General features: G+C 33.2%; 2 protein-coding genes across 2 annotated transcripts; one reads left to right on the top strand and one right to left on the bottom strand.

Moving 5' to 3' along the window:
* Window positions 1-42,361: 42,361 nt before the first annotated feature.
* Window positions 42,362-46,108, bottom strand: LOC126886058 (uncharacterized). The gene is made up of 2 exons (XM_050652899.1): window positions 44,278-46,108; window positions 42,362-42,576 (listed from the first exon to the last, which is right to left on the bottom strand). The coding sequence occupies exons 1-2, from the start codon at window positions 46,106-46,108 to the stop codon at window positions 42,362-42,364; spliced, it is 2,046 nt and encodes a 681-aa protein (XP_050508856.1).
* Window positions 46,109-58,276: 12,168 nt separating this feature from the next.
* LOC114326165 (muscarinic acetylcholine receptor M2) lies at window positions 58,277-112,546 on the top strand. Its single transcript, XM_050652900.1, is given in 8 exon segments — window positions 58,277-58,389; window positions 62,289-62,698; window positions 75,528-75,727; window positions 79,824-80,028; window positions 83,060-83,286; window positions 89,726-89,766; window positions 101,451-101,787; window positions 111,467-112,546. Coding segments are annotated over 8 exon segments (2,445 nt in total). The 3' UTR covers window positions 112,379-112,546.
* Window positions 112,547-144,179: the final 31,633 nt, after the last annotated feature.

Consider the following 144,179-nt stretch of genomic DNA (forward strand, 5'->3'; position numbering starts at 1 on the left):
AAATAGGGTAATTACCCTTAAGTGAAACCTATACCAAAAAATCAGTCACTAATTTCTGACTAATTGCCGCAGAATTTCTTCTTAATTTTCGTTACAGTTAGGGAAAAATATATTTTGTTTAAAAACATCTTTTTTAAACCTTGTCAACTTTGGGGCGCCACCCCCGCTAAACGATGGATGATAGACATATGCTGTCGGAAAGTAAATCGTAGAAAATATAGTCCTCTTCATATTTCTATAAAAAAAAATTTTTTAAAGGGTACAGGAAGGTACAGGAAGGTACACAAATTACTCCCTTTAAAGAGGTGAAAAAGGGGGTTCCGGGGCAAATTTTTTTCAGAAAAAGTTAGTCTTATAATAAGCACCCCTTGATATACCAGAAAAAAAATAAAACCGAACTTGTGTCCATTTTGCAAGGTTCAACCTCTGTTTCCTACACTAATATAAATAATAAACCAATACACATTATAATTGCAAAAACATGAAATAGATAAGCACAATACATGTAAATTATATACAGTTGTATACAGTATTGTTTATTTCTTGATAAAAACTCAATTAAAGTGAAAAAATCCCGTTGGTTCTTTTTTAAAAAAATAAAATACGAGAGCCAAAGAAGGCGTGGCCTGAAGTCAATACATATCAGAAAGAATCGTAGTTACTAAGATCGAATTAGAGAAGCAAAAATAAATATTATAGGAGTTTATGGCCCAGAAAGCTGCAAACCTGAAGTCGACAGAGTCCACTTTTATAACGAGCTTCAACAAACAGTCGACGAAATACCATACCAGCCAATGAGATAATATACATTTTAGGAGACATGAACGCAAGAGTCGGTAACATAATTATACCAGGAATAAAGCCACTATTCAATGAAGACAACAAAAATGAAAATGGAGAACTACTTATTAACTTTTGCTCTCAGAACGAATTTCGAATAAACAATACGGTCTTCAGACACAAAGATCAACAAAAATATACATTCCAAAATACAAGAGTACACAGATCCGTTATTGATTATATATTAATAAACAGAAACATCCACCACTCTCAAGTACTAGACAAACGATGTTTAAGTGCAGCTAATATTGGAAGCGATCACAACCTAGTACCTACTTGAAAAAATCAGAATAGAGCTACAAAGAAACAGGAAAGAAGACCCTGTTGAATGTGAGACAAGAATAAAGGTAGAACAGCTACGAGACTTGTCAACACGAGATCTATACCAGAGAAGACTGCAAAAAGTACTGAATGAAAACTACATTACACCGGATGAAGACATAAAAGAAAGTTGGAAGAAGATCAGAAATAATATCAAAATGGCAGGAACGGAAGCACTTGGAGAACGTAAGATAAGTGAATATATACGAATGAAAAGGAGAACTCCATAGTTCTGTGAAGAAATAAAAATAAAATGCCAAGAAAAAAAGAAAATCTACCTAGAATACAAGTCAAAAAGAACGAGACAAACATATGAAGAATACAAAAGAGTACGAAATAAAATAAACTCAATAGTAAGAAGGAAGAAAACAGAACATTGGGAATCATTTTTAAAAGAGATGGAGCACGACTTTTATGGGATGCAAAAGGAAATGTGGAAAATGATAAGAGGTCAAAGAGCAGAGATGAAGGAATTGATAGAAGAAAAATATTTTGATACAAATACATGGACAACTTACCTTAAAAACCTCTATCAAACAGCTAATCACAAAGAACTGGAAACACTAGGATTAGAATCGGATGAGAAAACAGAAATTAAGGAGGAAGATATAAAGAACGCCTTAAAAAAGATGAAAAAGGGAAAGATGGAATAGCTAATGAACTTTTAAAATACGTAGGAGAGAGACTTCACAAAGAACTGAATATCCTGATAAGTAAAATAATAAATACAGGAAGAATTCCAGAAGAATGGAGAACCACTCAAATGATAGCGTTATTTAAGAAAGGTGATAGGGTAGACCCCAGTAACTGTAGAGGGATAAATTTACTGAGCACTATACTGAAACTCACAACAAAAATATTTATGGAGAAAATAATGGCGTGCATAAATATATCGGATAAAAAACAAGGATTTAAAAGTGGAAGATCATGTAACGATGCAGTTTTTGGGATAAGGCAAATAGCGGAGAAATCATTAGAATATAACAAACCAGCCTTTTTCTGTTTCATAGATCTAGAGAAAGCTTTTGATAGAATCCAATTAAAAGATGTGATACAACTACTATATGAGAAAAATTTACCACTGATATCATAAAACTAATAGAAAACATATATGTAAGAAATAAAATAGAAATGAAAGTCAATGGAATAATAACAGAACCCATAGAAACAAACACAGGAATCAGGCAAGGACATTTACTAAACCCTCTACTGTTTAACATAATATTGAATGCAATACTAAAACAAGTGAAGAATAAAAGAGGGTACAAAATGGGCAATAGAGAGATAAAAATACTCTGTTACGCTGATGACACCGTGTTAGTAGCAGAGTGCGAAGACGATCTACAAAAATTATTGCACGAGTTCAACGTTAACGCAAAAGAAATGAATATGAAAATATCAGCCCAAAAAACAAAAAGCTAAGTAATTGCCAAAGAACCAATAAGATGCAAATTGGAGTTAGACAATCAAATCATACACATAATGACACAACAAATGACATAACAAATAATGACTTTCAAATATCTGGGAATTATTCTATTAGCCGACAACAATATCGAAGAAGAGTTAAAATACCAAATAATTAAGTAGAACGGCCGGACGCCTAAACGAGAACAAACACCTAAGATTGGAAACAAAGGCGCAAAGGCCCGAATATATAAGTCAGTTATTAGGCCAGTTATGACTTACACGGCCGAAACAAGACCAGATACAAGCAAAACACGAAGACATCTGGAAACCAACGAAATGAAGATCTTAAGAAGGATTGCTGGAAAAGGACTACAGGATAGGGTAAGAAGTGAGGAAATCAGATGCATATGTGGGGTAGACAATATAAATACCTGGGTAAAGAACAGAAAAGAAGAGTGGAATGAGCACATAAGCAGGATGTCTGAATCAAGGATAGTAAGAATAGCCAGGGACAAGTCGCCGTTAGGCAGGAGAAGTATAGGACTCCCATAGAAAAGATGGAATGAAAACTTAGGGGCAGAATGAAATGCACCGTTGAAGAAAAACAGGCAGTACTGCCTGTATAAAAGAAGAAGAAGAAGAAGTGAAAAAATGTTTATTTTGTCTGATGAAAATCGGTCCGGGTTAGCCAGACTTCCGAGTTTTCGAAGGCCGACTTATCAGGGTTCCACTGTATATAATATACAGGGTGTAACAAATATACAAGTCATAAATTCAATCACATATTCTGGCACCAAAAATAATTCGATTGAACCTAACTTACCTTAGTACAAATTTGCACATAAAAAAAGTTACAAAATGAAAACTGATTTTTCCAATATATCGAAAACTGTTTTATATTGAAATTGGACATGTGGCTTTCCTAAGGCAGAAACAGCTTAAAAAATTACAGTGAAATTTGTACGTCCATAAAAATTTTATGGATGTTTTGTTATCTTAAACCCCCCAAATGATTGTGTACGTTAAAAATTAAATTATTATTGGCACCATTAGTTAAACACAATATTGTTAAAATGTTTTTGCCCCGTAGGACTTTTTTCGATAAACCAGTTTTTGTCGAGGTATTTTGAACATTTTTAATCCACCACATACTTTTAAATGGTTAAGAAATATTTAAGAATATTATTTTCGTAATATTATTACCAGGTCTCTATGTATAATCTTACTTAACCATTTTACAAAAGTAGTAAGAGCTAAGAAAAAAAAAGTTTTAAAAATATTGTGTGTAATTAACGGTACCAAAATAATAATGTAATTGGACCGCATACAAATATTTGGGAGGGTTTAAGGGAACAAAACCCTCATAAAATTTTGATGGAATGGAAAAATTTCACTATTATTTTTTTAAAGTGTTCCTGCCACATTCCCATTTTAAATAGAAAATCTGTAATAGTTTTCAATATACTGGAAAAAATCGATTTTTATTTTGTAATTTCAAAGGGCTTACCTTTTTTTGTGTTCACATTTGTAGATACTAATATAAGTTAGGTTCAGTCGAATTTTTTTTATTCCCAGAGTATGTGGGACATATATGTCCCATACGTATATAACAAAAGTTTATTATTGATATAAAAAGACAGCAAATACAAAATAAGTGATTGATGTGATTGTTTATGGGTATTCTTTCATTTTTCCGACTGTATATGACATTCATAGACCTTAAAGCAGCGTTCGATTCAGTAGACCGGAAAATATTGTGGAATACTATGGAGGAGCTGGGAATACCGAGGAAACTATTAGAGATAATTAAAAGTACGTACAGCAGAGTGGTGGGAAAAGTACAAATGGGAGGTAGCAGATCATTAGAATTTAGGATGAATAGGAATAAAACAGGGAGATAGCCTAAGCCCACTCCTATTCGACATAATTATGGATAAATTATTTAAAAATGTAAAAAGAAGAACAAACCATCTAAAAACAATAATAGGCTACCCGCACCTAACACCAGTTATGATAGAAGGATTACTATATGTGGACGACGTCGTTCTCTTAGCAGAAAACCCGAGAAAGATGCAGCGACTAACTGATGTATGGACTGAGGAAATAGAGAAAATGAAATTAGAAATAAATATCAGCAAATGCAAGAAGATGAAGATAGTTCAGCAGTAGCAGGAGATTGATGGCGAAACACGAGTGTTCTGTAAAGGACAAGAATTGAAGAGGGTGACGGCCTACGAGTACCTGGGCACGATAATATCGAATGACGGAAAGCTAGACCTAGAAATATCAAAAAGGACAAAGAAAGCTACAAAAATATATTATGCGATTAATAATACGAAACTGAGAAAACGGGAAATCAGCCAGGAAACAAAAATACATGTATATAATACAATCACAGTATCAACTCTTCTATATGCAAACGAGACATGGTTCACAAATAAAAGACAAAAAAGTCCCATAAATGTAGAAGAAATGAAGCAGCTGAGAAAAATAGCTAGAAAGACGAAGATGGACAGGGAAAGGAACGAAAACATCAGAAACGTGCTAAGTCAGGAACCAGTAATAGAGAAAAAAATTAAAAAAAAACTGAATTAGTTTGGACATATAACTAGGATGAACTAAAACAGACTAGTAAAGGAGGTGGCAGATGTCAAAGGACAGGGGAAAAGAAAAAGGGGTAGACCTAGAAAGAGGTGGATGGAACAAGTCGAGGAAATCGGGACAAAGAGAGGAAAAACAGTGCAACAGATGAAGGAAATGGCAAAAGACCGGAAGGCGCGGAAGAAATGAGTAAAAGATGGATAGGTGATACCAAAGTCCGACGCTCTTATAGGGCATAAGGACATTCGAGAAGAAGAAGAAGGGATGCTTAGGATCCCATAGCAACGTATGTGAACCATAAATATAATTTAAGAGGAAAGGAGCTAAATGGCGCCTGTCAAAATTTACAATGTGTTTTAAATGTACCTATTCATTTTTTTCGAATCCTGAGAAAACGAATAAGTATTTTTTTTTTAATTTAAACGTGGAATTAAAGATGACGTTATTACCGAGGGCCAAAGGTCTCTTAAGACTTGTTTACACGGGTAGAGTTTTGAGGAGAGTAGAGTAGCGAGGAGAGTAGACTCTATTCGCTACTCTACCAAAAATGGCTTGATACCGTTCACACGAGGAGAGTACAAGTATAGTACTGATGCTAGTATTTTTATATTTTTAAACACTCTTGATTATAAGTGCACCATAAATTCTTAATTTTTTGCTTGAGCGCGTTTACTCCAAAGCCCCCCTTTGCCATTCTTTCGACGATTTCATCCTCCGCAGCTTGCCTCATACTTTTATTTCTGTAGTGTACACTACCTAAATTCCATTAACACTGGTATTCGCCATACAGATCTACAAATTTTAAAGTTTCATCTTCGGTGAACTTCATTTTCACTAATTACACAAAACATAATTCCAGCCGGAATGACAGCGTCCCTATGTAGTCTCCTACCTACTCTACTCTACCACTGCTACCAGAATTGAGCGCGTTTCCATGGGTAGAGTGCGCAGGCGAGTGGACATTTTGGCGGTGGTGGTGGTAGTAGAGTAGAGTTACTTTGCCACATTAGGCCAATCATGTTAGGTTTTTACTAGACATAACGGAAAAGACGAGGTTTGACAGTTGAAATGTGTAGTATGAGATATTACAAAAAGACTACCATCTTTGGATTCATCAATTTTTTAGTGGAACATTTTTTAAATAAACAATCAAAACGTCAAACTTAGTTTTTTACTCATAACTTAAAAACTTGTTTATTTAGAAATTTGACGTCCACAGGTAACTTTCTCGGAAAAAAAAGATACATCGAATGAGATACGCTAAATAAAAATCGGTTAATAAACAAAAAAGTTATTGCAAAACGGATGACAAAATCACTGTTTTTGAATATAGTTAATAACAATTTTATTGTTTGTTAAAATACGTTTTAATATACCCAAAATTGAGGGCACTATGGTGTTTGAATGGTGTGTAAAAAATGGTGCAGATCTGTTAAATAGTTTTCGTAAAACTGAATTTGTTTATAAAATGTTTTGAAAAAATTGTTTCATTCAGGCAACCTGCGGCTCTGCTTGCTATATTCACTTGATCTTCCACTTCTGTTTCGAGCTTTCCGTAGCTAGATAGTGTGATGTATAGGTATTTACAAATTTACACTCCATCGCTTGTTCTACAAGCAGTAACGACAATCGCCGTATAAACAATGTGTTCTGGGAAAGGCCAGATGGAAGAAGGTCTGTAGGGCGGCCTAGAAAAAGGTGGAAAGATGCGGTCAAAGAAGATCTAGAGAAAATGGGAGTGCGACAATGGGAATTAGTGGCACAGGACCGACAAACATGGAAGGCAATAGTAAACGCGGCAAAGACTCACGAAGAGTTGTAGCGCCATTGATGATGATGATTGTTCTATTATCTGACCCTCCAGTTCCAATTTACACCTTATTAGTATTGCTGTTATAACCATGCATTTGGCCTTTTTTGGGTAAATTAACATGTTAAATTTTCTAGCGGTTATTGTTCAATTTTCACATGTCAAAAATAATATCATATTTTTACCGTGTTTCATCTCTTATCAAAACCCGTAACTTTAAATAAATCTCAAGTCAGCCTTGTTCAATAGTACCATTTCATCCCTCCTATTTCTTACCCTCTCTCCTAACCCTTACAGACAGACAATATTTGGACAATTTGGGATTGAGAATTCTCTTAGGCCTTGGGCCCGCATATACAATTATTATTTATGACCACACCGTTGAAACTTTTTGTACTTGTTATTTGGGTGGAGTCGGACAAATTTTGAGCTTGGCGCATTATGGTAGTGGGGCGTTTGTCTGTCAAGCGGTGACGAAGTTGTCAATTTTATGCAAGAAAAAAATTTATTACCACATTGGTCATTCTATTTTAATCAATGGATTTTATCATATAAACAACGAAAACAATTTTGTCGGACAAAAATATTGGGGCATATGACGCGTCGGACACGCTAAATATGTCAAATTTATGAAAATAATAAATTTATTACCACATCGGTAATTTTAACGGTATCTATCATAAAACCTTTTTACAATAATGTGGTAACCTTGTCGGACAATTTTCACGGGGCATATGCGCAGTCGGACGCGCCGAAGATGTCAATTTCCTGAAATTTTTTTATTTATTACCACAGATGTCATTTTTATTTTGTACTGTTCTTTTACATGTGTAATGCATATTGGATCACTTGTCGGACAAAAATAATGGGGCGTTTTGGTACAATTAAAAGAAGAAGTAATTTTTATGCATACAGGGTGTTTGGTAAAGAATGGGCCATAGCTTAACCTCAGGTTCCTGAGGTTAAAATAGGCCGATTTAAGCTAACTTACCTTAGTACAAAGTTTATAAGAGCCGAGATACAGGGTGTCAAAGTTAAACTTTTTTTTTATTTATTATTTAATATTTCCTGATAGGTATGAGATAACAACATGAAATTTTATATTTGGGGGTTTCTTGGGTCGAGAAATCTAAATTCCTTACCAAAAATTATGCATTGCCCAGAGGGCGTCACATATGCCTTTCAGCACTCATTTATTACGTTCAATTTTTTTTATCCCTCACTCTGTATAATTTTGACATTAAAATTTTTATTTTCCTATTAGTTTTACTTAATAAAGGTATACTTCTTTCATCTTCCTAAACTCAACCGTTTTCGAGATAAACGCATTTTAAATATGCGATACACCATCATTTTTAGCATAATATCATTGAAGTTACACCAGAAAAATAACTTAAAATTTATGAAAATAATAAATTTATTACCACATGGATAATTTTAACGGTATCTACCATAAAACCTTTTTACAATAATGTGGTAACCTTGTCAGACAGTTTTCACGGGGCATATGCGCAGTCGGACCCGCCGAAAATGTCAATTTCCTGAAATTTTTTTATTTATTACCACAGATGTTATTTTTATTTTGTACTGTTTTTTTACATGTGTAATGCATATTGGATCACTTGTCGGACAAAAATAATGGGGCGTTTTGGTACAATTTAAAAAAAATTAATTTTTATACATTTTTGACTTCATATTAAATTACGTATTTTTCGGCTCATATTACCCGTATGCGCGCCAATGGTGAATATTAAATTCTTAACTCTAGTTAAAAAATGTGCAATAACTACCTCTTAAAACCCACCAACTGGTCAACTGGTTTTAAAGCAATAAATAAATCGTCAGTTCGTCAGAAAAACTTCAACACCCCCTATCTCGGAAACGATGCATTTGTGGACATACGTTTTTCTCGTAAAGCAAACTGACTTTATTTTCTCATGCACAATTACTCCTTAAAGTTTGCCATTTAAAAACACACTTTGTCTATGAAAAACATGGCTAGTTATTAAAGTCCTTAACTTTTTTATTATCCAACATAAACGAATGCATGAAAAAACTGAATGTTGAGAAGGAATGAGGCTATAGTTAGGTTTTAATTTTAGTATTTTATAGATGCTAGAATATTCCACGGGGTGATGCGAACTTTGAGAAAAAACATTTTTCCCTTTTTAAATAGAAATTGAATAAAATTTCTGAGATCGGTAACTTTTGAATGGTATATACAATTTTCAAAATTACAATGGGATAAGACAGGGAGATTCTTTGAGTCCTCTGTTGTTCAACCTGATCATGGACGAAATAATAAAAAAAGTAGGAACAAAAAAAGAATACCAAATGGGAGAAAAACCACTTAAAATAATCTGCTATGCAGACGACGCAATACTAATCTCTCAAAGTGAAGATGATTTACAACGTATGCTGCACGAATTTAGTATAACCGCTAGAAAATTTAACATGTAAATTTCCCTAAAAAAGACTAAATGCATGGTTATAACAGCAGATCTAATAAGGTGTAAATTAGAGCTGGAGGGTCAAATAATAGAACAAGTCATGGAGTTTAAATATCTAGGCATCACACTATGCAGCTACGGAAAGCTCGAAACAAAAGTGGAAGATCAGGTGAATAAAGCAAACAAAGCCGCAGGTTGCCTGAATGAAACAATATAGAGAAATAAAAACATCAGAAAAGAAGTGAAAGGCAGAATTTACAAAAGAGTCATCAGACCAATAATGACATACGCGGCAGAAACACAACCTGATACAGAAAGGACAAAAATAATGCTATAGAAACAGCAGAGATGAAAACATTGCGAAAAATCGATGGTAAGACGCTGTGGGATAGAGCTAGAAGTGCAGATATATGAAGGAGATGCAAGGTGGACAACATTAATAACTGGGTGAAACAGGGTTGTAACCAGGATGATCCTAAGGGGGAGTTACGTCTACTTGAAGGTCTCTGGGGGTATGGAATAATAATTGTGTTAAGCGTATAGAGCTCAAAGTATATCCAAAAGGGGGGTTATAACCCCCAAAACCACCCCCTGGTTACGCCTATGGGGTGAAAAGCAGAAGAGTAGAATGGAACGACCACATAAGCCGAATGACAACAAATAGAGTAGTAAGGACGGTCAGAGAAGGTTCCCCAATAGGAAGACGATCAGTGGGAAGACCACGAAAAAGGTGGAATGACAACTTACTGGAGGCACATTGAAAAACAGACAGAGTAATGTCTATATAAAAGGAAGAAGAAGAAGAAGAGAAGAATTTTCAAAATTAAACATGCTTTGGAAAGGTAATGTTCAGTACTAAAGGAAGCTGTAAAGTCGGACTTAAATTTTCTAAATTTTTGGGAGTTTTGGGGACGAGAACGAAAAACAGACTCTAAATGGGACGTAAAATCCACACCCTTGGAAAAAAAATGGATGGTTGACATATATCTCTTTTCCTATATTTTAAGATTGGATTTGGCCCAATTTTTTCAATTCAGTCACATTTAGAAAATCGAAAATTTCTTGTATAATATAGTGTCGCATGTACGGGAACAGCCGTTTTCTGGGATATAAAAAAATAATAAGCATCAAGGAGACCAAAGCGAACTATAAACAATTTTTCTCGGTTAGATCTACATAGATCAAACTGAAAATTTGTAGAAATACACCTTATAATATTTATAAGGACGTAACGTAGAGAACATTCCTTCTTCTTCTTCTTTCTCATAATCCTTAGTGCCCTTCAGGGCGTCGGATGTCGGGTTCCGCCTTGTAGAGGACATTCTAAAATTTTAAAAAAAATTTCCGAAATTTTCCCTCTTGTCGGAAAATCTTTTTGGAAAATTTTGTGTACAATTCTTTGTCATGCCCTTTTAAGTGTAATACTTAGCGTGTGTACCAATTTTTAGCTAAATCGATTCAAAAGTAACCGAGAAACACTGTTTTAAATTTTTTTTTTGATAATACCTCTTCGTCGATAGCCTAAAAGAATTAAGATTTCTGTTAGTTTGCCCCAACATTTTTGTCAGACAATTATATTTTTTATTTAAGAATATAATTACTTGTAACCTACTACTTTGGTCGGAAAAATGGTTGTAAAGATAAGGGATGCACGAACCCAGCATAATTTGAAAGTATACTTTACTAATAAAAATAAATTTTTTGTCCGACTGTCGAGTTGCCCCAATATTTTTGTCCGACACTTCGATTTTTTGATTAAGAATATAATTACTTATAACCTACTAATGTTGTCGGAAAAATGGTTTTAAAGGTAAGGGTTGCACGAACCCAGTAAGGTTCAAAAGACAGTTTATTAATAAAAATTAAATTTTTTGTCCTACTTTGGATTTGACCCAATATTTTTGTCGGACACTTAGATTTTTTGATTTGGAATATAACTACTTATAACCTGATACTTGTGTCGGAAATTCTTTTTTATTTCGAGAAAAAAAACTACAGAACGATGTTTGTCGTTGTTCAAGGAGTATGTACATAAATTATCAGATCAAAATTTTCCTAAAATTTTCCCTTTTGTCGGAAAATTTTTTAAGAAAATTTTGGGTTCCGATCTACGTCATACCCTTTTAAATGCTTTACTTAGTGTGTGTACCAATTTTCAGCTAAATCGATCAAAAGTAACCGAGAAACACTGTTTTAAAATTTTTTTTTGATAATACCTCCTCGTCGATAGCCTAAAAGAATTAAGTTTTCTGTTCGTTTGCCAACACATTTTTGTCAGACAATTATATTTTTTGTTTAAGAATATAATTACTTGTAACCTACTACTTTTGTCGGAAAAATGATTGTAAAGATAAGGGATGCACGAACCCAGCATAATTTGAAAGTATACTTTACTAATAAAAATAAATTTTTTGTCCGACTGTCGAGTTGCCCCAATATTTTTGTCCGACACTTTGATTTTTTGATTAAGAATATAATTACTTATAACCTACTAATGTTGTCGGAAAAATGGTTTTAAAGGTAAGGGTTGCACGAACCCAGTAAGGTTTAAAAGACAGTTTATTAATAAAAATTAAATTTTTTGTCCGACTTTGGATTTGACCCAATATTTTTGTCGGACACTTAGATTTTTTGATTTGGAATATAACTACTTATAACCTGATACTTGTGCCGGAATTTTTTTTTATTTCGAGAAAAAAAAACTACAGAACGATGTTTGTCGTTGTTCAAGGAGTATATACACAAATTATCAGATAACAATTTTTCTAAAATTTTCCCTCTTGTCGGAAAATTTTTTAAGAAAATTTTGGGTTCCGATCTACGTCATACCCTTTTAAATGCTTTACTTAGTGTGTGTACCAATTTTCAGCTAAATCGATTCAAAAGTAACCGAGAAACACTGTTTTAAAATTTTGTTTTTGATAATACCTCCTCGTCGATAGCCTAAAAGAATTAAGTTTTCTGTTCGTTTGCCCCAACATTTTTGTCAGACAATTATATTTTTTGTTTAAGAATATAATTACTTTTAACCTACTACTTTTGTCGGAAAAATGGTTGTAAAAATAAGGGATGCACGAACCCAGCATAATTTGAAAGTATACTTTACTAATAAAAATAAATTTTTTGTCCGACTGTCGAGTTGCCCCAATATTTTTGTCCGACACTTTGATTTTTTGATTAAGAATATAATTACTTATAACCTACTAATGTTGTCGGAAAAATGGTTTTAAAGGTAAGGGTTGCACGAACCCAGAAAAGTTTAAAAGACAGTTTATTAATAAAAATTAAATTTTTTGTCCGACTTTGGATTTGACCCAATATTTTTGTCGGACACTTAGATTTTTTGATTTGGAATATAACTACTTATAACCTGATACTTGTGTCGGAAATTTTTTTTTATTTCGAGAAAAAAAACTACAGAACGATGTTTGTCGTTGTTCAAGGAGTATGTACACAAATTATCAGATCACAGTTTTTCTAAAATTTTCCCTCTTGTCGGAAAATTTTTTAAGAAAATTTTGGGTTCCGATCTACGTCATACCCTTTTAAATGCTTTATTTAGTGTGTGTACCAATTTTCAGCTAAATCGATTCAAAAGTAACCGAGAAACACTGTTTTAAAAATTTTTTTTGATAATACCTCCTCGTCGATAGCCTAAAAGAATTAAGTTTTCTGTTCGTTTGCCCCAACATTTTTGTCAGACAATTATATTTTTTGTTTAAGAATATAATTACTTGTAACCTACTACTTTTGTCGGAAAAATGGTTGTAAAGATAAGGGATGCACGAAGCCAGCATAATTTGAAAGTATACTTTACTAATAAAAATAAATTTTTTGTCCGACTGTCGAGTTGCCCCAATATTTTTGTCCGACACTTTGATTTTTTGATTAAGAATATAATTACTTATAACCTACTAATGTTTTCGGAAAAATGGTTTTAAAGGTAAGGGTTGCACGAACCCAGTAAGGTTTAAAAGACAGTTTATTAATAAAAATTAAATTTTTTGTCCGACTTTGGATTTGACCCAATATTTTTGTCGGACACTTAGATTTTTTGATTTGGAATATAACTACTTATAACCTGATACTTGTGTCGGAAATTTTTTTTTATTTCGAGAAAAAAAACTACAGAACGATGTTTGTCGTTGTTCAAGGAGTATGTACACAAATTATCAGATCACAATTTTTCTAAAATTTTCCCTCTTGTCGGAAAATTTTTTAAGAAAATTTTGGGTTCCGATCTACGTCATACCCTTTTAAATGCTTTACTTAGTGTGTGTATCAATTTTCAGCTAAATCGATTCAAAAGTAACCGAGAAACACTGTTTTAAAATTTTTTTTTGATAATACCTCCTCGTCGATAGCCTAAAAGAATTAAGTTTTCTGTTCGTTTGCCCCAACATTTTTGTCAGACAATTATATTTTTTGTTTAAGAATATAATTACTTGTAACCTACTACTTTTGACGGAAAAATGGTTGTAAAGATAAGGGATGCACGAAGCCAGCATAATTTGAAAATATATTTTACTAATAAAAATAAATTTTTTGTCCGACTGTCGAGTTGCCTCAATATTTTTGTCCGACACTTTGATTTTTTGATTAAGAATATAATTACTTATAACCTACTAATGTTGTCGGAAAAATGGTTTTAAAGGTAAGGGTTGCACGAACCCAGTAAGGTTTAAAAGACAGTTTATTAATAAAAATTAAATTTTTTGTCCGACTTTGGATTTGACCCAATATTTTTGTCGGACACTTAGATTTTTTGATTTGGAATATAACTACTTATAACCTGATACTTGTGTCGGAAATTTTTTTTTATTTCGAGAAAAAAAACTACAGAACGATGTTTGTCGTTGTTCAAGGAGTATGTACACAAATTATCAGATCACAATTTTTCGAAAATTTTCCCTCTTGTCGGAAAATTTTTTAAGAAAATTTTGGGTTCCGATCTACGTCATACCCTTTTAAATGCTTTACTTAGTGTGTGTACCAATTTTCAGCTAAATCGATTCAAAAGTAACCGAGAAACACTGTTTTAAATTTTTTTTTTGATAATACCTCCTCGTCGATAGCCTAAAAGAATTAAGTTTTCTGTTCGTTTGCCCCAACATTTTTGTCAGACAATTATATTTTTTGTTTAAGAATATAATTACTTGTAACCTACTACTTTTGACGGAAAAATGGTTGTAAAGATAAGGGATGCACGAAGCCAGCATAATTTGAAAATATATTTTACTAATAAAAATAAATTTTTTGTCCGACTGTCGAGTTGCCCCAATATTTTTGTCCGACACTTTGATTTTTTGATTAAGAATATAATTACTTATAACCTACTAATGTTGTCGGAAAAATGGTTTTAAAGGTAAGGGTTGCACGAACCCAGTAAGGTTTAAAAGACAGTTTATTAAAAAAATTAAATTTTTTGTCCGACTTTGGATTTGACCCAATATTTTTGTCGGACACTTAGATTTTTTGATATAGAATATAACTACTTATAACCTGATACTTGTGTCGGAAATTTTTTTTAATTGGAAAAAAAAACTACAGAACGATGTTTGTCGTTGTTCAAAGAGTATGTAAGCAAATATCAGATCACAATTTTTCAAAAATTTTCCCTCTTGTCGGAAAATTTTTTAAGAAAATTTTGGGTACAGCTCTACGTCATACCCTTTTAAATGTTTTACTTAGTGTGTGCCAATTTTGAGCTAAATCGATTCAAAAATAACCGAGACAACTCTTTTAAAATTTTTTAATATTACTTTCTCGTCGATAGCCTAAATGAATTAAGTTTTCTGTTCGTTTGCCCCAAGATTTTTGTTAAAAAATTACATTTTTTGCTTAAGAATATAATTACTTGTAACTTACTACCTTTGTCGGAAAAATGGTTGTAAAGATAAGAGATACACGAACCCAGCATATTTTAAAAGTATAGTTTATCAATAAAAATTAAATTTTTTGTCCGACTTTGGATTTGCCCCAATATTTTTGTCGGACACTTAGATTTTTTGATTTGGAATATAACTACTTATAACCTGATACTTGTGTCGGAAATTTTTTTTTATTTCGAGAAAAAAAACTACAGAACGATGTTTGTCGTTGTTCAAGGAGTATGTACGCAAATATCAGATCACAATTTTTCTAAAATTTTCCCTCTTGTCCGAAATTTTTTTGGGAAAATTTTGGGTACAGCTCTACGTCATACACTTTTAAATGTTTTACTTAGTGTGTGTACCAATTTTTAGCTAAATCGATTCAAAAGTAACCGAGAAACACTGTTTTAAATTTTTTTTTTGATAATACCTCCTCGTCGATAGCCTAAAAGAATTAAGTTTTCTGTTCGTTTGCCCCAACATTTTTGTCAGACAATTACATTTTTTGTTTAAGAATATAATTACTTGTAACCTGCTACTTTTGTCGGAAAAATGGTTGTAAAGATAAGGGATGCACGAACCCAGCATAATTTGAAAGTATACTTTACTAATAAAAATTAAATTTTTTGTCCGACTGTCGAGTTGCCCCAATATTTTTGTCCGACACTTTGATTTTTTGATTAAGAATATAATTACTTATAACCTACTAATGTTGTCGGAAAAATGGTTGTAAATAAAAAAATTTCAGGAAATTGACATCTTCGGCGCGTCCGACTGCGCATATGCCCCGTGAAAATTGTCCGACAAGGTTACCACATTATTGTAAAAAGGTTTTATGATAGATACCGTTAAAATTATCGATGTGGTAATAAATTTATTATTTTCATAAATTTGACATATTTAGCGTGTCCGACGCGTCATATGCCCCAATATTTTTGTCCGACAAAATTGTTTTCGTTGTTTATATGATAAAATCCATTGATTAAAATAGAATGACCAATGTGGTAATAAATTTTTTTCTTGCATAAAATTGACAACTTCGTCACCGCTTGACAGACAAACGCCCCACTACCATAATGCGCCAAGCTCAAAATTTGTCCGACTCCATCCAAATAACAAGTACAAAAAGTTTCAACGGTGTGGTCATAAATAATAATTTTATATGCGGGCCCAAGGCCTATCTCTCTTCTCCTACACCCGCCAAAGGGTGAGTTTCTTTCTCTCATCCGCCGTTCGACGATCAACAAGTACCACTCACACGTGAGGGTGCAATCTCTTCGCCACGATCTTTCGACGGATCAAGTCGGTACCGCTCATCTCTTGACGGTCCAGCCTTTCTTTTGGGCTGAAACGAACAATAGCAATCCATGCACGAACAGCAATTCGGGAGTGACGCCATTCACGATACACGTGGTACAGAAACAGTCATCTTGTATGTGACCGGTTTCAGTGTTCCGGACAAGGTTTCACCACTTGGTAAGACTTTATTATACATATGAATATTGTCTGTATAAAACATGTATACTTCCACTTGAACCAGTAAACTAACAATCCCAATTACAGTCCACACACTCTGAGAGTATATTCATACTCTCACATATGTACAAGTTATCGTGCAGTTATACTAAATTGGTGCAGCATACGTTATTGTTCATCTTCACTTTGAAAGATGAGTATTGCATAGCCTGCGATGCAGATTATTTTAAGTTATTTTTCTCGCATTGGAGTGTGAGTGACTGTAGATGATAATTGATTGGATCCCCTATCACATTGGATGTCCATGGCGATTGGCAAAATCGTTTGTACTGTATAAGGACAAGAGCTATAGACATGTCTAAAGACATATATCGAGTATAGGTAGTATAATAGGTAGTATATATTGACCTGACTAACCTAAATCGAATAAAGTCTCTGCATATTTTTTAGCTTGTGTTTATTATATAACCGCGTTTTGGTTTTTTACCTATCCAATAACAGTATATACTTCGACATTCGCGATAAAAGTTTCGTATTCGAATCACTTTCTCACATAATACCTCAGTGGAATTGTAGAAAGGAAAACCTAAAATTGACTAAATGTCCCTGCTTTCTCCCCTTTCAGTTAGTAACAAACAAACGAGTCGAGTGTACAATCGATTGAGGTTTAAACAATGGTGAGCGATAGGAAATCTCAACGGAGTTAAAATAAGGACAAGCGATATATTATTCGACGCGCCTTAGAAAAACATGAACTAATATATACTTTTGATTTCATGCCTTTCCGTCCGTCTGTCCGTCCGCGAATATAATTCCTCCATTATTAAGACAGATGGATTGATAAATAATGTCGAACGAGAGCTTATAACCCAAAGATGATATTGGAAGTGAGAAATTTGACCTCAGACTTTCGGATTTAGAGTTGCAATCGGATAAGCCGGTTTAATGCCTAAAATAATTATAACCTATTTAATTAAGATGAATATGAGTTAAAATTTTGACTAAGGTTAAAATGTAAGATGGTTATACTTAGAGGTTAGCATGCCTGAGCCACCAAAATATTAGGGTAAAATCCCTTTAAATGTTATAAAGATTTTTTGTTGATAAAGATTGCTAGCAGTTGCCGCTAGGGCATCTATGCCATTTCGTTCGTTGCAATCCGTGACTGAACGCCGGGGTTTGTTTTGGTTGGATCAGAGAGAGCAGCATATGTGCCTCCTGATGAGAGACTAATAAGTTTCGAAACCGGTAGGGGTGCTTGCTGCACACTCTGATTGGACTAGAATATGATGCGGCTGTATTTTCGTTTTGCAACGAAATTGAAAATGGTTATTCACTTTTAATTTAAAAAAAATGTTCATAACGTTGTTGAAATGATAGGATGTTTAAAATTTTCCTGGATTTAGCTTCAGGCAACATATAACTTTCCCCATATGAGTTGCAATGTCCAGAGATGGAACCTCAGATGGCACCATTTTAAGGTACTTTTGAATGATGTCAAAAACCGACTGTCAATGTACCATGGAACACTGTAGTTGTATGCATTGTTTGGTGGCCCTAATATATTATTCGACTCGTCTTAGGAAGACTTTTTCTTCTTTTTTGCAGATATGACTCTGTCTGTTTTTCAATGTGCCTCCAGTAAGTTGTCATTCCATCGTTTTCGTGGTCTTCCCACTGATCGTCTTCCTATTGGAGACCCGTTTCTCACCGTCCTTACTAATTTATTTGTTGTCATTCGGCTTATGTGGTCTATTAGGACCACACTGTCCACGACCTTCTTCTTCTTCAGGTGCCATCTCCGCTACGGAGGTTGGCAATCATCATAGCTATTTTAATTTTTGTGGAAGTAGCTCTAAATAGTTGTTTTGAGCTGCATCCAAACATTTCTCGCAGGTTTTTCAGCCATAAAATTCGTCTTCTTCCGATGCTTCTTCTTCCACAACCTTACCTAAGGACAAAAGAACAGAAAAAAGTTTGGCAAAAATAATTCAATAACTTTGAATTCGTATATCAATTGACGCTAAGTTACACAAATAGTTCAAATATCGACTTCCAGTTTTACTTCCAGTCACGTTTAATGAAAACCTAGGACTTACGAAATCCAATTGCTTGTTTAGGTTGTGTTTTATTATATAACCGCGTTTTGGTTTTTTACCTATCCAATAACAGTATATATTTCGACATTCGCGATAAAAGTTTTGTATTCGAATCACTTTCTCACATAATACCTCAGTGGAATTGTAGAAAGGAAAACCTAAAATTGACTAAATGTCCCTGCTTTCTCCCCTTTCAGTTAGTAACAAACAAACGAGTCGAGTGTACAATCAATTGAGGTTTAAACAATGGCGAGCGACAGGTAATGTCAGCGGAGATGATAAGGCTGGCTATGCTCGTTTGTTTTGTCGTTAATACCCATTTATCCAACACCTGCTACGATGTATATACGTGTATGTTGTGAAAGGAAATATGTTAAAATAATCCCCAATATAAAATATTTGACTCGCACATACATGTTTTCTTTATTTTTTAAAACTCCTAAGTGCAGACATGAGACAAAATTTTAGATGGGGAAAAATTTCAGTTGGAGTCATGGTCATGTACAGTGTTGTTCCAATAGACCTTTAGTTGAAAGACTGGTAAGTTTGTACACACTTGAATAAATGAAAGAAGTGAAAATATAGTATGTCAGAGTGTGTAAATAATTTATTTCTTTAGCTGAGCACTTTAGACATTTTCGTCATCATCGGAGCTAATAGTCAATTAGTAAAAACTACCCCTACATTGAGGCATATGTGTGAGCATCTTAAGAATATAAATACGAATTTGCATTACAACTTTGCTAAGTACTTTTCCACCGTACAACCCCAAATAGCAAAAAGCAGAAAAAACGGCCACATACACGTTACAAACACATAAAAAACTTTTATCATGGTACGGGTGTAGGTATCATCCATAATAATAGAGACGGCTGACCGACCTGTTAGTCCTGTCGCCAGGGGGGGGTACAACGGCCTCGTTAATTCAGATGGACTTACTCAAGTTTTTTTTATGTATTTTGACCCGTAGAACACGAATTTTTTGGGTAACAGTTGATCCGGATGTCGATAAGATTGTTATAGACCAAGAACTTGAGGAATCAAATAACAGCGATTTTTGGCAAAACAAAACAATATTTTGTATTTTTTGGGCCATTTTAAGTAAAAAATATTTCTACAAGTTTTTTCGTAGGATGCACAGTTTTCGAGATAAACGCGGTTGAACTTTAAAAAAATCGAAAAATTGCAATTTTTGAACCCGAATAACTTTTGATTAAAAAATAAAATAGCAAGTCTGCTTACCGCATTTGAAAGTTTAAGTCAAATTATATCGGTTTTGATTATTTGCATTGGTAAAAATTTATTTTTTTATTGTTTAACAAAGCTATAAACACGTAGGGTTTCCCGTGCTTTTACATGCGTTTTAACGCATGTAACGTAGAAATAGTCTTGATTGCACTAGTACCTATTCTACCTACTCGTTCGATTTTAAATGAGAAATCATAGAAACATCACTCACGCACTAGTTGTTTGTAGCTTTGTTTAGCAATAACACAATAAATTTTTAGCAATGCAAATAATCAAAACCGACATAATTTGACTTGAACTTTCAAAGGCGCTAAGCAGAATTGCTATTTTATTTTTTAATCAAAAGTTATTCGGGTTTAAAAATTGCAGTTTTTCGATTTTTTGAAAGTTCAACCGCGTTTATCTCGAAAACTGTGCATCCTACTAAAAAACTTGTAGAAATATTTTTTGCTTAAAATGACCCAAAAAATACAAAATATTGTTTTGTTTTGCCAAAAATCGCTGTTATTTGATTCCTCAAGTTCTTGGTCTATAACAATCTTATCGACATCCGGATCAACTGTTACCCAAAAAATTCGTGTTCTACGGGTCAAAATACATAAAAAAAATTTGGGTAAGTCCATCTGAATTAACGAGGCCGTTGTACCCCCCCTGGCGACAGGACTATGTATGTATGTTGACTGTCTAGTCGACACGGAATTGTCTTGGTCTCGAGACTAAAGTCACCAGCGAGTCTCCCATGCCGATCTCAAGACCGCAAATGATCTCAAATGGACAACATTTATCTCAAGTTTACAGTTAGCTTTAGATATGTAAATAGATATTCAGCCGTGTGATGGATGACCGAAGTTATCTTTAACATTTGAGTTAAAGTTAAGGTAACTTTCAGGGATAACGTGCCCCGTAAATATTTACGTAAATTCAGTGTGATGTATCTGTCGCCGTTATGAGATAGTAATTTCTTCAACGTTAAAAAACAGAAAGAACATTTGACTAACAAAGTGTGAAGTAACAAAGAGAACCTTATGTAGAAATAGTACAAGTTGGAGTGAGCGCGAGAGATTGATCGGAACATGTCCCAGGCTTGACAGGATGGGACGATGCCCATAAAAGCAGCATTGCCAGGGTTGGTACAATTGTACCAATTTGATACAATTAACAACCAAACTTTTGATACTAAAGTATCTTAAAGTAAAAACCTTAAATTTTGTGATATAAGAAATTTGCTTCAAATAACATTAAACGACGTTTTTTTTAAGTTTTTGTACAAAATGTGTTGGTTTATTACATTTTGTGTAACTATTTCAGTCATTCCAGTGCATTTACAAAAAATTTCTCTGGCAACACTATATCGACGCTGCCAAGCCAAAACGGCATAAACGCCAAAATGACCACTTTTTAGTTAGCTGCACTAAAAAATAGGATTTTAATTTCCGCACCAGACAGTCAAGGCGGAATAACCGCAGAAAAAGTGAAATAGGTGTAATATAGGTTTAAAATTTTTATAAACGCCAGTCTAGTCACGCACGTGAACACCGACGTGAACACCGATTGACATAATCGCCAGTGCCCGTAAGATTATCATTGTGTACATTTCGGTCCAGTAATAATAGTAAAGGTAGTATTTTTACAATTTTTATGGATAAGTAACATGGTATTATCTACCTTTGCAATATTTTCAATTTGTATTGATTTTTGAAGCGTAAACACACTGAATTTCTTTAAAAACTATGAGGCGTTTATGCCTAAACCACATATTTATATAGTGGTTGACACAAGTGCCATTCCTCAATGGTATTCTTATGCAGGTTTCTTATTTAAAAATTGCGCAAATAAAAAGTTTATTTTAAAATATTCTATTGTAACTTTGTACTAGTGTGATCAACAATTCATTTTGTATTACAGCATAGAGTTCAAATCAATTTTATATAGCTAAAAATGGCGATCGATTTTTGGCGTTTATGCCATTTTTTTGTTGCACATGAATAGCAGAAGTAAAAAAATAATGGCCTTACTAAATGAAAATAAAACATATACCGAATCAGTACAAAATGATATACTGACTGACAATAATCCCCCTATATTTCCCTTAGAGGTTTATGACATTTATAATGCCAACATTGCAATGACATTATCATCTTTGAGGAACCACCAGACGTTGCAGTAGAAGAAGAAATATTTAGTCACGATCTCACATCATGTTTCAACTTAGCAGCAGATAATGGTTTGGATGACGGTATAAGTAGTGATCAAAATAAGGAAAATACAAGCAATCAAATCAATACGCATGTTGAACCAAATATTGACAGTGATTATGAATTAGAGTCCACTACTTATTATTAGATATCCACTTTTAAGTATTTCATATTTACTTTTAAGTATTTCATTCTAGCACCAAAACATGTTTAAAGAATTTAAGGTTTTGTTTTTAACTTAGAATGTATTTTTGATTAATAAAAAATAAACCCTATCAAAAATCTTCGTAATTTCATCATTTTTCTTGTTGGCATAAACGACAATTTTTTATTTTCGTTTCTTTTTTCATTAATGGCATATATCCCTTTTAAGCGCCATATTGACTAACCTTACAACGATGTGATTGACACAAACGGGAAAGAGGTAAGTTTGGCATATTCACCAATGTTATATCTTGATTGGACATAAGCGCCATTTTATAGTTTTTAATTTATTTCAGACAGTATTTTCAGCCACATTAATGTTCACAATATATTAAAATTTGAAAAAAAAATCACCAATTTTTTTGAATCACTGTGCAGATAAGCAGAATTGGTAAAAATAAAAATAATCAGTTTTTTGTGTTTCCTGAAAAATCAAGTTAATGTCGTTTATGCCGTTTTGGCTTGACAGCGTCGATATATGTTTATAAATTTCAACTTATATTCAACAATTATATCTCGAGTTGATTTTTGTATGATTTTAAAAATTGTATTACCTTTCTATTCTTAAATTATTAGCTTTACATTTTATTCTTAATTATTATTTTAATCGTATTACCTATTACTTACGGGCTTTTAATTGTTATTTGAAGTCTATTTTTTGATATTTTTAATTTTGCACTGCTTTGTTTCCTACTGACAAAACTCCGTAACGACGTGAAATCTCAGCGACAAAAATATGACAGATCCGTCACGAAAGTGTATGGTAATAACAAATAAATAAAGATTATATTTCGTTGATATGGTGCATTAATTGTCTCGTGAAATAGTCTTGTCGAATATCACTCGAGAGAAAATTATTTCCGGCAAAATTTTCTCCTGGTTTCATTCAAGTTCGTTGCCTTTTGGTAATTTTCGCTTATGACATTTTGACAAAATCACTCGACTGACGTCTCGTGATTTAAGTCAAAATTTAATTCGCGAAAATTGCCAGGCAACAAACTTTCATACCAGTCGAAAATATTGCCGGCAAAATTTTCTCTCTAACATGCCGCACAAAATCCTAGGACAACATGAAGCAGCGTTCTTCGTTGATTATTCATTTGATTTCTATCTAAAAACAAGTCAAAAGATGAACTAACCTTACAAATCCTTACATAACTACAGAGTTATCTCATAACTTGAGGTCGTCGCGTTATAAAGTGGCAGTTGATATACCAGATAACTCAAGAACTGTCAAAAAATAACGCAAGTAGTTAAGTTAAGTATGATACATCACACCAATTCTAGGATTATAACATAACTACAGGATAACTTTACGTTAACGATAACTTCGGTGATCCATCACACGGTGTAACAACTAGCTGATGATTTTCTGTTGGAGTGAATGAAAAGGGAGTGGTAAACTCCAACAGAAGTAGTAAAAAGAAGAAGATCTACTTAATGTAGCCAAAGGACAAAAATGTGTGGCTTCTCCGTTGAAGAAGCTGGAGTAACTAAAATACAACTTTGTAGTAGTATTTGTATGGAAGGATGCCAAGACAAAGAATATCGAATTGATACAGGACTAGAGATGAGAAATCATTAATAGATAGATATAACTTGAATGGCTAGCTAAATATGTATGAGAAGGGCCACTTGACACTCAAGGAAGGATTCGGCCAATTTGCACGGCTATTTTTGGCCAGACAATAGATTAAAGGAAGTGACAATGATGGCTCGAAAAGAAGATATGAAGATAATGTTCAGAAAATAGATAGAGTAAATATAATAATATACTGAAAATAGAATGAATTTTTGGGCGCCAGAAGAAGGATAACTAGGTTAACGCTCTTCCAGGTATTCTACGCTGCTATAGAGTATGTTAAATTTGTAGTACAAGTATGTGAAAAGTTATTAAAGATTATTAAATTATAAAATATACTACTAAAAATAAAGGAGTAATAAGAAAAAAAAAATCACAATAAATGTATATTTATTGAATGTAACTACTAGATCTTTTTAACAATCTCTGAGTTAGGACAAGTAACTAGTGTGTAACTCTAACATGACAGGAAAAAGTGATACTAGTGAAAGTCAATTACAAAATCATCATACAACTATGATCTAAGAATACTCTTTATAAGGTTAGAAAAACTGACTACGGGTACCTCTAATACAGGAAGTACAACTTACAACTAGGTTAGTAGAACCCTCACCAAATAATAATTGTACGTTTATAATACGTACACCTTAATTAAATACTACCTGATACTATATATAACATATAAATACCTCACTGTGAGTGGGACAGGCACAAGCCTTATTGAATAAATAAACCTACGAGTGGATACACAGATCCTTTTCCTAACTCGTGGTTTATAATAGTAATAATAACAAGTGAAACCAAAAACTAATCTGAGGGATTAGAATCCAGAAGTTCATATGAATTTAATAAATTAAAGTTAAAGTTAAATAAAGTTAATAAGTTAAAGTTAAGTAAAGTTAATAAGTTCGAGTTAAATAAAGTTAATAATTACAATTTTGACTAATATGTGAAGTTAATTTTTAAAAATTTAATTAAACATATACTAAAATAATGGAATGAGTTTAAATAATTATACAAAAGTGGAACACAGCCTAAAAATAATCAAGATAAGAGTACCGACTACTATTATCAGGGAAAATATCTGAGCTCAGAAATTTATACCTTTATAGATTGCAGAGTGTTGGGGAACGCTATCAATTAAATATTATGTTGTAAAGAAAAAAAAACCTATAAAAAATATAAAGCAGGAAAAATGTGTGTGCAATTGAACTATAAAAAAAAATGTACTAAATATCACAAAACCAGTCTGTCTTTAATAAGAGCACAGTAAATGTTCCCAAACAAACCACTCTTTCCTAATCTTGAAGTTGATGTAATGAGCACCCAAGGGTGCTAACTCTCGCTAGCAGCTGTCCTGCTGGAGGTACAGGAGAGGAAGACTGGTAGAAAGCAGCTGAAGGTACTCAAAACTGTTGGAAAGCAGCTGGAGGTACTCAAAAAAAAAGAAAATGTGGAAATAATCCAGGCTGGTCGCCTATTGATTGTTTCTCTCTGTGTGGTCTGGCCTTGGTGTTGTTGTAGGGTGGCTTTAAGATTTCATGGTAGGTGCTAAAAAAAACACAGTGTGGTGTTACTACCAATCTACCAATGTCAAAAAAAAAAAGAAGCAAGAGATACGAGGAGGTGTTTTTATTCCTATGGGAATAAGAAGAAATAGGTCATTAAGTCCAAAAACTTGAATGACTAGACAGCTTGACCTTTTATCAGGTTGCTATCAGATGACCTTGGTCAAATAACACAAGTAATTTCCAATTGAAATACAAAATATAATTACTGTGAAAGAATATTTTATTATAATATATACACCGGTATATAGATATATTATACAAGGATGAAATATAGTAAGACTAAGCGATGGATACTTATTTGATCATCGTTCAAAAGATAGGAGTTCTGTAGACTTGAAAGGAATATAAAAAATGGAGTTTAAATTAGCTCTATTTTCCAACTGGAAGCACAAATTAACAACGAATATTGAATTATCTCTAGATGAGTTTGATCCATGAAAATAAAACATAAAAACCATGAAAATAGACTATGTGAAACTTAGTTAGCAAATGTCAAGGACTTCCAAAATGGCTGAATAAAATACTTAATAAAATGTGTATTTACCGGGGTAGAACTCATTGGATATAGTATGCTCTAAAATTCTTCAAATCCACTGCTGCTGGATAACTTCACTATACTTTTATTGTAATATTTAATCAATTTGGAACTGAGAATTAGAGGTGAATAATTGAGTCTAATGACCCCGCACACTACGATTCAGACCGAACACTCGAGAAACAATGGCAATCCAAGGCTCACGTTCACAGCTGAATCCTTCGTACCCCTCTACTAAGCATTGGCTGTCAAAGTGGGGAAACCAATGTTGCCACGTTTTAAATGTGACGTCATCAAGCATTTAAAAATTCTGAGATGGGTTTAAGTTCTATTTGAATAAACATTGAAAGAAAATAATTCTGAAAATAATTAAATAATATTTTGGATAGTTAAATAATATCTTCCCATCAATAATCGATTCTATAAGGGGCGGAACGTCACATTCCCTTTCAACCACCAGAAAAAAAATTTTATTTAAAAAAAATTTTTTTTTTTTTTTTTTTTTTTTTTCAAAATATTAAACTAGAGTAGTAGTGCTTAGTGTATCATTCCCCGTTGATTCGCAAGATTACAAATAATCACCACTAATAATCAAGGGAAAGTAGGATGGTCACTGCAGCAAATAACGGAAATTGCAAAATATGACCCGAAGTCCTAGTAAAGGTGCTAAAGATGAGACATAATTTATAATGACAAATAAGTGTCGAATTGGCAGTAAATCCAAAGTTGAACTATCCATGGACATCAGATTTATAAGGAGTATATCCAAGGACGAACAACCAGGCAAAGGTGAGAGCCAATTCATACCATAACGCAAGTACATATACTAAAGTCACCAATGAAATCAATAACTATAATAAGTGAAGAATCAAACACTCAATCCTAAATTGGACTAGCAATGGACACCAGATTCGTAATAGCATATCCAGAGAAGAACAACTAGGAATATTTATAGAATAATTTTCACCAATACCAACTAATATAAATAGTGAACATACCAAAGGAATGCAAACACATTAACCAAAATAAATGTGGAATCAGACACTCAATCCAAAGTCAGACTATCAATGGACAACAGATTCACAAAAGCATATCCAATGAAGAACGACCAGGAAGATTTATGGACCAATTCACATCCATACTAAATCATATAAATAAATTAGGTCTACGTACACCCACATCCGGTAATACGAACCTATACAACCAAATAAACAAAATAAGTGAAGAATCGGACACTTAATCCAAAATCGGACGAGCAATGGACACCAGATTTATAGGAGCATATCCAAAGAAGAACGATCAGGAAGATTTATGGACCAATTCTCACTAATACTAAATAACTAACTAAATTAGCTCTAGATCTACCCTCATCCGGTAATATGAGCCTATCGAAACTAAATAGTAAAAATAAAGGATGAACTTATAAGTTCTATGACTCCATGGTAAATACAAAATATGACGGGAACGAGCTCCCAATCTTTCATAAGACTGTATATTCATGTGAACATACATAGGATTATCCAGGAGATATTCCTGAATCTAAGCAACAATTAATGCCTAAGGAAAGAAGAGGGAATCTACTAAAAAGAAAATCAATAATTTGTCCCAGTGGGTTAATCACTAACATTACGACTCTACGTCTATGGAAAGTCAAGCATCAATATACTATGAACTAAGAGACATAAAATAAGCAAACTAGACTTCCCTATTATCGTGTGAAAATGTGCCTGGAATATTTGGAACAATTGCACAAGAATGGTTAGGAAGTGTTGTACACCATTTCCCAACCAGAAATATTATCATGGATAAACATCTGCCTACTCTGACAAGAAAGACATGGATTACGAAATCGGATAGCAGTGATCAGTTGCTGAACTTCGAACCCACGTATTCACCAACTTTGAGCATTAACAGACTAGTTCATAAGAAGAAATATGAAGGACTCAAGAATTCATTTATAAATCAAAATTCCAAATTCATTCCAGAATCATCCTGTGGAGGAAGTAAGAATCCGAATTAATATAAAGTATTTAAGGTACCTGTGACAAATATCAATAAAGTAACCCAATAACAAATTAACAACCACAACTTCTTTCCAATATGGCAAATCCAATGACATGATATAAAAACAATAAAAAAAAATAATAGGTATGTAATCAAATATCCAAGATATAACACATAATCTAAGATATGGTAGTGTAACATAGCTCCATCTATATTAAGCAAGAATACTTGTATGAGCCCACACATCCAAATATCTTAATATATAATAATCAACAGCCCTTTTATTCTGAGAGGTTGAGTACAAAACTAAGAGTACAAGTGGAGGTTATTAACTTGGTAATACTACTGGCTGGATTAGTATTTGAGAATATTTGTCGATAATGACTCAAATGCAATCTATAATACAAAAAAAATAATAATAAACTCATACAAGCGGTATTACACAAGAATTCGGTACCTAATAACTAATACGTGAGAAATCATCAAGCCATGCCGAAGGATAAAAATTGCTATGGTCAGGCATTATCTGGTGATTAACAATTTAAACTAAAATACTATACCATAATAAAACTAATTAAAGGCAAACACAGGAAGATATTAGCTTAAACAACCCTGTTAAGCTAATCTTCTTCCGATGAAGTTGAAGAATCCACATCGTCCATGGTGTTGTCAGGCAGTAAATCCTTTACATGAAATTGACCAATTCGCTTATTAGTCGAATTGTCCTTTAATTCATAAATCAAAGGAGATATTACCCTTGAGACAGTACATGGGACATATTTCTGGCAAAACTTTGCAGAAATGGCATCACCCTTATTGGATTTGACAAAATTGCGCTTTAAGACTCGATCACCAACAAAGAATCGCAGATCTCGTTTCCTCAAATTATAGTGCTGCTGGTTCCTTAGGTAAGAAGTTTTTAACTTCTTCCTAATGTCTGCGAAAATATGAGGTAACGTCTGGAGATCATCTAAGCGATGAAGTTTCTCAGATATTTGAGGAAGATTTTCGGAATTGTCTGAAATTACACCAAAATAATCACCTGATAAAGCCACATTCCTACCAAAATTCAAATATGCTGGAGAGCACTGGGTAACTTCATGGACAGAAGTCCTTATGGCTTGAGCTATGGAATGAATATATTGATCCCAAGCTCTGTGATCAGGGTAAGTATAGGACCTTAGAGCTGTGACAATACTGCGATTTACTCTCTCAGTATGATTTGCTTGTGGATGGTAGGCAGCATTATAAAAGGTCTTTTGAACCTTATATTTAGCTAGAAGATCTTTAAAGGCCTTCGATACAAACTGAGGACCGTTGTCACATGACACAATTTGAGGAACACCATACACCAAAAAGACTTGTTCCTCCAAATATTTTAAAATTGCTGGAGTTGTGGCCTGGCGAAGGGGACAAACTAAAGGAAATTTAGTGAAATAATCCACAACTACCAGGCAATAGGTATTACCCTTGTAACTCCGAGGATAAGGTCCAATGAGATCCATTGAGATCATCTGCCAAGGAAAATTTATGTTCCTGAAGGAACCCATAAGTCCAGCCTGTGGTAGGTTACTTGGTTTACAAGTAGCACAAACCATGCATTTAGAAATGTACCTTTTTATAGACTTCCGCATACCAGGCCAATAATATAATTCGGCAATACGGTGATAAGTCTTATAAAAACCAAAATGACCCGCCGTAACTTCATCATGAAACATATGCAGAATATTTTCCCTATTTGGCGTAGGTACAACTATTTTCCACTCCGACATATTGGATAAGGACTCTATCGGACTTAAGATGTGTTTGTACAGAATATTATTCTCTACCTTAAAATCAGGATATTTTTGTGGGTCTTGAGTGACCCTATCAATCATATTCTGATACCACATATCAGGACTTAAAGAGGACAGATCTAGGACATTAATATCATGGACACGTGAAAGAGCATCTGCGACCACTACCCCGTTTGCCTTTCTATGGACAATCTTATATGAATAGGCAGCCAGTTTGCATATCCATCGAGAAAGCCTCTGTGAAGGGTTTTTCATACTATGAAGCCATACTAAGGAACTATGATCAGTAATTATAGTGAAATTACGACCTTCCAGATAATAACGAAAAGCTTCTAACCCATGGATGATAGCTAAGAGTTCTTTCTCCGTAGTTGAATAGTTTTTCTGGGCCTTGTTCAACTTCTTACTAGTGTACGCTATGGGGTGTTCGGAGCCATCTTTCAACTGAAATAATACGCCTCCAGAAGCTGTATTAGAGCAATCTGTCATTAGATAAAAATGCTCATCAAAATTAGGTGACATCATAACCGGAGCGCTCGTTAAAGCATCTTTAACGCGCCTAAAAGCTTCGTCAGCCTCAGGAGTCCAAGTAATGGTCTGTCCCTTTTTCCTGTTCTTCAAAAGATCAGTAAGAGGTGACAACAAAGTAGAGTAGGACGGTACAAATCGCCGATAATAGCCACACATTCCCAATATCCTACGGACTTGGGTGGTGGTCTTTGGTATAGGAAAATTTTTGATAGCAACTATTTTCTCAGGATCAGTCCTCAGCCCCTGGTTATCCACAACATAACCCAAGAACTTAAGACTAGGGCGACAAAACTGACATTTATCCAGATTGACCGTTAGATTAGCTTCCTTAAGACGTAAAAATAACTTATCTAAAATTTCCATATGAAGGGAAAAATCAGGAGTGACAACCAAAATATCGTCTAAATAATAGAAAACATAGGGCTCTAACGGTGGACCAATGACTAAATCCATCAGACGACACATTGTCTGAGGAGCAGAAACAAGACCGAAAGGCATGGTGACAAACTGGAATAATCCTTTACCACTGACAGCAAAAGCAGTATACTTCTTGCTCTCTTCACTCAGTGGGATCTGTAGGAAGGCCTTAGACAAATCAATAGAAGAGATGTATTTGGCATTCTGAAGTTTGCTCAAAATCACATCTATTCTGGGGATAGGATAAGCATCCCTGTTAGTTGTGATACTGTTTAGTTTTCGACCGTCAAAGCAGATCCTGAAGGATCCATCCTTCTTCTTCGTTAACCAGAGCGGAGAACAGTAGGACGATGTTGAAGGTTCTATGATATTTAAAGCAAGCATCGAATCTACTTCCTTTTCTAAATCTGCCTGCCAGGCTTGAGGTATGGGGTACTGATATAATCTGAAAGGAGTGGGATTTCCCACTTCGATAGTGTGAGAGATCAACGACGTACGACCTAGTTTGTCTTTTGAAGAAAGAGTAGTAAATTTAGAGATCATACTCTCTAATTGCCTTTGTTCAGAGCTTGATAAACTAGCAAAATCGTGAATAGCACTAAGGGTAGATAAATTAAATTCAGATATGGAAAAAGAAAAATCAGAACAACTTAAGGTACTATTGAAAGCATTGAAAAAGTCCATACCTAAAATTATAGAATTCTGCACGGAAGGAATAACATAAAATGTAATTTCCCTACATAAATCTGCCACTGTGATTTTAATTTGGAGTTTGCCCGTAATGGACTGAACTGTACCATCTGCAGTAGATACTTGCAAAGATGAAATGGGCATAATGGGAATACTAGAATTTTTCAATAAATTTAACGAATGTGCCCCTATCAATGAAATATTAGAGCCACTATCTAACAAAGCTAAACACGATTGTCCTAAAATTTGAATAGGAAGATATGGCCTATTATCATTTTGTTTCCTAACTAATAACGAATTAATATCTAGATCTAAAGTATTTGGTTGTCTACAACCGTTATATGGAACTAACCCAGACGTATCATCATCATTAACAAAACTAGAATCTAATATAGATAATGGAACCACATTACTATCACAATTATTATTGTTACGTTGAACACTACCAATCAAAGAAGCGTTTGTAAATGACCATCTGTGATCATTTGAATCAAGCGAATCTAACGTATTATCTATAGAAATAAATTTCTGGTTTAATTTTGTTTTGTGGTGTGTGCTGCTTTCTTGAACGACACCCCTTTCCCTTTTCGTGAAGATGGGTTTGGGTTGCTGGATGTGCTTGGTCCAGCAGTTTCGTTTGACGATGGGGTTTGATTCCCTGATTGGATGTTGGACGGAGAAACGTTCAGGGGACGGACCTCCGACGTGTCGTTTCCCGAACACTTAGAACAGTTTCTTTTAAGGGTGTTCTCTCGGCCACAACCATGGCAGAAAATACGATTTTGAGGAATCCCACAATTGTAAAATGGGTGACCAGGCTGATCACAATTCCAGCAGACAAGAGAACTAACAACCGAAACATTATGTTCATGACCCTTATTTAGCCAAGAACGTTGCCTAAAGGAAGTTGGCTGAGAAGAAGAGTTAGAAGAGGATCGAGATGTGGATGGAGGTTGAGAAGACCAGGATAACGTTTCCTCCAAACGTTTGCATTTTATAGTAAGGTCATCAATGTTCTGAATGTCCATAAGAGCTAATTGTTGATGATAAAAGGGCAATAGACATTTAAGGATGATTTTAATTTTAGCTAAATCTGACAAAGGAGTGTCTAAACGACTACACATACCTAATATAGTATTAATAAACATAGTAACAGATTCCCCAGGTTTCTGCTTATGATTCTTAATTTGATCTAATAAATCATCCTGGAATGAATACGGAAGAAAATCCGACTTCAACTTTTTAATCAGATCAGACCAACAAGAAAAATTACCCCTGTTATTCATAAACCATGTAAAAGCGGTCCCGGTGAACAACTCAGCAGAAGCAGCAAACAGATCCTCTTCAGAAACACCTCTAGATATTCGAAGACATTCAACCCTTTCTAAAAATGACATCACATCAGTGTGCTGTTTTTCACCTGAAAATGAAATACCCCATTTGTGTACTTGAACAGGTTTGGAGTACGTAAAGCTAGGTACATTGACTGAAGCATTAGGAGTAGAGGTAGCAATGGGGTTAACTCTAGAATCAAGTTCACCCTCTAGTGTTAATATTTTAAGAGAAACAGACCTCTTGAACGGTTCCTGTTCTTCAGAAGGACAGTGTAGCAAGTGTACACGGGCAGAAATATGGCCTAGACGAGATGTTAATCGCGCATACTCTGTATCCTTTACAGTTCCCCTAAACTTTTCGATTTTTTTAGACAAGCTGTCCAATGTTTCAGTGATTCCTTTTTGCTGTTCCTCAAAAGGAAGGGATACAGCTGAAATTTGGAGAAAACTTCTATTGCCAGCTTCTTGTTTCAAAGCACCTCTGAAAAGATTGCGTTTTTTATCGACAGTTGTCGACTCCTCTGGCATTATGTCCCGAATCTTTAATTCATAATCCAATTCATCCACCAGAAGATGTTCAGCTTTAAAAGCACACATGATGAGAGCAAAGTTATTGACAAATAGTCCAAAGAACAGAAATATGAAAAATATGAAAATATGAAAGTTTGCACGCAAAATATATATAATATAAACCGAGAAAATATCAGCAACACACCAACAAAATCAAAATAGCCAGCAAAAAAAAAAAAAATATATATATAATGCAGTATATAATCTAATAAATAAGATCAAATAAATATATAAGATCAAATAAATGGATAAATAATCCAATAAATATTGTATACTCAAGTAAACCTACTACCTAAATACTGGAAGTAAATTTTTTATTTATATGTAACTTACCACCACTCTAGAAAAAATATATATCTATAATAATAATAATAATAATCAACACTTAGTTGTACCTCCAACTATACCACTATTGACTGAAGAAATAAAATTGTTATATGAATTATATTATTAATAGCAATATTAAATATAAGTTCCCAATAAAAATTCAAAATCTAACCCAGAATGTAAGCTGCACAAACATATACTATAATGAGGTCCCAAAATATAAACAAAAATCAAAACAGCGTTTAAGAATACCTGATATGTATCAGAAATTAAAAATAAAATAAATAAGTAACAATATGTGTATAGGATACCAAACGGAAATAACAAAGAGATTTCAGATAAAAGAGAAGAATTGACCTAAATGAATACTGTCTCAGACCAAAAATAAAGCCACCACGTTGGAAAGCCGATGTAACAACTAGCTGATGATTTTCTGTTGGAGTGAATGAAAAGGGAGTGGTAAACTCCAACAGAAGTAGTAAAAAGAAGAAGATCTACTTAATGTAGCCAAAGGACAAAAATGTGTGGCTTCTCCGTTGAAGAAGCTGGAGTAACTAAAATACAACTTTGTAGTAGTATTTGTATGGAAGGATGCCAAGACAAAGAATATCGAATTGATACAGGACTAGAGATGAGAAATCATTAATAGATAGATATAACTTGAATGGCTAGCTAAATATGTATGAGAAGGGCCACTTGACACTCAAGGAAGGATTCGGCCAATTTGCACGGCTATTTTTGGCCAGACAATAGATTAAAGGAAGTGACAATGATGGCTCGAAAAGAAGATATGAAGATAATGTTCAGAAAATAGATAGAGTAAATATAATAATATACTGAAAATAGAATGAATTTTTGGGCGCCAGAAGAAGGATAACTAGGTTAACGCTCTTCCAGGTATTCTACGCTGCTATAGAGTATGTTAAATTTGTAGTACAAGTATGTGAAAAGTTATTAAAGATTATTAAATTATAAAATATACTACTAAAAATAAAGGAGTAATAAGAAAAAAAAAATCACAATAAATGTATATTTATTGAATGTAACTACTAGATCTTTTTAACAATCTCTGAGTTAGGACAAGTAACTAGTGTGTAACTCTAACATGACAGGAAAAAGTGATACTAGTGAAAGTCAATTACAAAATCATCATACAACTATGATCTAAGAATACTCTTTATAAGGTTAGAAAAACTGACTACGGGTACCTCTAATACAGGAAGTACAACTTACAACTAGGTTAGTAGAACCCTCACCAAATAATAATTGTACGTTTATAATACGTACACCTTAATTAAATACTACCTGATACTATATATAACATATAAATACCTCACTGTGAGTGGGACAGGCACAAGCCTTATTGAATAAATAAACCTACGAGTGGATACACAGATCCTTTTCCTAACTCGTGGTTTATAATAGTAATAATAACAAGTGAAACCAAAAACTAATCTGAGGGATTAGAATCCAGAAGTTCATATGAATTTAATAAATTAAAGTTAAAGTTAAATAAAGTTAATAAGTTAAAGTTAAGTAAAGTTAATAAGTTCGAGTTAAATAAAGTTAATAATTACAATTTTGACTAATATGTGAAGTTAATTTTTAAAAATTTAATTAAACATATACTAAAATAATGGAATGAGTTTAAATAATTATACAAAAGTGGAACACAGCCTAAAAATAATCAAGATAAGAGTACCGACTACTATTATCAGGGAAAATATCTGAGCTCAGAAATTTATACCTTTATAGATTGCAGAGTGTTGGGGAACGCTATCAATTAAATATTATGTTGTAAAGAAAAAAAAACCTATAAAAAATATAAAGCAGGAAAAATGTGTGTGCAATTGAACTATAAAAAAAAATGTACTAAATATCACAAAACCAGTCTGTCTTTAATAAGAGCACAGTAAATGTTCCCAAACAAACCACTCTTTCCTAATCTTGAAGTTGATGTAATGAGCACCCAAGGGTGCTAACTCTCGCTAGCAGCTGTCCTGCTGGAGGTACAGGAGAGGAAGACTGGTAGAAAGCAGCTGAAGGTACTCAAAACTGTTGGAAAGCAGCTGGAGGTACTCAAAAAAAAAGAAAATGTGGAAATAATCCAGGCTGGTCGCCTATTGATTGTTTCTCTCTGTGTGGTCTGGCCTTGGTGTTGTTGTAGGGTGGCTTTAAGATTTCATGGTAGGTGCTAAAAAAAACACAGTGTGGTGTTACTACCAATCTACCAATGTCAAAAAAAAAGAAGCAAGAGATACGAGGAGGTGTTTTTATTCCTATGGGAATAAGAAGAAATAGGTCATTAAGTCCAAAAACTTGAATGACTAGACAGCTTGACCTTTTATCAGGTTGCTATCAGATGACCTTGGTCAAATAACACAAGTAATTTCCAATTGAAATACAAAATATAATTACTGTGAAAGAATATTTTATTATAATATATACACCGGTATATAGATATATTATACAAGGATGAAATATAGTAAGACTAAGCGATGGATACTTATTTGATCATCGTTCAAAAGATAGGAGTTCTGTAGACTTGAAAGGAATATAAAAAATGGAGTTTAAATTAGCTCTATTTTCCAACTGGAAGCACAAATTAACAACGAATATTGAATTATCTCTAGATGAGTTTGATCCATGAAAATAAAACATAAAAACCATGAAAATAGACTATGTGAAACTTAGTTAGCAAATGTCAAGGACTTCCAAAATGGCTGAATAAAATACTTAATAAAATGTGTATTTACCGGGGTAGAACTCATTGGATATAGTATGCTCTAAAATTCTTCAAATCCACTGCTGCTGGATAACTTCACTATACTTTTATTGTAATATTTAATCAATTTGGAACTGAGAATTAGAGGTGAATAATTGAGTCTAATGACCCCGCACACTACGATTCAGACCGAACACTCGAGAAACAATGGCAATCCAAGGCTCACGTTCACAGCTGAATCCTTCGTACCCCTCTACTAAGCATTGGCTGTCAAAGTGGGGAAACCAATGTTGCCACGTTTTAAATGTGACGTCATCAAGCATTTAAAAATTCTGAGATGGGTTTAAGTTCTATTTGAATAAACATTGAAAGAAAATAATTCTGAAAATAATTAAATAATATTTTGGATAGTTAAATAATATCTTCCCATCAATAATCGATTCTATAAGGGGCGGAACGTCACAACGGCTGATTGTCACTGAACAGTTTTACTAAATGTTTTGTTACTTTCAATATCATTTTGCCTATTATAAAATCTACAAGTTACTTATTAAATGGGATATTAAAAAACAGAAATAAATAAATATCGTGTGAATAGATTCCGATATACATTGATGAGGCAATCCGATCCGAGAATAACCGGTAAAATAACGCAAAAGATGGAAAACATATTAAGTTGTGAGATAAAATACGATGACACTAGTAGAGGTGGGAAATTTCGCGATAGAGACCTATACATTTACAAATCCACCAGGAAAAATTTTCCTTTGGTTGGCTGTATACCATATATTACAAAAAAACAAGTAAAATCCTTTATAAAAGTTATATTTATTAAAATTCCCTAACAAGGTCTACATCACGGAACTAGTTTTCGATCTAAAAACAGATCATCATCAGTGCTGACAAGATACTGACATGCTAACCAACAAAATACAAAAATATTCGGGTACAAACCCTTTAAACTTGATCCGTCATGGAAGTCAGTGGTAATTGTTAACCTCGTCCGATATGTCTAAAGCTGGGAAACAATCAATATAATGTAAATTTACAGGTTTCTATCGTTAAATTTTTCACCTAATTTATCTCACAACTTATTATGTTTTCCGTCTTATACATTATGTTATTTTGCCGGTTATCAGCGCGTTTATCACTGTATTCGCTCCGTGCATGACTGACGCGACACCTAGCGTAATCGCCTGACATTTTTGGCGACCACAATTTGACGTTAAACATATTATACACATATGACATATTTGACGTTAATATGTAATATTTTTTTTATTTTGCTAATGCCTCGACAACTAATGGCCATTGGCATGGTAGGTACGGTCACTTTTTGCAGTTAGGTACCTAGTGTCATATGTAGTGTGTGTGTGTTGAGTAAGTGTCTTGTTACTTTGCAAAGTCGACGTCATTAACCCGCGAGTAGTCGCGCGGTGAGATAGAATCTCAATTTTTATCCTTTTTCGCGATAACTTGATGAAAAATTTTGCAATTTTGAAAAAAATTCGTAAGTGCCTCGAGGAAGGGTGTAGTAATGCGTAGGAATTTTTTTCTTCTTCTGTTTCTTCTTTTTCTTCTTCTTTCTGTGGAATTTATGGCTTTGGGGAGAGCCAATTAGCTTTAACCCGCGAGTAGTCGCGCCGTTAGATAGCATCTCACATTTCATCCTTTTTCGTAATACAGTAAAATCTGTCAGTAACAGCCACTAAAAATAAAAGAACTATTGGCCAATATAGAAAGGTGGCCGCTATTGCCAGTTTTTGTAGTCTACATATAATTAGTTTGGGGAATTTTTAAACTGGCCGTTAGGACAGGTGGCCGATGTTGGCAGGTAGCCGTTAACACAGGTTTTACTGTACAGTAAAATTTGTCAGTAACGGCCACTAAAAATGAAAGAAGGAAATTTTCAAACTGGCCGTTAGGACAGGTGGCCGTTAACACGGGTTTTTTTAATAAAATTGTTAGAAATATATATTTTCAATGTAAAAAGTGGATAAAAGTAGTACAAAATAAAAATTTGTTTTAAATTCGTATATTGAGATAGAATCTCACACGCGACTATCGACGTTACAGAAGTGAGCGCGACTACTCCCGGGTTAATATGTAATATTTATTTACCATTTTTGATAAAATTTGTAAATAAACAGTGACACTTAGAATCTAATAATAAATATGGAAAAAATAAAAGTGGTGGCAATATCCAACAAAGAAGTTAACTTAAATATTGAAATCCAAGGTAACAAAGTAGTCCATTAAAATGTTACATTTTTTAAGCCATACCTTGCATATGTTAGAGGAGTCAATTTTATTTATTTATTGTGTAGGGGGATCAGTAGAAGCTTAAGTTTAAGTTTTTGGGGTCGCCACCCTTGTCCCCCGGCCGCCATCTTGGAAATGGGGTGCAAAGGGGTTTCGCGCTATATCTCGTAGACTACCAACCCTACGGAAAATCTAATTTAACATAGAATGTAGAAAATTAAATTTTAGATAATTTTGTTTCTATTACTTATTATCGTTAAGGGACCAACAAAAAAGATATAAATAAAAATATGTAAACATTTTTTAACAAGTTTCCTTTTCGAGGTTATAACTTTTTTTAGTTCATTTTAAAATAAAATAACATTATAAAAATTTTGTAGAGAGTTTTTCAGCGAACAATTTCCACTATAAAGTTGTTCAATTCTATTTATTTATATAGGTTTTACAGCGCTCAAAACTTGACCAGATTCTCGAATGCTCATAGGGATACAATAAAAACAAAAGTTAGGCTTACTTTTCTATCTATATATAATTTTTATTAATTCAATTTAGTATGATTTTAACATTCCTATGCTATTATTAATCTGTTTTTGACCTTTCTACCCACTATAAAACTTATAACCCTAAGAATATATGTAGGATTGTAAATATTTTATCTTAATTTTTAAGATACCCTGTATATAATATTTCTTTAATTATTAGTATTTACAAACACGAAACGAGCGGTTATCGGCGAGGCTCTAATGCACAGATGGGTGGGCGTATCTAATCGAGGGGTAGTTTAGTGAGCAGATTTTGTTTATTTTTAAGACATAAAAATAACAAAGCAGAGCCCTTTGACCCAATTTTTATTACTAATAGGCTAGTTCCCACGAAAGCGAATTAAACCATGAAAAGGGGAAGATTAGCATTAAGTAAAAGAATTTTGGTTGTGTTGGTATATACATTCAGTCGATTCTAACATCTTAAACGCGACAGACCTGTTCTTAGGTTAGGGATAATACTTAGATGGGTATTATATTGATTAGACGCAAATTATCTATAAATACATTTCCCTTTTGTAAGAATAAGAACACGTAAGAATTTTGGTTGCAAATTACACAAGCACTTTTACATTTCGTTAATTTAATGGTATCAATAATTTAGTCATCTATTTTATTAATTAAAACTATTAAACATCAAACGGACTTTTATTACGATCGTCTTTAAGGAAAACCTACATATATAGAAAAGGCCCAAGAAGTCGTTTGAGGACAAATTCGTCGGTTCAGAAGAAGAATGACGCAACCGCAAAATGCAAAATTCTTAAGAAGAGCAAAAAACGATTTTTGATATCAACATCATAAAGTATGATCAAAATTAGCCATTCACCACACCGTGGTCAGGATCTCGAGATATAAGCGTTTTTTGCGGTGTGCCGATTGTCTATGAAGTACTTAACATAACTTTTTTCATAATGCATATTTTGACTTAAAATTTTCCAAAAAACTTCTTCATGAATTATATTTTATTGTTGTGTTGGTTAAAATTATAAACTAAAAAGTTTGTCACTCAACTGTTTTAAGTAAACATGAAACTAACGAAATATGATGACAAAATGTTTAAAAATTAACAACTCATTTTTTAATGTGTTTAAACATTTTGAAAAAATTTCATTGTTATGTTATTAGATGTGGATGTGGTGAAGAATTTTCAGAATTTCACGTAAATTTTAATACAACAGATCTAAAACAAATTACAATAACTTGAATGTAAGGAGTAAAAATGTTCGTTCATCGAAGCGTTAGTTTTTGTGTGTATTCTCGTCGTTATGTACTTTTTCGTCACCCAGTAACCCTGGCAAATGAACTTGGGTCACTTCGTTCGGCAATCTTCGGTAATACGCACTTGTACAATAATTGGCAGAGTCTAATAAATTTCAAAGTCAATGTACTTAACATATACTCCCCCACCTTGAAACCCCAAAGACCGGGTTTCAATAAAAAGTCTTAAAGAAAAAGTCAAAGATCATATTAATTATAGTTTTCAAACAAAAGTTATTGATCTTGGTTAGGCAGAACACATAATTTCACAACCGGTCGTTTAATCTCACCAGAGTTTGTCTTTATCACAACCGACCGCACAATATTGTCACTTCCGGTGTAAGTTTTTAAAATTCTGCCTAACTGCCACTTCAAGGGAGGAAGTCCATCATCCTTTACTAGAACCATGCGTCCAGGCTGGATCAGCTGTTGGCAATTCTCCTTCCACTTGACCCGCTGCTGAAGATGGGATACATATTCTTTGGACCATCTTGTCCAAAAGTGCTGTAATATCTGTTGCACCCTTTGGAATCTTGAAAGACGATTTTCATTAATGTCCATTAAGTTTTGTTGTGGTATACTCGTCAATGAAGATCCAATTAATAAGTGTGCAGGAGTAAGAGGGTTAGGGTCATTTGGGTCATTAGAAAGAGGATAGAGTGGTCTAGAATTGAGACAAGCCTCTATTTGATATAAAACCGTGGTAAATTCTTCAAATGTTAAAATTGCATTACCTACTACACGTTTCATGTGGTGCTTAACTGATTTAATGTTTGACTCCCATAATCCACCGAAGTGGGGAGCACGTGGAGTAATGAAATGCCATTGAATACCGTCGATTGAGAGGTCTGTAATAATGTGATCAGCATTTGTGTTAAAAAATTGTCTGAGTTCATTATTTGCTCCCACGAAAGTGCTGCCGTTATCTGAAAATATTTCGGAGCATTTACCGCGTCGGGCCGTGAATCGGCGTAATGCCGCTAAGAAGCATTCTGTCGTGAGATCACTGACAACTTCTAAATGTATAGCCTTACTGGCGAAGCAAATAAAGAGAGCAATATAAGCTTTAGAAGTTTTGTAATTACGACCCTTTCTATCTCGTAATAAAACGGGACCAGCATAATCGACACCAGAAACCGTGAAGGGACGTGAAGGGGTAACTCGTGACTCCGGAAGATTGCCCATAAGATACTGTTCGGGTTTATTGTTAAATCTAAAACATCGGACACAATCACGAACAATTTTTCGAACCAAATTGCGCCCTGATATTGGCCAGTAATTTTCTCTTAAGGAAGCAAGAAGTGCTTGAGGACCAATATGTAAAAGTTTCAAATGCTTATGGCGAGCAATGAGTATCGTGAGGTGATCTTTCTGAGGTAGGACTATGGGGTGTTTCTTGTTAAAATCAAATGACGAATGATGTAAACGACCGCCAACGCGTATTAATTTTGTTGTTGTATCAAAGAATGGAGTTAGGCCAAGAAGTTTACTTCTTTTGTCAATTTGGTTGGAATTGGAAAGTGCATCATAATCATATGGAAATGACTGACGTTGTACGAACCTAATTAAGGTTAAAAGGGAATTATTGAGTTCTATTGTGGTCAAGGGACCTGTTATTCGTAAATGTTTATGAATCGACAGATTGTCTTTAAATCTTAAGACATAAGCAAAGACGCGTGTTAGTTTATTTAATGAAGAATATTTGTAGTAAAAGGTAAATTCGTTGTTGATGTGATGAAACACAAGAGTTTTGTTACTTCAGGTAATTCAGAAGTTATACAAACTTCTTGATGTTTTGTATATTGAGGCCATTCTTCTTGAGGCAAAGTGAGCCAAGAAGGGCCATGAAACCATATGTGGGAATTACTGAGCGAAGAAGGACTTATACCTCGTGACAGTAGATCTGCTGGATTATCATAAGTATTAATATATTTCCAAAATTCAGGGTTGGTCAGTTTATGTATTTGTGAGACTCGATTTGCTATAAAAGTCTTAAGTAAATGGGGAGAGGTGTTTATCCATGAAATAACAATTTTAGAGTCAGTCCAATACGTAATGTTTTTAAAGGAGACATTTACAGATGAAGTGACCTTTTCGACAAGTTCAGAAAGTAGTGATGCCCCACAAAGTTCGAGTCTTGGAATGGTTATAAGTTTCATAGGAGAAACTCGAGTTTTAGCACAATAAAGATTTGAAGTGTAATTTCCAAATGTATCTGTGCAGCATATGTAAATACATGCACCGTAAGCTGCCTCCGAGGCGTCAGAAAACCCATGAAGTTGAACAGAAACTGGGTTAGAAGAAAGTACATGTCTAGGTATTTTTAAAGTGTTTAATTTTGTAAGTTCGAAATAGTATTTCGACCAAAGCGTGTAAATACTTTCAGGAACAGATTCATCCCAACTTATCTTGAGTTTCCAGAGCTCTTTAAGAATAATTTTCGATGTAACTGTTACGGGTGAAAGTAACCCCAAAGGATCAAATATTTGTGCTGTACAGGATAAAATCTGTCTTTTGCTAATCTTTAAGTTAATTGTGGAGGTATTTATAGAATATTGTAGGGAATCACAAGACGGATTCCAAAGTAATAATAGTGTTTTGTTATGTTCGTCAGAACCAATATGCAAAAAATCAGGATCAGAATGATTTTGTAGAGACGAATCATTGGTAGTCCATTTTCTCAGAGGAAAACCGTAGGAAGATAATAAATATGAAATAGTTTCCTTGATTTCTCGGAGTTCTTCCGATGTGTCACAACCAGTTAATAGATCATCTACATAAAAATCGTGCAAAATTATAGAGGAAATTTTTGGGTATTCGGAAATATGTCGATGAGCAATTTCATGAAGAGACCTAATGGCAAGAAACGCTGCTGATGCAGTACCGTAGGTAACAGTATTCAGTGTATAAGCAGAAATTTCATCATTTTTATTAAATCTCCAAAGGATCTTTTGAAGGTAACGTTGTTCAGGAGTAAGGAAAACCTGACGATACATTTTAGTTATATCTGCACCCATTACGAATTTATGTTGACGAAATCTAAGTAAAATGTAAAATAAATTATCTTGTAAATGAGGGCCGACATACATGATGTCATTTAATGAGTAGCCTGTGGTAGTTTTCGCACTACCATCAAATACAACTCTTAACTTTGTAGTGGTTGAAGTTTCCTTTAAAACGCAGTGATGAGGTAAGAAGAATCCAGAATTATCATTAGTGTCATTTATTAGGGACATGTGACCAAGTTTAATGTACTCACGTATGAAGTCATGATATTCTAATTTCAATTGAATGTTATTTTCAAGTTTTCTCTCTAAGTTTAAAAAACGTTTTTTGGCAGTAGTTAGAGAATCCCCTAAAACTGATGGAGATTCCTTTAGTGGAAGAGTAGTGATAAAACGACCATCACAATGGCGAGAAATATGCTGCTTAAAATGATTTTCACAATAGATGTCTTCTTCGGAAACAAACTTAGTTTTAGGACACTCCTCTAGTTCCCAAAACTTTGTGAGCTGTGAATCTAATTCACTGGTAGAAGAAAAGTAACAATTATGTTGGGGGTGGTGTTGAATATTTGTTGGAATTGGGCCAGAAATTATCCAACCAAGAGTGGTTTTTTGAATGATCGGTAACCCAGGACCAAGTTTGATTTGTCCAACGCTTAAAATATCCCAGAAAGTGTCAGCTCCAATAAGAAGGTCTACTGGACCAGGTTTTTCAAAATTCTGGTCAGCTAGAAGTAATTTTGTTGGAACATTGAGCTGGGAACGATTGATGTGTATGTAAGGTAAATTACTTGTTATGTTGGGCAAAATTAGACAAGATATTTTTTTCGAGAAATTGTTAATATCTGATTTAAATGTTAGTGATGTCCGGAAGTTAATATTGTGAGTTAATTGATTAATTCCCGAGATCGAAGTGTTGATTTTTTCCTTTGAAAGTTGTAAAATATCACAAAATTTCTCAGATATAAAGTTGGATTGACTTCCGTTGTCCAAGAGTACTCTGCATTTATGTGAGTTGCCGAACTTGTCAAAAACGTTAACAACAGCAGTTGAGAGTAGAATATACGGTTTAATAGCAGTGTGAACACTTGAGCTTATATGATGTGTTGAAGAGAAGTTAGAGGTAGAGGTAGATTCATTTGACTGCAGCCCAGTGTTTGGAACATTGGAAGGTAATGAAGATTGAGAAGAATTGTTTTCTGTGGAAACTGAATTTGAGGATTGTGAATTCTCGAAGTGTAACATAGTGTGATGGATCTTTCCACATTTTCTACAACCAGTAGAACGACAATCCTTAGTACGATGGCATGTGCCGAGACAATTAAGGCATAAACGTAGACGTTTTGCATTGTTTAACCTATTAGTAGGATTTAGTTTTAAGAAGTCAGGACAATAATATATTTTATGTTCCTTATTACAAAAGTTGCATTTAAACCTATTCTCTGTGTTAGAAACAAAGGCTCTTGTTTCAGACTTATTACCTTTGTATCGTGGTGAATTTTGATCCTGTTTATTATCATTGTAGTTGTCTAATGACTCTAAGATACGACATCGTTCTTTTAAAAATTTCAGTAAATCATCTAAAACTGGTAGGTTGTCTTTACAATTTTGTGACTCCCAAGAGCGTCTTGTTGAGTTATCAAATTTTGTTGTTAACAAATAAATAATCAAATCATCCCAGTGTTTAGTGGGGCGTTTTAAAACTTCTAAAGCACGTAAATGTTTTTGTGTATTGTCTAGAAGTTGTCTGAGACCTTGATTTGATTCTTTTGTGACTAGTGGTAGGTTAAAGAGAGCTTTAATGTGATTGTTTACAAGTAACTGTTTATTTTCAAATCTTTCGATCAATAAACTCCAAGCAATGTCGTAGTTTGCATCGCAGACTTGCAAAGATTTAATAGTGTCGGCAGCTATGCCACGTAATGACAGACGTAAGTAATGAAACTTTTGTACATTGGAAAGTGAAGTATCATCATTAATAATAGAATTAAAACTGTCGCGAAAGAAGAGGAATTGATCAAACGATCCATCAAATGTAGCTAGATTCAATGGAGGTAACTTAATGTTGCTTGTATTTGTAGGCCCAGCTGCTATTGAACCATTGACACTACGTGAATCAGACGTGTCAGTAGGTCGTCTAGATAAAATAAGTTTTTTGATGTCAGATATTATTTTAAAATATCTGTCCTCAAAAGTCTGCCTTTCAATGGCATGTATTGTGTCATAATTTTCCTCGCAGTCAGGATCATCAGTTTCAATAAGCATCTGAACCTCATTAAAAACATCTAAAAGCCCTTCGGCTTTGAATAATCGCATTTCTAAATCTACGAGGTCGATAATTTCATTATTTTCTATACTTCGAAAATATGTTGTTAAACGTGTAAGAGCACCTTTAGTGGCCATTCTCTTTGTTTTGTTTTGGTCTGACATTTTTGACAATATGACCAAAATGTACGAGGATGCAAAATAATTAAATATTATGTATGTATGTTAATTAAATTATGTAATTTTAGTAATCTAATGTATGTGACGTATATTATACAGATATAAACAATCAAACTGTGTTTGATGTTTCAAGAAATAAATATTTGATCTTCGATGAATGTAATTAAATAAAAAGAAATGATTTATTCAAGTGCAGAAAACGGAAATAAATGTTTTGTAATTCAATTATTATGTACGTAAGAATTATTATTAACGTTTAGTTACGATCTGTCAGAATAAAATAAAAAATCATCTAGCACATTCACAATGAATACGAGAGTAGGTAAAACGTCAAATATGTCACTATTCGAAATAAATATATTAATTTAGATTGAAACTCATGTACTTAAAATATTTATCAAATAGAGACTGAAAAAATGTGAAATTATAAAAAGGATTCAGTATTCAGTGTTGTAAATAATGTAGCTTCCTGGGGTTGATACAGCGGGTCAAGTACGACGTCGGTTCGTAGAATGTAAAGCTGCTATTTTCTTTTGTAGTTCTGCTGGCACTGTAGATTCGTTGTTCGAAGGACCAATAGATGTGGATGTGGTGAAGAATTTTCAGAATTTCACGTAAATTTTAATACAACAGATCTAAAACAAATTACAATAACTTGAATGTAAGGAGTAAAAATGTTCGTTCATCGAAGCGTTAGTTTTTGTGTGTATTCTCGTCGTTATGTACTTTTTCGTCACCCAGTAACCCTGGCAAATGAACTTGGGTCACTTCGTTCGGCAATCTTCGGTAATACGCACTTGTACAATAATTGGCAGAGTCTAATAAATTTCAAAGTCAATGTACTTAACAGTTATCTACATACTTCCGACACAGTATAGGAGGAATTCCTCCTATACTGTACTTCAGAGATTACACAGTAAAATTTTCAAAAGAAAATATTTACAGCGACCAAAGATACAGCAAGGTAAATTTGAAAAATGATCAAAATTGATTTCTGGCATTTTTGTATAAAATCTGATTTTTGAACATGTTCCACCAACTCTAGATAAAAATAATTTTCATATTCGGATTTAGCGACCTCGAAAACATAAAAATAGACCAAAATTGGTCATTCACCTTAAATTTGATTTTCGTGGTCGGCATAACGGTTGATGGCGCTCGCCTAATATATAGATAGGAAAATATTGTTTTTATTGTATTCCTATATGAGAATTCGAGAATCTGGTCAAGTTTGGAGCGCTGTAAATATAGCTGAGCGCTGATAATAAATAAAATTAAACAACTTTATAGCGAAAATTGTTCACTGAAAAATCCTCTACAAAATCACTATGATGTTATTTTATTGTGAAATGAACGTAAAAAAAGTTATAACCTCCAAAAGGAAATTTCTTACAAAATTATCTCTTATTTTTGTTTATAACTTTTTTGTTGGTCACTTTACGATAAAAAGTAATAAATATAAAATTGTAGAAAATTTAATTTGCTATATTTTATGTGTAGTTCAATTTTCTGTAGGATTGCTAGCTTAGGAGATACAGCGCGAAAGCCCTTTGCACCCCTTTTTCCAATATGGAGGCCGGGGGACAAGGGTGGCGACCCCAAAAACTTGAACTTAAGCTTCTACTGAACTACACACTAAAAAATAAAATTGACTCCTCTAAGAAATGCAACACTAAATGTAACATTTCAATGGACTAAAATAGAACAGGTAGAGACATTTAAATACCTTGAAATAATTTTAAGTAAGAAGGGGACACACAAATAAAATACAAGCAGCCAGAAGAACATAATATCATTCCCTGTATAAAAACTTCTTAAAAAAAGGAAATAACAAGGAAAACTAAAATGGTAATATTTAAAACAATTTACGCACCTATGACTACATACGGAGCAGAGAATTGGGTATTGAACGACAAACAAGAAAAGAGATTGCAAGCTGCGGAAATGAGGTATTTGAGAAAAGTCGTGGGAGCTAGGAGAACTAATAAAAGACGTAACGAAGATATTAAAGGAGCATTAAAAGTTAAAACATTAAAGGGAAAAATTCATGAAAAGAAATTAAAATGGACTCTACACCTATTTAAAATGAATGACAACAGACAAGTTAAAATGACATAGGAAGCGAGGCCGAAAGGGAAAAGCAGGATAGGCCGACCAAGGAAAACCTGGAATATAAGTGTGATGGAAATATTGAAGAATAGAGAAAAATCGTGGCAGGAAGTCAAAGAATTAGCTGGGAACAGAAAAAAGAGGCGAAAGTTCGCAGATAATGACGAGTGAAGAAGACACCTCGACACCTTCCGGTATAGAGGAACATAGATTATGTTATATATGTAAATTTATAGGTTTCTATCGCTAAATTTCCCACCTCTACTAGTTTCATCTCTTTTTATATCACAACTTAATATGGTTTCCGTCCTTTACGTTATTTTGCCAGTTATTACCGCACTCATCACTGTATATGTAGACAAAAATAAAAAACCGCTAAACGCCGTAAAAATGAGTGGCGCTTATAATATTCCAGCTACAAAAGGGCTGATCAGAATATTACGTGGAGCGAAAATGAATTTTCCTTTTGATAGAAAATAGAATTATAGTTTTATTTTAAACGATTTTTCCATCCTATTTGCTAAATTTGAAGTAAAACGGGCCACAAAAGGGTAACTTTGATACAGTTTGCATTTTGAAGCACTTTTGTGGAGCGTTTTACTTCAAATTTAGCAAACATGATGGAAAAATCGTTTAGAATAAAAGTAGAATTTTATTTTCCATCAAAATGAAAATACATTTTCGCGCCATGTAGTATTCATATCAGCTCTTTTGTAGGTGGAATATTGTAAGCGCCACTCATTTTTACGGCGTTTAGCGGTTTTTTGTTCTTGTATCAGTTTTTCAAAGTTATTTATAAAATAAATTTATGAAGTTGAATGTAATAGTTCTCGATTATACGTTAAGCGTTATAAATGGTCGCATTTCTCGCATTATCTCCTAAATGATCTAGTGCCCATCGAATATACACTAGATTTTTTTCTATTTGAAATAGATTGAAAATAAATATTGGGATGGCCCGTAGGTAAATGAACTCAGATTGAGCGATCGAATTTAGCGTCGTAGCCACTACAACTACATAATCCATTTCGGCGATAATAGTTGAATGGATTATACTTTTGGAGCTCCATAACTTCGAAACGGCTTAACCGATTTTGATCGCTAAACATGAGTTTGAATCGTATTGACCAGTGTTATCTGATGCATCCAAGGTCAAGTATGATAACTGAAGGTATTGCAGGAATTATTGAACTTGAAAAACCGCTTTCTCGATAGAAAATAGATTTGATCACACTTATGTAGCCTATGACTTAAAAATTCGAATTTTCCCAAATATGAGGTATACACCGTTACACGCGTCTAGAGTCTTACAAACGCTCAGTTATTGGTGCAATTCGTAGGTTGAAATTTTGAGTAATTGTAATTTTTGTAATAGTCGGACAAACTTTGATGTACGGGAACACTGAAACAGGGGAAGTTTTTATTGTGGAGCAGTTTAAAAATTTGGAACGTCAGACTACGAAAACGTTCCATGTATTTTGTCGGACAGAACATCCTTTTTATTTGTTATTATTTCATTAAACTCTCATGCAAAAATCAGACTGGTGTTTATCACCAAATGGGTATTTTAATTTGGAGGTTCTGTCCGACAAAATACATGGGACGTTTTCGTAATCTGACGTTCCAAATTGTTAAACTCTTCCACAATAAACACTTCCCTTGATCCAGTTTTTTCTGTGCATCAAAGTTTGTCCGACTAGACACTGTTAAGCTATTAATAAATTTTCAGCTTGCTATTAATCAACTTTTTTTTGGTACGCGGGATCCAGATCTATATACCAATACTTTCCCCTTTTTAAATAGAAATTGAGTCAAATATCTGAGCTTAGTAAATTTTGAATGGTTTAACCGGTTTTCAAAATTAGACATGCGTTGAAAAGGTAATGATCAGTAGGTACTATCAGAAGCCGCAAAGGTCGGACTTAAATTTTCAAAATTTTTGGAAGTTTTGGGGACAGAACGAAAAACAGACTCTAAATGGGAAGGGCCGTAAAATTCACACCCTTGGACCAAAATTGATGGTTGACATATGGATGGGTGAGTCTTTTCATAAACTTTAAGGATTTGGCTCAATTTTCAATTCAGTAATATTTAGAAAATCGAAAATTTCGTGTATATATAATATAGTTGTCGCATGTACGGGGTTGTGCGCCACTGGCGGAAACTGCCATTCTCTGGGATAGTGTAAGCTCGTCATAAAACACCTTGTATATAATATGTATTTTATAAAATATAATTTATCTCTTTCCAGTTATCATTCGTAGAACAATTTAAAGTTTTACACGTTCGCTTCAAAAACTTTTTCGGTTAAGTCTTGCATATACGTCTGATTTACAAGCTTCGCAGTTTCCCAATTTCTTTGGGTAAAAATTTAATTCACCTTTCCACATCCACTCGAAGGAAGCAAGTCTATCCTTGCACACAAAAACCGAAACCGAATCAGAATCGGACCGGTAGTGCTCATTGATTTTTTTCTATTTTGGGGCTTATCGTTTTTCCGTTCTCGACAGGAAGCGACTCAATCAAAGGTTTTATTACTTCCGATTGTGGGAGATGTTCGTGATGGCAGCACTGTCGCAAATTTCTACACGAGCGTATGAACAAATTACAAAGGATAAAAGTTTAATTTTTCAGTACCGTAATCAGGAAAAAAGTTTTAAAAACTTTTAATTAAATCTCACTAAGACCTAAATAATCAAAAATATCATTAACTAGCCTATGATACCGCTATGGCTTCTCTTTAAGATATCTTTGGTGCTGTTCGTGAATGGTTAACAGCAAATGGTTTTCAGATTTACCATTCCAAGTCTCAAATTTGTGTTTTCAGTAGACACAACAAACCTATATTAAGTCACATTACCCTAGGCTCTTTTCCCCCTTAATGACTCAATCAAATATCTTAGCATGGTACTTGATAGAAAATTGACATGGAAAATGTCAATATTAGATGGAGAATAGCAGTATTAGATGAATATGATATTACAAAAAAATATTGGTCGAAAAAATGTTCTTCACTACTGTGCATTGCGCTACAATCTAATGAAGATATCCTTAGTGAATTATAATATCCCAGCCCAACTCTGTCAGACCTTGATGATTACAATGATTGTAATATCAAGATCCTGAATATCAAGATTGTAAAAACCTCATAAAGTGATAATTTTCACATTAACATTAACTTATTAAACTCAATACTAGCAAGCTTTGAATAATATATATTATACTGATGCTGCCAAGCCCGAGGATGATGCAGGATGTGCTTTTTATATTCCCTTCAAACATATCAATTATTCCAGCAAACTAGATAACATATTTTTCCTATATTTAGTGCTGAAGCTATTGCAATCTACGAAGCTTTGACGTATGTAACACAGTCTACAATTGATTCTGCAATAATTATATTGGACTCCCTGTCTGCTTTAAATTCCTTGGTCTTGACTAAGTACGCAAGTTACTCCTCCAATTAGGTATATCATATATGAATCAAACAACGCTTTTTTGAACTACAAAAAATTAATACAAAAATTCATTTTGTATGGGTTAAGGTTAAAGCACATACCGGTCTTGATCATAATGAGCATGTTGATATAAGTTTTTGTGATGCAGTCTCTTATATTAAAATGAAATACCTCATAACTTGAAATGAATGTTGGTCACATCATACTTATGCCAACCCTTCTAGGTACTGTAGTATACAAAAGAGAATACCGAATAAAACGTGTTTTCAGCCATATAATTATTCAAGAAAATACATCACAACTATAGCACGTCTTCGTTTTGGTCATGCCTCTTATCCTACACACCTGCATAAAATTCGTGTTCTCGAAAATGATGGATGTCCAAATTTTAGTAAAAAAGGTGATTTAGATCATATTTTTTTTTAATGCCAGAAATATAAGAATGAATCAGATCGATTTATTCAGCAGCTACATAAAATTAAGAAACCGGCTCCGTTTAATATCCTTAGTATCTTAGCTAGATAATGGACAAGAGAGTATTTATAATGCATTGGTGATGTTTCTGTCAAGTAACAAAATCGTTTTGTAGTATCAAGTACTAAAAGTATATGTGTGTATATGTGTATGTATTGTTGTGATCTTAATTATTGATATGAGATGATAATTTTATATGTCATTTAATTTAATCAATGCATTACTAATAATCTAATTAATTTACCAGATCACATATCAATATGTTTTCAATCTCAGGGCTTTTTATAAAATTAATTACTTACATACGTGGCTTCTAAGTATTTCTTAATGGTTCCTAATCGGGATAGGAAAGAAAAGAGTAAAATAATAACACATATGGGTTACAATTGTAATCAAAATATTGTTTATTTTATTTAAATGGCAATCACTGCTTAATATTTGCTATATCTTATTATTCTTAAACATAACATTTACACATGGGAATCTTATTTCCTTTTGATTTCCAATTGAAAGTTTTTATTAACATTTAACTATTATGATTTATTAGCAACAATTCTATTTAAGTTTGATGAAGCTTTTCTGATATTATTGATTATGTTTCTTCAATTTTAAATGTGGTATTTACTACGAAAAAACCCATACATTCATGTCCAAACAAATGAGACTGACCTTTTTCTGGTGCACTGAGAATGTCTTCACACAAGACCCGTTTCCTGCTATCCTTGGCTGCAATCAAAACCTCGTCCTGGCTTCCAGTAATGTTCTCCTCTGAAACTAGCTCGTATAGCTCTCGTTTCCTGCTTCTGTCGTGATGCTGTGTTCTACCTTTTTCGAAACTGCAATCAGCTACCGGGAACTCTTGGCTCAAGGAGGTTCTTTTACTCTCAAACCTGGCCTACCTCTCGTTCTACGATAGATACTCCACACTCACGGAACTACACAGGCTTTCTCACTCTCCGTACACTACCGTCTACTACTCGACTTCACTTCTCCACCGCTCAAAAACATTCTGATCTCTATTTGTCATTCATTCCCCTACTTTCTAAATATCCCTTCCAGATTCACAAATCAAACTTCCACCACCAACTCTCATTCGCAGTATTCCTCAAAACCAATTTTTAAACTTTCTAAATATGCTTAATGGATTTCAAAGAAAATAGTTAATTCCCATTCTAAAATTACTTTCTACTATATACAAATTTTAATGACCTATTCTCTATTTCCACTTAGTCTTAATTAGCATCGGCTAATGACCGATCCTTCCGCGAACAACGATAATGACCTATTAACGATTTCACTTGAGTCTTATTTTATCACTTCTTAAAATTAAATATAACAATTTGTTGTATACAGGTTGTTCTAAATTTATATGCCCGTGGTTGAGACAATTGAAAATATTTTGTATTAAATTGAATTTTGTTTATAATTATCAAATTTTAATTTTCATATCAAATAGAAATATAACAAATCCCCGCCTTGTATTCGATAAAATTTATCTGCATTTTTAAATAAATTTTCTCGAGGCAAAACCAACTTCCTGTATATTTCCTTACTTTAATCTACGTCTTATACCCCTTCTTCTTGTATTACTCTAATTAGTCCCACCTGTAGAGTAATTGTTTCCTTATTTTCAGTGTCCTCATCCTGTGTTAGAGTGTCGGCTATTATGTTGTCTTTCCCTTTTTCCCATATCAATCTTCTGTCTTTTTCCTCAGATTTTTCACATACTTTTACCGTGTATTCTGCATCCTCGTTTTCATATGCCTCCTCTTCAAATGCCACTGTTTCGATCATATCTTTTTCGCTTTCATTTGTTAGCTTTATTTCTTCTTCTCCTGAGCTCATCTCTTCTTTTGAGGAATCCCAGTTTTCTTTTGTTTTTGATACTCTCAATTTTTCTTCTTCTGGGCTCAACTCTTCTTTTGAGGAGCCACAGGTTTCATTTTCTTTTGTCTTTTTCTGACTTTTTCTCCCTTTTCTTCTTTGTCCTTGCTTCGTTGCCAAATTCATTTCCACTGTTTGTTCTTTACCTGATTCGTCCGTATTTTGTTTCTCCTGTTCCTTGTTCTGTTCTTCTTCTTTTTCTTCTGTTAGATTCATCGTATTATTTTTAAAATCTATCACTACATGTTTTTCTGCCAATTCGTCAACTCCTACTATCATGTCATGTGACATGTTTGGCATTATTACACATTGTAGTGCATACATCTTCTTACCCAGTCGTACCATTACTCGTATGCCTTCATTTATAGTTGCCAATGTCCGTTTGTTTGCGCCCACTAAATTTACCCTAGGTATTTTGTAAATTAAATTTGTTAAGTTAACTTCTTCTATTAGTTTTCTATTGACCAATGTTATTTCAGATCCAGTGTCTATCATAATTTTAATTGGTTTCTCGTTGATAAATCCATCCACAAATTTTAAAATAACTCCATTTTTCTTTTCGTTGTTTCTTGCCAATTTAATAAACTCCTTGGGGTTACAAAAGATTGCTGTTTGATTTTTGGTTTTTAGTGAGCGCCGTCGTGAAAAAACGCCGGTTGCTCATCGTAGTTTATATTTTCGTCATAATGTCTCTCTCCGTCATATTCATCTGTCTGGGTATTATTTACTTCTCTTCTATTTTCTCTTGGTCTGTCGGATCTGTTTCGGTTTTCTCGATATCCCTGTTCATTTTGTCTACCATTATTTCTGTTTTCTTGATTTGCGAGTGTGGTGTTTCTATTCTGGTATTCTCGATTTCTGTCCTCATTCCATTGCCTATTTCTTTGTTCATAATTTCCTCTTCCGTTGTCTCTATTTTCGTTTTCCCTTCTGGGATTAAATTCTCGTCTTGTATAGTCCCTCCTATTTTGATTTCTATCTCTGTAATCCTGTGTTTCTCGGAGCCTGTAATCTTCTCGCGACCTTCTTGATTTTCTTTCTCTTAGACGTGATTCTCTTATTTGTAGGAATTGGCATAAACTATCTATGTCTTTGTAGTTTTGCAATGTGATATGGTCTTCCAGCGTTTCTTCGAAATGTCTTGCAATCAGTTCGACTAATTGTTCCGATGAGTAATTATATTGTAGATGTTTTGCGTTATAGTAAATTTGTAATGCATATGTCCTTTCTGATATACCCATCCTATCATTGTATTTCCCATTTTGCAATTCCTTGTTAATTTCCAATTGTTGGACTTTTCCCCAGAAATAATTCAAAAATTTTTGTTCAAATTGTTGCCAACTGTCAAATTCTTCTTCTTTGCAATCGAACCATCATAGGCTTGCTTCATATTTTAGATGGTTTCTGATAGTTTCTTTTGCTGTTTCGAAATTTCCGATGTGCTGTATTTTCTTTTTCAGGCTATTTATGAACGGCACTGGGTGTAATCTTCTTACATCCCCGCCAAACCTTATCTTCACGTCATCTGTGCTATGTATAACATTTTCTCTTCTTTCTCCTACATTTTGTTGAATATTGATTTCCGCAATCTTTCTTTCCATTTCTTCTCTGATTGCTTGAATAGCGTTTTCAAACTTGTTTTCCAAACTTTCCATTTCTTTTTTCTGGCAATTCGTTATCTCCTTTATTTTATTTTGAATTTTCATTTCTTGTTCTTTCATGTGATCCTTAATTTTCATTTCATACTTTTCTATGCGTTCCTCCATTTTCTTGTTGTTCTCTTCTATGGCTTGTTTTGTTTCCTTCAGATTTTCTTGCATTATTCTTTTTGTTTCATCCATTTTTTGTTGTGTTTCATCCATTTTTTGATCCACTTTATCCATTTTCTTTGATGTTTCTTCCTGATTTTTATCCATTTTTTGTTGTGTTTCATCCATTTTCTGTTCTATTCTTTGTGACTGGAGTTGCATCATTTGTAATAATTTATCTATTCCTGATAATTCTTGCTGTTCTAATGCCATGATTGTCGTGTCTAAAATATCTTCTTGGTCTGAATTATTCTCTTGATTTGAATGTTCTTTTTGTTTTTTGTTGTCTTTGCTTTGGCTTCTTGTCACAGACATTTGTTTTCAAGAAGTACTGTCCCCGCCAAATATGAAATTTTACTAGTATGTTACCAAGACGACTTTTTCTCACCCAAATATTATAAATTGTCAATAAATATATCAAATGTAAATATCGTAAAAATAAAATATTAAATCAGTCATGTAAAATTTGTACCTAAAGAGATCTAAAATTTTATGTTATCAAATGTAAGTATCTCACTTTTTACCACAGGCATATAAATTTTCAAATACCGGCTTTACTCTTTCTATCCTTCAAATTTGCCACTAGAAATACTTTACAATGCCCTCCACGTTGGACGACAGTTGTTGTGATCTTAATTATTGATATGAGATGATAATTTTATATGTCATTTAATTTAATCAATGCATTACTAATAATCTAATTAATTTACCAGATCACATATCAATATGTTTTCAATCTCAGGGCTTTTTATAAAATTAATTACTTACATACGTGGCTTCTAAGTATTTCTTAATGGTTCCTAATCGGGATAGGAAAGAAAAGAGTAAAATAATAACACATATGGGTTACAATTGTAATCAAAATATTGTTTATTTTATTTAAATGGCAATCACTGCTTAATATTTGCTATATCTTATTATTCTTAAACATAACATTTACACATGGGAATCTTATTTCCTTTTGATTTCCAATTGAAAGTTTTTATTAACATTTAACTATTATGATTTATTAGCAACAATTCTATTTAAGTTTGATGAAGCTTTTCTGATATTATTGATTATGTTTCTTCAATTTTAAATGTGGTATTTACTACGAAAAAACCCATACATTCATGTCCAAACAAATGAGACTGACCTTTTTCTGGTGCACTGAGAATGTCTTCACACAAGACCCGTTTCCTGCTATCCTTGGCTGCAATCAAAACCTCGTCCTGGCTTCCAGTAATGTTCTCCTCTGAAACTAGCTCGTATAGCTCTCGTTTCCTGCTTCTGTCGTGATGCTGTGTTCTACCTTTTTCGAAACTGCAATCAGCTACCGGGAACTCTTGGCTCAAGGAGGTTCTTTTACTCTCAAACCTGGCCTACCTCTCGTTCTACGATAGATACTCCACACTCACGGAACTACACAGGCTTTCTCACTCTCCGTACACTACCGTCTACTACTCGACTTCACTTCTCCACCGCTCAAAAACATTCTGATCTCTATTTGTCATTCATTCCCCTACTTTCTAAATATCCCTTCCAGATTCACAAATCAAACTTCCACCACCAACTCTCATTCGCAGTATTCCTCAAAACCAATTTTTAAACTTTCTAAATATGCTTAATGGATTTCAAAGAAAATAGTTAATTCCCATTCTAAAATTACTTTCTACTATATACAAATTTTAATGACCTATTCTCTATTTCCACTTAGTCTTAATTAGCATCGGCTAATGACCGATCCTTCCGCGAACAACGATAATGACCTATTAACGATTTCACTTGAGTCTTATTTTATCACTTCTTAAAATTAAATATAACAATTTGTTGTATACAGGTTGTTCTAAATTTATATGCCCGTGGTTGAGACAATTGAAAATATTTTGTATTAAATTGAATTTTGTTTATAATTATCAAATTTTAATTTTCATATCAAATAGAAATATAACAGTATGTATATGTATATAGAGAAAATGTAGTGAGCAACTTGGACAGTCCATAGCAAGGTAGCTTTTGAATTGAGTATGGAGCCGCGGAAGACAACAACAACGAAAAAACTTGCTATAGAACTTTGAGGACCTCACCTGAGGTCCTCAAAGTTCCATAGCAAGTTTTTCGTTGTTGTTGTCTTGTTTATTATTTTTATATTATTGTTATTGTTGTTAAATTTTTTAAATCGTTTTTGAACACACCTAGGATTTTGAAAGGAAGCTATAATTATTAGCCTACCTCGACTTAATACCTACCATCTTTTTAATTTCAGTAGGTACTTAAATTACGTCTCAACAGTAACTGAACTAACTTTTCTTCGTTATTGATATTTAATTTTTGTCTTTAAATGTTTATTCTTATTGATATAGTAGTCATGCTGTGACTGGCTGATTGACATATAGTCCATGCCATAAAAAAACTAACCTATATTGGTCCACTGCTTCGATATGCCTCCTCTTGTGATGGTCGCCATTCCAGAATCGCTTTGGTCCATCAATCATAGAACTCTACTTCTTTTACAGTTCAAGTTGCGTCTATCTGTGGACTCAATTAAAGGACAGTACACAGAGTGTTGACTAAAAAGAAAGTTTATACAAACAAACTCAAAATTGTGCACCAATTTTAGAGACGGCTGCTTTAAAAATTTCATCTGATGTACATCCTTACCATTCCCTCAGGTTGAGCAGCCACGATATTCAGCCTCTCCCTATTAGGCCTGGATTCCGCTTATCAAAAAAAGTTTATTAATAGCGAGCTGAAAATTTGTTACTAGCTTAACGGTGTCTAGTCGGACAAACTTTGATGTATGGGAAGACTGGATCAGGGAAAGTTTTAATTGTGGAACAGGTTACAGGTTTCGAACATCAGACTACGAATACGTCCCATGTATTTTGTTGAACAGAACTTCAAATTAATTTGTTACCCTTTCATTAAACTCTCATGCAAAAATCAGACTGCTATTTATCACCAAGATAATTCCTGTCATTTGACACGTTGTACTTGTCGGGCTTACTAAAATGCCCAACATATTTGTCGGACAAATATTTTTTCATATATTATCGATGGCTTAAAGCACACTTATTGTATGTGCATGTACTTTTTGGAGAAAATTGAGTTTGAATGTTTAAGCTCTTATAGAACAGCGCTATAGCGCACAGTTTTGAAATGTTATTTATACCACACCAAACGCGTTAGGACATCCAATGTCTGTGCAGGATGATAGACTGTTAGGATGTCATCAAGGTACAGTGCATAACTCAATAATAGAAAAATGGACATACAATAAGTGTGTGCTTTAAGCCATCGTTATATTATAAAGTTTGATATTGAATAAATTTAAAAACAACCTTCGAGTTTTCACAATCATAAACTTGTCAGGATTATAAGTTCCACAATTAAAATCGAGTTTTTTTCAATTTTTGCTCTATAACTCCAAAGATTTTAGCTTTACACCAAAAACACCAAAATAAATGTTCACTGTAATTAAATTCTGCATAGAGACGTGTTTTTCCCGATTTATTTCGACGAAAATTTTACCCGGAAAATCCGAGTTTTTCCAACAAAATCTTTAATTTTCAACTAAAATTTTAGATAAGTAATTGTTTATCAATAATTAAATAACTTGGCAATATAAACGATCTTTTTGTATAAATTATAATTCTAGAAGACGATGGAAATTGAATGAACAGTTTAGCAACAACTGCATTGTTAATTAAAAATTTACGGTCGCTACAATACCCACAATAATTATGATACATAAGAATAACTATGATTTTTGTATAAAAAGACACTGTACCTATCTAATGTACCTTACAGAATTGAAATTGAACTATTTAGGCGGCCTCAGTAATATTTTAAAATTATAAACAATTTTTTGGCTTATAAACAAATAGAATATCTCGGAAATATTCAATTACATTAAATCATAAAAACCGTATTGGAAAAAACAGGACGCTTCTTATAAAAGAAAAAACGTTTAATTGTGATGAGTGGTTCCTGAGATACAACCGGTCAAATTTGACCGGCATTTACGGCAAAGATATAAACAATAGGATCATAATTTTCGAACCATCACCTTTTTATTTTTTTTATTTTTGTCCTTTTTCTCCGCACCAATTTCCATATCTTTAAAATACTCATAACATATATTATTATACTAAAAACTATCGATATTACTAGTGAAAATTACCAAAAATAGTAAAATTCCAATCAAAAATTAGGTTGCAGAAAATATAATCTCAAAGTTCAAAATCAGTATACGTTAAAAAGGCATTTACTCACAATCTGTTAGTAATTTATGGATTTCTAACCTTTGAAGTAATCAGGAAGCGACTTATTACTTACTTTACTTTCCCAGCTAGCCGGGAAAGTACTTTCCCGGCTAGCATCTCTCATTCAAATTCACTATCAGACATTTTTGTAAAATAAACACAATTTGATTATATGTACAATTAATGACGTCGTGTATCGCCTAAATGTCAGATTCAACAAACTTGTTTTGTTACCTAGCAACGATCTCACAGGCTACTTAAAATAATTCATCTTATCACATAATGAAAATGGATACAGATATTTGAAACGAAATTATTATTGGTAGATTGTGAGTATTAGAAATCCATAAACTACTAACCGATTGTGAGTAAAATAGTATACAAACCTCGCGAGAACTCATTCTAGCCTCGCGTCTGTAGTTTACCTCGGTGCTTCGCACCTCGGTAAACTACCTTGCCGCTCGGCTGAAATAGAGTACTTTCCCGCTAGGTATGTAATATACTATTTCTCGGCTTCCCATGGAGCAATTTTATTCATTCTTTTTTTGTTCCCAAGTAACTCGAGTAGAGCCATATAACTAACGCATTATTAAATGTCAAACTTGCTTTTGTTTTGTTATAATAAATTAATTTATTGATTATAACAAAAATTTTTATTTTGTTTAAATAAAGATTTTACCGGTATACCGATTTTGAACTTTGAGGTTACATTTTCTCCAACCTAATTTTTGATTAGAATTTTGCTATTTTCGGCAATTTTCACTCGTAATATCGATAGTTTTTATTATAAAAATATATATTATGAGTATTTTAAAGATATGAAAATTGATGTGGAGAAAGAGGACAAAAATAAAAAGTTCACAAGGAACAAGTTTTCCTGTAGTTGGCTGAAGTCTCACTTGCCGTCTCACTTCCAACATGTGAACAAGTCATATTATCTACATCTCAGATGTTACCTAGGGCAAATTATAAAATATTTTAAACATCCAAGCTTAAGGTAGCCTTTTAAACTAATGTTTCCTTGATGGACTATTTTAACTGGGCTTTGGCCCACATATTTTTGTATAATACTATCTTGGTGGTTAGCATGTACATTGCACGTAAGCACTGATGATGACTGGTAAACCAGTCGAAAACTAGTTATGTGATTGATGTGGCCCTTTTAAGGGTTTTTTAAATATACCTTTTATACAGAATTTTACTGTTTTTTTTTAAATAAAAATGATGGTTCGAAAATTATTATCCTGTTGTTTATATCTATGCCGTAAATGCCGGTCAAATTTCACCGATTGTATCTCAGGAACCACTCATTACAATTAAACGTTTCTTCTATTAAAAGAAGCGCCCTGCCTCTTATTTTCCAATACCGTTTTCATGTTTTAATTTAATTTAATATTTCCCGAAATATTTTATTTATTTATAAGCCAAAAAATTGTTTATAATTTTAAAATATTTCTAATGCCGCATAAATAGTCCAATTTCAATTCTGTAAAGTACATTAGGTAGGTACAGTGTTTGTTTATACTAAAATCATATTTATTCTTATGTATCATAATTATTGTGGATATTATAGCGACCGTAAATTTTTAATTAACAATTCAATTGTTGCTAAACTGTTCATTCAGTTTCCATCGGCTTCTGGAATTATTATCTATACAAAAAGTGCTTTTATATCACCAAGCTCTTTAATTATTAATAAACAATTGCTTATCTAAAATTTCAGTTGAAATTAAAGATTTTGTTGGAAAAACCCGCATTTTCCGGCAAAAATTTTCGTTGCAGTAAATCAGGAAAGACACGTCTCTATGTAGAATTGAATTACGGTGAATTTTTATTTGAGTATTTTTGGTGTAAATTTAAAATCTTTGGAGTTATAGAGCAAAAATTGAAAAAAAACACGATTTTCGGGCGCCATTTTGTTTATAAAAAATGGCACACTATCTGCGGACTTTGAATACCTGTATTATTAATATATACAATCATAAGATTCAATTCCAGCAATAAAATTACTGGTAAATAACTTTTCCTTGTATTTTGCTAATTAGCCCAGAGTGTAGCTCTAATTTCAGATCTACGCATATTTTGCCATTCAAAAATTAAGCCAGAAATCTGTTTCTAAAATAATGAATCTGCTCAATATTTTTCAATCATACTGTATATCCATATTAATTCTTGTACTTTGTTTCAGGAAACGTCAAAAGCAGCGCGAAAAGTTCTGCAAAACAGTCTACAGCGGTTTCTTGACTCTCACAGAATGCTACGAGTCGTTCAATTTATCACAAAATATTCCGTGGGACACTGAAGACCCACTAAATATTTTCGACAGTTCTGACTGGATTGGTAGCGGATACAGATTACTCAACAGCACTGCCGAGACCAATCGATCCGGTGAAGACAACCTAGACAATACATTAACACCCGTTTTGGCACCTTTCAAATTGTGGCAGACCATTTTAATTGCCATCAGTTTGGGAATTTGCATCATACTTACGGTGTCCGGAAACATTTTAGTTTTACTAGCTTTCATCGTTGACAGAAATATTAGACAGCCTAGCAATTACTTCATAGCGTCGCTAGCAGCTACTGATATGTTGATTGGTAAGTACAACTTATGTATTGATGTTAGAACTTATATGTATTGATGTTATACAACTTATATGTTCATTGTATTAATAATTAAAATACAGTACCTTTTAAAATCGCTCTATTCAAAATATTTCCTCCAATAAACTCATGGTGTTTGGATGTAAACTAAGACCTCGACGTATGTTTCATATATTTTGAGAAGGCCTTCGATAAAGTCAGACACCAAAAGCTGTATGAAATCCTAAGAAGCAAAAACATCGACAGTCGCGACATTAACATCATATCCAGGTTGTACTGGGGACAAACAGCAAAAGTCAAGGTTGATAATGAGTTAACCGAAGAAATTGTGATTCGTCGAGGTGTGCGTCAGGGTTGTGTGCTTTCTCCACTACTACTCAATATATTTATATAGCGAAACAATATGTCAGGAAGCGCTCCTAGAGCAAAACATTGGTATGAACATTAAAGGAGAGTTAATTAAACATATACGATACGCTGATGACACGCTAATATAGTAGGAAAAATGAAAGAATACCCATGAACGAACATATAAAACACGCTGTATTTTCCTGTTACCGCGTCACACAAAAAATTGGCCAGCGCAAGTACATGTAATAATTATTATTACATATGTAATAATTATTATTACATGTACTTGCGCTGGGTAATTTTCTTTGTGATACGGTGACAGGAAAATACAGCGTGTTTTATATGGTCGTTCATGGGTATTCTTTCATTTTTCCGACTGTAGTAACAGATAACCTAGCAAAACAGTATTTGATGGAAAACATAAACACTCATACCAATAAGTATGGTCTAAAACTGAACACCAAAAAGACTAAATTCATGATTGTGACAAAGAAGCTAAACAACAATGTGAATTTAACCATAAATAATCAGCCAGTTGTACGTCCTGCAAATATTTAGGGGTTTGGTTCACTGATACTAATGACCAGACAAGAGAAATCAAGAGGCGAATAGAGATAACGAGACAATCGTTTGTCAAAATGAAAAAGTTCCCATGCAGCCGGGACATAAATATAACTTAACCCGCGAGTAGTCGCGCGGTGAGATAGAATCTCAATTTTTATCCCGTTTCGCGATAACTTGATGAAAAATTTTGCAATTTTGAAAAAATTTCGTAAGTGCCTCGCGGAAGGGTGTAGTAATGCGTAGGAATTTTTTTTTTCTTCTTATTTTTGTGGAATTTATGGCTTTGGGGAGAGCCAATTAGCTTTAACCCGCGAGTAGTCGCGCCGTTAGATAGAATCTGACATTTCATCCTTTTTCGTAATACAGTAAAACCTGTCAGTCACGGCCACTAAAAATGAAAGAACTATTGGCCGATATAGAAAGGTGGCCGCTATTGCCAGTTTTTGTAGTCTACATATAATTGGTTTGGGAAATTTTTAAATTGGCCGTTAGGACAGGTGGCCGATGTTGGCAGGTGGCCGTTAACACAGGTTTTACTGTACAGTAAAATTTGTCAGTAACGGCCACTAAAAATGAAAGAACTATTGGCCGATACAGAAAGGTGGACGGTATTGCCAGTTTTTGTAGTCTACATATAATTGGTTTGGGAAATTTTTAAACTGGCCGTTAGGACAGGTGGCCGATGTTGACAGGTGGCCGTTAACACAGGTTTTTTTTAATAAAATTGTTAGAAATATATATATTTTCAATATAAAAAGTAGATAAAAATAGTACAAAATAAAAATTTGTTTTAAATTCCTATTTTGAGATAAAATCTCACACGCGACTATCGACGTTACAGAAGTGAGCGGGACTACTCCCGGGTTAAGAACGAGAATGTTAAGGTGCTATGTTTTCTCAGTTATACTGTACGGCATGGAAGCTTGGACACTGAAAAAGATAAACATTAAAAACGTTGAGTCATTCGAGATGTGGTGCTACAGGAGAATGTGGAAAATACACAGAGGAGAATGTGGACAGAAAGAGTAACAAATCAAGATGTTTTGCTGAAGATGGGGAAGGAATGCGAAGTCATAAAAACTATACAAAAGAAAAAACTGGAAAATCTAGGCCACATAATGAGAGGAGAAAAGTACTCTCTGCTAAGACTCATAATCCAAGGAAAAATCTCGGGAAAGAGGAACGTGGGACGTAGGAGGAATTCCTGGTTGCGGAATTTAAGGGAGTGGTATGGGTGCAGTTCAATACAGTTGTTCAGAGCTCCAGCCAACAAAGTTAAGATTGCTGTGATAGTAGCCAACCTCCGATAGGAAACGTTTTTGCAAGAAGAAGAAGAATAAACTCATATAGAGTAACCGCCACGCTACTAGACATACGGGAACATTTACTAATACAGTCCTGGGATCCTTCACTTGTTACACTGTCTACTTTTATGTCTAGTGACGTTTAGAACGTCAGAAAATGTGTATAAACCGAATATTAAGACTGTATTATATCCCCGTATAGTTTCTCCATATTACTTATCACGAGCAAAATCTGCTTCTATCTCTCCAACTAATAGGATATTTCAACAATAATTCGAGTGAAAAGATACAAAAAAGGATACAACAAATAATAATCTTTCTGAGAATTTCCAATGTTTTGAGCTATTAATTCAGCAGATGTACTTCTTTCCATCATTTTTCGGGCTTTTATTAAGAGTATTAAAGGTCTCAGTAAACCTTCTGCCGTAGAGCTTAAATAAGATTACGTTTAGTTAAAATACAGAAATATACAGACGAATTATAATGAGTAAAGGCAAAAGTTGAACGACAACAAACTTTTCCCTTTTTAAATTGATTATTCTGTTTGAACATTAAAGAGTATTATTAGAGATATGTTAATTTATAAGCTGTTCTCTTTATGGGATAATCATTCATTAGTAAACTACATAACAAAATAAAATACAGACGACGCAGAAAGTATACAATGCGTCAGAGAAAACGAGCACCTCACAAAATCCTTTTGATGTTTCGAATTTCCTAAACTTGTTGATGATTTAAGTGATTTTTTTAATATGTTATAGCCTTATTCTTTAGCAATATGGCGGTAATAATATTGTTGCTAGACAGGCAAATTGTCATTGTATACCGGGTGTACAAATCAAACTGTGTTTTTTTCTCAAAGTGCACCACACCCTGTGAAATATTCTAGCATTTATAAAATACTGAAATTAAAACCCAACTATTGCCTCAGGTTTCTTTAAGATTGAGAGAGAGGGTGTTGAAATTTTTCTAACAAACTGATGATTTATTTATTGATCTAAAACCGGTTGAAATACGCAAATGAAATTTGGTCGGTTTTAAGAGGTAGTTTTTAATATACAATTAAGAATTTTATAGTGACCGTTGGCGTACCGTCGAGTAATATGACCCGTAAACACGCCAGTGGAGAATATAAAACTCTTAATTGCATGTGAAAAAATGCCCAATAACTATCTCTTAAAACCTACCGAATTTCATTTGCATATCTCAACCGGTTTTCGAGCAATAAATAAACCGTCAGATTGTAAGACAAAATTCAACATCGCGTATCTTGGAAACGAAGCATTTATGGACATAATATGTTTATAAAGCAAACGGTTGGAGTACACTCCAACAATGCGTCTCAGATTACTTTAACGAAAATTTATTTTTACTCATTTCGTCATTCCCCGTTAGAGGACAGTCTAACCACACTCTGCTGCAAATATTTTAATATATGCAGTTCTTCTTCGTTTCGTGGTGATTCAATTCAGTCTACTTGCATAGCCTCTTTGAAAAGGGGTAGGGACCCCGAAACACGGTGTCAGAGGATGGCAAGAGACTCAAATTGAATCAAAACGAAAACGATTATTTTATTTTCTTTTTCATACCTTACTCGGTTTAGAGTACAAAATGACCACGTTTCGTTAAAGTAATCTGAGACGCATTGTTGGAGTGTACTCTTAGCGGCGCCGCTTGGTACTATCGTATCTCGGTTAACATAATACTGACTCGTGGTCGAAATTTATTTTTACTTATTTCACATTTTCAAAGACTGATTCTTACACTTCTTCTTTTTTTTGTCTTGTAATTCATACTCTTAATGATGTTGGGGAGAAAATCAACACAAAACTTGCATGGAAAAATGTTAAATACCTCTTATACCTACAACATAATCTGGGAATAGAGTATCACATCAAGGTTTGCATACTCAAGTATCCAAAGGGCACTAGTTAACAGTGCTCAAAGACCTAACTTATATCTAGTAAGTCTGGAGATTATAACGGCGAACTGAATAATATAAAAAAACGCATTGACTAAAGACAATACACCACTTCCATAAAATTCACACGATGCGGGTAGAAAAAGGAAACAAAGGAAAAGATTACTTCTAATTTTCTTTTTCTTGTCTAGTGTCTCACAAGTTTCTTCTTCATGTTATTAACATGTTCTTAAATTACTCCATATATCATATTATACGTCCGGATTCTTACCGTTTTATTGATATAATCGTCTTAGGTAAAGATCTCTTACAGTTTTTTTCTGTAGCAAAATCTATAAATCCATCGTCAGACCATTCAACAAATCCATCGTCGTACTAACTTATATGGATGCGAAACTAGGACCATGACCAAAGCAAACGAAGAAAAGCTCAGATTTTTTGAACGCAAAATACTTAGAAACAATTTCGGACCTCACCACATCACCACAAACCAGTATTAGACCAGGGCGCATCTGTAAAAATATTAGTACATTTGGACGTTGAGAGGTGACTCAAATTTTTTTGCAGAAATTGCTTGAAAATAAATCAAATAATAATACTTGAGTTATCCTCCCTCTCAAAAAGGTCCGGAACATTGTAAATAATCAAAATGTCAAAAAATTAAGGAAAAATTCGATTTTTTTCTTGGTTTTTTAATTATAACTTTAAAAGTATTCATTTCCGAGAAAAGTTCTACTACCATAAAAGTTGCGTAATTAAATATCCTACAATACAGAATTGGTTAAAAATTTAAAAAATAGTCACCCTTGTTGCAAAATAGCAATTATTGTGAAAAAACATACAAAAACAAGTATTCGTATTCGTTTTTCAACCATTTATGCTACACTTAGGACCTTCATATCTCACCCCGAAAAACTTTATGGTAGAGTAAAACAATACTGTAAATTTCATTAAGATCGGTTCAATAGATTTTGCAAAATAAATTTTGCAATCCAGCTTTCGTAAAAAAAAATTCATTTTTTCAAAATGTTACAGGACTGAAAATAAAGCAGATAGCAAGTTGAAAATTGTTTGCGTATAGAAGTGTACTGTACCTTTCATTCGCAATTTTACAAAATTAAAATCGATTAACACCACGGCGTCAGGAATTTTTTTAAATAAACATTAATTATTGGTGCTACGCGCAGGACAGCGGATAGTTTGCTCTGATTGGGCATTCCAATGACCTTTGATAATGATTGATACATTTTAATTTTTATTACATTTCGATATAAATAAATAAATTTGTTTATTGCAAAATAAAAACACATACTATAACCTTTGAAATAACAATTTTATTAGCAAAAACTTTCTTTGTTCATATATTTGAACTTAGATAATAAAAGTTTATTATTTTTAAACATATGCAATTGTTTAAACAATATTTCACAAACAATAATAAAATTAGTTTGATTTTTGTGGAATTAAAATATTAAAATACAACAAAATATAGAGTAAGAAAATAATATATTAGATAAAGGTTGGAAGACATTTTGGTGGAAATCAACTTGTGTGAATCGAACACCGCTATCCTGCGCGTAGCACCAAAAATTATTGTTTATTTCAAAAATTTTCTGACGCCGTGGTAATTAATCAAAAGTTGTACAGTCAGGGCCCACCCAGGGTTGTAGCGCTACGTGATGAAGCTGATGAATTATTGGTCCCCATAACGCTCTAGTAACTGCAAATTGAAGGGCGGATCCAGGGAGGGGGCCATGGCCCCCTCCAAGAATTTAAAAAAAATATAAATTTAAATATTTGCAGTTCAAATGTTTTTACTTTCAAACACATATATATGTACAAAACAGGAGATAAATATATTATTGTCTGTACTAGAATTGAACAAATAGACAAATAGGGGAGTGCATTTAGATTTTCACTTCGGAAAAAATCAAACAAGATAAAACTTTTTGTAATTTCATTAAGAAATGTTTAATAAACAACATATTAAAAAGTTCTACTCGAGAAGTGGGTGCTTCATTTTTTATTAAACAAATGAACTACGAAATTAGATGTTTTTTAAATAACTCCGAAAATATAAATTTTAGAAAAAAACTGACTTGACCATTGAAAAATTCAGAAAATTTTACAAAGAAAACCTTATATAAAGATTTTTCTAAAATTAAATCTCTAGCTTCTGTAATTTTTTATTTATAACGCTAAAGTCACCCTTCTCACACACATTGGCGCACTGTAAACTAGCGTTGGAAGAAGTGCACGGTTGAGTTTTTTTAATGTAATTCTTTAACTAATGGATCAGAAGAAATTTTACAAATTGGACACGAAAGACTTTTAAGCTATCTTATGGTTGTAATAAAAAGAAATAAAATGTATGGACATAAGTACGGTGTGGGCGGACAGTGAGCCTTACATAAATTTTGTTTAAAAATGATTTAAAAATGTGTAACTAATACAATTTTAAAAAATCAATGGGAAAATCCCAATAGTTGGCTGTATACCATAGTTTAAAAAACCAATACAGAAGTAAAAACTTCGAGATGTATTCTGGTATAAAATCGTTTATTTAAAAACTATAAAATGTCATCCATTGCAGAACGTTTTCGTTCTAAACAGAACATCTTCAGTGCCTAGAATGAAGTATTTCCACGTTAGATTAAAGCAAAAGGTTAAAAATGTGACTGTTAAAATGAAAAAAGTGTGGGAATACTTACATCCTGCCGAGTATTTTGAAACTAGCACACCGTAAATAGTGTTAACATCATCATATATGGTTTACATAATGTAATATGTTAAAATGTTATGACTACAAGTCGATGTTAATGGATAAAGTGGAACACATGCTAAAAGGGTGCCATGGTTCCCTGCTCGAAGATACTAGGTACTTGCCAATTCAATGGGCACAGACCAACTGAGAAATTATGAAGTGGATATACAATTTGACAAGGGTGACATGACATGACAAGATAAAGCCAATTTTTGGTTAAAGTTTCATTTGATTTTGGATTTTTTAATAAAATGCGAAGGTTTGTCTGCAAAAATAATTTAAATTATTTGAATAATAAAATCTACTGTAAAGTTTAAATTAGCAACTCTCTATTCCAGAATAACTTATAGATTCATTAAATTTAATGCAGATATATTACGTGGTTTAAGTTGTGACGTCATCGGATGTGAAATGACGAGATGAAAGATGAGTTTGTTGAAACAAGGAAATACACTACATAATAAGATAATTGGACTTGCGTGGAAAAACAAAGCTAAACAAGCCGAGAAAACCAGAATTTAAGAGTGTTTTTATGTGATTAAATGTTGGTTGCCTAACAAGGCAAGCAGACAACAGGTTGAAGGTAAACGGTAGAATATTGCGAGAAAACAGTATATATACAAAAGTTGGCTATTTATTGTGTTAAATTTATTATTATACTATTGTAATGAATAATTATGTCTGTTAAAAGTTGGAAAATAGTTGTTAACAAAATTAAATAACTAAAGATTACTATTAGTGAGGTAGATATATATGTGTGAAGGATATGATTGTATATAGTATTGTGAAATGAATGAGAGTATGTAATAATATAATAAAATTAAACTATGTGACATAAAGTCTAATTCATCTTTATGTAGTTTTGAAAGGACTGAATGAATTGGAAGTAATGTATCTTGATAGTCTACCAACGTGGAATAGTGAATAAAATAATTAGAATGAGAGCTACCAATATAGGTCAAATTGTGGGTTGGTGTCAGTATGTAAAGAAGAATCTAAATCGAATGAGTATATGAAATAGAAAAGTATGAGATTGATTTCTATTGGTGATAGTGGAGTGAACAGACTGAACTAAATGAAATATATTTAAGTGCACAAACTTTATGAACGTATGTGATTGTAACTGAAATCAAACAAATGAAAAATGTGAAAAATTTTTTTTATTTTAAATTGGGATAAATGGATATTGGAAGTTGCCTGATATGAATGGAAATGGAAAGATAGATGAAAAAAGAAGAATAGTGAATGCAATAAACTTAAATGTTATAATCTGAAAGAAGTTTGACTGAATGGGTCGTAATGGATATAGGTGTGCAGTATCCTATTGTTAAGTAAAGTCTAAGAATCTAAAAAGAAAGAAGTGACAGAATGTTACTAAGTAAGGAAAGTGATATATATGACAGACCAGAGTGATTGGATGTATGGTGTTTTTTATTATTGTAAGCGGAGATGAGAGAAAATGAGTAAGTAACATAACAGGCAACAGGATAAGTGAGTGTGAAGAACATTCCAAAGAGACAATAAACCAGACCGATTTAAGGATTAATAATAATAAGAGGCATTTAAATAAATTATGAAAGAAGTGGTGAGATGAGATATAGAGGACCTGAATAAGAGACAGAGACACAAGGTCAAACCAGAAATGACTAGGAGTGGAGAAAAATATGAAGGATAGGAAAATAGAAGAATCAAAACTGTGTTAGGGATGGGATAGTGGGGGAGGCAGCAATGAAGTTGAAAAGAAATTCAAGTTGAGATATGTGTTAATGGGTGATTAGTATGGAAAGAGAAGACTGTTATAAACTAGTGGGGTAGTGGAAAAAAGAGGGGGAGGGGGAAATGGAGAATAGGATTCCCCTATACTTATTAAAGTTATTCTTTATAAAATACTCTGCATCGTATATAACATAAGATGCAACCATCAAATATCAAAGTTTGTTAATTTTGTACGAGGTATGTCAAAAAATATGAATTTCACTCAAGAGTAAAGTACCCTTATATTTCACAATATCGAAAATTTTTATAAAGAAAAGTTGTTTTAATTAAAAACGATGTTCCAATATGTAATCATATCCTTCTAATCGAAAATTTGTTTTTTTTAATATTGTTTCAAATTAATTATACCCAATATCATTAAATTTTCCCTTACTATTTATGATAACTGATTTATTATTAATTTTATGAAGAAAGTTATTCGTCATAAATAGCTGTGCATGGTCTAACACGTAATATGCAAATATAACATATTATTGTTTTATCAATATTATACGAGATATTTATGTCAAAAAATTATATTTCGCGCAATAAACATGTACCTTTATAGTTCACAATATTTCGATTAGAAAAGTGTAATTGCATATTGACACATCGTTTTTAATTCTGAACAACTTTCCATAATAGCAATTTTCAGTATTATGAAAAATATAGGTATTTTACTTCTGTAAACTTCTACTAACTGAAATTTTTATTCATTGACATATCTTGTACAAAATTGATAAAAATTGATATTTTATGATTGCATTTAAAGTCTTAGAATATGCAGAGCTTTTTACTAAGAATAACTTTTTTATTTATGATCCCATTGCAACAATTTTTTGAATATTGAAGAGATAGATTTTGAATAATTTTTTCTTTCTTTCTAATACATTTTAATTTTTAATATTATTGTGAAAATTATTTGCTTATCTTTTTTTTAAGAATGAAATTCCATATAATTTGTTTGATTGGATTCTAGTTGTTTTTCATTTAAATATCCCCCTTTTGGATCCGCCATTTTGAAAATTAAATTTTTAATCTTTAATTCAGATTCAAAAACCTGTTAAAAATAAAGACAATAAATGTTTTAGGAAAATGTTCTTTTTTATGTTCTATTTAGAAAATCCGCATTTTGGATCCGCCATTTTATAGTTTATAATGTTAACATTTAAGTTAGGTTTATCAAAGCTCTCAAAAATAAATATATGTAGAAATAAATACATTTTGTAACGAAATTATGATTTTACAACTATTTTTTAAGTTATCCGCCATTTTGGATCTGCCATTTTATAATTTAAATTATCAAAATTTGATTCAGGTTCAGCAACCTCTCAAAAATATCCACATATATGTAAACAAACACGTTTTATAAAAAAAATTCGGATTTTACAACTGCTTTTTAAGGATTTTTAGGAAAAAATCCGCCATTTTGAATTTGCAAATTGTAATGTCAGATTCGGGTTCAGCATAATCAAAACTAAAATAAAAACATTTTTGATCAAAATAAAATGATGAATTCAACGATATTTTTAAAATTATTTTTACAAAACAATTGTTATTGTTTAAACAATTAATAAACAATTAGCGGCGAAATTTGTGAGTAGAACTTTTTACTTTAACATATTTATAAACTAACAAAAAAAGTTTTAGAAAAATATAACCTTGTTTGATTTTTTCCGAAACATTGTATCTTTTCGTTCTAATTGCACTGCTCTAAAAAGCAGTAACAAAAGCTTCAAGAATGACATAGGATGTTTTGCAAATTAAAATGTTGATAATTTTACGAAGTGCCAATTTTTTGAACGACCTTGGCAGCCATTAAAAATCGTATCAATTTCCATATTCTGTACACACAAAGACTAGAAAAGAAATAAAGCATTACTTGGGTCACTAGCACTTAGAACAAAGGAGTTGGTTGGTACTTTCGTAAAGTCAAAAGAGATTGTTTATCATTTTATTTATCGTTTATCGTTTTATTTTTATAACGAAAAATATGGTCACAATAAAGGGATGATAGCCCAAAGTCTTGTCATGAAACCTTTAACATCTTTCACCAAACTCATGGTCAAAGATGGAGCCATAAAAACCCATGAAAACACATCATACCACAAGGAGTGCGTTCAGGTTGGGCTGGATTTTCTACAAAGTTATCGCAACCCGCAAACGTCAATCATTAACCAGATAGACTCTCAGAGATCTAAATAGGTACAAGAAAATAGAGAAAGACTACGACTAATAGTAGAGTCTATAGTGTTTTTAAGTCGACAAAATATTCCTCCAAGAGGCCATCGTGATCATAGTCTTCTGCTTCTGGATGAAGATGCGGGATTTAGTAATGAGGGGAATTGTTAAGGTTTAAAGTCGCATCAGAAGATAAGACTCTTGAACAACACCTATCCACAGCATCTTCTCGAGCAACATACATTAGTAGCACAAGTCAAAATCAATTAATAACATGTTGTGGTGAAGAAATAATTAAACAAATAATGAATCAGGTCAAAGTGCAAATTTTTATTCTGTCATATTTGACGAAATGACCTATGTACCCCACGTGGAACAGCATTCTCTAAATTTGAGATACATACACAATAACAACATTCGTAAACACTTTGTCAAGTTGATTGACGCTTATGAGAACATAAAAATAATTAGTGAAAATCAGAAAGAGAGGAAGGACAAGCCCTGACAGGAGAAACATTGGGAAAAATACTATTAAACTTGTTGAAAGAACTGCACTTGGATTCTAGGAAATGTGTAGGAATCTTTACTGACTTTAATAATGCTTTAACAACGATAAGTTTTGAAGGTCATTATGGCGTTGAAAAGTATGTGAAAAGTGCCTTAAAACTTACCATTGTAACCCAAATTTTTAAAAATTGTCCCCAGACCCTCCGATAACCCTCACGCAAAAAAGTTTATGGCCCCTCCCGAAAATCGGTCCTGGATCCGCCCTTGTGCAAATTTAGCATACTTGCCTCCCTTACTATCATTGGCGAGTACTGTGGATATAAAGAGGTTTAAAAGAATGGAGATTTTCATTTCTAATTTTTTTTTTATTAACTCCTTGAGAGATCTGTAATCTGCCCATTAGGCAATAAGCGTTTTTTCTGACAATGAAGCTGATGACATGTAGAGTATTATTCCAATGAATAATCTCTTTTAAATATATCTAAACCTAAGTTAAACATTGTTGGTGTGAATTTACAATAATTTGCCTAAAAAAAAACTAAACTAAAGTATGTGTGATATAGATAGATCGGATGGCATTAGACGTTTCAGCCTACGGATTTCATTGGCATCGCGCACGTTTAGTTGGGCCACTAACTGATTCGGGTGCACTGACACTTTTTCACTATAGTTGACACTAAAACGATGTATGGCATCTTTGATGGATTCTTAAAGGATATCATGCTGAATTATTTCGTTACTGACGTAGTAGGGAGCATCAACAATATTTCGTAGTACTTCATTTTGGAACGTCTGCAAGATTGATATGTTGGAGTTGCTAGCAGTTCCCCACAGCTGGATGCCGTAGGTCCACACAGGTTTTAAGATTGTCTTATATAATAATATTTTATTGTCTATGGAGAGTTTTGATCTGCGACCGATGAGCCAATACATGTTTCTTAATTTGAGGCCAAGTTGCTTGCGCTTAGTGAATATGTGTTTTGTCCAAGTCAGTCGTCGATCCAGGTGCATTCCGAGGTATTTGGCGCTATCAGATTGTGGAAGTTGACAAGTGGGCACGTTTCTCTGCGAAGGGTAAACGTCACATGTGTTGATTTCAATCCATTTGCTTTAATACGCCATCTTTTTAGCCAGTTTTGGATCTTGTTTAGACTAGTTTGCAGGTTCCTAGAGGCTGATGTTGAGTCAGTGTGGGACGCCAAAATGGCTGTATCATCGGCAAATGTCGCAACAGTGGTAAGTCGTGTTGATGGCACGTCTGCAGTATACAATAGGTACAGAATCGGTCCAAGTACGCTACCTTGTGGAATCATTTCTAATGAGTGGGAATTCAGAATCGGTCGTTATACGCAGTGGGTCACTTTATAGGAGTGGTCGCTTACAGAAGTTTTACTGTATTTATGTTACTTATTCTGTGTATTTGAGTGTTTCCTTTATTTATTAATGTAATAAGTATAAATAAAACTTTGTTTGCAGGAACTGTATCAATGCCTTTTTACACCGTATACGTTCTGATGGGTTACTGGAATCTGGGTCCATTATTGTGCGACCTGTGGCTGTCAGTAGATTACACCGTCTGCCTAGTATCTCAATATACTGTTCTTTTGATAACCATAGACCGGTTTTGTTCGGTAAAAATAGCAGCCAAGTACAGAAGTTGGAGGACTAAACAAAGGGTAAGACTACTAATTTATCATATCTATACCCCATTTATTAATAATACCTTTCGTTTAAATAATTATTATTTCTATCTATTATTTCTTTCTATCTACAGCTTCTTGGACATAAAAATTAGATTACTACCACTATCGGTTTACAGCGACGCCTACCGAATTATAACCGCCATTGTTGTCTGTTTAATCATAGACCTGGAGGAATTTCTCTTTCCCCTCGTTCTTTGTCAATTATCTCCCTCCAGCTTCTTCCCGGCCTGCCTTTTTTCCTTCTCCCTTGTGGTGTCCACGTTAAAATCTGTTTAGGGATTCTGTCATCCGGCATTCTCTCTACATCCCAGGCAATCAAATAACGTTTACAAAACGTTGAAAAGACGTCATAATTATCACCAAACCACGTGAATATGTCCCACCATAACTGACGTCATTTTTATCACGTTTTAAATAGTAGTTTTTATGTCTTTTTTTTAGATTATTTTTCATTTTATGGTTTTAAAAATACACAATAATAATTATTCGTATGGGTATTGTTGGTACAGTGGAACCCCGAAAAGTCGGCCTCCGATAACCCGGAAGTCTGGCTAACCCGGACCGATTTTCATCAGACAAAACAAACATTTTCTCACTTTGACTGAGTTTTTTATCAAGAAATAAACAATACTGTATACAACTGTATGTATTTTTTAGATGTACTGTACATATGTATTTAATGTTTTTGCAATTATAATGTTTATTTGTTTATTATTTATAATATATGTATTTTATTAATTTTTACCATATTCTCCGGTCAACCCGGATTTTCGATAACCCGGATCGGCCGCGGACCCGATTAATCCGACTTATCGAAGTTCCACTGTATTGCAATTTTTCATTTATCTGTTTTAAATTTAGCTTATAGGCTAAGGTATACTTACTGTGTCAAAAGTGAAACAACATATAAACTAATAAAGAATTTATTAACAAATTAATTTAATTAAACTCGATAACACATACCTAGTTAGTTCATTAACAGAAAATATTTACCAAAACAATACACATAATCTCAAACCGTTTTCAAGGAGAACTATTGCATTAAACTAACTCACCACTCACTTAAGAAAAATGAATAACAATCTCTTAATTCACACGTTTCTTCTTCTAAATATCTAAATGAAAAGTCCTTTTTTTACCACATAAACACGTAAACAATAAATGAAAAATTTCGTGTGACAATTTAAGTGGATCGGTACGTATTTTCGGCTGCAATACTATTCAAATGGGGATTCATTTTTTTCGAATCCTGAGAAAACTAATACGTATTTTTGAAAAATTTAAACGCAGAATGAAAGATCACGTTATTAGCGAGGGCCGAAAGTCCCTGAGAACTTCTATAATGTTTATTTTAATAAATAACAGGGGTGAAAAACTAAGAAAAAATTTAGTGTGATTTTTAATTTCAAATATATCATTCAAAAAATTTTTCAAAAATATTTATTGGTTTTTTCAGGACTCAAAAAAAATAAACACAATGCTGTGGTAATATTTTCCAAATCTATCTTTGTCTTACAACGCACTCAGCCGAATATAATATTGTCAGCATAATATATTGTCAGTCAGACACTGACAATCAGTGACAATTTTAAATATTTGACATTGCATCGGGAATATGTTGAGTTATTGATTAAATATTATTGAAATATAGTGTATTTGATAAATAATTGATTTAAGACGTGAACTTAATAAAAAATTATTTATTGTGTATTATTTGTGGAAGATCCAAGCAGAGAATACATCAGGATAATATATTCTGTGATCCAAGTATTTTGTTGTTAAAGATGTTCAAAATTGTAAGCGTTCCATAAAAATATATTACTAAAAAGTCACTTTAACACTTTTTTTCTTTTCTCGATTGATTATTAGTCTTTGTTGTACAAATAAATTATTACAATCACTGAATACATAGTTAGTGAAAAAATTATCACATTTATTAACTGAATTAATAATTTCCAATTATAAAAATAACAGTTATCCAAAAACATTCAAAACCCATCTCTTTAAATTAATGATGACATTTTCAAGTCGAGTGACATTCTAGTAATGTTTACATATCAATACCAGTGTGAATTTTACTACACGTAATTTGCCGTGTAAAGACAGAAAAAGTAGGGATACACGTAAAATATTTGCGAATTATGTACCCATAGCCTTAAGCATATAAACTTCAATATACAACATTAACATTATAAGTATTACCCCGTTAAGCTCCTCCCATTTTTGTGACGTCAGACGTATTTCAAACGTATTTTAACGTTATTAATCTTACGTATTTAAAATCGCCTACAAAAGACGTTTATACGGCGTAATGTTCAAACACGTGTATATATTAAACCAAAAGCTGACGTTTCATCGACGTTACTGACGTCTCTTGGTTGCCTGGGATGGCCGTACCATTAGTTGTTTTGTTTTTATGCCATCAATTATTGTATACCTGACTCCATCATTCTCTCATTTGGTTCCAATCTCTTCTTGAATTGCCTGCTGCTTTTCTCCAGAAGTCAATTTCTCTTTCTAGTAACATTTTTTCCGTTCCTTGTTTCATTGACCAAACTTCACTGCCACATGTGATAACTCTTTTAAGTATGGTATTTTATACGAGCTGTTTATTCGCTATAGATATTGTTTAGTCCCACATAATTTCGTTCGTCATGGATATGGCTTTTCTACCCTGTACGTTTCTGTCTTTTATAGCAGCATCGAGTGTTCCATCTTGAGTTATATTTATGACCAGTTACCTACTTGTATTCGTCACAGTGTTTAATTTATACCCAATAGTCTAATGTCATGGACTGCTTTGTACTTCCAATACACATGACTTCAGTTTTCTTAATGGCCATTGACTCTTAATGGCTACGTAGGTACAGTGATGAAGTTGAACAAAAGATAATTGAACGTTTTGACGAAGCTTCATCTGATGTAGCAGAGGATAGTGATTCCACCTTAGATAAACACTTTAAAGTTCAAAATGAGAATAGTGATGAGGAACAAGATATGTCCGACGATGACTTGACATTTGTATTAGCAGTTAGCAAAACGACCCATGAAGCTTGTTTCGTTGGACGTGACGTACTCGCTGGAAAAAATATTTAGATTATCGAAAGAACGTGCGAGCAAGTGCTGATAATTTAGTAACCCATTTGCCAGGAGCAAAAGGTGAAGTTAAGTACAAGAAAACAACAATGAGAATATTGAGCTTCTTTTTCAAAAATGAGATGTTATGTAATTGTTTTTGTTTTGTTTGGTGTTTTGCCAATATTTAAGAGGCTTCATAAATTAAAAATAGGTATTATTCTTGTTTAGTTTCACTCTTTCAAGAAGTAAATACAATCCTACGCTTGAAAGTTTGTCAATGCAATCATTTTTTATATCGGTCTGACACCGATGTTAGCTTTAATGTTCAGAAAACCTTTGTTAGTTGTGGAAGGTTAAGAAAACTCAGAAAATACTCATTTCGAGTTTCGACCAACCCTGTATACTAAAGGTTAACAAATCAATTGGAAGTTCTGTCCGACAAAATACACGGGACGTTTTTGTAGTATGGCGTTCTAAAACTTTAACCTGTTCCACCATTAAAACTTCCACTGTTCCAGTGTTCCCTTTCATCAAAGTTTGTCTGACTGGACCCCGTTTCGTCATTAACAAATTTTCAGCTTGCTATTAATCAACTTTTTTTGGTACGCGGGATCCAGACCTATTCTACAGGGGGGTGTGAATATTGCTACGAAATTAAGAAAAAAAAAACGTAATTATCTTTTAAACTAACCTGTATTACATTACAAAAACTCATATTTTAAGAAAGAAAACATCGAGGAGAATAAAACAATGCAAAAATATACAGGATATCCCATTTAAAAAACGAACCTCCCGGTACAACCGGAAGTAGCAAATAGATGAAATATTTTCATTAAATAGGTCACTCTTCAAAACCCCCTCATTCCAATTTTCACGATTCTGTTGCTTTTGGTTCTCGAGATATTTCTAATAGGCCCTTTATCTGCCTCACCCTGTATATCTGGTGGCACTGTATATTAATATATAATATATTTATTGCTTATTATTTTAGGTAATCTGGATGGTTACAATAACGTGGATAATTCCAGCGTTGTTGTTTTTTATAAGTATCTTCGGATGGGAACATTTTACAGGATATAGGGATTTACAACCAGGCGAATGTGCAGTACAATTTTTGAAGGAGCCCGTGTTTAATACGGCACTAATCATTTGCTACTACTGGACAACGCTTATCGTATTATTTATTTTATATGGAGGTATGAACATCAATTATTATTATTATTATTAACATTAGTGTAGTCAATGTAGATGAAAAATATGCATTGTTTCCCAATAATCCCAATTTTCCATGCGATAATACCAATTTCTTGCGATCTTATTCGCTGTGTGCAAGTACTTGGAGGGGATACGAGAAAAGATCGTGCACGAGTAGCGGAGAAATCTTGCAACTTTCTTTAATTCATATTGTCAATTAAAATTGTCATATTAGTCCAAGCTGTGGGTGAAAAATAGGTCGAGTTCAGGACATAATTCAGGAAAAACATATTTACTCGTAAATAACTCGAAAAGTATTAACTTAATGAAAAAATGCTATGGGATGAAACTTTCTTAGAATTAGTCGTTTTATCCATTTCCGAACTTATTTTGAACGTATATTTTTTCACCCCTTAGAAGGGGTGAAAATCACCCTCAGGGCAAAAACACAACATCACACCTAATAACATTTTTAATCTTTGACATGTTATCTATTTGTTTGCCAAATTGCCTGTCAATCCAAGCGGTGCTTTAAAATTTAAAGCAAAAACCGTGATTCAATGTACTATAAGTTGCTAACCGTTGCTAAGGGCAACCGACACAATAAATCACATTCATAAAGAAAAATAAATCTCCACTACACTTTAAAAATCATTTTTTATACTTACTGACTTAAGCCGTCCTCTTGTACCTTACAGTGTCCAGGTAAGTGAAGAAATCAGACGTCTCCATGCTTTTCGGTCATTAGCTAGTCTTTTTGCTTCTCTCCACCCAATATTTCTTTTTACGGAAGCCTTTCCAATATTTGCGTTCCACGTTCTTTCTGGCCTGCCTCTTCTTCGTTTGTTGTTGGATGCCGCTTTCCATACCCTCTTTACAGTTCTACCTTCACTCATTCTCGCCATATGTCCGAACCACGATAACTGTTTCATTTCAAGTCTGTCTAAGTTCCTTCCAATACCGCACCTTTCACGTATGTCATCATTTTTTTATACGATCACGTCTGGTCACCCCGGATACCGCACGTAAATATCGCATTTTGATCATTTTTTATAAATAAATGTAATTTTCGTTTGAAATAATTTTTATTTTAACTAATATAAGTATTTATTTAGTCAATGACTGAAATAATTTCTTAATTGTTATAAATAAAGTCACTACGATTTAAGAAAACAAAATAACAATTATCTCGGCTTCAGTTGGTCGTAGAAATTTCTGATTTTGTTTTTAATGATTATTTTGTCTTCAGAAAAAATAATCTACAAGTTAAAAACTCACAGGATGTATTAGGGGCGTCTTCAGTTCTAAATGTTTATAACGACATTTGCCCCCTTATTTTTAAACCCGAAATAAGAGGTTGAAAAATGTTTTACGCATTTATTTACATCAGAATATGAAAACATAAGTCTTTAGAAGTAGAGGGGTTCTAGTATTAACTCTCTACGATTTTTTTTTCAAAAAGTTAAGCCTTCGACATTTGACCCCTTTTGATAAACCAGTTATGATATCTAAGCAACAAGTTCACCAATCGGGTTCTACAAATTTTTTTTATGTTTGGTATTAAAAGATCTTCATTTTGAAGCGTCAAAAAATAAATAAAAGTTATTTTTACAATAAATATTGCAATTGCAAAAAACGGCTATTTTGGATTTTCGCAGGTTGTTTTGCAATAACTTATTAACGAAATTAAACTTGCCATAGCTTAAACTGTAGGTTTTTTAATTTAATACAATTTTCTATTTAAAAGTTTTTCTCTAAAATGAATAATGGTGCGAGAGCAAAGTATGCTAAATTTGCAGTCACTCGAGCGTTACGGGGACCTATTGGGTTGTGATTATTAGGTCCTAAAACCAAAAAAAGTTAAGTAAAATTTTCCATATTAGTGGGGACTTGCCATTTTTTAATTTAATTTTCCATTTCCAACAACCGTTTTTCCGATTATAGCGCCATCTATCCATAATTCGAAAAAATGTCTCAAATAAAAGTTGCTTATTTTTACATAAAGAAATCAAATCTGCAATAAAAATTTGGGGGTCCCATTTAAGATTTTAAAGTAACCCCCCATCCCACCTTCGTGGGGGGTCGTGTTTGGTACCATTCGATAAATTTTTCAAAAACATTTTGTGTGTTTTGCAGTTTTTCGATCTGATGTTTATTTTGCGAAATATCGCGGGATTTGTATTTAAAATTTTAAATTTACCTTCCATTACTCTTCGTGGGGGTCATGTTTAGTACCATTCGATATATTTTTGAAAAAAATTTAAGGCGTATTTTTTAGTTTTTCGATCTGATGTTCATTTCGCGAAATATTCGCTTTTTTTGTGAAAGTTTTTGACTCACACCCATTTACTTACGCCCCTCTCAAACCGTCAGATTTTTAAAATATACACTATTTTGCATGTACTTAACTTACTTTGAGTATTTTTAAGGACAGATTTTTTTCGTGTCCCCTTTAACGAACCTCCCTGTGTTAAGAGCCAATATATGGTAGAGGTACATCTGCAGGGTACCAGGTTTCTCGCCATATGATAATCTAACGCGCTCGAGTAACTGCGAAAATCCCCGCTTGGGCTCCCCTACCATAACCTAAGCTGCAAAATTAAAAATGAAAAACTTCATAAATAAAAAACCGCACAAAATTTTTGGATACATTTTAGTAGAAGTTATTCCTGGCATCGTCCTTTACAACAACTGACAGGTTTCAAAAATTCCTGAATTATATCACGTTTTTTCACCCACAGCCTGGGGTATATTGACATATTTCATACCTATTGTCATTAAAGAAAAGGGATTTCGCAAATGCTGTGTTATAAGTTTAAAAAAACAACAAAAAATTGTCAATTTAAGTTTTAATATAAGGACTAATATAATTGGCCAATATAATTAAAAGTACTACAAATGTTGCTGAGCTAAGACACCAGGTGTAGCTCTTCCGAACTTGCACGGTCCCAATTATAGTACCTAAACAATTTTAGACCAATGATTTTGTTTAATAAGTTTATTATAAAAGATTGAATGTTCTATATTTTTTAGGAATCTACAAGACCGCCTTTGATATGCAGAAGAAGAGCGAAGCAAAACAAAGGAAAATGCAGTCGATGGTAGCTCTAAGTGCGGGAGCTATGAGTGGTATGGCTGGTCGAGCTGCAGGAATCGGCCTTTCGAAGGCTCAAAGCAACTCCGAGAGCCAAGATAAACCTCTTCCTGTTCAAAATGCTTCCGTTGTGAATGAAAAACAGCCAGACAAAAATACGCTTACAGTTATGGATTCGTACAGGGCTGGAGGATCGGGTGATTCTAATTCCAGTACAACCACTAAGTAAGATATTTATTTGGACGTCATTTATAATGTTTTAAAAATGTAAAAAAAAAATTATTTAAATTTTGTTATCTTCCTCTTGCTCTTATATCTCGTCGAGATAATACACAAATACACTCACGGACAAAAATATTGCATATCTTGGAATTATGTATATAAATACAGGGTGATTGATTAGTAGGGTAAAGCTCAATAGCTCCGCTATAGTAATAGATAGCAATAAAAGTTAATAACAAAAATTTTAGCCACCTTTGAGCTTCACATTACAAAATTAGTTAGAATATTACAGGTTGTTTGATAACAAAGTGGCAGACCAAACTTATGTTTTTTTAAATGGAACACCCTATATTTTATTTTAAATTCCAAATCCTGTTAACTTCTCCATCACAAAAATATGTATAAAGGTTTGTTATGTTATACAGGGTATTTACAAAGTTATAACCAATTTTATATGAAAATCGTAACAAGTTCAACTCCCTGTATAAATAAAAATAAGCAAAACAACAATGGTTTATTAATGCCATATTTTTTAACGTATTGTCAAAATTTTCAGTAATGGTCGATATTGCTAATTTTCTTTATATCAAATACAGGGTGAGTCAAAACGCAAGTAAAATATTTTCTCAGTAATTTTAAAATGAACACCCTGTATTTTATATCACTATTGAAAAGTACCATTACCGTACTTTATTTTTGGATAACATGTCTAAATTTATTAGTTTTCGAGATATTTTCATTTTTCAATGGACCAGTAGCGTGGCCACCCAAATCACCAGAATTTAGTAAACTTGACTGATTTTTTTGGGGTTACGTTAATAATGAAGTTTATAAAATACCTCCAACAACAAGGGATGAGATGAAAAATAGAATACAAAGTGTATTTCGATGTGTTAATTTACAAATGCTCCGTAGAGTAAGTAGCTCATTCAATGGTCGTTTTTAGGCGTACATAAGTGTGTTAGGAGATAATTTTGAACACCTTATGTAATAAAATATTAAAAATATTTTATTAAACGTAGCTTCTAATTTTTTCAAACATGTGTTTTTGCAAAATGTATTACTGATAAATTATGTTTCGTTCTTTATTTGTTACATTGTTACATTTACATACATACAAAAGTAATGTTTAATTGTCTTCACAAACTGTTGTATTTTGTGTTTGTGTGTTTTTTTGTAAAATTTATTACTAATTTTCTTTGTTTTTTTGTTGCATTTACATAAAAAGATAGTTTTTAATTGTTTCAAAAATGTTTGCATGTAGTGGTTGTGTTTTTGTTTGTAAAATATATTACCTACTCATAAATTATTTTTATTTCTTTACTTACTTAAAATTTAGATAAATTTAAACACCTAAAATAATTTGCTCTGAAAAATGAAAATATCGCGAAAACTAAGAAATTTGGGCATAGGGAATGTTATATAAAAATTAAAGTACGTTAATGTTACTTTTCAATAATGATATAAAATACAGGGTGTTCCATTTAACATTACTGAGAAAATAATGTACTTGAGTTTTAACTCACCCTGTATTTTATATAAAGAAAATTAGCAATATCATTAATTCTTAGAAATGTTGACAATAAATAAAAAAGTATGGTATTAATAAACCATTGCTGTTGTGCCTATTTTTATTTATACAGGGAGTTGAACTTGTTACGATTCTCATACAAAATTTGTTATAACTTTGTAAATACCCTGTATAACATTACAAACCTTTTATTTTTATGATGGAGAAGTTAACAGGATTTCGAATATAAAATAAAATATAGGGTGTTCCATTTAAAAAAACATAAATTAGGTCTGCCACTGTGTTATCGAAAACCCTGTAATATTCTAACTAATTTTGTAATGTGAAGCTCAAAGGGGGCTAAAATTTTTATTATTAACTTTTATTTCTAACTATTACTATAGCGGAACTATTGAGCTTTACCCTACTAATCAATCACCCTGTATATATTCAGCTTTTTTACAGGCCTTTTAGGCCCAGAGTTTTGTTGTTCTTTTTCATAGCTTTCTGTTATTTGCCAACTTCTTCCAGTCTGTTATTCCCTTTTCCTCTAGGTCTTCTACTACCGCCTCTCTCCATCGCTTTCGTGGTCTCCCTCTCTTTATTTAATAATCTGGTACTCTTCATGCTATTTTATTGACCACTCTGTCATCGTTCATTCTTTCTATATGGGCCAGCCACTGCAACCTTCTTGATTTTATTACGCTATCTATTTGTGGTTCTTTGTAAATATTATAAATTTCCTCATTTGTCCTTCTTATATATCCTTCTCTTGTTCTCTTCCCTCCTAATATTCTTTTGAGTATTTTCCTTTCCTATCTTCTTAGTGTTTCTTTTGTTGTTTGGTTGAGTATCCATGTCTCACATCCATATATCGCTGTTGGTCTAATTATAGTTTTTTAAATCCTGAATTTCGTATTTCATGACAGCTGCTTTGATCGTAGTAAATAATTCATGTCTCCCGCAGATATATTGGCTTTACTCAATCTGGCATCAATTTCTGTTATTTCTTCACGCTTGTTTGTTATCCTTGATCCTAGATATGAGGCACTCAGAGCAATAGTGGCCTAACCCACAAATCGAGCATTTTTAGATTAATATATCAATAAAAGCAGCAACATTAAATATTCGAATTAACAATGGTCTACACAACCAAACTCTATATTTGGCTAAATGACGCTACATATTTTGTAGAGCCATCCCATAAGCACAATGGAAATACGAATGCAAAGATTGCATTTATCTCAAAACTTCGTCTCTGGGGTTTAGCCACTGTTGCTCTGAGCGCCTCATATACAAATTGGTCTATTTCCTCAAACTCAAACTCTCCTAATTCTGTGCTTATCTTGAACTTTGTCCCATCCCCCCTTTCTCTTGCTACTTCTATAACCTTGCTTTTCTTTTGATTTATTTGTAGACCCAGCTTATACGCTTCATTTATTAATATTTCTGTTATCTCTTTCAGTATCTTTTCACTCGTCGCTACAATTGGCACATCATCTGCATATCCCACTAATTGATGACTTTTGTACAATATGTGCCTATTTCTATGTAAGTTGCTACTCTTAATAATTTTTTCTAGTATCACGTTCTATCTAACTGTTAGCGTTGATAGCGGGTCTCCTTGACAAAGCCCTGATCTAACGGCAAAATATTCTGAGCTTCCTTCTTTAGTCTTAAGTTGCAGGTCGTATGCTTCAATGTCATCGTCACTAGTTTCTTTCGCTTCATAGGTATTTCAAATTCTTCCATAACTTCCACAATTTTTTCTCTCTTGGCAGAGTCAAGTCAAGAGTAATTTTGGAATTAACGTGTGAAATAAAATTTTTTGTGTTGCCCAAAATGTCATAGGAATAGGATTTCTTTTCCGAATGTGATGTTTTGACGTATCATATATAATTGGTATAATCGGATTTAAATTTGATATGGGCTATAATATGGTGGCCAATATAATTTTTAGATTGAATCCCATAAAGGTAAGTATTCAACATTCAACCGATAGTAAGACCTGCGCCATGATGCATTAACACGAATTTGTTATCCAATATGGCTGGCAAATGGTAAAACATGATCTTCTAAAATGTTTTTAATGTATGTACGTATCAGCTGTCATTCAACCAATCACCTCTACAAGTTCGGTATCTCCTTTCCAAGAAATACCACTCCGTAGCACTATGCCGCCGCAACCAAAATTAACACTATGTATGAGGTTGCATCTGACATAGCGTTCATCATATGGAAGCAAGATTTACAAGACTTCGTTTACAGAAGAGTTGGCGCACAGTAGTATGTCAGTTATAACCTCATACAGAGCTATAGTTTTGGTCGTGGCGGCATAGTGCTACGGAGCGGTATTGCTTTGAAAGGACATACCGAACACGTGAAGGTGATTACACCAACACCAATTGATATGTATATTGAAAACATTTAAGAAGATCATGTTTCGCCATTTAAAAACCATATTGGATATGACATATTTGTGTTAGTACACGTTTTCATGTCGCTAGCATAGTGAAGACTTACCTTGATGATATTCAATTTATAAATTATATTGGTCAGCATAAAGCCCAGATTAGTTCTAAATCCGATTGTAGCATTTATATGATAATTAAAAACATCGCATTCGGAAAAGATGTCCTATTCCTATGATACAGTGGTCTAAGGATAACAGCACAAAAAATTTCATTCAACATGCATATGCAATATTTTGATCCTTGAGTATATTAATAACAAACTACATAGGAGTAAATGTAAAATCGGGTTGACACGATCCAAGTATACTTAGATTTCAACATGTATCACGTGCATTTGTACAAATGTACTTGGACTAAGTTGGTTGTCACGGCTAAATGACTTGAATGTCAAATAACCATTGAAAAGATGGCGAAAGTGAGTGGTGGCTGGTGAGCATATTATGCTGACATTATTAGCCGCTAAATAACGCAAAAGATGGAAAATATATTAAGTTGTGAGATAAAAAGAAATGAAACTAATGGAGGTGGGAAATTTAGCGATAAAAGCCTATACATTTATATTCTATTTATTGTTTCCCATCTTTAAACGTAGAGGAAAGGTGCCTAATTTCGGATAGCTTTTTGTTTTTGCTAATAGATTTTGAACAACTGTATATTTTGACTTGTTATATAACTTCCCTAATAGCACACGACGTCCTTTGGACGTCCAAAATAGGTCCATTTTTGGTCCTTACGTCCATGGACTATAAACGGACGTCCTTTGGACGTCCCATTTTGGACGTCCTTCGGAAGGAATAAATATGGACGTCCTTTGGACGTCCGACGTTGGACGTCCTTCGGACGGAATAAATATGGACGTCCTTTGGACGTCCGACGTTGAACGTCCTTTGGACGTCCATACTGGACGAAATACGGACGTTTTATGAACGCTTATATATTATATTGGACACATTATACCAATTACGGGATCAAATAGCAAAATAATTCAATAAAATATTAACTTACGCGTTAACTTTACGTTAATGAAATACAGTCAAACCTGTCAGTAACGGCCACTAAAATGAAAGAACTATTGGCCGATATAGAAAGGTGGCCGTTATTGCCAGTTTTTGTAGTCTAGATATACAGTAAAACTTGTGTTACTGGCCACCTGATAAAATCGGCCACCTGTACTAACGCCCAGTTTAAATATTCCCCAAACCAATTATATCTAGACTACAAAAACTGGCAATACCGGTCACCTTTCTATATCGGCCAATAGCTTTTTAATTTTTAGTGGCCGTTACTGACAGGTTTTACTGTAATTGGTTTGGGGAATTTTTAAACTGACCGTTAGTACAGGTGGCCGGTGTTTGCAGGGGGCCGGTAACACAGGTTTTACTGTAGTTTAAATCGAAAAGATTAAATCTTAATTCAAAATTGTATATACAATTATTACAATTATAAACAAACTATATAGTTTAATATCCAAAAAATGTTTTTGATTTTATGTAATGTAATGAAAATCTTATTTGTAAATTATTGGTTACAATGTTTAACAATAGGAAATATTCAAGAATAAATAAAATAAAAGTTTAATCCTAACAACACAAAACATTCCAGGAATGTAGGTACTACCGTTCTATTCCGTGAACATCTATCTGATTAAATTATGGGTGGAAAGTTACCACAAGATATTCTATGAACATAGTACAATGTCTTCCTGGAGCGGTAAAATTTTCCATTACAAGATTTTAAGAGAGGCCATTGTACTGTTCAATTTGCGTTCATTTTCAAATTTGCCGCGCGAGTATCTATGTAGCGTCTCGTGGTCATTGGTCATCACATTTCATTTTCATAACATAACCGATAACCTAAAAATTTAGTAAAGTAAAAATTTTGATTGGAAAAAAATGCATCGATAAGGGGGTGTGGGAAATGGAAATTAGTGGCTTTTTTGCTGTACTGTCTGCTAGTTTTTGCTCTGGGCTCTGGCTAGATCTCTTGTTTAAACAATTTTGTAAGTATTATAAAATCCGTTTTCAATTTTCTTTATTCTTTATGAAACGAATCATTTATACATGCATATTATTACCTGTAAATAAGTACCTATTTCTTTTGATTTTTAATTGTAAAGAATAGAAACATTACCGTTCATTTTAATTTTTTTTAGAATCAGCTGAAAGTGGCCTACAAAAAAAAACCAAGAAGGAAATGTATAGCCTTGTTGCTATGAAAGGCAAAAGAGAGATATAAAAAGTGTATTGGCTAGTTGGAAGAAAGTCCACATTGTCCATGCATAATAAGTTATTACTTTATCAACAAATATCAAGAAGATAGCAGGGTCACGAGCATCAACTTCATGAGTTCAAGAATATCGAGGAAATCCAGCTCCTCGATACTACTGGGCAAACTAGAAGATTGAAGAGGACAAATCCTTTTGAACTAGTTTGAGTGATAGGTGATAGTGAAAAACGGAGCATAGTGCTTGTGTGCTGTGCCTGTGTATGTTAGAATAGTGCACGATCTTGTTAGATTAGATAAGAGACGCTATGGGGTAAGCTCTTCATTTTAAGAAACAGTAGTAATTTAGGTTAAATTAAAATTGCTCATTGGTCAGTTATGACCAGATTGTTTTTTTATGTTTGGCAAAAAGGACTTATCAGAATTGCACATTGATAATGTTTTGATGATTTCTGGACCAGAAAAAAACTGTTGTAGATGTAAACTGTATGTACAGTAGAATCTACTACAGTACTGTAGAAATCATCAAAACATTATCGATGTGCAATTCTGACTTAAGCCCTTTTTCCCAAACATCAGAGAATTGTAATGTACAATAATTCTCCTATCTGCTTTTTCATGAATTTTGTAGGAGACGAAAAACCATTTTTAGGATCATCTGCTTTCACATGTAAATTTTGACATGTTTTGTAGTAAATAGATAGTTGAATTTACTACAAAACATGTCAAAAAATATATGAAAACAGGAGGTGACTATAAAAAAAGTTTTTAGTCTCTCTTACAAAACTCATGAAAAAACAAATCGGAGGTATGTCACATCAGTGACTAAGAATGTCTAAAAAATATACTTTGATGTCCCAAGAACCAAATATAACCTACAGTCCATCTAATTTACTTACTGTTGCACGTCATTATCTACGCCAGAGATCTAAGTTGACATAGTTGCCAAAGTATAAAAAGATCCTGAATCCATTTTAAATCAAATATGTCACATAATTATTGTAAACGTGGATTATACAACAAAACAAATTAATATTCAATGTAAATAAGTAAAAACTTAAGAAATAGAGAACAAGAATTAAGTTATAATCTTTTAAGATTTGCAGTGCAAGAGTTTTTGCACTGCATTGTTAATAATTAAAAAACGGCTCCGAACTCTTGGCAAAAAGCCGGTAGGTTTCTTTGTATAAGTATGTCTACAATAACAACTAAAAAAGTTGTCAGATACCTCGATTATTCCAAGTCGTTATAAAATTAGGTGAAATTTATATTTTTATAGTAGAGGATCTTTTTATAGTAAAGTAAATAATAAAAACAGTAAATATAATAAATAAAACAGATAATTATAGTAAAGAATATAAACAAATATGAAGTGTCATCACCGTAACTGTCAAATAAACGTTACCAATTTATTCTAAAATGTCACCTTCGTTCGATTACAGTTACAGTGTGATCCGAACAAATCTGCTTCATAAAAACGCTTTATAATCCATTTATACAAATTAAATGAAACATATTATTGTGTATTTCTTTAGGTTAACATTAATAGAAATCTTCAAATATTATTTCTACGCGTATATAATAAAATATGTCTAGTGGCTGTAATTCCAGTGTACTCGGCAAAGTGATTCTAAAAAAGAACACACCTACCGCCTAAATATTTCGTGTTGGTATCATGCGACCTCACAGGCTACGACGCGGATGACGCGCAACAGTTAGTAAATAGACGAAGTATGTAGATATATACAGGGTGTAACAAAAATACAGGTCATAAATTTAATCACATATTCTGGGACCAAAAATAGTTTGATTGGACCTAACTTACCTTAGTACAAATGTGCACACAAGAAAAGTTACAGCCCTTTGAAGTTATATATATATATAATAGCACCAAGGGTCTTAGAGGCCCATGGCTTGAAAAGTTTGTTTTTTTTCTTCATTTTCACGTTTCTTTATGTACTGAGATCTTCTCTGGCTTGATATGTGATTTTTCTCCATTCCTTCCTGTTATTCATTTTTCTTTTCTGACCCTGTAGCACCATTCTTTCTAAATCTTTTTCGACCTCTTGCTTCCATCTATTTTTCGGCCTTCCTCTTCTCTTTCTTGAAGCTGTAGTGTAGTTTAGTACCATTTTTGGAGTCCTCGTGTTTGGCATCCTTTCAATGTGACCTCGCCATCTAAGTCTCTGTGCCTTTATCACTCATTTGAAGTTACAAGATGAAGTGATTTTTTCCAATATATCGAAAACTATTAGAGATTTTTTATTCAAAATGGACATGTGGCATTATTATGGCAGCAGTATCTTACAAAAAAACTATAGTAAAATTTGGACACCCCATAAAAATTTTATGGGGGTTTTGTTCCTCTAAACCCCCCAAACTTTTGTGCACGTTTCAATTTAATTATTATTGTAGTACCATTTAAACACAACGTTTTAAAAACTTTTTTGCCTCTTATTGCTTTTTCGAAAAGTCAATTTTTATCGAAATATTTTGAATATTTGTCAAATCCACCACATATTTGTATATGGTTAAGTACGATTATGGAGACTTGGTAATAATATGCAGACTTATTTATGCTTTACATTTTTAGGGATATTTTGAACCATATTAAAAAAGAAGCCAGATCTCGATAAAATGTGCCTTATGGAAAAAATACAAAGAGGCAAAAAAGTTTTAAAAACATTCTGTTTAACTAATGGTACCTTAGTAATAGTTTAATTGGAACGTACACAAACATTTGGGGGGTTTAAAGGAACAAAACCCCCATAAAATTTTTATGTAGACATGTTAAAAAAGAAGTCGCAACTCGATAAAAACTGCCTTATCTGAAAAATACTAAGAAACAAAAATATTGAATTTAACTAATGGTACCACAATAATAAAATTGAATTGGAACATACACAAAAGTTTGGGAGGATCTAAGGGATCAAAACCCCCATAAAATTTTTATGGGGTGCACAAATTTCACCATAATTTTTCTTTAAGATATTCCTGCCATAATACTGCCACATGTCCATTTTCAATAAAAAATCGCTAATAGTTTTCGATATAATCGAAAAAATCGATTTTCATTTTGTAATTTCAAAGGGCTGTAACTTTTTTTATGTGCATATTTGTACTAAGGTAAGTTAGGTTCATTCAAACTATTTTTGGTCCCAGAATAAGTGATTTAATTTATGACGTGTATTTTTGTTACACCCTGTATATACAGCCGATTACGCACCACCTTAAAAATTGGGCATTTTTGATGTCTCGAATTTCCTAAACCTGTTGTTGCATCTAAGTGATTTTTTTATAATATTCTAGCCTAGGCTATAGGTTAAGTACCTCCTTATGCTTGTCATGCACGGGGAGCTATACTGTAATATATATTATATCACATCGCACTCTATAGTAATGAGTGAGCCTGCACATATGGAACCATTTGTTTTCTGTCTGCAGGCTCACTCATTACTATAGAGAGCGATATGATATAATGTACATATATTACAGCATAGCTCCCTGTGCATGACAAGCTTAAGGAGGTAACCTATAGCCTAGGCTATAATATTATAAAAAAATCACTTAGATGAAACAACAGGTTTAGGAAATACGAGACATCAAAAATACCCCATATTTAAGGTGGTGCGTTAATTTCTTGGAGAAGTGTATTGTAATTTAATGTAAATAATGTAATATCCAATAATTGTAATTTAATATAAGATGTAATATAAGTTCCTTAAAAAATATATTTTTTATTTCCCACGACATTAGATGGATGTTCGGCAGCAAGACATTGGACCAAACTGGGACGTCCTATGAAGGCCCAATTGACGTCCACCGAACGTCCCTTCGGATGTTAAGTGGACCTCCATTGGGCGTTTGGCAACGTGGCATTTGGACCAAAATTGGACGTCCTGTTAAGGTCCAATTCACGTCCCCTAGAACGTCCGGTTAAGGTCCAATTTACTTCCGATTAAGGTCCCATTTACGTCCGATTAAGGTCCAATTTACGTCCTATTAAGGTCCAATTTACGTCCGATTAAGGTCCAATTTACGTCCGATTAAGGTCCAATTTACGTCCGATTAAGGTCCCATTTACGTCCGATTAAGGTCCAATTTACGTCCTATTAAAGTCCAATTTACGTCCGGTTAAGGTCCAATTTACGTCCGATTAAGGTCCCATTAAGGTCCAATTTACGTCCTATTAAGGTCCAATTTACGTCCGATTAAGGTCCAATTTACGTCCGATTAAGGTCCAATTTATGTCCGATTAAGGTCCAATTTACGTCCGATTAAGGTCCAATTTATGTCCGATTAAGGTCCAATTTACGTCCGATTAAGGTCCAATTTACGTCCCCTAGGACGTCCGATCAAGGTCCAAATTACGTCCGATTAAGGTCCAATATACGTCCCCTCGGACCTTAGATGGACGTCCAATGGACGTTCGGTAGCGCGACATTTGGACCAAAATAGGACGTATAAAGGACGTTCCTCGGACGAAAACGGACGTCCAATGGACGTCCCTAAAGTCCGTCAAGGACGTCCAATGGACGTCCATTGGACGTCCTTGTGCTATTAGGGTTCAGGGGCAAGTTCATACATGGAAAATCGAAACAATATAAGGAATTAGGATGTTTGTTAGAAAGACACAGCATAAAACAAAAATTTTAAAAAATGTGCAAATTGGATGTATGTATTAAAAACTGGTTGCCTAATTTCGGATACTCTGGTGTCTTAATTTCGCATAGTAATTTTAGTTGAAACAAAAATGCAAACATTAGGAACATAAACTTTTATTAGAAAAAAAAACAAAAATTAACATTTATTTTTCCAAACAAAAATCGCATATTATATACTGTTATATTTCTATTTGATATGAAAATTAAATTTTGATAATTATAAACAGAGTTCAATTTAATATAAAATATTTTCAATTTTCTCAACCACGGGCATATAAATTTAGAACAACCTGTATACAACAAATTGTTATATTTAATTTTAAGAAGTGATTAGAAGAAGCATACGAAACTCGGGACAATGCGCTTAGAATAAACAAAGTGAATGGCGCGTACCATTATCGTTGTTCGCGGAAGGTTCGATCATTAGCCTATGCTAAATAAGACTCAAGTGAAATCGATAATAGGTCATTATCGTTGTTCGCGGAAGGTTCGATCATTAGCCTATGCTAAATAAGACTCAGTTGAAGTAGATAATAGGTCATTAAATTTTGTAAATAGTAGAAAGTAATTTTAGAATGGGAATTAACTATTTTTTTTGGAAATCCATTAAGCATATTTAGAAAGATTAAAAATTGGTTTTGAGGAATACTGCGAATGAGAGTTGGTGGTGGAAGGTTGATTTGTGAATCTGGAAGGGATATTTAGAAAGTAAGGGAATGAATGAAAAAGATAAATCAGAATGTTTTGAGTTGTCGAGAAGTGAAGTCCAGTGGTAGACGGTAGTGTACGGAGAGTGAGAAAGCCGGTGTAGTTCCGTGAGTGTGGAGTATCTATCGTGGAACGAGAGGTAGGCCAGGTCGAGAGTAGGGAACCTCCTTGAGCCAAGAGTGTCCCGGTAGCTGATTGAAGTTTCGAAAAAGGTAGAAACACGGCATCACGACAGAAGCAGGAACGGGAGCTATACGAGCTAGTTCTCAAAGGAGAACATTACTGGAAGCCAGGACGAGGTTTTGACCGTAGCCAAGGATAGCAGGAAACGGGTCTTGTGTGAAGACATTCTCAGTTCACCAGAAAAAGGTCAGTCTCATTTGTTTGGACATGAATGTATGGGTTTTTCGTATTAAATACCACATTATAAATTGAAGAACATAATAAATAATATCAGAAAAGCTTCATCAAACTTAAATAGAATTGTTGCTAATAAATCCTAATAGTTAAATGTTAATAAAAACTTTCAATTGGAAACCAAAAGAAAATAAGATTCCCATTTGTAAATGTTATGTTTAAGAAAAATAAGATCTAGCAAATATTAAGCAGTGATTGCCATTTAAATAAAATAAACAATATTTTGATTATAATTGTAACCCATATGTGTGTATTATTTTACTCTTTTCTTTCCTATCCCGATTAGGAACCATTGAGAAATACTTAGAAGCCACGAGAGTAAGTAATTAATTTTATAAAAAGCCCTGAGATTGAAAACATATTGATATGTGATCTGGTAAATTAATTAGATTATTATTAATGCATTGATTAAATTAAATGACATATAAGAATATTATCTCATATCAATAATCAAGATCACATCAATACATCTCCTTCTTAGAACTATTGGTACAATTCTCATGCGCCCATCGTTTCCTAATTTCGGATATTCGATTTTGGGAGCATAGCATATATATCCGAAAATAGGTAACTAAACGATGTACCGGTTAGACTAAAATAGTACATTATATACCGCGGGACTGAAGTAGTACATTTAATCCTGAAGGTAAAGTTTATGGCCCGACCGCAGGGAGGGCCATAATTTACCTGAAGGATTAAATGTACTTCAGTCGCAAGGTATATACGATACTTTTCGTACTTCCGGTATGATTTTATTAATTATTTCAATAATTTCAATCAGTTTTTTCTCTCTTCAACTCATTTAATAAACTGTCTTTAAAATAAGTTACCATAGTAACATTGCGTTGTGACAGTTATAATTTAGAAACATTGTCATTACTAGTGTCATTGTAAAGAAACATTGTTATTGATAATTATTGGTATCATGAGTGAAGAAGGTGTATCTGATATTGATAAAAGAGCAGCCGAAGTAGGTGAAGAATTGTTACCACCGAAATCTAGAAAACTATACGAGCAGCAGTACGATGCTTTTAAAAAGTGGTGCCGCTTAAAAAATGTGAGACAACCTACTGAAAATGCGCTGTTAGTCTACTTCGATGATAAATCAAAAGCGGTTTGTGCCTCAACTCTCTGGGCACATTACTCAATGCTGAAATCGGTTATTAACATTAGAGAAGATATTGATATAAGTAAATTTCCAAAATTATTAGCTTTTTTGAAGAGAAGAAATGAGGGATTTAAGCCAAAGAAGTCAAGAATTCTCACGTCTGAGCAGGTAGATCAGTTCTTACGGGAGGCTCCGGATGATAAATATTTAATGCTTAAGGTAAATTTGGAAATTTGTTTATATTCAGAAATTTTAAGAAATCAATTTTTTTGTAGGTTGCACCTATTTTGGGCGTTGCGGGAGCTTGTCGTGGAAAAGAGTTGGTTGATTTAGAAATCGACGATGTGAGAGATTTGGGCGATTCCTTCCTAATTGCGATTAGAAACACCAAAAATAAAATTGACCGAAATTTTGTGATCAAAAATTCAGAAAACAGTGCCATCAGTTTTGTGGCGATATTTCGGAAATATGTGGCATTGCGAAAGACAGGGACAACTCATTCAAAATTTTTTGTTCAATGTTAATTACCATTCTAATTAATTATATTTTTCAATAAAATATCCCTTAAATTCGTTTGTTTGTGATTTAATCGTTCCGGGAGTTTCGTCAATATTTAATCCCGGAGGGATTAAATGTGACACTTTAGTACCTGTCACAAGGGAGTGAAGTTGTCACTTTAGGCCCGGAAGTACGAAAAATATATTATACATATTTTTAAAATCAAGGTTATTTCTATTAATATTAAAAGATTAAGATAAGATGAAAAATAACATTGTAAACAGAAATAAAATAAGACCGTTGAGAAAAGTCGACTCGACCGTTAGAAAATAATGGCACCTGCTGACAACTAAATGTAATTTAATTCGGAGATAAATATGGAATCATACAATATTTGGCCTTGAGCTACATTACTAGAGTAATTATGACTGCGTTATATGTATATGTTATAGTCAAAGCCCGAATTTCAGGCACTCCTAGGTTTGACTAGGCAATCCTCAGGTCTGACTGACGGTCTTAGTCAAAGCCCGAAATAAATTACAGTTTCGGCCTTTGACTAGTCAAACCTAGGAGAGACTAAGTTGGTCAGGCAAAGGTCGAAATTTAATTTTATGAAATCGGGGTTTGACTAGTCAAACCCCGATCAGCTATTAAAATGTCGTAATTTGTTAGATTAGGTTTATTAAAACGTCATTTTTTAATTTTAATGTTTATTATTTTTATATTGTCATAGTTAGAATAAAAAAAAAGTGTTCATTCTCACATGTTGAGGCATCATGGCATTTATCCCTGGTTGTACCAACATATTTTAAGCTTAAGATGTGCCTTAAGCTCAACTTTTGAAACATACGCGTTGCACCATTTAGTTTTGGATCAATTTTCAGCTTGTCACAATGGATTGCCAGGTGGAATGGATCGATAAGAATAAAAAATTATGGTGCAACGTAAGAGATACTTAAGTCAGCCCTACCCACAAGTTAAACTTAGCTAAGCTGGAGCTTAAGATTTGTTGGTGCAACCAAGCATTAGAGTTGCACAATACGTTAGATCTTTTACATTTACGTAATTTGAAAGAGCATTTCTTATTGCAGTAGCATTTTATAAATCTGTGTCATCCAAATTTAGAATCTTTTGTACTAATTTCTCTTAGAAATAGAGACAGCTTAACGTCTGGAACATCTTCGAAATTAGGAAATTTCTCTTTGCATCCTCTTATTTGATTTCTTGAAAAAAGTCTGTTTATTGTTCCGTATTTCGTACCAACTCTATATAAACCGTGAATTGTTTTATCTTGTATGCTACTCAAAATATCTCGAGCATCCTCTTTGGCTCTATCAAAGCTGGGGATAGGTATTGTTACAGTTTTTCCGATCGAAATTGGAGGACATTTTGTTCATTTAATTGTTTCATAGCATTAGCCTGGGCATGAAGACCTTCAATCGCATTTCCTTTATTTATTTTAATCTTTTCTGTCTTTGCACAACGCATGCTCGAACGCGTGCCAAGGAGATGCTCGAAATATTTTGGGTATCGTACAAGATAAAACAATAATTAATTGACGGTTTATATAGAGTTGGTACGAAATACGGAACAATGAACACACTTTTTTCAAGATATAAAATAAGACATTGCAAAGAGAATTTTCCAAATTTCGAAGATGTTCCAGACGATAAGCTGTCTCTAAGAGAAATTAGTACAAAAGATTCTAAATTTGGAGGCCAAGGATTTATAAAATATCACTGCAATAATAAGTGCTCTTCAAAACCATGTAAGTGTAAAAGGTCTAACGAATAGTGCAACTCTAAATGCCATAATACCTCAACATGCGAGAATAAACACTATTTTTTTTATTTTAATTACGACATTATAAAAATAATAAACATTACAATTAAGAAATGACGTTCTATTAAACCTAATCTAACAAATTACGACATTTTAATAGCTGATCGGGGTTTGACTAGTCAAACCCCGATTTCATAAAATTAAGTTTCGACCTTTGCCTGACCAACGTGGTCTCTCCTAGGTTTGACTAGTCAAAGACCGAAACTGTAACTTATTTCGGGCTTTGTAGTAAAAAAAGTAAAAATAGTACATTCTTTGACGGTTTTTGCTGTAAATTTTAAAACACCGCTGGGGGTGATTTTCACCCCTTCTCGGGGGTGAAAAAATATACGTCCACAATAACGGAATTCGATAAACTGACCAACTTTAAGCAACTTTTGTTCTATAGAGTTTTTTCACCAACTCAATACTTTTCGAGTTATTTGCGAGTGAACATGTTCATTTTTCAACAAAACAAATACGATTTTAGACACATTTTGCGCAAATAATTTAAAAAGTAAGTATTTTTATCGAAAAAACACTCTTAGCAAAAATATAGTCTGTAATAAAGTGAAAAAATGGTGTATGCGTGAAGTCTCTAAACCTACTAGAAGCAGAGTTATAGCTAAAGAAAAATAGGTTCATATTCGCCACATTCCAAAAAGAATAATTCAACGTGAAATATCCGAAAAATGAAGCAAATTTAGGAGAAAACTCATTATAACTTTTTTAGAGTTTAAAAAGCTTTATTTATGTTTTTATAAAGAAAGATTATATCACGAAATTTAAGCAAGTTACGCTCAAAATACAGTTGGTCCCTTTTGTTTTGGCAAAAAATAAATCTGGAAAATCACCCCCTAATTAGCAACTTAAATGAAATTAATCGTTAATGCTTCACAGGTTGCTTTATTTATGTTGTGTCTATACGATCTGTAACTTTCGTAGATTCAACGAGCTTATTTTTGAAAAAAAAAAATGATTTCTAATTAAACTTAAAAAAAATTATTTTGAAAAAAATGGTTTTTTTTTTCAAAATAACTTAAAAATTATTAGAGGTACCAAAAATTTCAAAAAAAGTTCGGCTTTGCTTTTCTGAATATTTTGTATTTTATTGTTTTTCTGTAAGACAAAGATTGGTTAAGATTTGGTGTTTCTAAATTTGCATACACTTGTGATTAGTGACTCGTTGAAGCCCTTTCAACTACAGCCCTTTCAAAAATAGGAACTTTGAACCGATGAAATTTACAGATCGTATAACTAATACATACACCAGTAAAGCAACTTGTAAAATGGTAACGAATATGTTCATTTGAGATGCTAATTAGGGGGTGATTTTCCCGATTTCCTTACCAACAAGAAAGACACCAGCTTTATTTTGAGAGTAACTTGTTTAATTTTAATCCTAGAAATTTTCCTATAATACAAAAATACAGATATTTTAAATACTTTAAATAAGTCGTAATGAGTTTTCCCCAAAAAGTCCTTCATTTTTTGGCTAATTCAGTTTAAAATATTCGATTTGGAATTTGATGAATATGAACCTATTTTTCATTAGCTGTAAGTCTGCTTCTACAAGGTTTAGATAACTAATACATTTCATACAACATTTTTTTCACTTTTTTACAGGCTATATTTTTACTAAGAATATTTTTTTCGAAAAAATACTTAGTTTTTGAGTTGTTTGCGAAAAAACGTCTAAAAACGTGGTTATTTTATTGAAAAATGAACATATTCACTCACAGATAACTCGAAAAGTATTGACTCGGTGAAAAAACTCTATAAAATAAAAGTTGCTTAGAATTAGTCAGTTTATCGAATTTCGTACTTATTTTGGACGTATATTTTTTCACCCCGAGAAGGGGTGAAACTCACCCCCAGGGTAAAAGCACATATCAGCACAATATCACTTTTTTCCTTTGACTTGTTAGCTATGTGTATGCCAAATTTCATGTTAATCCAGACGGTTATTTAAAATTTAGAGGTTTTGCAATATTTTAGCGTTAAATAACGTACTCAAATGTAAAACAGATAAGTGTAAATGTAAAAAAAATTGAAAGTTGTGAATTCCAAGTATCATGTCACAACAAATAGTAAGTAAGTACAACGTAATACTATTAATTCAGGCAAAAAACTCAATTCAGGTTAAACAAAATGTCTCTCGTTTTGAATTCAGTTTAATAAAATTTACATTTCTTTAATAGCTGTTGAGATTGTTTTTATTTCATCATTACCGGTAAAAGTAGATAATTGAAAACAATTTCCTACAGTTACCGTCGACTCTGGTAATTGTATACAATTATCAGTAATTGTATACAATTACCAATTATCTACTATGTATTACCGTTACTGTATATTGTGTCACCGCCATTACGTCAAAATTATGAATTTATGAAATTTCCTGTATATATTTATGCTTGGTTTTAATTAAAAATATTAACATATTAGTCATAATTATGTTATTCTTTTCTATTTAGTTATGGAGTTATTCTTGTACATAAAACCTAAATAAGGTATTGGTTTTTAATGTGAAATATAGAAATTGGTGTAGTCCCCAATTTATTTTTGTGCCTATGCGTCTTTTATCCCATACTTTTGGTGTCTTCCAAATGTACCTGTACCTTTTAGTTGTTTGTATTTTTTAAAACACTTTGCATTACCTTCGCTAATATTATCTTTGTATACTAGTGCTACCACCACAACAACTACTACCACTACAGCTACATCTTGCGACAGAAAAAGTCTTTGTCCTCCTGTTGGAAAGCCTGCCCAAGATGCTGGAGATAAATCCGAACGGTCTAGTAGTCCTGCCTTTGAATCCGACGAAGATAGTACAGCGCCCGTTCAAGAAAAGGACAAGGAAAAAGAAAAGGAAAGAGAAAGGGATAGGGAAAAGGAGAAAGATAGGGATAAGGATAAAATGTTGGCGAATAAGAAGAGGACGTCTGTTGTTGGAATGATCATGCATTCAAGTGCTCCTTTACACGTTTTTACAAACACTAGAGTAAATGGGGATTTGTCTCCTGCTAGAGGAGCAGCCAGGAATTCACAGACCCTTGTAAGTAAAATTAAGCCTCTTTATTAATACTAGAAGCACCAGAATTTGTGGATACCTAGAAGCACCGCAGCGGTCAAAATGAGGGGGAATTAGAATTTTCTATCGCCAGCCGTTTTTGTATTCTTGTTTACTTGATAAAAACCTATATTGAGTAATTTAAATAAATTATTAAATTAATTAAGCACAATTTACGCAGTAGCAAAATATTTCAATTTTGCTTGCATAAGACCCACACACAAATTTTTTACATATAGGTACATATGACAAATTTCACATATTTTTCACTTTCACTTTCACATGCTACGTCTTTTCTGTTCTTTTTTATGGTGTTGAATCATGGACCTTGAACGAACATATGTTCAGAAAATTAAAAAAAATTCGAGATGTAGCTATATCAGAGAATACTTAAAATTCCTTGGACTGACCGAGTCCACGGAAGTCAAATGATGAGGTCCTCAGAAGGATGTAGAAGAACCGAAAGGTACTGACCATCACCAAATCTCGAAAGTTACAGTACTTCGGATACAATATGCGAAATGAATCCTGATATTCCTTTCTACAAGCCATCCTGCAAGGAAAAATATTTGGTAAACGGGTCCAGGAAGAAGAATATCCTGCAGATAAGCCACATCAAGAAGAATATGCTCAAAAATAATATATACTTAAGTGAGTACATCAATGGATGTTACTGATATAATATAGTTACTAACCTGGTGTTCTAGCGCTGTTGTCAAATAACTCCCATCCTATGGTGTCGATAAAGGAATTCTCTAAATTGCTTTTCCTCTTACTTGGTTGGTCATCATTCCTGAAGAGGTATTTGAGTCTGCATTCGAAGTTACAGCAGCAGTACTAGGTATCTCCTCAATCACAACCTCATCTTCAGAATCACTAAAGGATGAATGTCCTCGATCAACTTTAACAGGCACATACTCGTGATCTTCATTATCGGATACATCTTCATCACATAAATCTACTTCAGATTCATTATCTCACAAATTCTTTAAACTCTCATAATAGTTCCTGCTCAGTCAAATATCGACGAGACATGATACATGATAATAGCAGAAAAGAGCAAAATCATAGTGAAAAATCAAAATACAGACGTTCAAACTTGCAAACAGTATACTCAAACTACCTAATAACAATTATTTCCGATGCATTTTATACATAAAATAAGTAGAAACTTCCCAGAAAAGTAAAACAATAAGTAGAATACCTCGTCATTAGGACCGCTTTTTTAGGTAGACATTAACCTTCAAAATGTAATTATACTAAGTACCTGTAAAGGAGAAATTTCAATCCTAAAATAAATATTAAAGTCCAAAATTATAAAATTTGTAAAATAAATACAATTGAGTAATACAGGGATCAAAACGAGAAAGCAGTCAAAATTACTGCTCTGGTGTTTCTAGGTAGACATTAGCATATCTTAAAAAATAATTACGATAAGTACCTGTAAAAAAATGTTATAATCTTCAAATAGATGTAAGAAAAGTCATAAATTATCAAGTTTCCAAGATAACTATGAATAAGTTATAAAGAGTGTCAAAAATAGGAAGCAGACAACATTACTGCTCTAGTGCTTCTGTTGTTAATCCTATTTATTTAACTAAAAGTAAAGATGATTCAGATTTGATCACGGAATAGGACCTCCACTATGTGCTTATACGTATTTTAAATTCAACTTATTCTCATCAGAGCACCAGTGGAGAAGCACTGAACTGGAACCAAATCTTTTCATCTCTTCAGTGTAATTAAGTAATTACAAATGACGCAACCAGCTCCATCTATGAATCGTAAGTCAAAATGAGGCAGGAACTAAAATTCCAATTGAGGAGCAGATTTTCAAATCTCACTTTGTCCATATATTCACATTATGAATTAGAGGTGATGTTGGATTCGTCAAAATATCATTTATTAATTTACACACACCTAGACATTCTATGAGTACTTTTTCACCTATATTTTTGACTTCAAAAATCACCTAGACAAACAAAACGAATTTTGTCCATTACCGAGAGACAAACAAATAGCACTATTTTGGACAAAATGCGATTAGTTTGTCTTGCAATACTATTTTACCATGTAACGACTTTATTGTGCATTTTATGTGTCAAATATTTTAATAAAAACTCCTTTTTTATACATGGCTTGAGCATGAAGCAGGAAGAGGTGAGGTAGAAATAAGTTCCACGTTGACTGACTTTTTAAAAAAGACTGATATAAGAAAGGATAAGTCCGCAAGCTAGGCTCTGATTGGACTTTGTATGACATAAAACATGCAGCACTTTCACTTAAAAAAGTTATAGGCATCAGTAAAACCAAACAAAACTGCTGGGAGAATAAAATCTTGTATAAAACCGAGGTTTTGTACAGAAATAATGACTCTTCTAAAACGTTTTTTTAGTATACTTCAGCCAAAAGACATGCTTTTAAGAAGAAAAAACTGTGAAGATGAAGAAAGTTGCTGCCTTCTGGAGGACGATATTCATGCTATATGATTTTTTTTAATTTTCTATATTGTTTTCCAAACAACATGCAGAAATGCATCTTTAGTTAATATCTTTTTTAATCATTTAGGGACAATCAAACTACATTTTGTCTTTTAAAGGCAATCAAATGACGTCTTGTCCATCAAAAAGTAATTTTTTTTGAAAAAACTAATAAAGTCTGTTGTCACTTATAATCAGGGCAAATTGATAATAAAAAAGTACACTTTATCATATTTTGTGTGTTTTTTTAACTCTATTAATAACGTAGTGGCAGTTTTTCTCATGTCCTGAAAAATGTAAACAATGGAAAAGTGCGGTTAGGAAAGTCTGCTCCTCAATTATTTATCCTCTGTGCTTTTTAAGATGGAAAAATAAAGCAGAACAGAGTGGTAAAATACTCGATAAGGGAATCTATAATTGCATTCACGACCTGTCGTTCACTGTGATAATATTCTTTAGCGAACTAGTTCGTATCCTATTCTGAGTTTCTATTTAAACTTCAACGATGGAGTCCAGGTGAATGGCGTAAATATCAATAGCATGAGACACGCAGATGATACGGTGTTGATTGCGGATTCCGACTTGGACCTACAACGGCTCATCGACAGGACGAACTCAGTCTTTGATCAATTCATGGCAATCAGAAAAAACCAGAATGTACCTCAATATTGCTCAATAAACGGGCACATTTTAAAACAAACCAATAAATTTAAGTATTGCTAATTTAACTATTGGTATTTAACTATTACCTGGGGTATTGAATCGATAGCAGCCTAAATTCTGATCTAGAAATAAGATCGAGAATAGAGCAGGCCAGAAAATCTTTAGAAAAAAATCAAAAGGCTGCTATGGTATTCGCTAATAAAACTCGAAATTCGACTACGTTTATCCCAAAAGTACGTCAGGTCGACGTAGTTGGTCTTCTCTATGTAGATGAAAGGTGGACCCTCAAATCTAAATCAATTGGAAGCCTTTGAAATGTTGATCTACCGGAGAATCCTCAAAATTTCATTCAAGTAACATACCTTAAACGAAGCTGCCTAGAATAAGCAAGGAACGACAACTTTTCGACACAGTGAAAGTTAGAAAAACATTTATCTAAACCAAATACTGAGAAATCATAAGTACCAATATGCTCAACTAATAGTAAAAGAAAATTACGATGGAAAGAGTAGACTAGGAAGGAAAAGTCTAGGCTAAGAAACATCCGACAATGGACAGGGATACATTTTCAACAGCTAATAGGAACAGCTGAAGACAGACAAGAGCATCAGTACAGTCAAACAAATCAGTGCAGTCAGAAAATGATTTTTAATAAATTGTTTTCGTTCTAGCCATCAGAGTAGATGACACCATTGTAGGCTTATCTACTATTTGAGTTGTAAACATTCAGGAGACGTTTGTTGGCCATTAGGTTTTGGTTGAATTTAGATATCCGTACCTGACGAATATACATATAAGATCGAAATCTATAGTACGGTTGTGGTTAAATTCAATAAAACGCTCTTCTATAAGATGTAAATATTTGCATATACAGAGTGGGCCAAAGAAAACAGTCCACCTCGATATTTGGCAGTATTTATTAGATTTTAAGGAAATGACGAATCAGGTAGGTTTTTGATCTAAGGGTGACACATTTTTACGGTACATACATCTGTCATTTGTCAACTCCCTACCCTCCCACATTCCCCGCCATTTATTTTTTAATAGGGAAAAGGGGTCGTGATAGGTTATTCAATTCCCTATTCAGTAATATTAATATTGACATATTTATTTATACAGGGTGCACAAGAAAAATTATTTTGAATTAAATTAATTGACACAAAATGAAGAATGTATGTAATTTATTTAACTCAAAATACATTCTACTGCTGACAGAAAACAGAAAAAATGTTTATTTCATAAATAAACATTGCTTGTTGCTTAAATTCAATATTCAATCTACCAAGAGGCAGATGGGTGGCAGCTTGAACATTAAAATTAAGCAAAAAGCAATGTTAATTTATCAAAAAACATTTTTTTTCTGACTGATTTTTTGACAGCAATAGAATGTATTTTGAATTAAATAAATTACATATATATTCTTCTTTTGTGTCAGTTAATTTAATTTAAATTTTTTTTTCTTGGACACTCTTACTTACTTAAGCCGTCCTCTTGTACCTTACGGTGTCGAGGTAAGTGGAGAAATGAGACGTCTCCATGCCTTTCGGTCGGTAGCTAGTCTTTCTGCTTCTCTCCACCCAATATTTCTTTTTCCGCAAGCCTTTCCAATATTTGCATTCCACGTTCTTGTTGGCCTGCCTCTTCTTCTTTTGTTGTCAGATGCCGCTTTCCATACCCTCTTTACAGTTCTACCTTCACTCATTCTCGCCATATGTCCGAACCACGATAACTGTTTCGTTTCAAGTCTGTCTAAGGTCCTTCCAACACCGCACCTTTCACGTATGTCTTCATTTCTTATACGATCACGTCTGGTCACCCCGGATACCGCACGTAAATATCGCATTTCGCATGCTTGGATTTTACTACGGATGTTGTCGTTCACTGTCCACGTTTCACTACCGTAGAGTAGCACCGGCTCGTATACGGTTTGAAATACTTTCATTTTTGTTTTCAGGCTTACTTCTTTCTTCCTAATAAAACTTTTATTTAGTGCATAGTATAATTTTGTTGCACTCATTACCCTGCTGTTTATTTCTGGTTCTATATTTCCTTGCCCATTCATTGTTGATCCTAGATACTTGAAGTCCTCAACTTGTGTAATGGTCTCATTATTCAACTTAACATTTATATTTTCTTGTGTTTTCGATATTACTAAAGCTTCTGTTTTTTCAATATTTATTCTCATCCCAAATTTCTTAAAGGCTTCATTCCAAACATTCACATTTACTCGCAAGTCTTTTTCTGATTTTGCCACAATAACCAGGTCATCGGCATATATCAACTCTGACACGCAAATTTGTTGAAGTTTATACACCCCAACCCTAGTTCTTTTTACCTTACCCCTGCATTCTTTTGCAATTTCGTCCATTAGAGTGACAAATAACAAAGGACTCAGAACACCACCTTGTCTTACACCTGTCCTTGTGTAGAATTCAAGAGATGAGCAATTGTTCGTTCTTACATTATTACGTGTACATTTATATATACTCTTTATTGCTTGGATTAACTTCGGTTTCACATTTCTACGGTTTAATATTTCCCAGATCTTGTTACGTGGCGCCCGATCAAATGCTTTTTCCAAGTCCACAAAACAGAGATACAACTTACTGTTATGCTCTAGGGCTTTTTCTGATAACTGTCTCACCGTGAATATGAGATCGGTTGTACCTCGCCCTGGCCTAAAGCCGCATTGGCTGTCATCCAGTGTGGCCTCGATTGTTTTTGGACACCCTTTATAAACAATTATGTTAATGTTTATATTACTGAATAGACATGAATAACGTTTCAAATAAGCTAGCACACATCCTCTATTCCCTATTTAAAAATAAGGGGTGGGGGAAATAGAAGGGAGGGTTTGACAAATGACAGATCTATTTACAGTAAGAATGTGTCCCCTTAGAACAAAAATCGACCTTTTTCGTCATTGCCTTAAAATCTAATAAGTACTGCCAAATATTGAGGTGGACTGTTTTCTTTGGCCCATTCTGTATGTATAAAAATATTGTATGACATTATAAATTTATAACTCAACGGAGGGACCGCAAACGTTCGGAAACAATTAGCGTCTGTTTGCAAAGACAATGACGTCGACTTTGCAAAGTAACAAGACACTTACTCAACACACACACTACACATTACTCCCTTACTTAGTAATAAGTTATACAATTACGTGGCTAAAGGTTCTATTTCTAAACCAAAGCCAGAATCAGAGAAAAAAAAATAAATTTATAATATTATACAGGGTGTTTCAAAAAAAGGTAACCCCGTCTCTAGGGTAGGTAAAAAACTGAAAAATAATTGGGGTTTGCTTAGTAAAAAATTTTTGTAACGCCATCCGTTTTCAAGATACAGGGCGTTGAAGAAAACAAATTTTTACGCATTTTTTACGATTTTGCCGAAACTACTGGCAACATTGTAATGAAATTTTATACGAATATGTTTTGGAAGCTGATACATCCCATGAATTTGTTTTTATATCTGATTCTCACAGAGGGCGCTAGTTACACGGATCGTACTAAGTATTAGTCAATATAACTTTTTAGGAGTATAATTATTAATCAAAATTTCAAGTAAACTTAAACATCATTCAATTTTACACGAAGAAGGTACTCTTGGTAAAACTCGATACTGTGTACCGTTTTCGGAATATTTTGATTTGAAAATTATGAAGTAATAATTGATGCTGGTATTAATGATAAAGTTCTAATAGGTATACCTCTATTTTCTTCAAGTGTGCCATGGAAATCTGACATTTATTGATTGTTATGACGATAAATCAACAATAATTAGAGTTTTAAAACCTTGTTTCAATATTTCAATTTTCAAAAATGCGTAAAATTTTTTTTCTTCAACGCCCTGTATCTTGAAAACGGATGGCGTTACAAAAAATTTTTACTAAGCAAACCCCAATTATTTTTCAGTTTTCTACCTACCCTAGAGACGGGGTTACCTTTTTTTGAAACACCCTGTATACAGTAAGCCAGTAGACACACGGGTACTTAATTGCTAGACTTATGGGCTAATCCGACACATATTCACATGTGATTTTTTTGTCTGTTATGTTATTTGACAGTTACAGTAGTATTGTTACTCTCCTTTCAGAGCGTAGGGGCACTATTTCTAGCCAATGCTTTTTGCAATTATTTTTTACTAGTAAATGTATTTATTTTTCCGAATCCTGAAAAAACAATAAATATTTTTAAAAACTATACACGCATAATGAAAGACAACAGACATTATTACCGAGGGACAAAAGTCACTCAGAATAAACAAATAGTTTCTTTTGAATGAGATATTTGAAATTAAAACCACACTAAATTTTTTCTTCTTTTTCACCCCTGTATCTTATTAAAATAAACATTATAGAAATTTTCAGGGACTTTCGGCCCTGGATAATGACGTAATCTTTCATTCTGCGTTTAAATTTTTCAAAAATACTTATAATATTAGTTTTCTCAGGACTCGAAAAAAAATTAATGCATTTAAAAACCATTGGCCCAAATTTTTGCGCATAGCCTCTTAAAATAACTTTATTCAAACATCAACAATGTTACAAAACTTTTACAACTTTATTACAATGGCATATAGGAAAATATATTGTAGAATAAATGAGCAAAATTGGTGAATCGGCAAATGAGCCTTGTATTGAAGGGCCTCCAAGAAGAACTCCAAGGCAGAGGCGTGCGGTCCATGGAAGCGGGGGAAGCGCCGCTTCCCTATTTATTTGTCGATATAAGAAAATATATTATTAATTAATATTTAATAATAATTTTTTTTCCATAATCCCAATAAATTACATATTACCTAGCCAATAGGCATTGAAAAATATTAAAAATTAATCGCGTACGAACGAACTCAATATGCACACAATTCAACTATTTGGTCCACTCCTGGCAGAAGCGCATCTCAAAATCGCCGGTTGTCATGCAGTTGTCCCTTTTAAAATTGGTCAGGGTTCAATGACCGCACCCACTAGTCGCGCGAATTTTGGTATGCCATGGAAGCGCTCGTTATATCGCCTTCCCGAAAGTGAGATGCTCCGACTGTTACTGTTGCTAAGGGGTGCTTAGGTATTACATACATTCGCTTAAAAAATATTTCGATTTAAATTTTTTGCAGAGATATTTCCTTTTACTGATCTTTTATTTGACATTTTACAGAAATCAAATAGTATTGCATTTTGTATAAGACAAATTGATGACTTTATTAATACGATAATTAAAAAAACGAGAGCAGTTTAAAAATATTTGGGATAAAACTGAACATATGGGGTTTGAACATGAAAGAAAAATAATGAGGATTGATAATTTCGGAGACAAAATGAATTCTAGCTTTCAAAATTTTAACGATTTAAAATTTGTAGAATTATATATAATCTTAATATTTCTAATTATAATTCATCAAAATTTCCCACAGAGGAATTTATGTCATTACGATTAAATAATGAAAATTTTTTGATATCCCAGCTTTGCATTCTCAGTTAAGTATCATTTATGAAACAACTGACTTGAATGATAAAGAAATACCCAGAAATCTGGGATTTCTTTATAACTACTGGTTTAAACAAGTCGCTGTGTGAAGTGGTCAAGTTGTGTGAATTAGTACTACTAACTATCCCAGCCACAAGTGCATCAGTTAAACGAAGTTTTGCAGTATTAAGATGCATTAAAAGTTTCAAATTAAGAGTTTAAAAGAAATTCAACAAGCGAAAACAGACTTTGAAAGTTAGCCCTATTATCCATTGAAAAATACTGCATTCAACAATTATCAGAAGTTGATAGGAGAATAGACCTCGAGTATAAATAAATGTCATTTTAGTGAAAGTTGTGTGTTGTGGAAAATGCCTCGGAGTATATTTTTTTTAAATAGGATTCTTCTTTAGAAAACCAAGCCCGGCGTGAGGACTCAAGGCCCGAGCTAGCAATACAGATCAATGATAGGTCACTAGTCACTAGAAATAGCGGGAATAGAATGCCTAACGCATTCACTAGTCACGGATTTAGTGTGTGAGTCCTTGTACGCAGGGTGTCTCACATAATTAAGTACTTTGCTGATAGAGAGCCCCTGCGCATCAGAGTGTTATCAGGTGGAAAGTTGCTCGACGCTCGACCCTTAAGAAAATATTTTTATATCCTTATTGAATCGCTTCCCCTTTCGAAAAAGTCACCGCACGCCACTGCTCCAAGGAAAAAAAACTATAAACAAATACAACTGTTCTATAAACTGTCAACACTCTAACGTTTATATACATTTTCTGACGTTCTAAACGTCACTAGGCATTTCTAGGTTATTCCATGACATATCGAATATTTTCCAAATTTTTTTTCCAAGGGTACTTCTCGGCATAAAATTGAACAGTGCAACAAGTGAAGGATTATAGGACTGTATTTGCTCAATGTGTCCGTGTGTCTACTAGCGTGACGGTTATTGTATAAAACAATGTATTTGATGCTTTCAAAACAGTATATTAACCACATTTTCCTTTTTAGCAACGGCCCGTGCTCGAGAGACCCACTCTTCTCCAAATCACCGAAAGAGATCCCTTGGTCGATTCAAAAAAATCAAAAACTTATACGGTAGGTGTAAAACCCCCTCCACCTGACCATCCAGCTGCCATTGTAAATAGCAAAAGTTACGACAGTACCCTGCAACCACATGTAGATAGTAAAAAACCCTCCAACAGCTTAATTTATAAAACCCATTCAACTTACGACCTCCTGTTAGGCTTAGACAGCGCCGACCTGCGTTATATGGATGAAAGTTCAGTAGTAGTCCCTTCCCCTACATTAGAAAACCCCCCTCCGCCTTTAAGTAATACAAGCTCTCCTCGTGTTGTGCAGGGTGAGCAGAAGCTTCAGACGGAAGTGACGATCAGTGCTGACCGGCCGATTACGTCAGTGGTCAATGAAGAGGATCGCGTAGGGGAGACTGAGGATAGTTCGCCGCTAGGGGGAATCTCAGCTATAAGCCAAACAGGTAAAAACGGTCCCTTTAATACCTCTTGTAATAATAAACCGAGGTTTTGTACAGAATCCGTAGACAATCCCAAAAGAGTCTTCGTTAAGTCAATAGGAAAGAGACTGAAAGCCAAAAAGAAGACTTTGGGTCCACTGGGCTTCGGTAGGCAAAAATCCAAATCAGAAAATCGAGCTAGGAAAGCCTTGAGGACCATATCCTTTATTTTGGGAGCGTTTGTCGTTTGCTGGACTCCATACCATATCTTTGCGTTGGTCGAGGGGTTCTGCACGGACCCTCCTTGTATCAACAGCCATATTTATATGTTCTCGTATTTCTTATGCTACGCAAATAGCCCTTTGAATCCGTTTTGTTACGCTTTAGCCAATCAACAATTTAAGAAAACTTTTACTAGGATTTTGAAAGGAGATTTCCACTTAACTTAGGTGACTTTTTGTAATGTTTACAATGTGATTAGAGTTGTGTTGCTGAAGGCTTGTTGTGGGAAATGCTTTGTGAAGTGTTTTATTGTATTTAAGATCATTTTTGCAACGGTATTTTTTATTTTTCTAAATTATATTGGGATATATTTTCTTTTTCTTTAGTTATATAAATCTAAAAAAATATATGAAACGAAACAATTTAATTTTTAAATATATGTAACAGGTAATCAAATAAATAAAAAAAAATTACTGATCCATAGCTACTTATCAATGAATTAGTTCAAAGAATATCAAAATTTCGGAAATCCCATTAAGCGTAATTTGTAACTATACTAAATTTACAATCAAAATGCAGTAGAAATAAACAAACCAAGACACGCTAAATGCTAGCACTCCCGAATAATAATTTACAATGTGTATAGAGAGTGGAACCTCGTTCTTCTTCTTCTTTGAGTGCCTCTCCTATCGGAGATTGGATATCATTAGGGCGATTCTAATTTTATTTACTGCTGTTTTGAACAATTCGTTAGTGGTACAGCCAAACCACTCTCTCAAATTTCTCATCCAGGACATTCTTCTACGGCCTGGATTTCTTCGTCCTTGGATTTTTCCTTGCATTATATTTTGTAGGAATGTGTACTTTTGTCCTCTCATCAGGTGGCCTAAGTATTCAAGTTTTCTCTTTTTTATACTCCGTAGAACTTCTGGCTCGTTATTTATTCTGCGTATTACTTCTTCATTTGTAATTTTATCCACCCAACTTATTCGTAGTATACGGCGGTAGCACCACATCTCAAAGCTTTCAAGATTTTTAATATTCCTCTGTTTAAGAGTCCATGACTCCATACCGTAGAGCAAAGTACTGAATACATAGCATTTTAACATTCTAGTTCGTAGATGAATACTAATATCACGATTACAAAATAATTTTTTCTTAATAACCTCGTTAACTCGGATTAATCGGGACCGCTTCCGATCCGGGTTATCGAAAATCCGGGTTAGCGGGAGAAAATGGTAAAAATTAATAAAAGACGGTATACGTACAGATAGTTGGCGTATTCCATGACGTTTTTTCCATCTATCCAGCCAACCGTGATTCGCAGTGAAATTTGGTTCACAATCAGGCAACATTTTATTCAGCTTGAGTGCTGATTATTGAATAATTGGTTCAGACACTGGTAAACCACGTTCGCGTTCCGCACAAAACCTCACATACAAAGCGTCGTCGAGAGTCTCATTTTTAACTTTCTTAGCTTTGCTCCGATTGTACAAACTGCCTTTTGTTATCATTTTAAAACAAAATTCTTCGATTTTAGTTCTATTTTCCTTTTAATCCGATACTGTCTATTTACCGACACCATACGATGCTGCAATTGTTTTTAAAGATTCGCCTTTATCAATTCTACCTAATGCTTCTAGTTTCTTTTTCATTGTCACTACAACATTTTTACGTTTTGTTGCACGCAACAACACTTTACGTTTTGTTGCAGACAAAAAAAAACACGCAAACACAAAATTGAATAGATTTACAAACGGTTACAGAACGGAAGCGAACAATACGACTGTACTACACACAATAATACGGTCTCAATCAATCGCAACGATGTTATGTTATTTAATAACAGTGAAGACTAAGACCACTGTTTAAAAAATAATTTTTTAATAGTCTTTTTAAAACAGATGTAAGACAGTTTGAAATAAATAAAGGATACTACAGGTGTCTGTTGTTTCCGATAACAGGACAATGAACGTCGTGTGCCATGAGTCATTTTTACTATCGTATATGTAGTTCAAATTACACAAATACCCATTATCTCTCAAATATTACATTACATACATTTTTATTGTTGAAATGTTTGTCTGATAAAAATCGGTCCGTGTTAGCCGGACTTCCGGGTTATCGGGGGCCGACTTACCGGGGTTCCACTGTACATTGTAAATCCCAAATTATGATTTCCAAAGGTGTAAATTATGATTCGGGAGTGCTCCCAGTAGCATTTAACCTCTCTTGGTTTCTTTATTTCTACTGTATTTTGATTGTAAATTTAGTATAATAACATTATTTTAACTATACCCTGTTTTTAAACCAGGAGGACACTGGAATAAACTTGCCTGAGGTTGGATCAATTACAAACAAGCATTACCTCTATTTATGGTCGACCTTGATCGGCGTGAGGTCTTCCATCGTTTGTCGGTAAATGAACACGGTTCAACGGAAATCAGAAGCTGATACAAACCCTTCCCACTAGAATAGGGACTGGTATGGCCAGTGCTGTGGTAATTTTAATATGGAGTATTCTAACAGCATTGCGTTGGAATTTTTATCCATGTATAAATTAACCAATTTATTAAAATTTCTACCACCAACACTGTTGGTGTACTTGATTGAACACGTTACATTGAATAGTCCGACCGAGTTTATAAAAAATAAATATTTATTAATTTCAGAGTTTAGCAAGAAAAAAATCGCCAAATAGAAGAGGATTATTGGGACGACCGAGGAAAAGATGGTCAGACAATATCAATTGAGGCTAAAAACTGAAGTAAAACAGGCATTGAGCCTATTTATAAAGTAGGAAGGAGGAGAAGAAGAATTCCAGAGTAACGTGGGGTGAAAATTGTGCTCTATTTTCTTTTCTCTATTATCTAGTTTAAATTTTTCTTTGTCAACATAAACTGATGAAGAGTGCCACACCAAACTCCATCTGATCCCGGCTTTATTCTTCTTTTTCTTAACTCAGGCGAGACTCGTTAGTCTCTGTCACTTGGTCATACACCCTTTGTATCATACCTTGTTTATTTCCTTAAACTCTAATCTGTGACTTCAACGAAAGGCCTACAGTTTTCTTATTGGTAGTTTTAGGATCTCTTTCGGTTCAAACCTCATTTGACCAGTGAATTACTGCCTTAAATCACCTAGCACACTGCAATGGAATAGTATGTATATGGCAGTCCCTTCTTCCATTTTGCACTTTCTGTACCATAGTTCATTCATCTTACACAGTTTGTATAGGTGGTTTCTTGAACGGTAATGTCGAATCACCATTTCAGTGGCCGTTTTGATCTCTCATTTATTGAGGTTCATCAAACTATTCGAGAGTTTTTTATCAATATTCTTGATTATTTTTTATTCCTGATTTGACCTTGAGTGGTTCTCCATCTTTTTATGATTCTTTATCAGCCATTTCTGAACCTCGTTTTTCGTAGCATCTTTAGTGATGCTACAGAAGGGTTCTGGGCCTTCAAAAGAAATACAATAATAAGAAGAAAACCAAGATACAAGAAATAAAAATATACAAAATGTTAACGTTGAAACTACAATTCTTTATACCTACTTGATTTTAACAAATATTTGGCAGCTATGATTAACAAGGTTTAACAGCGTAGGCACAAAATTTACTTGCAATGCTTTTTAAATCCATTCATTTTTTTCAAATCCTGAAAAAATAATAAATATTTTTGAAAAATTTAAACGCAAAATAAACGATTACATTATTACCAAAGGCTGAAAGAGGGATAACAGTTGTTGAAAAAAAAAACGGTTTTCGGTTATGGGTACCGGTTTCTTTACTTACGGTGTTAGCCTGGCAGTTATAACCGGTCAAAAAAAAACCCGTCAACAAATTTCGGTAGTATGTTTAATACGTAGATATAATACCTTTTAATTCCTAATAATTATTCCTAACAATTATGTATTGTTTAGAAATTACATATATCTAATATGGAGATTCCTAAAAGTATTTCCGTATTCATAATCAAACATACAAGAATATCAAGTACCTACTCAAGTATAAAAAATTATACTCAATGATGGTTGGGCCATTTCAACCAGATCACTTACAGTTTCATGTAAATATTATGATCTAAATACCTATTCCCAAACCATAATAAACCAAATTGTTTGCTAATGGCTGATGTGGCACTTTCGTCCCGTTTTTTATTTAAATGAAATTTAAATTATGGTTGCTTGGAATAAGTACTATATTATTTACATATGATTGCGATCGAAAATAGATGTAAATCTCTTCATTTTTTCTCTGAATTAATTATTTTCCAGAGGTAACTTATCTGGTTTTTCACCGGTTATTATTTTAAAAAGAAAAACCGGTTATAACCGGAACAAAACACCTATAAAACCAGGTATTGCGAAATAAAAAACGGGTTTTAGGTTATAACCGGTAGGTTTTTCCTATCCCTAGCCTAAAGTCTCTTAGAATAAACGAAAGGTTTGTTTTGAATAATATAATTGAAATTAAAAATTACACTAGATTTTCTCTTTTTTTCACCCATGTAACTTATTCAAATAAACATTATAGAGGTTTTCAGGAACTTTCGGAACTCTGTAATAATGTAGTCTTTCATTCTGCGTAAAAATTTTTTAAAAATACTAATCAGTTTTCTCAGGATTAGAAAAAAAAATGAAATTAGAAAGCACTGCAAGCAAATTTTGCATCTACTCACTTAATTGCTAATATCATTGTTGATTGAAGTAATTTACATTAAGAAAAGATGAATCTTTTCTATTGGGATGAGCTTTTTAGATACCATTTTTAAATTTTTTCACAAATATCTAATACAATATAGGCCGAAATAAACAGTACAGAAACTGAAAAATAGGTTTCTCTTTCTGCATGATGTCATACCCAAATTAACTTGTATAGACCTGCCAAGTAAATCTTAAAAATTAATAACTATTAATAATTGTTAAGAATTACTTGACAGGTATATACAAGTTAATTTGGGTATGACAGCGTGCAGAAAGTGAAACTTATGTTTCAGTTTCAGTACTGGTTATTTCGGGCTATACTGTATATCGGAAAATTCATTAAAAAAACATAATAGTTAATAAAATAATGGACTTTTTAATCCCAAAATTTTATTATTTACATACTCTAACTAAAGTGATCTTAAATAGAATAGAATAATTTTAAAGAAATCTAATATATTATAAAGATTGGTTCACATGAATTTTTGTAAACCTCGGGGTAATTTATTAAAAAAAAAAATAAAAATTGACAATACTTTTAACTATTTATAGAAACACAAGGAGTAACTAGTACGTAGGAAATTCATATTTAGGCAAATTTTCTAAGATTATTCGAAAGTCGCTTATTTTTTGGCATTATAGACTTATAATGTTCTATAAGAATAGTGAAACCAATAATAATCAAATCGATTTTTAAATTAATAAACAAAATCAATAGCCATTGTCAAAATAAAAATCAAAACAAAAGTGTTTACATGTCATTACTGAAAGTTCGATATGAGTCCAAAGATTAAATGATTAATTAGTATTTTTTAATAATATTTATAATTTTCAAGGTCCAGTTTCACCAACAACAAATAAATCAATGAATAGCTATTGATCGAATAAAATTATCAGACTTTTATATTTATATTTGGTTTCAATACAATTTTGATAAATTAAAGTTAAACTGGCGAATTTACTGTCTTGTAAATATTTACAGCGAGATTAACTTGCCAATTTATTCGAAGAGTAAGTATTTACTATTTGATAAATTAGTAAAATAGGTCTTATTTGACGTTAGTAAAATGGATAAATGTCAGTTTATTGGTCGAATAACTTTATTCATAGTATAAACTACTATTTGTCGTTGGTGAACCGGCCATGAGATATAAATCCATTTTATAAGTTCTCAAGAATGTTGTACTGCAATATTGGTAGCATATACATATACTCAACCCAACTTACCTAATATATGGAATCATCTAATATTTTTTATTATTTTAAGCGAATTGATATAAATTAAATTTTCTTCCATCGTATCTCTCAGTAGCCTACCTACAGGTTTTATCAACATAACTGCGAGCTATTAAAGTTAGTGTGCACCTACATTGGATCCGTTTTTCTCCGATCCGATCAGATCAGTCAGATCAGATCCGATCCGATCCGACAGGCGGCACCTACATTGGATCCGTATTTCTCCGATCAGATCAGATCCGATAAAACCTGTTTTCCGGCGAAGGCGCCTACATTGGTTCAGTAATCTTCCGACCACCGACCACCGACCACCGACAATGATGAAGATGTGTTATTAATTTGTTGGCTGTTGTTGGAAAACAACGTTCTTAAAAGACGCAGAAAAAAAACGTAGATGGATGCATACATTTAATAAACACAGATCTTTAGGAGAATTTAATATAAACAAAAATCTACGAACTATCCTGATAAATTTAAAATCCTATTTCCCATTTTATCGTCACAAGAATGTAAAATAATTCATGAGAAAAGAAAAAATATATTGATTTATTACAAACTAGTATCCATCCCAATAAAACTCTTTACCTAGAGGCACAGAATAGGGTGTTTCCTATTCTGTGCGAGAGGTATAAATATAAATACAGAGATTTTGCCACCATTATATTCAAGACAACATTATAAAATATGTATTGTTGTGATCTTGATTATTGATATGAGATGATAATTTTATATGTCATTTAATTTAATCAATGCATTACTAATAATCTAATTAATTTACCAGATCACATATCAATATGTTTTCAATCTCAGGGCTTTTTATAAAATTAATTACTTACATACGTGGCTTCTAAGTATTTCTTAATGGTTCCTAATCGGGATAGGAAAGAAAAGAGTAAAATAATAACACATATGGGTTACAATTGTAATCAAAATATTGTTTATTTTATTTAAATGGCAATCACTGCTTAATATTTGCTATATCTTATTATTCTTAAACATAACATTTACACATGGGAATCTTATTTCCTTTTGATTTCCAATTGAAAGTTTTTATTAACATTTAACTATTATGATTTATTAGCAACAATTCTATTTAAGTTTGATGAAGCTTTTCTGATATTATTGATTATGTTTCTTCAATTTTAAATGTGGTATTTACTACGAAAAAACCCATACATTCATGTCCAAACAAATGAGACTGACCTTTTTCTGGTGCACTGAGAATGTCTTCACACAAGACCCGTTTCCTGCTATCCTTGGCTGCAATCAAAACCTCGTCCTGGCTTCCAGTAATGTTCTCCTCTGAAACTAGCTCGTATAGCTCTCGTTTCCTGCTTCTGTCGTGATGCTGTGTTCTACCTTTTTCGAAACTGCAATCAGCTACCGGGAACTCTTGGCTCAAGGAGGTTCTTTTACTCTCAAACCTGGCCTACCTCTCGTTCTACGATAGATACTCCACACTCACGGAACTACACAGGCTTTCTCACTCTCCGTACACTACCGTCTACTACTCGACTTCACTTCTCCACCGCTCAAAACATTCTGATCTCTATTTGTCATTCATTCCCCTACTTTCTAAATATCCCTTCCAGATTCACAAATCAAACTTCCACCACCAACTCTCATTCGCAGTATTCCTCAAAACCAATTTTTAAACTTTCTAAATATGCTTAATGGATTTCAAAGAAAATAGTTAATTCCCATTCTAAAATTACTTTCTACTATATACAAATTTTAATGACCTATTCTCTATTTCCACTTAGTCTTATTTAGCATCGGCTAATGATCGATCCTTCCGCGAACAACGATAATGACCTATTAACGATTTCACTTGAGTCTTATTTAATCACTTCTTAAAATTAAATATAACAATTTGTTGTATACAGGTTGTTCTAAATTTATATGCCCGTGGTTGAGAAAATTGAAAATATTTTATATTAAATTGAATTCTGTTTATAATTATCAAATTTTAATTTTCATATCAAATAGAAATATAACAAATCCCCGCCTTGTATTCGATAAAATTTATCTGCATTTTTAAATAAATTTTCTCGAGGGCAAAACCAACTCCCTGTATATTTCCTTACTTTAATCTACGTCTTATATCCTAACTTACTATCTACTTCATGTAATTCTGTCTTTTATTCGTGATATTTGTATACATCGTGAATATTATAAATTCCTCGGATCTTTTCCGAGTTCCTGTGCCTCAACTCATAACTATTTATCCCATTTTCATTATTCACGATATACGGGCCTTCGAAAACAGGCATCAACTTTGCGCAAATGCCCCCAGGAAGATTTGATACTCGTAATGCCCTCACGAGTACTTTTTCACCCTTTTGGAAAGTCACTGGTCTTCTTTTTCTATTTTGTTCCTGTCTTTGGATATATTTTTCGTTGCTTCGCCGTAATCTTCTCTGTACGGTTTCAATCACCTGGTGATATTCTTTTGGCTCTTGGTCTTCCCATGGCCTTATCGGCAGTACACCCTTCATGATGTATTCTGGGGTCTCTTTTGTTACTGTGCTCGGAATTGTATTTAGATACCTTTCTATTTCCGCCATTTTCCTGTCCCAGTGGCGATGTTGACCATCTGTTGCAATGCGGAGAAATTTCGTCACTTCCTGTATGAATCGTTCCGAAGGATTACTCTGTGGATGCCTGATGCTGACAAAATTTGTCTCTATTCCTCGTTCTCGAAGTTGTCCCTTGAAACGATCATTTCGGAAATACGTTGCATTGTCCAGTAGAATCTTTTTTGGTGTTCCTACTATGGCTATAAAATTGTCGATTTTTCTTAATATTTCTTCCCCCTTTGTGGTGCGGCAACTATATAATTTTACGTATTTTGAAAACACATCCACCATTACCAGAATATGTTTGTTCCTTTTAGTGGTCATAATTAGATCGCTTAACATATCTATTGCTACAATGTCTAGTTTGTTTCGGGCTTCAATATTTTTGGCAACATTTTCGTTTTTGAAATTCCGACTCTTATATTTTTGACATACATCGCACTTCTGGGTAATTTCCTTTGCAATGCGGTAATCCTGTCGGCTGATGTAATTTTCCCTAAAAACGAGCCAAACTTTTCTGCTACCGATATGCCCATTGTCCTCATGTAATTTCTTTATTATCTTTTCGGCCAATGTCTGTGTCACTAAATATAGTTCCTTTCCGTCTATTCTCTTAAAATATATGTTATTTTCTGCTTCCGCTCTTCTTTTCTCTCTTTCCTCTAGGTCTTCCTGGTTTGTCCTTATCTCATTTAACGAATATATCCCTTCTTCTTGTATTAATCTATTTAGTCCCACCTGTAGAGTAATTGTTTCCTTTTTTCCGGTGTCCTCATCCCGTGTTAGAGCGTCGGCTATTATGTTGTCTTTTCCTTTTATATATCGGAACTCAAAATCATACTCCTGTAATAATAGAATGCCTCTATGTATTCTATTATTTACTAATCTATTCTTCATGATATGTACTAAAGCTGCATGGTCTGTTTCGATTGTGAATTTTGCTCCCAATAAGTAAAACCTCAATTTGTTTACGCAATATAGTACACTGGCAAACTCCAATTCTGTAACACTATATTTTCTCTCATGTGTTTTAGTCACTCGAGATATAAAACATATCGGTACTTCTTGGTCGTTTTGTATTTGAGACAGAACTCCTGCAAATTTTTGTATGGACGCATCAGTTCGGAGTATAAAAGGTAAATTGTAAATGGGGTGGTATATTTTCGTTCCTTTTGAGAATTCTCGTTTTAATGTTTCGAAAGCTTCCTCCTGTTCTTCTTTCCAATTCCATTTTATTCCTTTTTTAAGCAATTTTATCAGAGGGATTTCCTTTTGGCTCAAATCGGGAATCAGCTTTTTAAAATAATTTATCGTGCCAAGAAAACCTCTCAATGTTTTCAAATTCGTTGGTCTTGGGTATTCATCTATGAGCTTGACTCTGTCTTCGGCTAATCTTACTGTTTTGGTGTCCAATTGAAAACCCAAATAAATGACTTCTTTTTGAAAAAATTGACATTTTTCAATGTTTAATTTCAATCCCGCTGTGTCCAATTCTTTCAGAATTATTTCTATGTGTTCCAGATGACTCTGAGTATCTTGTGAAAAAATTAATAAATCATCGATATAATGAACTATGAAATCTTCATGGCGATTCAAAATGGTATGTAGAGCTCGGACGAGTGCAGCACAAGCACTCTGCAATCCAAATGGCACTACCTTAAACCGGTAGACAATACCATCAATAGAAAAAGCGGTGTAGTTTCTACACTTTTCAGCTAACGGTATCAACCAAAAACTGTGTTTTAAGTCAATTTTCGAAAATATGTGTGACCCGGTGATTCTTCCAAAAATGGCCTCGATGTTTAGAGGTGATTCATATTGTGATACAGTGTGCTGGTTGATATTTCTGGCATCTAAACATAATCTCAATTCTCCATTGCTTTTCTTTACTATCACAATCGGGTTAACATACGGTGAATCACATCTTTCGATGATTTGATCTTCCAACATTTTATTTATTTCTTCTTTCACCTCTTGTCGATACTTGTATGGAATCGGGTAAGTCTTTGATCGAAAATTTCCCAAGTTTTTCACCTCAAATGAATGTTCGTACTTTTTCGCCACTCTGTTTTCCTCATTGATCAAATTTTCGTAGTTTCTTAACATCAACCGCAATTCTTTTTCTTTCCCTTCTCCACATATCAATTTTCTGTCTTTTTTTTCAGATTCTTCACACATGTTTACCGTGCATTCTGCATCCTCGTTTGCATATACCTCCTCTTCAAATACTACTGTTTCAATCATATTCTTTTCACTTTCATTTTTTAGCTTTATTTCTTCTTCTCCTGAGCTCGTCTCTTCTTTTGAGGAATCCCAGGTTTCCTTTGTTTCTGATACTCTCAAACTTTCTTCTTCTGGGCTCAACTCTTCTTTTCAGGAGCCACAGGTTTCATTTTCTTTTATCCTTTTCCGACCTTTTCTCCTTTTTTTTCTTTGTCCTTGCTTCGCTGCCAAATTCATTTCCACTGTTTGTTCTTTACCTGATTCGTCCGTATTTTGTTTCTCATGTTCCTTGTCCTGTTCTTTTTCTTTTTCTTCTGTTAGCTTCATCGTATTATTTTTAAAATCTATCACTACATGTTTTTCTGCCAATTCGTCAACTCCTACTATCATGTCATGTGACATATTTGGCATTATTACACATTGTAGTGCATACATATTCTTACCCAGTCGTACCATTACTCGTATGCCTTCATTTATAGTTGCCAATGTCCGTTTGTTTGCGCCCACTAAATTTACCCTAGGTATTTTGTAAATTAAATTTGTTAAGTTAACTTCTTCTATTAGTTTTCTGTTGACCAATGTTATTTCAGATCCAGTGTCTATCATAATTTTAATTGGTTTCTCGTTGATAAATCCATCCACAAATTTTAAATTAACTCCATTTTTCTTTTCGTTGTTTCCTGCCAATTTAATAAACTCCTTGGGGTGACAAAAGATTCCTGTTTGATTTTTGGTTTTTAGTGAGCGCCGTCGTGAAAAGACGCCGGTTGCTCATCGTTGTTTATATTTTCGTCATACTGTCTCTCTCCGTCATATTCATCTGTCTGGGTATTATTTACTTCTCTTCTATTTTCTCTTGGTCTGTCGGATCTGTTTCGGTTTTCTCGATATCCCTGTTCATTTTGTCTACCATTATTTCTGTTTTCTTGATTTGAGCGTGTGGTGTTTCTATTCTGGTATTCTCGATTTCTATCCTCATTCCATTGCCTATTTCTTTGTTCATAATTTCCTCTTCCGTTGTCTCTATTTTCGTTTTCCCTTCTGGGATTAAAATCTCGTCTTGTATAGTCCCTCCTATTTTGATTTCTATCTCTGTAATCTTGTGTTTCTCGGGGCCTGTAATCTTCTCGCGACCTTCTTGATTTTCTTTCTCTTAGACGTGATTCTCTTATTTGTAGGAATTGGCATAAACTATCTATGTCTTTGTAATTTTGCAATGTGATATGGTCTTCCAGCGTTTCCTCGAAATGTCTTGCAATCAGTTCGACTAATTGTTCCGATGAGTAATTATATTGTAAATGTTTTGCATTATTGTAAATTTGCAAAGCATATGTCCTTTCTGATACACCCATCCTATCATTGTATTTCCCATTTTGCAATTCCTTGTTAATTTCCAATTGTTGGACCTTTCCCCAGAAATAATTCAAAAATTTTTGTTCAAATTGTTGCCAATTGCCGAATTCTTCTTCTTTGCTATCGAACCATAGGCTTGCTTCATATTTGAGATGGTTTCTGATAGTTTCTTTTGCTGTTTCGAAATTTCCGATGTGCTGTATTTTCTTTTTCAGGCTATTTATGAACGGCACTGGGTGTAATCTTCTTACGTCCCCGCCAAACCTTATCTTCACGTCATCTGTGCTATGTATAACCATTTCTCTTCTTTCTCCGACATTTTGTTGAGTATTGATTTCCGCAATCTTTCTTTCCACTTCTTCTATGTCTGCTTGAATAGCGTTTTGCAACTTGTTTTCCAAATTTTCCATTTCTTTTTTCTGGCAATTCGTTATCTCCTTTATTTTATTTTGAATTTTCATTTCTTGTTCTTTCATGTGATCCTTAATTTTCATTTCATACTTTTCTATGCGTTCCTCCATTTTCTTGTTGTTCTCTTCTATGGCTTGTTTTGTTTCCTTCAGATTTTCTTGCATTATTCTTTTTGTTTCATCCATTTTTTGTTGTGTTTCATCCATTTTTTGATCCACTTTATCCATTTTCTTTGATGTTTCTTCCTGATTTTTATCCATTTTTTGTTGTGTTTCATCCATTTTCTGTTCTATTCTTTGTGACTGGAGTTGCATCATTTGTAATAATTTATCTATTCCTGATAATTCTTGCTGTTCTGATGCCATGATTGTCGTGTCTAAAATATCTTCTTGGTCTGAATTATTCTCTTGATTTGAATGTTCTTTTTGTTTTTTGTTGTCTTTGCTTTGGCTTCTTGTCACAGACATTTGTTTTCAAGAAGTACTGTCCCCGCCAAATATGAAATTTTACTAGTATGTTACCAAGACGACTTTTTCTCACCCAAATATTATAAATTGTCAATAAATATATCAAATGTAAATATCGTAAAAATAAAATATTAAATCAGTCATGTAAAATTTGTACCTAAAGAGATCTAAAATTTTATGTTATCAAATGTAAGTATCTCACTTTTTACCACAGGCATATAAATTTTCAAATACCGGCTTTACTCTTTCTATCCTTCAAATTTGCCACTAGAAATACTTTCAAAATGCCCCACGTTGGGCGCCAGTTGTTGTGATCTTGATTATTGATATGAGATGATAATTTTATATGTCATTTAATTTAATCAATGCATTACTAATAATCTAATTAATTTACCAGATCACATATCAATATGTTTTCAATCTCAGGGCTTTTTATAAAATTAATTACTTACATACGTGGCTTCTAAGTATTTCTTAATGGTTCCTAATCGGGATAGGAAAGAAAAGAGTAAAATAATAACACATATGGGTTACAATTGTAATCAAAATATTGTTTATTTTATTTAAATGGCAATCACTGCTTAATATTTGCTATATCTTATTATTCTTAAACATAACATTTACACATGGGAATCTTATTTCCTTTTGATTTCCAATTGAAAGTTTTTATTAACATTTAACTATTATGATTTATTAGCAACAATTCTATTTAAGTTTGATGAAGCTTTTCTGATATTATTGATTATGTTTCTTCAATTTTAAATGTGGTATTTACTACGAAAAAACCCATACATTCATGTCCAAACAAATGAGACTGACCTTTTTCTGGTGCACTGAGAATGTCTTCACACAAGACCCGTTTCCTGCTATCCTTGGCTGCAATCAAAACCTCGTCCTGGCTTCCAGTAATGTTCTCCTCTGAAACTAGCTCGTATAGCTCTCGTTTCCTGCTTCTGTCGTGATGCTGTGTTCTACCTTTTTCGAAACTGCAATCAGCTACCGGGAACTCTTGGCTCAAGGAGGTTCTTTTACTCTCAAACCTGGCCTACCTCTCGTTCTACGATAGATACTCCACACTCACGGAACTACACAGGCTTTCTCACTCTCCGTACACTACCGTCTACTACTCGACTTCACTTCTCCACCGCTCAAAACATTCTGATCTCTATTTGTCATTCATTCCCCTACTTTCTAAATATCCCTTCCAGATTCACAAATCAAACTTCCACCACCAACTCTCATTCGCAGTATTCCTCAAAACCAATTTTTAAACTTTCTAAATATGCTTAATGGATTTCAAAGAAAATAGTTAATTCCCATTCTAAAATTACTTTCTACTATATACAAATTTTAATGACCTATTCTCTATTTCCACTTAGTCTTATTTAGCATCGGCTAATGATCGATCCTTCCGCGAACAACGATAATGACCTATTAACGATTTCACTTGAGTCTTATTTAATCACTTCTTAAAATTAAATATAACAATTTGTTGTATACAGGTTGTTCTAAATTTATATGCCCGTGGTTGAGAAAATTGAAAATATTTTATATTAAATTGAATTCTGTTTATAATTATCAAATTTTAATTTTCATATCAAATAGAAATATAACAGTATCTTGTAGAGATACATTATTACAAAAGTAAATATTAAGATTTGGAAACTATTTATTGTTGATTTATTTCATGAAATAGTTAAAACAAAAAATTCAATTAATTATATGCAAAAACCGGAGTGAAACCAAACACTTCTCGATGAGAATAGGAGAAGCTACTCCCGACGTCGACCGATATCGGATCTGATAATCTGATCTGATCTGATCTGATCTGATCTGATCTGATCTGATCTGATCTGATCGGATCGGAGAAAAACGGATCCAATGTAGGCACTCCCATTTAATACTATGGGTTTGTTTTTTATTCCGAAGTCGGCCGACGTCGGATCTGATCTGATCGGAGAATAACGGATCCAATGTAGGTGCAGCCTTAGGTGGATGAAAATTAAAGCACTTTTTTACCGATCATAACTCTTCCTCAGAACATAACCCTTCCTCTTTTATATTTATGAACAAATCTGACAGTTTTCGTTCTTGCTGGTCTTTCTCGCCCTCTAAGTACACGAATTCGTTAATCATCTGATTTTACACATTCTACTTACGTTTGAAAATAGCACACTTTTCCAATTCCCAATGTTCCAGTTTTGGTAGTGAAGACACCAATTTACGTGATCAATCTTGTGCTGCCTGGTTAACCCTGGATCCAGTACCTTCCTCTTGCTATATACTCCTTGATAACGACAACTCTTCTTCTTATCGTTCCACGAAAACTTCACTTTACTTACTTCAGAAATGTTATATTATGATATTTGTTTTAGAGTCATAATAGCACAGTGTTTATAGTAGAAGATTACAATTGTCTCTATAAAAATTACTATTCACAGTCAAACAACGAACTTTATGAGTTGTAAATTTTAATTTTTGACATTCTTTGAATCAATAATATTTGTAGGATTTTTCTGTAACATCAAAATTCTTGTTTTGTGCAATATTCTAATCTGGTAATGAGAAACTTTTAGTGCTGAAGACAGAGACCTATGGAGAAAATCAGAGAGAGAGAGAGAGAGAGAGAGAGAGAGAGAGAGAGAGAGCGAGAGAGAGAGAGAGAGAGCGAGAGAGAGAGAGAGAGAGAGACCTAAATGAAAGCAAAAAAAGAGAAGGTTATTAAATAGGACCAATTTATTTACATTTTTATAATTTCCAACTGACATAATATTTTTTTATTTTAAGTGCCTTTTGCTTACTGAGGACTCTTTTAGACGTTATTTGATCAATATTTTGTAATTTAAAAATCGATTTAAAGCTAACACTAAAACTTTTAATTTATAATAGTATAATTTTCTTTGATAGTCTGCAAAATAATTGCAACTGAAATAATTCATACATGCATATAGCTTTAATAAAGGTTGCGTTATAATTTATAGACCAGGGTATTTAGGAAAAAATAAATCGATTTTTCAATTCAGTTCCTATTGACTTACACAGTTATGCATTATGTTTGGGAAGACGCCAGGAAAAAACCCTTCTTCTTCTTCTTAACGTGCCCTATCAAGTCCCCTTGACGTTGGCGATTAACATGGCGAAACTGTCTCTGTCTCGAGCTATTCTAAATAGGTGTTCTGCTTTCTTTATTCCTGTCCACTCCCGAATATTCTTCAACCAAGAGGCCTGCTTTCTACCAATTCCTCTGCGTCCTTCGATTTTACCCATCATAATAAGTTGAAGAATATTATACCGGTCTCCCCTTACTACGTGTCCAAAATAGGCCATCTTTCTATATTTGATGTTATCAAGCAGCTCGCGGGTAGCATTTGCTCTCTTAAGGACTGCCACATTTGTCAGCATAGCCGTCCATGGTATTTTCAGAATACGTCTGTGCAGCCACATCTCAAAGGCCTCCAGACGGTTAATGGTGGATATTTTTAATGTCCATGCTTCGACACCATACAAGAGGACTGACCAAATGTAGCATTCAATCATGCGCTTTCGAAGTTGAAGTTGCAAGGTATCATTACAGAAGAATGACCTCATTTTTTAAAATGTGGTGTGGGCTATCTCGATTCTACATTTTATCTCTTTATCTGGATCTAGTTGTTCAGTAATATGGCAACCAAGATATTTAAAACTGGGTACTCTTTGAATTATATGACCATCAACATATAAACGTGAATCTTGATGGGCCAAACGGCTAAATACCATGTATTTTGTTTTTGAACAGTTTATATTTAGGCCAAAGTCTCTTCCCACTGTGTCAATGGCATTTAAAAGGTGTTGTAATCCATTCATATCATCACTTAAAATAACTGTATCGTCTGCATATCTGATTGTGTTTATCAGAATTCCATTAACCTTCACACCCCATTCCAATTTTGCAGCGCTTCCTTAAATATTCTATCTGAATACAAATTGAACAACAGTGGGGACAGTATACAACCCTGTCTGACACCTCTTTGCATTTTGCATATTTCTGTTGATTTTCCATTTATGCAAGCTGTCGCTGTTTGACGCCAGTATAATTTTTCTATGATTCGCACATCTTGACTATCAACTCCTTTATCCTTTAATATTTTAATTAATTTGTGATGTTGTACTCGATCAAAAGCCTTCTCATAGTCAATAAATACAGCAAAGACGTCTTTCCTTTGATCTCGGCATTTCTGCAATAACACATTTAGTGCAAAGAGTGCGTCCCGGGTTCCCAGTCCATTTCTGAAGCCAAATTGTGTTTCATCCTGGTCTTCTTCACATTTATCTCTGATTCTACTGTGGATGATACGTAGAAAGATTTTCAAGGTGTGGCTCATAAGGCTTATCATTCTATAGTCGCTACAGTTTTTCGGACGTTGTTTTTTTGGTAGGGTTATGAATTCGGACTTTAACCAATCTTCAGGGATATCACCAGTCGAATAAACATCATTGAAAAGTTTGACTAGTATTCCAATGTTTTCCTCATTTATGAGCTTTAACATTTCTGTAGGTATGTTGTCGGGACCAACGGCTTTCTTGTTTTTTGCCACAACAGAAAAAACCCACAACAGAAAAAAACGGGTATAAATGCATCACTGCATTAACAGTACGTAAAATGCATCCAAAATTGCATAAACGTGTCAAAATCAGTAAATTAGGGGCCATATTTCGTTAGTCGGGTATTTTTGTGGCTACTGAGCATAAATACGCAATCAGAACCGACTCAATGGAGAACTCTATGCCCAGGGTTACTGTTGATGCCCGTAACCTGGAGTCTCGAGGATTTTAGACAATAAATGATGCAAACATATATTATTCGGGGGTTTTTGGGGTCAGTAAACATAAATAGAGGAAATGGTCCGAATATGGGCTATGTATTTTATATGGGCCACCACACTATCTATGAAACAAGTACTGCTATATGTTAGAAAATGCCCAAATATACTAGAAGGCCCCTTTCTTGTCATATATTTACAGATTCCTCGACCAGTACATATGTTGTTGTTACACAGTGTAGACCCTTTGATTTTGACTTTTGAAAAAATTTTATTAGGTAAGTTTATATTACGTAATATTTGTGTTTATTGACATTATTTCGGAATTGATATATTATGCTTGTGTGGCAGAAAAAGGAAGGAAAATGGTTTTAATGTAGGTTAGGAACAAAAAATGATTACAAAATAAGCTAATATATTTCTTGAACGTACATATTTTGAAATATGGGCCCCTTGTGTGACGTAAATATAGGCTAGGGGCCCATATTCAGACCGCTCGCATAAATCTAGCAGAACTATTGGAAAAGGCATTATTTATGAAATGCCAGGCGGCAGAGATAGCTAAGAATGGTTTTCAAGTAACTGAAATAGGGCCAATAAATATAACCATTTTTTCTGATGCTGATTTCAGTACGGAGAAACTGAAATCTGAGAAAACTTGTAATTTGACTGAAATTTATTTGGAAGAATTGACAAGCGACCTTGCAAAAACGATTTCCTCCGAAAATATAACAGTTCGTTCAGAAGATTGATCAAGGACCAAGTTATTCTAAAGACCCAGATCAACCATTAAGGAACACAACGAAAGCAACAACTGTGCCAGAACACCGTTCAAAACATTCAGGAGTCCATTCGTTCTTTCAACTGTCATATCAGTTACGAAGCGAGCGTCTTCAAGAGGAAGAAAAAATTCTCGTTCTCAAGTTATAATTTCATCTCCGTATAAACCAGACCTTAAATTATCAATTGAGAATATAAAAAAATCAAAAGAAAGAACGGGGAAGAGAACTGTGTTTTCAGTTGATTAAAAAGAAAATGTACAGACCAAGGAAGGAAAGGGGAAGAGAATAGTTTCTGCGCTAAAGCCAAAAGAAAATGTAAAGAAACCCAACAGAAAAATCCAAACCAAATTCAGTTCGGATAAAGAAGAGGAAGAGGAATTTTTGCCCGCTGACGAAGACCTTGACGTAGAACAGATAGTACAGTATTCTCCTGAAAGCAATGATGCCACATGTCTATTTTGTGAACAACCATTTTCTGATGACACTAGAGGAGAAACGTGGGTTCAATGTTTAATGTGCAATCACTGGGCACATGAACAAACAGTGTTCCGGAGCTGAAAAAGACTCTTACGTTTGCGATTTTTGCAGATAATTTTATTTTATTTTTTCACAGATATGTTTATTATTCTTTAAGCATAAATTGTTAACTAGGTTATTTCTTATTTTTGTCGTCAAAAGAAAATTTTGTTAGTTTTTGAGTGGGGCCCATATTTCAGACAGCCTGGCCTGGTTAGAAAAATATGCCTCACGTCATATTATTATCCGTAAAATAAATAAACTTTATTATAAAAAATACATAGTTAGTAGTTGTTTTTCTAAGGTCTTATAGCATCTATAAATGTTATGTAGCATTGTTATAAACACATAATAAGCAAGTTTCAATAGAAAAACAAATGGGTGGCCCATATTCGCACCAGTTCCTCTACGCCACCAGACCGACCTTCCGGAGCACCTGGTGCCCAGGATAACTGCTGAGGCCCTTCATCTTCTGGAGTTTCAAGGGGTAGACAGTTTTTGGAGTTGCTGAACATGAATCAAACATCAGAACCGACCCTCGAAGCTTCCAAAATAACACACCATTTTCGAGACTCTCCGACACTAAATTGATGCAAACAATGTACTCGGGAATTTTTGGGTTGCTAATGGGTTATGACGTAGGTGAAGGCCTCTGGAGTATCTATCTTTAGTACCGAAATCTCTCAAAACTCCAGAAGATGACGGCCTTAGCAGTATTCTGGACACCAGGTGCCTGGGGGTCGGTTTTGATGGCGTCTTTGTGTTCAGCAATCCCAAAAACCCCCGAGTATTGCATAAATTTAGTTCCGAAAACCCTCTAAACCAGCGGTGTTCAAAGGGTCGAGCGCGATCGACCGGTCGATCGCTAAAGTTTTTGAAGTCGATCGCGATTCACGGAAAAAATACAAATGGAAAAGAAGGGGTCTGCGTTGTGTCAGTCTACAGGAACTACAAGGTAAAAATAAAACAATAATAGGGAACTTGCACATTTTTTTATTACATAATAATGTTGAGTTTTGTATAAAAATAAGATTTGCAAAATTTTACGCTTCAAAAACTCATAATAACTTAGATGTACAAATTTAAAGTCTTCTTTATCTTAAAATAGTTCAAACGACCCGTGACGTCACAGAGTTTGACTATGTGGTTCAGTTTATGGTTATATTTACGCCTATTCTTCTTCTTCTTCTTTAGTTTATTGGCCTCCACCTACTTGGGTATTTAGCCAGATCGTCGTCGGGGAATAAAGGAAAAATATTTATATTCTAATGGCATTTATTGTATGTCATTGTAATAAAATATACCAGTTTGTTGAGATTGCAGTTTGATACAGTTTTTGAAGGAAAGGAAAGAAGGTTTACTATTGAAAATAAAACTAATTTGTAAAAGTACAAATTTTCTATGAATAGATCAAATGATCAAAAATATTTGTAACGTCACGTAACTGTATTTTCTACTGACGTTTATAACGTATAATCCAAAATTATATATACAATTGGTGTAGAATGTAAACATACAACCCAGTGACGTCACGACGCGTTTTGGAGTGGCTGGTATAAGTTGAATTTTTAGTCGTCTTTAGGGGCCAAACGAAAGACAAACAAAACTTTTTTATTTTTGATACAGGTTCTAAATTATGTTCTGTTGTAATTTATACCATTTTTTTCGAATTTAAAATTTTATGCAAGTTACCTATTATCGATATGATGAGCGCAGTAGGTACATTATTTTGCCAACAAATGGAAATTATTGATTAATCAAATGAACAGAAAGGATTTAAACAACTTTCCGTCGTTAAAAAAAAGGGTAACCGCTCATTTGAATTATGGATATTACGAGCCGGAGCTGTACTGCAAGCAGTTCATAACGAGTTTGAAAGACGCTTCGCTTATTTTAAAAAACTGACAGATATTGTTAATATTCATGTCTAATTCATTTTCTTTTGAAGACGTGGAAAAATTGCCAGTGAAATATCCATTACTTTCAATATGAAGATCATTTCTATCCAAAATGAGGTAAGTACTGAAAATAATTTGGGATATACACCTGAAGTCCAGAGGGACCGATACGAAATTTTGGTCTTCCATATCGTCTGACAAATATCCGTCTTTGAGAAAAGTAGCTTTGGAGCACACAGGATTTTTTGCATCAACATACTTGTGTGAGTCTGTATTTTCCCAAATGAAGGTAGTGACATCGAAGTATCGTAATCGGCTAACTGATGAACATCTCTCATCATGCTTACGTTTGGTCCACGGTAATTACGTCATATCATAATACTATGAAAAACTGTTGGATGATATGCAGTGACATGCATCAACCTTCAAATAAAATTAATATGAAAAACATGACTTTAATTATAACTCTCTGTAGTTACAACTTTTTATCAAATAGAGATGTGCAATCAATTTTTATTTTCAAAATTGCTTTATTTTACTAGCAGTCGATCGCTGGACACTTGCAGTTTATGTGGTAGATCCCACGCAGTATAAGTCTGAGCACCACTGCTCTAAACTCTAGATTACATGTATAAGCAGTAACCCTGGACACCAGATGCTCCGGGGCGCATATTTACACATGCTAACGTGTGTAGACAGCAGGGTGTTGAAATCAGTTAGGGTTTGGAAAAACGGTACATTTACAGATGCTAGCGCGTGTTGACACTATGGTGTTGAAATCAGTTAGGGTTTGGAAAACAGTACATTTACAAATACTAACAGATTTGGACACCAGAGTGTTGAAACCAGCTAGCTTTTTTAGTGGTTATACATTAAAAATTATACATTAAATAATATAATGGAACAAACAACAGGGGATTATCAAGGAGGTTTCAGGAAAGGCAGGTCAACTATAGACCAAATATTTACAGTAAGGCAAACGCTGGAAAAATTCTACGAGCGGAATACCGAACTACATCATCTATTTGTAGATTTCAAACAAGCGTATGACTCAATAATTAGAAAGGAATTATATAGCGCAATGCATGAGTTAATTGTACCAAAAAAACTAATCAGATTAGTAAAACTATGCCTAACCAACACCAAAGCAAAAGTAAGGATCCAAAATCAACTGTCCGATGAATTTAACATTAATGAAGGTCTAACACAAGGGGATGCACTGTCAACAACACTTTTTAATCTTGCGTTGGAACAAGTAATCAGGAAAACTCCTATAGATAGGGATGGTACAATATTTACAAAGCTCAATCAGATCGTTGCCTACGCAGATGATATAGACATAATCAGCTGGACATTAAAAGACCTAGAAAAAATTTATACATATTTTAAAGAAGCGGCACAGACTATGGGTCTAGAAGTTAATGTCTCAAAGACAAAGTACATGCTAACAACTCGGGAAAAAGTACAAACGAAAGGCAACATATTTCTGAGCGGGCAAATATTTGAAAGAGTGGACCGTTTCAAATATTTAGGATCAACAATAACAGAAGGAAATAAAAACAGTGATGAGGTAACAGTAAGAATTTCGCTTGGAAACAAATGCTTCTACAGCCTACAAAATATCATAAAGTCAAAATCAGTATCGATTAATTCAAAAGTAAAAATATACACAACAATAATGAGACCTGTAGTAATGTATGCATCAGAAACATGGGCCTTGACTAGTGAACAAGAGGAACAACTTCTTAGATGGGAAAGAAAAATCTTAAGGAAAATATATGGACCTATACAGGAGAATGGAGAATGGCGTATAAGAATGAACCACGAAATAAACAGTGTTTAACAGACCTACTATCACAAAAGAAATACGAAGTAAACGACTGAGTTGGTTAGGACACGTAGAAAGGATGGATGATAAGAGAAATACAAAAAAAGTACTTAGAAAAGAATTAAATGGGAAAAGACCGAGAGGTAGGCCTAGAAAGAGATGGATTGATGGTATTAACCAGGATTTGAAAGACCTAGGAATACGAGAATGGGAAAAACAAGCAAAGGAAAGAAAAACATGGGCAGCTATAGTCAAACAAGCAAAGCACATATAACGCCGAAAAGACCTCCTCAAAAAAAGAAACAAGATAGTAATATTTTAGATAAATATCGTTTAGAACTTTTGAGGAGTTATGCGTGTGGCTGGCCTCCACACCATGTAAAACTTTAGAGCCTAGAAACCCCAACGGGCGACCATGGCCCTCCATGGGCTGTCAGCGGTCACCGATGATGATGATGATACATTAAAAATATTTAAGTGATTTAGGTATTAATAAATAATTAAACGTTGTTGGGATATAAACATTAATATATTAACACAAAAGAACAACATAAATAATAATGTTGTTCTGAGGCTATTTCCTTGTGGCATTTTATAATAATTAACTATTTAGATGGGAAGAAATATGAATAGATAATAACACCCAAGACTTTACCCGTGAGGACTACTTTATTACTCACGGGTCATTACTCACGGTCTGAAGTATGGTTTAAGTAGTGCATGCCACTTTTAGTATATTAGTTGTATATAAACCGCAGATAATAGTATATTATTCAACGAGCTTCATCATGGAATGATGGCTATTACTCACGATGATGAAGTTTGCTGCACGAGCCGAAGGCGAGTGTTGCAATTCATCAGAGTGAATAATAGCCATTACGTGCGAGTATAATCCTATACTTTTTCTACGACCTTTTTTTTTATTTTAATTAGTAAAACTATGATTATCAACTACTCGAGATTAAAATTATACAGAATTATAAAAAATGTAACAATGGTTGAGTATAGTTTGACGTTAATACCTTGTTTAATATGTATGAATTTTGATCTTTATCATTTTTAGTGAGAGTTACATTAGCGCATTTGCTGTGTTTATTGGAATTTATAACTTACACTTATTATGTTTATTTTATAAAGTTATATTGTCTTAAATATATTATAACATAGTTATATTATTATATTATATTATATAGTTAAATTTAAAAACGTACATTATAACTTTATAACATACGTCCACCAATAATAACCATTTCTTATTTATTACATTGACAATAGATACAAAATGCTTAAAATTTTCGGAAACGAATAGAACTTAAATTTTTTTTACTAATTAAAATAAAAAAAGGTCGTAGAAAAAGTATAGTAGGTATTCTACTCTCATGTAATGGCAATTACTCACTCTGATGAATTACGACACTCGCCTTCGGCTCGTACCGCAAACTTCATCGTGAGTAGTAGCTGCCTATCAATGCATGCTCGTTGAATAATATACTATGAAGACCTAAGTGGAAGAAGGGGGTATGAACATTTTTTAAAATTTTGAGTTTCTTAGTGAATGAAGGTGATCACTATCATATGACACTTATACTGTATCTCTAAAAAGCTTAATAAGAGATATTCTAGTGGATGAAGGAGGTATGTAACATTTAAAATACGATTCTTGAATGGAAGGAGGTATGAAATATTTTTCGTCTTTTTAAGGTTTAAATTGTTTATAACTCAAAAATATTAACTTTAGAGAAAAATGACAAAAGACCTTTTTTGTTTCCAATGATCAAAAGAACCTAAAATAATGTACCCGGGTTGAAAAAATTAATTTTTTTTAATTTGTTTAAATTTTTTTTTATTAAATGTAGCCATTGATTATTAACTACACAGTGTTATTAATCTCTGTGTAGTTATTAATCAATGATGTAGCTAAATAACTACGAAATTATGGTATTTAAATATAGGGAATATAAGACGAAAAATAATCAGCATTTCTTTTCAAAGCGCAAAAATATACAGGGTGTTCCATTTGAAAAAAGAAAATTCATTAGATTTACAGAAAAACGGAAGTTCTGACAACAATGTAATTGTCACTATTATATCGGCCGCATTAGAAAACCCTTTGTCACCAAAATCTATAAAAAATCGTGCATGCCGTTTCCGAGATAATTGAGGCTTTCCATATATAAAACCGTTGATTGAATAAAACTCAGTCTGTGTAATATACTCCATTTAATAATACACGGCATGGTATACGGAAGAAGAAAGGCCAGGTCGAATAAGACCGTCATGGCTTAGACACCTGTGAGAATGGTTTAACAGATCCTCTGCATCCCTTTACCGGGCTGCCATTAACAAAATTACTATAGCCTTGCCAATATAAATGAGTCAGATTAAATAAATTATTACAAGAATTTTTTACTAAGTAACAACATTTTTGTTTAATTTAGTTGTATTTTGTATTTTGACAAAGACATCCGATTTGGGCTACGAAACGTTAATAAAATTATTTTTTTCAATTTAATTGTGGCTTATTTCCTAGTTTTTCCTATTTAAATAGTTAATTATAAAAATGCCACAAGGAAATAGCCTAAGAACAATATTATTTTGTATGTTGTTCTTTTGTGTTAACATATTATTGTTTATATCCCAACAACGTTTAATTATTTATTAATACCTAAATCACTTAAATATTTTTCCACAGCAGTAGGTATATAAAATCAGTGTCAATAGCCGTTAGCATATACATATACATGTATAACCACTAAAAAAGCTAGCTGCTTTCAACACTCTGGTGTCCAAATCTGTTAGTATTTGTACACCGCGGCACACCGTGGTGTCAACACGCGCTAGCATCTGTAAATGTACTGTTTTTCCAAACCCTAACTGATTTCAACACTCTGGTGTCTACACACGCTAGCATCTGTAAATATGCCTCCGGGGCGCATATTTACAGATGCTTGCGTGTGTAGACACCAGGGTGTTGAAATCAGTTAGGGTTTGGAGAAACGGTACATTTACAGATGCTAGCGCGTGATGACACCACGGTGTTGAAACCAGTTAGGGTTTGAAAAAACAGTACGTTTACAGACGCTAGCGTGTGTTGACACTAGGGTGTTAAAATCAGTTAGGGTTTGGAAAAACAGTACATTTACAAATACTAACAGATTTGGACACCAGAGTGTTGAAACCAGCTAGCTTTTTTAGTGCTTATACATGCATAGATGCTAACGGCTATTGATTTTGATTTTATATACCTACTACCTACTGTTGTGGAAAAATATTTAAGTGATTTAGGTATTAATGAATAATTAAACGTTGTTGGGATATAAACAATAATACAGAGAGAGTGTGTAATTTGGAATAAATTCAATATCTCAAATACTAATTGTTTTTTTGAAAAATGCTCAGACCCGTCGATTAGTATTTCAAATTGTCCTTTTTGATATACAATAATAATGTATACAGGGTGTCCCAATTTAGATATATGACGTCATCGTTGATTTTCTTAAATGGCAACACTGTCATTTTGATATCTATTTTGATAGGGTGTAAAAAGTTATACACAACTGCAAAATTTCAAATTTTCATTCCCTACCATTAACAAGATAATAAAAAATAACAAATTTATGAAAAGCAATAAGTAATCAAATAATAATTGAATTTAATTATTTCAATTAAGCAAATGCTCATAACGTTGCCCATTGACAATTTGACAATAATTGAGGGCAACATTATAAGTATTTGCTTAATTGAAATACATAATTATTAAATTCAATTATTATTTGATTACTTGTTTTTCATAACTTTATTTTTTATTATCTTGTAAACGGTAGGGAATAAAAATTTGAAATTCGGCAGTTGTGTATATCTTTACACACCCTATCAAAATAGCTATCAAAATGACAGTATTGCCATTTAAGAAAATCAATTATGACGTCATATCTCTAAATTGGGACGCCCTGTATATATTATTATTATTATATGTCAAAAATGACAATTTAAAATACTAATCGATGGGTCTGAACATTTTTCAAAAAAACAATAATTAGTATTTTAATTATTGAATTTATTCCAAATTACAGACATAACTTTGTTATTTTCTATTACCTTTTAAATGGTAGAGAATAAAAATTTGATATTTTGCAGTTGTGTATAACTTTACACACTCTATCAAAATTGCTATCAAAATGACAGTGTTGCTATTTAAGAAAATCAACGATGACGTCATATCTCTAAATTGGGACACCCTGTATACATTATTATTGTATGTCAAAAAGGACAATTTGAAATACTAATCAACGGGTCTGAGCATTTTTCAAAAAACAATTAGTATTTGAGATATTGAATTTATTCCAAATAACAGACTCTCTCTGTATATTAACACAAAAAAACAACATAAAAAATAATGTTGTTCTGAAGCTATGTGCTTGTGGCATTTTTATAATTAACTATTTAGATGGGAAATAAGCCACAATTAAATTAAAAAAAATAATTTTATTAACGTTTCGACTCCAAAATCCGATATTGTTGTCAAAATACAAAATACTGCTAAATTAAACAAAAATGTTGTTGCTTAGTAAAAAATTCTTCTAATAATTTGTTTAATCTGACTCATTTATATTGGCAATTCAGACATAATATATTATTATACATTTTAAAGTATTTTTTTACTAAGCAACAAGATTTATGTTTAATTTAGTAGTATGTATTTTGTATTTTGACAACGACACCCGATTTGGACGTCGAAACGTTAATAAAATTATTTTTTTCAGTTTAATTGTGGCTTGTTTCCCATCTAAATAGTTAATTATAAAAATTCCACAAGCAAATATCTTCAGAGCAACATTATTTTTTATGTTGTTCTTTTGTGTTAATATATTATTTTTTATATCCCAACAAGTTTAATTATTTACTAATACCTAAATCACTTATATATTTTTCCACAGCAGTAGGTATATCAAATCAAAGTCAATAGCCGTTAGCATTTATGCATGTATATTAATTACTAAAAAAGCTAGCTGGATTCAACACTCTGGTGTCCAAATCTGCTAGTATTTGTAACTGTACTGTTTTTCCAAACCCTAACTGATTTCAACACCCTAGTGTCAACACACGCTAGCGTCTGTAAACGTACTGTTTTTCCAAACCTTAACTGATTTCAACACCCTGGTGTCTACACACGCTAGCATCTGTAAATATGCCTCCGGGGCCCGTTCTGATGACGTATTCATATTCAACTGCCCCAAAAACCACCGAGTTACAAATATGGCCCCAAATATACTGATTTTATGATGTTTATACGCTTTTGGTTGCATTTTATACACTATAAATGCAATTATACATTTTCACTTATTTTTTTATCGTAGACTTTTTTCCTGACGTCATCCAGAACACAATACAAAAAGTTGTAAGTCGATGGGTGCTTTATTTAAAAATCTTTTTTTCCGATGTTTTTTGTTCTAAATGCCCTGGTCTATTAACTGAAAAAGCCTTGTAGACGTGTTAGTTGAAGCTACGTAATAATATATGTCAAACACAACTCTAAAGAGATTGTAAACAAGTGTATACAATTTTTAGTACTAGTAATAGGTACTAGAATACCTTATCAATTCCTGCTGTTGATTTGTAAACCAAGGCTGTACAAAGTAATATTGTAAGCAGCCTAATACTCACTGAAAATATTGCATATTATACAATTTTTGCACAAGGAAAATAAGGTTTTATGTTAGGAAAATTTTAAGAAGTTTGATTTTAATTTAGTTAATAATTTAAGACGTTTACAGAAACATTCCACTGGTTTGCAAAAATAAAATTTATAATAAAGTAAGGGGATGTTTTCCCTTATTACATATGTGGTTAGTTAATACTGGATACACATGATCTCTTCAATCCGTTTTATTGGTTGCCAAATACGTTGATTAATATAGATCGTACTTAGCTGATGACGGTATTCATTAAATTTTAAGTAAGCTGGCACTTTCAGGCCGCCCCAAACCTAGCTGATTCCCCAATCTATTCGCGTCCCCTTTATTATTTGAATTAGTCCAAGTAATGAAGCTTAAAATAGGACAAAACCTCGCAATTGTTACAGAATGGATCGATTTGCTTGAAAAATTGAGAATAAATAGTGGATAGTCCAAGGATTAAAATCTATATGATGCCGAAAGGCGCTTTTACCATGGGGGTGCTTGCCACCCCATCTCGTGGGTGGAAATGTTTTATTATATTTTAATCTCAAAAGTTGGTAAAAACGTTCATTCTAAGCAAAAAAGGTTTTATATATTTTTGTGATAAAATTGATAGTTCTCTATTTATTCGCTATCGAAAGTGTTAGTTTTATATTGAAAAAATCAATGTTTTTAATAAGTTTTCTGCTAATAACTCAAAAAGTTTTCGTTTTATCAAAACAACTTAACAAAAATGTACCTTTTGAAAAAATAAACACAATCGTTTTTTTTTATTTTCTTTAAGACCAATGGTAATCGAGTTAGACTTTATTATATGTTGGCTCTTCTTCTTCAAAATGCTAAACATAGTAGTTTCAAAGTCAAAAGACGAAGAAACTATGCATTTTTCAAGGACAACTTGTTCAAACTAATTTAAAGTACTTAAAAATGTCTATCTCCAGAAATAAAAAAAGTCTCTAACTCAAAAATTAAGTGACTTATAATGAAAAGAATGTCAGTCCCCATTTTTTTCAGCGAAAAACTGATCGCAAGCAACCCCCTAATCACTGCCTTAATTAAAATTATTCATTAACCTTATTTCGTATTTTTTATTTATGTATTATTATTAGGTTCTAGAAGTTTGACCGGCTTAGAATGATTAGCTTTAAAAAAAAATAGAGTTAAAAGCGAATAAGGAATTTTTGTAGTTTGGAAAAAAATGGCATTTTCTTCAGAATAGCAAGATGAGCATCAAAGATACGAAAAAATGTTTAAATATGAAATTGTAACTTATTTAATTTCCAACAAACTGGTTTGCAAAAATTTTTTTACTGCAAAAATTTAGTGAGCTATTGACAATTAAAACTTATAATAACATGCAAAAACCATCTTTACCAACCCTTTCAAAGTCACCTCTTTTTGTGACTGAGGATTTTAAAAAGATTAAATATTAGTAGGATTATAGGCCTTGCAAAAACCTACAAAATTATTTTTTACCAAACTTTCTAAGATAAAAAATAAAAAGTTATGGTTAAAAAAGCAATATATTTTTTGAAATAAAAAGAAGGAGAAATCCAATTGGAAGCATAATATTGTAAGTTAACGGTGTTTTTAGTCAATGGGTTTATAAGATTAGCATCAGAGATACGAAAAAATGTTTCAAAATAAAATTGTAGGATATTTGATTCACAAGAACTTGGTTCGAAAAAATTTTTCTACGGCAAAAATTGAGTGAATCGTAAATGAGTATATCGAAAAACATTGATTTTTTCTATACCAAACTAACACTTTCGATAGCGAATAAATCGAAAACTATTAATTTTATCAAAAAAATGTATAGAACATTTTTTGCTTATAATGAATGTTTTTATCAACTTTGGCGGTCAAAATATAATAAAAAATTTCCACCCACGAGATGGGGTGGCAACCACCCCCATGGTAAAAACGCCATTCAGCATCATATAGATTTTGATCCTTGGACTATCCAATACTTATTCTTAAATTTTCAAGCAAATCTATCCAGTTTGTAAAAATTGCGAGGTGAAAAGCTTCGGTTCCTGGCCTAAATAGATGTTTGTTTTATTTTTGTTTAAAAAATTTTTTTGGCCTTATTTTCTCAATTAAGATAAACAAATATAATTGTTTAAAAACTAATCTACGTTCCAGCACATTGTGAAGTGTATTTTAAATATTTTTATTTTTAATTTTAATAATCATAAACATTTGAAAAAAATGCTTATTTCAGGTTTAATTTGCAATAACTATTTTGTTTATAGACATTTTTTAATTTAAAAAATCTCATTTTAAGGGGCAATCATTTTTTTAAAGATAGTCGACTGTTAAACGTTTCATAAAATTGAAATGAATGAAAAAAAGTCGTGTTATTTTTTTAAATGTTAATAAAAAACTATGACGCAGTAAAAAATTTAGATACGCTCGAGATGATACGTCTTTTGTATTGACTTTCCCTAGATCTTCCAGTTGAAAATATCGGCCAGCAATTTTTCGATTTTTCAAGCATTTTTTTCTTTTCTTGGGGTGATACTCAAAAGTACTTTCATGCAATAACTAAGTAATCCAATTAATTAACCATTTTTTATATTAAAAATTAAATTATTTGAAGATTTTTTTTAGAGATCAATAAAAATAAAATTTGTTTAATTCATTAATATTTTGTATTTTAATAACGATTTCCGAAGTGGATGTCGAAACGTCAAATAAATTTGGTTTTAAACTTAAATTGTGACTTATTCCCACATAAAATAGTAAATTGTATAAGATGCCACATTCAAATAGCTTTAGAAAAATATTTTTTTATGTTGTTTAGGAATTTATCAATTTAGTGCAAAAGTATTTATGCAATATTTTTAAATTGATATCAAAATACCCAAGCACTGCTATTTTCTGAGTAAAACGGCGATAAGTATAAGGAAATACATAAATAAAAAATCAATAATATTAGTTATAGTAAGCGGACAATAATAGATAATTCCGAATTAGATCTATATCAAAATAAAACAAATTGGGCCATTTTCCACATTTTTTGACAAATGTTTTTAAAGAAATAGGTAAATATTTGATATGTGTATGGTAGAGTTTTATTTTTATCTCTTTATTAAAATGTACCAATGATTTTACCCGTCGCCAGATGACGGGGGATACAATCAATGGCCCCATACAATCACTCCACTCATTTCTTTAACTTCCACCAATTCTATCGTACCTCCCATCATTTTTTTTTAATTTTCTATATTTTTTCTGACCCCTCCTATTTTTTCTGACTCCTTCCTATCTTTCTGATACCCTCCAGTCTCTTCTGATAGCCTACAATTTTTTCTGACACCCTCTCATTATTTACTTACTCTATTTATTTTATGTACATACTCTATGTATTTACTCTATGTATTTACTTACAATTTATTTTTATTATACATATTTTATAGATATAGATTTCAAAAACGAAAGACAATAAATAACGACACGTGACACTTGCGACATAAGTGACTATGTCTTCTACCGTGTTATATACTATTGAAATTTTATATCTGCTTATTACTAAAGTATCGTGC

The sequence above is a fragment of the Diabrotica virgifera genome, chromosome 6, assembly GCF_917563875.1.
Source record: "Diabrotica virgifera virgifera chromosome 6, PGI_DIABVI_V3a".
In the NCBI taxonomy this organism is placed as follows: domain Eukaryota; kingdom Metazoa; phylum Arthropoda; class Insecta; order Coleoptera; family Chrysomelidae; genus Diabrotica; species Diabrotica virgifera.

Bases quoted from the DNA above. Each gene is read 5' to 3' on its own strand.
- LOC126886058 (XM_050652899.1), bottom strand. From the start codon at position 46,108: ATGTCAGACCAAAACAAAACAAAGAGAATGGCCACTAAAGGTGCTCTT. The intron at 42,577-44,277 runs GTTGGATAATTT...ATAATCCAGCAG, and splicing joins CATTCAAAAAACCACTCTTG to ATCTACTGTCACGAGGTATA.